General features: G+C 42.1%; 2 protein-coding genes across 2 annotated transcripts in view; both read right to left on the bottom strand.

Moving 5' to 3' along the window:
• Window positions 1-5,480: 5,480 nt before the first annotated feature.
• LOC145418060 (tryptase beta-2-like) lies at window positions 5,481-66,700 on the bottom strand. Its single transcript, XM_080286593.1, has 10 exons — window positions 66,676-66,700; window positions 46,879-47,065; window positions 43,979-44,093; window positions 42,425-42,566; window positions 40,597-40,736; window positions 38,124-38,289; window positions 15,209-15,294; window positions 11,002-11,143; window positions 7,660-7,802; window positions 5,481-5,651 (listed from the first exon to the last, which is right to left on the bottom strand). The coding sequence occupies exons 1-10, from the start codon at window positions 66,698-66,700 to the stop codon at window positions 5,481-5,483; spliced, it is 1,317 nt and encodes a 438-aa protein (XP_080142719.1).
• Window positions 66,701-101,227: 34,527 nt separating this feature from the next.
• The window catches only part of LOC145418059 (chymotrypsin A-like), a 56,984-nt gene continuing 31,686 nt past the window's right edge, over window positions 101,228-126,525 (bottom strand). The window contains exons 3-8 of the mRNA XM_080286592.1: window positions 116,182-116,371; window positions 111,664-111,775; window positions 110,277-110,424; window positions 107,797-107,850; window positions 106,328-106,464; window positions 101,228-101,398 (exon numbers count right to left, since the gene is read on the bottom strand). Of these exons, the coding sequence (XP_080142718.1) occupies window positions 101,228-101,398; window positions 106,328-106,464; window positions 107,797-107,850; window positions 110,277-110,424; window positions 111,664-111,775; window positions 116,182-116,371 (812 nt within the window). The remainder of the gene's footprint in view (window positions 101,399-106,327; window positions 106,465-107,796; window positions 107,851-110,276; window positions 110,425-111,663; window positions 111,776-116,181; window positions 116,372-126,525) is intronic.

Here is a 126,525-nt window from a genome sequence, read left to right as displayed (position 1 = left end):
GAGAACATCGTACTGAAGTGTAACGAGATTTTTTTTTTTTTTCTGAGATACGAGAGGCCTTTCTAGAACACAAAAATACCGCCTGTAGTATTTCAAGATATTGTTTCATGGGTCATTATACTTGCCTTAAAAGTCTTGGTACTTTAATTTTTTCGTGACAATAATACCCGAAGAGTGTTTCTTGGGGTGTGATTAATTTATATTCACTGTATTTTCCTTCATTTCAAGCTTTTCTTAAAATATTTTCACAGCGTTTTCTTACATTTTCATAAAATTTTATTTTTTTATATAATTTCTTTAATTTCCTCACAAAAATGTTATTTTTTACCACCGTGTGCTTTAATATACCTTTATTTTTTTCTTTCAGTGTCACCGTATTCGTACGTTCTTTTCCTTTTTATTGCGTTTTCTTTAATTTTCATGGTATTCTTCCCTCGTTATATTTTTCACTACTCTCCTGCTTGCGGTGTGAGAACGGTTGTTATGTTTTGTGCTGTGTGTGTGTGTGTGTGTGTGTGTGTGTGTGTGTGTGTGTGTGTGTGGAGCTAATAACTAAAAAAAAAATTTGTTTCCAGTTTTAGCCACACTCGGTGGAAGGGTGGAAGAGTGGAAGGACAGCCCAAGAGGAAACCTAATGTTTCTGAGAGCAATAGGTCAGAAGAAAAGGTTATTGCACTACGTTTAACGCTGACCTACTAATATCAACTTCAGTTTTATCCAAGGTGCACCAGACTCTGAGGAAAGGTTGAGGGTAAGGGAATGACAGTTTTGAGAACAATTAGTCAGAGGTCGAGGTCATAGGGCATGATCAAACTTCGAGTCGTATATGTGACACTTGGCAATAAAACTCAAACACTATTAATCTGATTTAAACCAAACTTGGTGGAGTAAACCAATTGTTCTTATTTCATCTTTTTATTTTAACACGAATTCAAACGTCAAAGTCACTGGGCAAGGTCAACTCAAACAATTTTTATCTAGTTTTAACCAAACTTGGTGAAAGCACTTAGGGTCCGCCATGTACAAAGGAATTCAGTTTGAGAAGAATCAGTCACAGGTCAACGTTACAGGACAAGGTCAAAGTTCAACTCGTGTCTATGTAAATAACTAAAGCAGTTTTGATGTTGCAATCGCCTAAAAGGCTGACCTATTGTTTTTGAGAACCATAGGTAAAAAGTAAATATCACATAGCAAGGTCAGCTTATACAGTTTTATCAGTGTGGGCCAAGCTTTGTGGAAGGAATCAAGTGAAAACAAGGAAAAAGAGATTCGATTTTGAGATCCATTAGCAAAGGTCAAGGTCACAGGGAAAGGTCAAAGCTGAAGGTCACTGAACAAAGTCATCTCAAGTTTACACTTATTAGAGCCGGAGTTGGTGGAAGGGTTATGGGTTAGGCATGAATGAAGTTATTCGGTTCTGAGACTAATCTGTCGAAGGCCAAGGGGACAGGCCAAAGTCATATATTTGTGCCTTAGATTAGTTGTAGGAGCGCGTGCTGCATCTTTGAGTGCTCCTTTTCTTTGGTTATATGGTTACCACCCAGCACTGTAAATGGTTTACTGGATTAGAGGAAACAGTTGTGCTTGTCGCTCATTGTAGAGCCACCTGAAGTAGAAAGAGGAGTAATAAAGAGGACAGGAGGGATGGGAGAAATTGGAAGAGAGGAGGTATAACACGAAAAAGAATAATAAGGGAGAAAGACGAAGTAGGCGGCGCTGCATCGAGTGAGTGGATGATTGCTGATAACACCTACCCCTTACCGAGTTAAAGTGAATAGATTGTTAATAATATCGACAGTTTTTCCATGAGTAGGACTAACGTAGAAGAGAAAATTATTGTGTATTCAACACAACACACACACACACACACACACACACACACACACACACACACACACACTGACGAAGCAGGTGGGTACTGTCCGCCTGGAGCAAAGGGATTAATGTGTGCGTGTGTGAAGGTCAAGACTCCCCTTAGCTCGGACTATATGAGCTCTCAGCTTTCTTCCGAGAGGGTAAAAAGCTGATCACAACCATCACGTGATCCTGACCGACCCGGTGAATTACAGAGAGAGAGAGAGAGAGAGAACAGGAAAAAATGAAGTATTCTTTCACACACCCCAGGCATCACAAAACGCCATGTAATTTTCACGAAACACTGAAAAACTAGAATTTATGGAGAACCAGACAGAGTTTACACAAGTTACTGGACACATACAGGAAACTAAAAGAAAACTGGATGTGTATATTTAATTGTAAAGAAATATTGATCACAACTGCTTTTACTCTGTCTGACTGTCTTTAATTTTTGTCCGAATGCCTGCCTGTCTGTCTGTCTGTCTGTCTGTCTCAATATCTGTCTGATTGCCTATTTATCTATCTATCTGGCTGTCTGTGTTTGTTTTTGTCTGTGTCTGAATGTTTGTCTGCCTCTGTCTGTGTTGGTCTGCCTGTCTGTCTGCTCCGTCCGCCCCCCCTTCTCTCTCTCTCTCTCTCTCTCTCTCTCTCTCTCTCCTCCATTTTAGGTCGTAGATCTATTTCACCAAGTTAAAAGTAGACAGACCATAGTTTATCAAGCCCAGTGACGACTGAAGTTCTTCCCGCCTCCAGAAAGATATATATATATATATATATATAGAGAGAGAGAGAGAGAGAGAGAGAGAGAGAGAGAGAGAGAGTGTCCCCTTTTTACTCTTTCATTCCAGTGACTTTTTTATCCTTCCTACCACCAGACGATTTTTTTCAACTTTTGACAGGCCTCTAGCAGTCAGTCTATCTATCTACGTACCTATCTATCCATTGCCAGACGTCTCAATCCCGTAAAGGGTGACCAAAACAAATCGCCTCCACGTCACCCTACCGCTACCATTTGACTGCCCTCCCTCCAGCTAACATCCTTGATTCTCATATGTCCTCTCCACTCCATTCAATCATCTCATCCTTGGTGTTTCCCTCTTCATCTCCCCCCCCCCCACCTCACACCGCGTCTGTCACATATCTCCCATTTCTATCCCACCATTTCATCCTTGGTTTCCCCCTCCTCTCCCCTTCCATCTTACATCCCTCATCATATATCTCTCCATTCCATCCCTTTATCTCATCCTTGGTTACTCTCTCCTCCTCTCCCCCTCCACCTCACACTCCCCTCTCTCATTATTTTTCCACCCCATCCTTCCATTTCATCCTTGGTCTTCCCTTACCTTCTCCACCTCCATCTCACTCTCACATTCTACTCAGTGTCTCAGTCTCCATCCTCTCCACATGGCCAAACCACCGCAAAGTATTTACCCTAACACGTTCAATCACATCACCATGAACACCATAACGTTCCTCTATTCTTTTTATCACTACTACTTCTTCTACTACTGCTACTACTACTACTATCACTACTACTACTACTACTACTACCTCAGCTACTACCAGCTCCACTACCACTACTACTACTACCACCAATACTACTGCTACCACCACCACTACTACGACTGCTACTACTGCTACTACTACTAGTATGACTACTACCTCTCCTACTATTACCACAACCACCACAGCTACTGCATCTACTACTAGTACCACCACCATTACAACTACCACCACCACCACCACCACTACTACTGCTACTACTACTACGACTACTACTACTCTTACTTCGAAAAACCTACAGTCATCTCAATAAAATAGTTTAGAGATGGCAAGGATAAAATTTTAATAAGACAGCAGATTGAAGGGTTAACTCATTCAAGACGATGGCGACTTAGGATTATTTTCCACGTCCTTCTAACAGACGATTTTTCCTAGCTCTCGGAAGACCATTTTCGGGGATAAGGATAAGAGTGATACGAGGCCACTGATGATGGATAATTTATTAGCTACTCAGGCAAAGAAAATGAATTACGTGATGAGGTAGAGCCATGAGCAACAAAAGAAGAAAAGGTTGGATATTCTCTGTCATTTGTGGAGGTAGGAGAGTTAGGAAAGGCAGGACACAATTTTGGCAGAGGATTATCAGTGAACTTTGGCTCATGGATGGACGGTAATCAATGTAACAAGCAAAAATAAATATAGATAATATAAATGAATAAATGCAATAAAAAATGAAGGGATATACCGTAGATTTATACAACAAATTACACCAAATCAAGAACTAGTGTAGTCTACTGACCATATTCAAGTTGGTTTATGGGCTTCCTTACACCTCCTTACCAATTTAATTTACACATTGCACCATATAGTTCTCTACGACATTACCAATAATTTTTGAATAGCGATATAGTCTGGATCACTATCAAAGGAGATAAAAATACGTACCATAATATACTGGGAGAGAAGAGGTACTACAAAACCTACAAAGAATTAGAGAATACCCTTTTTATAATCTTTTTCTTTTTATTTATTTTTTGGCTATAGATAACGACAACGGTATCAGCCAGAACAGGGACCCAAGGCGAGGCTGCCATAATCCTGGTATTTTTGGAGAACGAGGCCAACTTATGCTCCTGGTAGCATTTCATCCCCGCAAAAATCTCCAGTAACCTCTAGGATAATTGAGGCCTTGTGCAGTCAACTACAGGAGTCGATACGCCCTCCTACTTCTCATCCCTGAAGTCATTGATACTTAACTGAGACGTAGAGGCCAAAGGGTACATATCATCACCCACAGATGGATGATAATATGCGTCTCAGTCCCCTACGTCACACTCATACATCTATGAGTTCAGCGTCGAAAAGGAGGCAGGAGGGACGAACTGATTTTTTGTATCTGATTGTACCTAGGGCATGATCATCGCTCCTGCCAGAACACTCTACTAATAAATATCTAGGCGTCACTTATTCATTACTCACAGGCATAGACTAGGTAAGTCAAAGGTGAGATTTGTTGATTTAATAAGTAATAAAAATAACTTACTTGGCATATTTTGTTATCATATCTACCCTGCTATTAATGACAACGATCCATTCGAACCTTGAAAGCACGTATACTGCAGGGGTACATCGGAAGGGCGATACGCATTTTCAAAGTTCTCGGAGATGAGCACAAAGGTCAGTGGAATACAATCGGTCTGTCCTGTCACACCCTGCTTACTCAGAGGTTTGTGGTGTCCCCCTAAACTCTTTGAAATAATAGATAGTTGTAACAGTTCTGGCCAGCGAGTACTGGAAACATTCTAAATAAAGTCACTTGCTTCCCACTTTAGTAACGTAATGTCCGCATCCCCCCTAAGCAAAGAATATATTTCATGACTGTTTTTATTGCTTTTCTTCCAAATTTTACAATGCGTTTTATTCCGTATTTATTCTAGACCACTGATGATGATGACATACTGAGATTTCGAAGAGTCTGTTGAAAATAAAAATGTTGTTTGTGTCGACGCTGGTTCTACTTTTCCTCCTGAAGCTGAGGCCCCCCAAGAACAAGTCTTTTGGTCGGTGGTAAAGACATATTCGCAAGGGAGGGGCCAACAAGCGTCCTGATAGTGAAGTGGTTAACAAGCATTACTGCCGACGAATGATGTGATCCAGTCAGCGTATGCGGGCACCTTCGTGTAGACGCCTGGATCGTTAGGGGAAGCGCAGCCCACCCCAAAACTTACGACGCCAATCTGTGCCCACCGACCGTCACACAAGCGCGTCACAAGAGGCCCGCCGCTGTCGCCCTGTTGGTTGGCTGAAGTTAGGATGGGATGGGCTGAGTTGGGTTAAGTTTGGTTGGGATAGGTTAGGCTAGATTGGACTGTATTGGGTTGGGTAGGGTTAGGTTGAGCTGGGTTAGGTTAGGTTAGTTAGGTTGGGTTGGGATAGGTTAGGCTAGATTGGAGTGCATTGGGTTAGGTTGGGTTAAGTTAGGTTAGGTTAGATTAGAATGGGCTGGGATAGGTTAGGCTAAATTGGAGTGTAGTGGGATGGGTTGGGTTAGGCTGAGTTGCGTTTTAGTGAGTTAAGCTGGAGTGTACTGGACTGAATTTGGTTGGGGTGGGATGGGTTAAGATATTTTTGGTTACAGAGTAGGTAAGGTCGGGTGTGGTTAGGTTAATTTTGGCTGGGTTAGGTTGGGCTGGATTGGATATAGTTTGGTTGGTTAAAATAAATTCGGTTAGGGCAGGTTCGGTTGGGTTAGGCTGTGATCAGAGGCGAGAGAGAGAGAGAGAGAGAGAGAGAGAGAGAGAGGGGGGGAGAAACGTGAGTAAATTCTGCAGTTGTGCTTTTTTTTTTTCCTTTTTTTTTTTTTTTTTTACTTCTGATCCCGTTTTAGTGCACTGTAGTAAAAGCTTTGTGTCTATGTTTGGTATGGGTTACATCCAAAATAAGGGATGTCAGTAAAGCATCGGCTATCAACGAAAAAAATATTATCATTATTATTATTATTATTATTATTATTATTATTATTATTATTATTATTATTATTATTTATTTTTTATTTTTTACCTGGATGGGCCCGTGTCCTGGCCGAATACGCTTTTTGCACTAGACTTGTTTAATTTTCCCAGGATGGTCATTCTTACATTTTTTCATATTTTTAAAAACTCAAATTTAACCTATCCTATTCTAATCTAACCTAACAGATTAGCCTAACTGACCAACAAACAAATCTAACCTAACGCTGAGAAAACATACCTAACCTAACCTAACCTAGACTCTCCTGGATTAGAAAAAGTGCAAAAATGGTAGGCAGAACCGATACTAGCGACCCCTTTATGGCCCACTTCACCTGGTATTTCTCTCCCTCTCTCCTTCCTCTCTCCTCCCCCATATCTCCGTCCCTCAGTCTTCCCTCTGTAGCTCTCTATCCTCCCCTGCTTCTACCCACAGTCTTTAAGGGCTTCTTCCTACATCCACACGAACGAAGGGACAGAAAACTCTCATCCCGACTCAACCGCGCTAAGGCCTTAAAATTTCGTCTTTGGAGAAAAAAAAATGCTAAAATAAAACAGGCATGGAGTAGACCTATGAAGGTAAAACAGATATGAGTTAGGTATGCAGGTATGCAGGTAACACAGGTATTAGTCAGACAGGTATAACAGGTATGCAGGTAACACAGGCATGGATGTCTAGCATAAATGTTTGATGTGGTCAGACAGGGGTGTAAAGAAGACAGGTAGGCTGATAAGAAATGTATGAAAGCCAGTGGATCGCTGCTTCATGAGGTGAGGAGGCTTGCTCTTATCTCTTCCTAAGTTATTTATTTTGCATATTACACCGTGACAGTATTTTCTAGGTCAATAAACCGTTTTTAGTTTGCATAGATAACATACAGAGGGGTGGTGTTAGTAGTAGTAGTGGTGGTGGTAGTAGTAGTAGTAGTAGTAATAATAGTAGTAGTAGTTGTTGTAGTAATAGTAGTAATAGTAGATGCAGTAGTGTTGTTTTTGTTGTAGTAGTAATAAGGCCCCATGACTTATCTGAATGTTAAATCAGTGGACTGTAGCCCTTAGTTACCCTGTTCGTGCAGTCCACCATCTTCCATTCAGGAGATAGGGAGGGAGTTGAGGGATGTTAGCATATGTTTTACCACTCGGTTATGTCAATGGCACAAAGGATGGCGTACCTCTCCAGCAAGAAGGAAAGAGTAACTTGCCATAATAAAAATAAACTAGCAAGGAAGATGGGTTAGGAGGCTCTTAAGCTGACGAAAACACATACACGGGACACGTAATGCATCCCCACCTGACACGAATCCTTGAAGGGCGTGAGTGCGCAGATGACAGTGCTGGGGTCAGAGGGGAGAGCTACCTGCAGCGTCTGACACTGCTGGATGGTGATTACGTCTAGGGCCACCTCCTGAAGTATCGTCGGAGGCTCGGCGCTGGCTGAAGGAGGAAGAAAAAGGCAGTAGTGGTTAATGAGGAAAGAGAGGCAGGGAAAAAGAGAAGGTAAGGGTTATCGAGGAAAGAGAAGGAGGAAATAAACATAGCAGCAGGCAAAGTGCAGTAGAGTTATCGAGGGAACATGGAGGAAAGAGAGACAGAGATCGTGGAGGAAACAGAAGAAGGAAACAGGAGGAGGTAGAGGTCGTGGAGGATATACAGGGAGAAAAGAAAGGGAGGTAGAGGTCATGGAGGAAATAAAGGGAGAAAAGAGAGGGAAGTAGAGGTCTTGGAGGAAATAGAGGGAGGAGAGAGAGGGAGGTGGATGTCGTGGAGGAAGCAGGGGAGGAAAAAGGAGAGAGAGGTCGTGGAGGGAGGTAGAGGTCGTGGACGAAAAAGGGAGGGAAGAAAGAGTGTGTCAGAGGCCAAGGAGTAAGCATAGATTAGCATGGATTGGACTTCAGGGGAGTTACAGACCAGTGAAGACAAAAGGAGAAGCAAAGGTCACTGAGGAAACAGAAGGATGAAAAGGAGGAAGGCAGATGTCAGTGAGAAAACAGATGGAGGGAAGAGAAGGAGGTAAAAGTCCCGAAGTAATCATAAAATTAAGTTTGGATTATTATGGAAGAAAGAATGAATAGAAAACAGAAAATGGATAAGAAACAGGGCTAGGAAAATTAAAGAATAAACTTGTACAAAAAATATGGTCAGGATGATAGATATGATTGTGGAAATAAATTATGGTTCAAACAAATATGTTTACGATAATGGGGTGGAGTAAAGGTTCTATATTAACACAGAATGGGAGTATTTTGCTTAGGAAGATGGGGAAGCAGACACTGAACAAAAAATCTGTTAAAATGGCGAAATTGTGGGATTAGCCTAGATCACAGAGGGAGAGAAAAGCCTGTAATATAACAGCAGTGCTAGTAGGTGCCATCCCAAGCTGGTCTAAATGTAAACACAGTGGACTACAGGATAAGGCTGTCTTCCTCCTGCAGCTCATCCTCCTCCTTTCCAGGGGCAGAGCGAGGGGGTGGAGGGACGTTTGCCTAACCTGGAAGCGTAGCAGCTCGGTAATATCGGTGGCACTGCAGGAAGGCACCCCTCCCGTCACCATTTTTGAGTCAGTCACGGATAGAAATTTGGGGACTACATGTGATTAGCCTGCATGCCACAATCAAGAGAACATTCAGCAGCAAGACTGGAAAGGCAAATATTGTTACATCAGGAAATTGTTGCCAGCATTGTATTCGGGATCCGGGGGAATTAATGGTATTGTTATTCCCCTTGGAAGCTGACCATATTCCGGGTTTGCTTTCCTTTCTGGAGCATGAAAATAAATGAATCAGACTGTATCCGATATTTAACTTCTCTTCATACTTTTCACGTTCATAATCCTTTATTCCTACTGCAGTTGCCGCTTTAATAACTAGTCGTCTAAGCCTCGGCTGGTTGGTTGTTTATGACAAAACTAAGAACATAGCTGAATAACCAACGTATTGATCGGTTGTCCTTCATTAATTCATTTCATGTATAAGAATGACTAGTGTGTATGTTTGTGTTTCCTTGTTCTTTTTTTTTTTTTTCGATGTAGTGCTGCTCTCAGGTGTCTGCCCTTTCCTCTCTTCCATCCTTCTTGCCTTCCATCCTCTTCTTTCTTTCCTTCATTCTTTCCTCGTCCTTCTTCCTACGGGTGACTTTACACTCCCTCTTCTGTCTTTCTTTCCTTCATTCTTTCCTCTTCCTTCTGCCTATGGGTGACTACACTGAGTGACAAGCCAAATGGTTTCCTGTACACCAGGAAACCATTTACTACGCTGAGCGGTAACCATATAACCAAATTTTGGCGCCTGGTGGTTTAGTGGATAATTACGGCACTCCAATCGGATTGAGCCAGTGAAGGTTTATATCCATGGGGTGGTTGGGGTTTATTGTTCATGTAATGCCACTCAGGGATGAATGAGGCTGTCACTCTCATCTTAAATGTCCGGAACAACTTGCCTAGCCCCGGGCTTCTACGCTCCTCGTGGGGCAACGTAAGATAAAATGATGGATGGATGGATGCTTTTATTTTGTGCGCGCGTGCGCGCTTCACAAACGAGAGAGAAGAATCTGTTATGACAATTATATAAACTCACATCCAATCCATTTTTTCGCGTCAGAAGTGTGAGGGTCCGGAGACCTGGAACTAGGTTACTCAGTCATATCATTAAAGTTGAGGGTAACCATTTGCATTTAGATGAGTGGCATTATATGAACCATAAATACCCATCACACTTAGGATGTAAAATCTGATGAACCACATCCGCTTTCAGTATCTTAACTCAATGGACCATCAGGCATTCACATGGGTACATGAATGCCATCCATACTAGTAAATTATTTTCTTGGTTACAGGAAACTGACTTGTCATTGTATGTAGACTGAATGTGGAACTACACTCAGTGGATGGTGGATACTCCCAGCCGCCAACCCATGATACCACTAGTTACAAAGAATTAACGTATCCTTTCAAAGCTTAATTGTGGTGTCGTATTGCAGCTCATATCAAGATCATAGAATATTCTTTTATTACCTCCGCTTACAAAGTTGGAGGAAGTTATGTATTCACCTATGTTTGTCCGTTTGTTCGTTTGTTTGTCATCACGATATCTCCAAAAGCTCTCCCTGAATTTCAATGAAATTTTGTGGAAGGGTGGGCCATGGGCTAAGAAAGGATTGATTAAATTTTTGGGCGGATACAGATCCGGATCCGGCAGTGGCGGAGGTATGCCCTCTCTGTGTGCTTTCTAGTTTCAAATGATATTGGCTAACTGTTAGTGGCTGAATGTCATACAAAGGAGGAAAGATCCGAGTGTTCCGTGTGATATGCGAGAAAGGTCAATTTATTCTTTGTATATAACTGAGGATCCAGTTCTTGGTCTTGACGGAGCTACAATTACTGATGACCTTATGGGCGAAAATAGTCTGCCTCATAATTCACCCATAAGGATATAATTAACTGTAGGTCCGTAGCGGCTTAGAATTGGACCCGAAATTAGCCACAGAATAGCCTCCTCAAGTTTCTCACAAATTCTGCGGGACACCCTGTATTAGACACACAGTAACTACTCTCACAACTACTACTGCTTCTGCTACTACTACTACTGATACTACTACTACTACTGTTACTACTACTACTACTACTGCTACTACTTACACTGATATTCCGTGTCCCCCCATCCAGTGACCACAGCCTTCCCGCCGTAGGGTATGTCCTCCTCGAGAGCTAGGCAGATGGGCTGGACGGAGGCGCTGAAGGTGAGGTCAGACTGCAGTTCTATTAGGGCGATGTCGTTGGCCTGAAGGGGGAGAGACTAAAGATAAGAGAGAGAGAGAGAGAGAGAGAGAGAGAGAGAGAGAGAGAGAGAGAGAGAGAGAGAGAGTGAAGAAAATGAGGGAGAGACAGAAAAGAAGAGAGAGGAGACAAAGGAGATATAGAGGAGTGAGGAAAAGAAAGGAGGTGAAGGAGATGAGGAAGAGACAGCATAGAAGGGGACAGTGGAGAGGTAACGTGTTAGAGGGACATAAGGGAAAAAATAAAAACACTTAACACACGCAACACTCCCACTGCTCGCAACATAATAACAAAACACCAACACTAACAAACACAGTAACGATAACACCAACACTAACAAACAGAATAATAAAACACCAACACTAACAAACAGAATAATAAAACACCAACACTAACAAACATTATAACAAAACAGCAACACTAACAAATACATAACAAAACACCAACACTAACAAACACAAACAATAACAAAACACCAACACTAACAAACATTATAACAAAACACCAACACTAACAAACATTATAACAAAACACCAACACTAACAAACACAGTAACGATAACACCAACACTAACAAACACAATAACAAAACACCAACACTAACAAACATTATAACAAAACACCAACACTAACAAACATTATAACAAAACACCAACACTAACAAACATTATAACAAAACACCAACACTAACAAACATTATAACAAAACACCAACACTAACAAACATTATAACAAAACACCAACACTAACAAACACAGTAACGATAACACCAACACTAACAAACACAATAACAAAACACCAACACTAACAAACATTATAACAAAACACCAACACTAACAAACATTATAACAAAACACCAACACTAACAAACATTATAACAAAACACCAACACTAACAAACACAGTAACGATAACACCAACACTAACAAACACAATAACAAAACACCAACACTAACAAACACAGTAACAAAACACCAACACTAACAAACACAATAACAAAACACCAACACTAACAAACAGAATAACAAAACACCAACACTAACAAACACAATAACAAAACACCAACACTAACAAACACAATAACAAAACACCAACACTAACAAACACAATAACAAAACACCAACACTAACAAACACAATAACAAAACACCAACACTAACAAACACAATAACAAAACACCAACACTAACAAACACAATAACAAAACACCAACACTAACAAACACAATAACAAAACACCAACACTAACAAACACAATAACAAAACACCAACACTAACAAACACAATAACAAAACACCAACACTAACAAACACAATAACAAAACACCAACACTAACAAACACAATAACAAAACACCAACACTAACAAACACAATAACAAAACACCAACACTAACAAACACAATAACAAAACACCAACACTAACAAACACAATAACAAAACACCAACACTAACAAACACAATAACAAAACACCAACACTAACAAACACAATAATTAACACCACCACTAACAAACACATAAATCACGAACATTAACAAACACAAACAATAACAAAACACCGACACTAACAAACACAATAAAAAAAAACAACACTAACAAACACAAACATTATCAAACACCGCCAAACACTGACAAACAAACAATAGCCAATAATCTCACTGTGGTGGCTGGATCGTAATTCGGATGGGGAATAAATCGCAAAACGGGCACATTCACGGTCATGGTAAGGTCGATGGAGCCAACTTCCACCTCGACGGATGTTGCGTTGAGCGTCCTGGAATAAGAGAGACAGACAGACAGACAGACAGACAGACAGACAGACAGAGAAGGGAGGGGGTTAAGTGACTTCTGGAGCTTTCCTAAACACCTGTTCTATGGCGATTTTTCTTCATTGCATCTGTACATTAATTCGTGAAAGCTCCTCTTTGCTGATTTATTCTACACTGCATCTCTAGGTGAATTCGTAATAGCTCCTCTTTAGCTATTTTTTCTGCACATACATCGCAGTGTCCTCATGTGATGAAAAAGATGTTGATATTACAACGACATGAATCACACAAGAGAAATTTGTCTGCAAAATAAATCGCTAAAGAGAAGACAGGAGGACGTCAATGCAACTATACATACGTGTGCATGATCCTATAGCCTAGCGAGAACTAAGAATTTTCACTTTTATTTATCTGTCTATTTGTTTATTTGTCATCATCATCATCATCATCATCATCATCATCATTATTATTATTATTATTATTGATCACCTATTACCATATGAAGAGCTCCTTGTATCCATCAGTTTTATTATTAGTAGATTAGGTAATGAATAATGATGATGATGATTATTATTATTATTTCTGATTTCCATCTATTACCTGATGTGAAGGTCTTTGCATTCGTCATTATTTGTATTATTATTATTCCGTCACTTTCTGCCTCCTATTTTCATCATACTTATTGAAGATATACAACACAATGACTCTATTACATTGACCCAGTTCAGTGACCTTGAGCTGCTTTTCAATGTCACAGGTCCAAAAATGTACAAAAACCATGAATGCTCACCTCAACTTATTCTAAAATATTATAGATACATGAACGTGGAAAGAAATCCTGTGATAAGATTATATTACAATTATCTGTTCGGAAAATTTGCGTAGGAAACCATTTACTACGCTGGTGGTAACCATATAACCAAATTTTGGCGCCTAGTGGTTTAGTGGGTAATTACGGCCCTCCAGTCGGATTGAGCCGGTGTAGGTTTATATCCAAGGGATGGTTGGGGTTTATTGTTCACATAATGCCACTCAGGGATGAGTGAGGCTGGTCACTCTCGTCTTAAATGTCAGGACCAACTTGCCTAGCCCCGGGTTCCTTCGCTCCTCATGGGGCGACATAGGACTGGATGATGGATGGATGGATAAAATATTATATTAAGGCTGGATCCCATTTTTTACTGTTTTCACTTGACAGAATTGAGACACTTCTATATTTTTACTCCCAGGTCTCCGTTGTTTGTCTTGCGAGGAGTCTGTGAGGTAGAAATGAGTCTCCTTGGTTGCTATTATAGTCAAATGGTCCCTCGAGTCTTGTTACGCTTGCCCAACGATGGAGATGAAAGGGGTTAGGGATTTTTGTCAGGTGAAAACTAAGCAAGTATGGATGTTTTGTGTGGAGAGAGAGAGAGAGAGAGAGAGAGAGAGAGAGAGAGTTACATAGAGTTACATAGATACACAGACCACACAGACCTTACGGTCCCTAAGAGGTGGTCCGGCCTTAATCCTAATATAGTGCATAGGAGCAGGAGAAAAGGATAGCACAGCAGAAGGCTCTCTCCCCCACCCTCCAAACCCTTCGGCATTTGCCGTACAGGAAACAAGAGAGAGAGAGAGAGAGAGAGAATGATGATGACAGAGCAGATGATGAGGATGAGACTGAGGAACACATAATGATAATGACAATGAAGATCATGACAATAATGACGAAGATTAAAATGGTGATGATGATAATGATGAAGATAAGGATGAAAACAGTGAAGACATTAATGGTGATGAAAATGAAAGTGATGATGATGATGGCAGTGTTAATGACGCTGATGATTATGAAGAAGATAAAAATGAAGATGATGAAGATGATGATAAGATGAAAATAGTGATGACGATTATGATGATGAAAATGATGATGACGATGATGGCAGTGTTAGTGATGCTGATGATTATGAAGAAGATTAAAATAATGATGATGAAGGTGATGATAAAGACGAAAATAGTGATGGCAATAATGATGACGAAAATGATGATGACGATGATGGCAGTGTTAGTGATGTTTATCATGATCAGGATTAAAATGATGATGATGAAGATGGCAGTGTTAATGATGCTGATGATTATGATGATTAAGACGATGATGGTGAAGGTGATGATAAAGATGAAAATGATGATGATGATAATGACAAGAGTGATGCATAGCTGAGTCTCACGGGTTTATGATGATGCAGTGGGCAGCGGTAAGGATCCAGCGAGGAGTGATAATTTATCCCCCACACGAGTACGCCTGCCCAGGTGTCACAGGCCTCACCCACACCTGGTACGGGTATTCGTTGGCGGTGGCATTGGTTCCGTTCACGATCCTGTAGCCTTCCACGGAGATCGGTGCATTGCCGCAGTTGACTGGTGAGGAGGGCGATGGGACAGGGTGAGAAAACGAGAGGGCGAAGAAGGAGGAGGAGGAGAAGAAAAAGAAGACAGAAATAAAGAAACCGACAAGCAAATAATAATAATAATAAAAATAATAATATTAATTAATAATAATAATAATAATAATAATAATAAGCCATCCATCCATCATCCAATCCCATGTCGTCCCACAAAGGAGCGTAGGATCTCGGAGCTAGGCAAGTTGGTCCTGACATTTAAGATGAGAGTGACCAGTCTCACTCATCCCTGAGTGGCATTACGTGAGCAATAAACCCCAACCACCCCTTGGATTTTAACCAACACAAGCTCAATCCGATTGGAGCACCTTATTATCCACTAAACCATCAGGCCCCATAAATTGTTATATGGTTACCACCCATCTTCGTAAATGGTTTCCTGGTGTACAGGAAACCATTTGGCTTGTCAGTCATTGTAGTCACCCATAGGGAGAAGGAAGAGGAAAGAATGAAGGAAAAAATGACAGAATACAGAGTGTAAAGTCACCCGCAGGCAAAAGAAAGAGGAAAGAATGAAGCAAAGAAAGAAGAGGAAGGATGGAAGAGAGGAAAGGGCAGACACCAAAAGCAGCACTACATCGAGTGAGTGGATGGTGAGCGGTCCCACCTACCCCTTAATACTAATAATAATCATCATCATCATCATCATCATCATCATCATCATCATCATGTAAAAAATAATACTGACAATATAATAATACTGATATAATAATAATAATAATAATAATAATAATAATAATAATAATAATAATAATAATAATAATAATAATAATAATAGTAATAATAATGATAATAGATGAAGACGAAGCCAACACTAAGAACCAAACGAAGGATATGTCTTCGAGCATTTTGCCTATCGACCACAAAAAACTCATTAACCTCTTCAAGACGGTGATATAGTTGGTCTACATTTACTACACGTGATTATATTAAAAGTTGCCATGGTGTTCCTTACTGAATGTGTTATGGCATCTATATTCAGGGGGATTCATGAGTAGCACGCCATTAGTAATTAGGCCTAGTCTGCTGGTGTGGGCACAGGGTGAGACAGTAGGAGTAGCAGATGATTAAGTAAGTTGGACACTGGTAACGTTGATTAGGCCGTCCCCGCAACACACGAGAAATAGCCCGGAGTAAAAAAATAAAAAATAAAAAAAATAAAAAAAAAGAGCGCTATATATGGACCTTCCTATATACAGTAACCTTCCAATTCGATAAGTCTCTAGAGCCGAAAAAAAGTCGTCAGGAGATGGCCAGAATATGCTAAAGAATAAGTCAATAGATTCACGGGGTTAAGAAGATTCATAATATCCAAAGCCTCATTCTTACCTCATAAAAAGACACAAAGTTTTACGGTCCATGGGCGGTATTCTTGTTAGTTAAGGAAGCTCCCTAACACCTCTTCCTGTGTCATTTATTTTGCATCTTACACCTAGCCGTCCTCGTCTGTGTTGCTTAAATCATTCTAATATCACCATACTCTGCATACATAACGAACAAAAAGATATTCCTTAGCCATATCCTAAAAAATATAAAAAATAAATAAATAAGTAAGGAAAAGGTGTTAGGGAGCTTCCTTAATCGCCGAGAATACGAGTCCATGTTCCTATTTCACTTTTGGTTATGAACAGGCTGGGATAGGTCAGACATTGTTAAAAGTCTGGTGGCAGGCCTAGGATTCAAACTCAGGATTTCTCTGCTGTTGGCTATAAATGCATTTAAATTCACCACTGAGGTCAAAGCATATTGAATCCCTTCCATAAATCTCTTTACTTGATGTTCCTTTTGAGCTAAGTTCATATAAAAGAAAAAAAACGATTAAAGTTCCATTGCCACCTAAAAATCTGATTTGCCAGCATCCCACGTTTTATAGTACTAATTCTGTGGAAACTGCTGAGATGTTTTGGAATGCATCCCTGGCTTACATTTACTGAGTTTAAAGCTGGTTGTAGAGTCGAAATTGATTTGCTATATGCGGCGTGAGGGATATAGCGAGAATACAAACATACACAACAATACATTCAAGGCATGAGGTGGAAATAAGGAGAGAATACAAACAGAGAATACAACAAGACATTGGAGGCATGAGAGGGAAATACTTGGACGACCGTATTCTCGTCGGGTAAAGAAGCTCGCTAGCACCTTTCCATTCACGATCCCCCCCCTCCCCCAAACTACACGTTAATATCCGTTTTTTAGCTTCTTAAATGTCTCTACCCTCCTCCTGACGAAGTTGTTATCAGTGGGATCAACTGGTGTCTGTCCGTAGAGTTGGGCGACAGGGCGGCTGGCCGGGAGTAGAGATTTCGTTTCCTGGCCTGATCTCAGATATTATTCATTATAGAGTAATGAAATTTCACATAGTTATGTGCCATATAGTAAACTGGTGCCTTTTGTTAGGTAGAATGCTCTGTCTTTAGCATTTTTTTTTTTTATAATGAAAAAAATGAAAAAATTTCAAGAGATTTCAATGCGACTTGCGCAAGGAATCTGAAGGGCCCAGGTTATGTGTCCTGTAGGCGTTCTCCTTGCTCCCACCTTTAAAAGAAATGATTGGGGAGGGGGGGTGAGACCCATTATGCGCTTGGTTAGGTGTGCAGGGAGGTGGGGGGTATGTGTTTGGTCAGACGGAGGGTTGCAATAGCGTAGTGTTGCCTATGTTTAACATCGACATAGATTGCGTGAATAACACACAGGGATAAGGTAACGGAGCAGCAGCAAAAATAAATCGTAAAGAAAAAGATGTTAGTAAGTTTCCTAACTGCACCACAGTACCGCCCCTTGGGTCACAGGGAATCAATCTCTTCCTCTTACATGTCTTCCCTTACTACGCACCATCGTGTTGTCCATGGATAGTAAGACAGCGGTTGCATCTCGTTGTCGGTGCTTACCTCCTACCACCACCAAGCCTGGGGTTATAAGAGCTCCTGCCTTGACCGCTTAAGCTTGAAGGACTGTAGCTCGTCTTGTAACTCCAGGAAAATCATCAGTGAAAATGAGGACCCAGGTACTCCAAAAAATATGCCACATCGCCAACGCATAGCCTCTCCGAGAATGTCTCATTTATTTCTCATTGGATTTAGGGCGCTGTTCAGGATAGCCCGCAAATTGCACCCCGCCAGAAACACTTCCTACTTTCTTCTGTAGGCTATTGCGGAGGCTGCTCAGTTTGCTGATGTGGGGATGGATGTGGCAGTGGGAGTAAGAAATAAGTAAATGCTGCAAGTCAGACAGTGATAAAGCTGACTAAGCCATTCCCATAACGCACGAGAAAGCACTTGGTCGAGTGCAGGAGGGTTCTCAGTTTATCGATTTTATAGCTAGATCTAGAGATAATCATTTCCATTTAATTTCTTTTAAGGATCTTTACCAAATGTTTACAATATCAGCTTTTTTTTAAGGATATTCTTGCCGTTTTTGTTTTTTACACTTTCTGAACGCCTTTTAAGAGCAAAAAGAACGTCCTTTGTGAACATAATCTTGGCATCTCAAAGTACACAGTAGAGATTAAGTTACACCAGGGATCAGGGAGGGAGCAGTCACACCTTCAGAACACCATTTCACATTATGTCCTGATTCATGTGTGTGTGTGTGTGTGTGTGTGTGTGTGTGTGTGCATAACAGGTGGAGGATGCTGGGGAGGGGAGGGATGGAACAGCTGTTGACGAGAGTGGGGGAGGAAGGGCTGCTTGGAGTGTGTGTGTGGGGGGGGGGATGGAAGGGGGGAGATTAAGGGGATTGGAAGGTTAAAAGGAAAGGGAAGGGAATGGGGGGTTAGAAATGATAGCTAGTGGCGAGAAACCGGGAATTGAAGGGCGGTGTGTGTAGGTGTAAGTATGTGTGAGGAGAGAGAGAGAGAGAGAGAGAGAGAGAGAGTTGACAGCTGTGTGTGAGAGACTGGGGGTACAAGGACAGTGTTGGAGGGAGAGAGGTGGGAGAAGGAAGGAGGGGGAGAGGAGAGGAAGGAAGTGGGGAAAGGAGGGAGGGAAGAAGAAGGACAGAACAATTGGTTACAGCTGTTGTAAGAATGGGGTGGAAGGCCAGTGTGAGGCGGTGCGTGTTCTGGGACACGGATGGGGGAGAAGGAGGTTAAGTAAGTGGAAGGAAGATGGGAGCTGAAGAAATGTTGACATGATGACAAAAGACTGAAGGTAGAATAACAGAATGGGAGTGATGCTTGCAGGAGGGAAGGGAAAAGGAAGGTAAGGAACAGGGAGAGGGGGCAAGACAAAGTTGTGAAAGGTACTGAGAAGAGTAAAGGTAAATGGATAATGTTAAAGAGGTATGTGAATGTGAGGGAGATGTTGAGACGAGGGTGAGGAAAGGAGGGAAAAGAGGAGTGGGTGGGAGGGAACTTAAACAAATGGTGACGGATTTTTACGTGAGAACAGGGACAAAAGGAAAATGTGTGTGTGTGTGTGTGTGTGTGTGTGTGTGTGTGTGTGTGTGTGTGTGTGTGTGTGTGTGTGTGTGTGTGTGTGTTGCCATCTATATTATAATGTTCCGATTCCTGTATGTTTGTTGGTTTGTTTGTTACCGTAACACAGAAGAAACGGGGCAACGTAGCGCAATTTTTGTTAGAGCAAGGTACTGTTAAAATGCTCCAACTTCAAGAATAAAAGTATTTCCAGTCCAGCTGGGACACCGGTTCCCTAGTTATGACTCATTTCTGGCCTTTTGACATCGAGAGGAGGCTGCAGAAGGCGGTCTTTAAGCGAGTATCACTAATGATAAAAATTCCTTTCCTTTCCTGAAATATCATATAAAAATGCACCAGCTCCTAACGTTCTAATACAAACTGTTTGATTGGGGGAAGCTTCAGTCATTGGTTTAGTGAATATTATTTTATGGAGACAGCAATTTTTAGATATTTTGGAAGTGCTAAAGAAACATGCCAGACTCGATCGAAAGCCTTTGAGATGTCAAGTGCAATGGCAAAGCATTTCGCCAAAGTTCCGAAAGGAGGATGACCAGGAGTCTGAAAGGTAGGTGAGAAGATCGCCAGTGGAGCATCCCCTGACGGAACCCATACTGACGATCGGAAGAGAAGGTTGTGATAGGAGATGCTGCTTTAAAATTTTTCTATTAAGAATTGACTCGAAAACTTTGAGATACATGATGTTAAAGCAATTGGACGATAGTTAGAGGGTTGGGAATGGAAATGCAGATCATCAGAACAATGGTCAGTCAAGCAATGTATTAATTCAGTATATTAGAATAATGTTTTGTGTGCAAGGGATGTGTGCGTGTGTGTGTGTGTGTGTGTGTGTGTGTGTGTGTGTGTGTGTGTGTGTGTGTGTGTGTGTGTGTGCGGTGGTAATCTTCAGCTGCAGGTTCTAATGGTGTAAGAAGTAGCTGGACGTGGTACTAATGTTAGAATAAAGACGCCGGCTTACTTAACATGAGCTAACTTGTCGGGAGCCCCGAAACAGTCTGGACTCGCGAGAGAGTCAGGTTTGAAGGTTGCAGTTGATCCCAGGGTGTCTAGAGGTCCACCAGATGGGCCTGAACGAGATTTGTGGTTTGGTCTCAAAGTACCTTGAGATGAAATTTTCATGGAATCAGGGAGGGCCCCTGGATGTGTGAGGCCACATCACCTTTCTCTGTCAGCTCCATACTTCCTTTGGTGCTTCGGACAAAGCAGACTTTGCTGGGCTGTGTTAAGGGAAGACTTGTAAACAGCCAGCAACAGTAAGTATAGGAATTTCTGAGTTTGTCTTCTGGTGCTCGCCTAGTCTTAGAGATCACTTAGAATGGGGTCGCCCATCTACACCGTCACATAGCCCCTGATTTGGAGAAGTTCTGTCATTGTTTTGTAAGTTTAAAGAGGAGGGGCCATGGTGGTTCAACTGAGAGGAGAGTGGAGGATCTGCCAGACAGAGATCGAGAATGGACGGTTAGACGAGTTAAGTGGTGAGTTGGCCAAGATGAATGAACCCTGCCACCCTGACTGACTGGCTGTTGGTGTAGAAGTCTGCCTGCTTGATCCGCAGACCAACCTCGTGTGGTAAGTAGGTCTCGTTTGGCAGTACAGTGTATGTATGACTTGAGATGCCTCAGTTGGCAGATGCTCCCAGTGAAGCGATCGTGTGGTTTGCTAACATGAAATAGGCGTGTGATATATGGGTAGGGATGAGGGAGAGTGAAGTAGATGGTGAGGGTAGACAAGACAGAGTTTGGATTCGTGAGTAAGCCTTGATCCCGAAGTGTCCAGTTGTCTTGTTCTGAGGTGCCCTGTTATCGAATACCTCTGAGATAAAGCTAAGTAGCTGAGTTACTGTACCAGAAGTTAGTAATTCAAAATAGATTTATGCCTGTCACTGCACATTAGGGTCATCACGGTACATAACTGGGCCTACTATGAGTTTGACTTGAGGAGGGAAGGTTCTGTGATCTCCACATCCCTTCCTCACCAAAAGGCTAATGATCCCCAGGCCATTTTTTTCAGTAAGGGAGGTTCTCTTAGAATAACAGCTCATAGCTTTTCTATCAACATAAGAATAGCTCGAGAACGTCCTATTAAAAAAACAAAAACACTAAAAATAACACAATCAACATTTGACATTACCACACAAAAGAATCCTACTAACACATTTCACAGTCCTATCGCAATGAGAGTCACACAAAGATGTCTAATACGTCGAGTACGAGAATTAAAAAAAAAAAAAACACCACGTCTTCCAGTTCAACCACAAAAAAGAAGTGATAGCAAACACTAAGAACACCACTAACAAAAATAGAAATCCTAGCATGGGTAACAGTCCATCTAGATAATCACCATTGGTGCCCAGGGAACCCACGCCCATTCCATGTGCTGCTTGTGGGTGCTCCCCTTGCTTACGGTGTTCGGGATGGGTTTGTACCACCCTCCCTGTATAATCCATTGCTGCCATGAATTAAAAAAAAAAAAAAAAAGGAAATGGGATCAAGGTAAACTAATCTAGGGTGACCTTGCTGGGGGATTCCTCCTCACATGCTGGCAGGACAGGGCACTCATCCCAGTCCTGTCATGGGCTCTGTTGGACTGGCACCAGGTATGAAGGCTGCTGGATAAAGCCTACGGGACTCCAGCAGTCAGATGTGGGCTGGGACCTCTTAACCCCTATCCTCCCTTAATAGACGTCGTGGTGATGCAGAGAACACAAGAACCCGAGTTTTGCATGTGGATGTAACCTATGGGGACTACTTGGGTGTGAGCTCTATGTTTCTCTTCTACCACTAAGATCGCAGCTCTTCTGAACTGTCTGAGTGTATCCTTTCCCTTTTACTGTGGGCAGAGCTCCCACTCTCACGCCTTTCCCATCCAGCTTCCTAATGCAAAAAACTCTAGAAATGTCTCGTATAGTTTGTCTTTCCTCTTGCCGTTGATCTCCAGTCTTTTAAACACAATGACCGGTTTTCTCGTCGGTTAAGGAAGCTCCCTGACATCTTTTCCTAAGCGCTTCATTTACCGTATTATACCTTACTGTCATCTTCTGTGATATTTAAACTACTCTAATATCACCGTACTCTGCATAAACAACGTACAGATCGATATTAGCTAGCCGTGTCCAAAAATAAATCGGTAAGGGAGGGGTGTTAGGGAGTGTCCTTGTCCATAGAGAATACCAGCCAATGTGTCAGACATCTCTAAACGGCAGGATCTTGGCTATGGATTCTTTCAGTTTGATTTTTTTGATAAGGACAAGATTAACAGACTCTCATCTTTTGTTTCTTGTTTACCAAAATGCACACACACACACACACACACACACACACACACACACACACACACACACACACACACCAAAACATCTGTTACCCCTGACACAACACATTAAAATAGCAAATACCACACTATCGTCCCTTTAGGGGTCTGATTAGTTCCTCTCCTTACCATTTCTTTTCTGCATCTGATATATACAGCATATTCTTTTGTCTTTTATGCATTCTACATCCATATAAGAGAACAATGACATGCATGAGAATAATAAATTTAAATGCAAAACTAATCGCTAAGGAAGAGGTGCTAGAAAGAATCCTGAGCTGATGAAAATAGGCGCCAAAACTCTCTCTCTCCCTCCCTCTCTCTCTCTCTCTCTCTCTCTCTCTCTCTCTCTCTCTCTCTCTCTCTCTCTCTCTCTCTCTCTCTCTCTCTCTCTCTCTCTCTCTCTCTCTCTCTCTCTCTCTCTCTCTCTCTCTCTCTCTCTTACCGCAATAATCCCTGGTGATGGAGCAGCTGGTGGTAGGAGGTGTGGTTGTGGGAGGGGTGGTAATAATCATGGTTTTGACAGACACAGTAGTGGTCGTGGTTGTGGTAGGCAGTGTGGTAGGTGGTCTGGATGTGGGTGGTGGGGGTCTTGGGGTGGTAGGAGGGGGGCGAGGAGGTGATGGTGGTGGCCCTGAAAAATGAATAAATAAATAAATAAATAAATAAATAAAGTCTTAAAATTATAAAAGAAAGGAAAGTAGAGAGAGTTTTATGTAAGGAGTACAAGACGTAAATGAGGAATACAAGGTAAGGAGTACAACAATGAAAAGAAAGCAGGGAGGATTTAAGAGGTAAGAATAAAACAGCTTAAGTGAGGAATACAAGATGTTTTAAGTGAGGAGTCCAAAGAATAAAAAAAAGGGTATCGTAAGTGAAGAATACAAATGTCTTGTGTGAGGAATACAACAGGTTATGTGAGAAAGACTGTTGTAAATAAGGAGTACAAGAACGTCGCATACGAGGAGTACAAAGGATGTTAAAACAGGGCAAGTTTTAAGAGAGGAGTTCAAGTTGTAAGCAAGGAGTACAAAGACGTCGTAAGGAGTACAAGAGATATGAAGGTAAGAATGCTGTAAATGAGGAATACAAAGACGTCGAAAAAGGGGAATACAAAGTAAGGGAAAGCAGGAGGGGTTTAAGTAAGGAGTACAAGGCGTCGAAAGTGAGGAATACAAGATGTCTTAAATGATGAGTACAAAGATATGAAACCAAAAAATCTGTGAGGAATTCAAAGACATCGTGAATGAGGAGTACAGATCTGAATAATGAGTACAAAACAAGTCAATTCAGATAAATATTAAATGAAAAGGAAAATAAAGGAAAGTAAAAAAACAGAGACCTAGTGTTTAAACAGAGAGAGAGAGAGAGAGAGAGAGAGAGAGAGAGAGAGAGAGAGAGAGAGAGAGAGAGAGGAAGGAGGGAGAGGAAAAGGGAAGGAAATTACCAGTTCACTTCTATGATGTTTTTTTTTTCGTCTCCTAAATCTCACTCCAGACGATTTTGTTCAGCTTTGGAGGATTTTGAACTAAAGGAGTTAATTATTTCCTTTATTAATTTCTGTATTGAATATTGCAATTTGAAGTTATCTTGAATTGAATAGAAAAGATGCCACAGGTTGAAAGGGTTAATTGTCAGAAAATTTGGATGTGAAGAGTAGTAGTAGTAGTAGTAGTAATATCAGTAGTTGTGGTAGTAGTAGTAGAAGTAGTAGTAGTAGTAGTAGCGCCAGGTTCATTTGTTACGTGTACCCAGTTGATTAGAGGTTGAAACTGCCTTTCTCCGGCGGTCCATCCTCCTCACTGGGGGGGATAGGGAGGGAGAGGAGGGACGTTTGTATAAGCGGGCAGTGACCTTCCCCCCTCCCCCCGTTATATCTGTGCCACCACGGGAAGGCGTCCCTCTCCAGCACTGTGCAGAGAGGTAGAGAGGTAAAGGAGGTTAAGGGAGGAGAAAAAAAAAGGTGGGAACAACAAAACTTAGAAGTGGCCTATACCTCCTTCACTTTAACTTGGCCTAAAATTCCCATCTCTCCACTTTAAATAAGGTGGTCCCGAGAGATTAACACTAGAATATGGTGTTAGTTACAGAAAAAGAAAAAACAAAGGGGAAAGGATGTAAAACTGTAGCTTCGTTATATTCTGTTACTGAGCTAGGAAGCAGAAGTTGCAAAAGGAAGAAAAATATCTCGGCCAAGTTGAGGTAAACAAACTACAGTGTGTACTAAGAGAAAGGGAGTAAAAAGCGGTAAGATTCTGACAGCTGGAGGAGGAGAAGAGGTAATGGGGGTAAGGGAGGCGAAGAGGAGAGAATGATATTACAGTTGGAGGTGGAGGCAGACGAGAGAGGGGAGGAGGGAGGCAAAGTGGAAGGAATCATTGGTAAGTGGAAGAGAGACTGGGCTGTGAGAAGACCTAAAAGACGAAAGACGAAGGGGGAAATGAGGTCAAACTTTAAGCTTACGAGGAAGAGAAGAGGTAAGGGAAAGGGAAGGAGGAAAAAGAGGAAGGAAGAAAAGGGAGAAGAAATCATTCAAGAACTGAAGGAAGGGCTGGGCTGTGAGGAGACGTAGGAGAGGAAAGAAGAGGAAAAAAAAAGTGAAAATTTAACCCTTCGAGGAAGAGAAAAGGTAAAAGAAGGGGAATGAGGAAAAGAGGGAAGGAATCATTTAAGAAAGGGAGGAAGAAGGATTGGGCTGTGAGAAGATGTAAGAGAGGAAAGAGGAGGAATAATGGGAGGAAGAATATAAGAGTAAGAGGAAGAGAGGAGGGAGTAGAAGGAATAAGAGGAGGGGATGTGTAATAACTGGAGGACTAGCCCGTTATGAGATGTAATAGATGTGAAAATAACACGAGGTAAGAATTGGGCATTTAGACGGTGCAGTAGGTACCCGAAGTAGCAGCAGAGAGAGAGAGGAAAGGCGGAGGAGGAGGAGAAGTAGGAGAGGAGAGGAGGGAGGAAAGCGGAGGGAAGAAGTACATCATTATAACCTTTCTATATCTCTCACGCCTCGCCCTCTGTCACTGATCAACCTGAAAAAATAAAAACGATATTGTTTACATTCTTTTTTACCCAACAGAAAGACAATAGAAATAAGCTACGTGGAAGAAAGGTGGATAAAAAATAACTTAGGGGAAGGGATGGAATAAAATATGGACGAAATGTACCAACTCCTTCACTACGGCGAGGTCAGCAGATCAAGATGTCTTACCAAATAAATAAATCGTCTGGAGGTGGCAAGAATTATATCCAGTTAAGTCTTCATCCTGCTCAAAAATAATCTAGGCGAAAGAGGTGATAAATATCCAGATTTCTGTCTGTAAAATTATGCCCGAATGAAATGTTTGATATCGCTTCCACCCCGAGAGAATATCGAAGACAGGATACAAAAAAAAAAAAACGAAAAGTAACGAGTACGTAAATATCGCATTGCATTGAATACACAGGTGAACAGTTTCCCTGACTGATTTTGTTTTTTTATTTGCTAAAGACACAAACAACGCCCATTTAGGAAGGAGAGAAAATGGAGAAAGGAGAGCTGGCATTGGGAGACATTTATTGAACACTTCAACACTGGCAAACCACAACACCAGCAAGTCATGAAAGTATGCAGATAAACGATAAAGCACAGATGAAATACATTTTCACACCCCACTACCTCAAGTCACACTTTCACACACCACACACTCTCTTCTACATCACTCCCCCACACACTACGCTCTCCATCATACTCGCACACATCGCACTCACAAACATCATGCGTAGGTACCTTCAAACACCACACTCTACCTCACAACCTAACACACCACACTACACAACTCTACATCACAACCTTACATACTACACTCCACCAGACCCTCACACACCACACTACACGACACCTTCACACACAACACTGTATATCACAACCTCACACGCCACACTACGCCACACTCTCACACACCACACACCCCCTCACACCACACCCTCAAACATCATACCTCCACATACAGCACCATCACACACCACAACCTCACACACCACATTCTCACACAGCAACCCTTATCACACCACATCCTCACACACCACACCCACAGACATCACACCCCCATGCACCCCACACCCTCACACACCACACCCTCACACACCACACTCTCACACAACACACCCTCACACACCACATCCTCACACACCACAATCCCACACACCACACCTTCACACACCACACCCTACACACCACACCCCTACACACCACACCCTCACACACTACACCCTCACACACTACACCTTCACACACTGCACCCTCACACACTGCACCCTCACACACTGCACCCTCACACACTGCACCCTCACACACTGCACCCTCAAGCATCACACCCTCACACACTAACCCTACACACTGCACTTTCATACACCACACCGTTACACACCTCACCGCCACACACCACAATCCCAAACACCACACCTTCACACACCACACCCCTACACATCACCCCAACACACCACACCGTCACACACTACACCCTCACACACTACATTCACAAATCATACCCTCACACACCACACCCTTACACACCACACCAGCACACACCACACCCGCACACACCACACCCTCACACACCATACCCTCACGCATCACAGCCTGACACCACACCCTCGCACAGCGCACCCTCACACATCACAACCTGACACCACACCCTCGCACACCTCACCCTCACACACCACACCCCCGCATACTGCATTCCCACGCACCACACCCCCGCATACCACATCCCCACACACCACACCCACACACCACACCCTCAAACACCACACCACATCCCCACACACCACACCACAGCTTGTTATATGGACCCGTACTGTCGCTGGCTGTACAAGCTTGATAACACCTCTTCCTTAGTAATGTATTTAGCATTTCACACCTTGATGCTCTACTTTCCGATGCTCTGATCTTTTGAATATCGACATAGCTTGCATCAGTACCACACAAGGGAATGATACGGTGAAACATGGAAATAACGTTTAATATTATTTTATAATGTCATTTATATCTTTTTTCTATCAATTTAGCTTAAATTAGCAACACAAGAGAGGATGACAAGGCGATCATTGGTCAGGAAGTCGCTGAGGAAGAGGCATTACGAAACTGCAACCCCAAAATTGCTCTGTACACACGGAATTATCAAGCTGCTTACTTTCGATACGATCACATCTTTTTCTTTTTTTCTTTTTTATTTGTTAATATTAAACACTTTTCTCAGTATAGGAGAATGCTCTAATGGCGAAGGTATTAGTGATGAGTGTAAATAATTATTCCAGTTTAGAACTTCTCTCCTACACAAGAATGCGATAAATACGACGTCAGAGTACTGAAAAGATTTAACCAACTATCTTGAATTCAGTTTCCTATTTGTTCAGTCGGCTTAAGAAAGGGCAAACTTCGCACACCCTCTGCCTTGGGTTCTTTTATATCACACAGGAAAAGCTGAAAACAGTGCACCCCAAGAACACAACTCAACGACAACAAAAAACAATATACCCCTTTCACCTTAACCTGGCCCAGATTTTCGTCCTTTTATTGTTTATTTTAAGTAACTCAGTGGCAGATGAAAACAATGCTACGGTTCTACATGCTTTCCTTTGCAAGTTTTTGTGACTATATTCATATTCTATTGTTAATCTGTATCTACGGTTCAGCAATCAAGGTGGAGAGTTGTCAATTTAAGGCCAAGTTAGAGTAAAAACGGTATAGTCCAATCACCAAGCAACCGACAACACAACAATGATGGACGTATGCCTGGGTGCCGCATTCTTAGTGGCCCTGAAGATTAAGTAGCACCTCTTCTTTAGCGATTCATTCTACACTGTACACCTTAATTTCATCTTGTATGCTACTGGCGCACATGGTGATATAAAAACAATATAAATAACATACAAGCAATTGTTAAGGTGAAATTAAGCAAACTAAGTCACTGCGGAAGAGGTGCAACGATTCCTTCATTGTTATTTAGAATACGACTTAAATCACGCTCGTGTTTGCGTTGGTCCCTGACTTTCCAGCGCTGAGTGACGGCCATGCTGGGAGTCTGTGTGCTGTTCCTTCTGTCTGCTCTCACCCACAACCTGACTCTCAGAAAGAAAGACTGTGGTTTGTGCTCCCTTTTATTCCGAGCACGAAGGGGGGTGATAATGGGGGGATAGGGCTTGAAAAACAATGTGAGTGCTAGTGAAAGGGGGAGGGGGGAGCGGAATGGGTGAGGGAGAGGGGGAGGGGATAGATGAGGGAAAGGGGGAGGGGAAGCCGGGTGGGTAAGGGAAGAAGAGGAGGGGGAGTGGATTGGGTGAGGGAATGGGGAGGGTGTGTGGGATACTTAAAAAGAAAGGGGCAGTGGTTATGGGATGGGTGAGGGAAATGGGAAGGGGGAATGGGATGGATAAAGGAAAAGGCGGAGGGGGAGTGGATGGGTGAGGGGAAGTAGAAAGCAAAGGAGTTGGATGGGTCAGGAAAAAATTAGAGAGGATAATGGGATGAGTGAAAAAAGGGCGAAGAAGGAGTGGGATGGGTAATGAAAAAAGGGTAGGAGATGCTGGGATGGGAGAGGGGAAAGTGGGTGGGGGAATGGGGTTATGGGAAAGAAAGGGGATGGGAACTGGTGTTTGTGAGCGTGCTGGAGAGGGGATAGAAAAGGGGAGGGGGGTTGACATGGAGAGAGTAATGATTGCGTGGGGCCATAGATTCTGGGGTAGGGTGGGGGAAAGTGGGTTGACTGTCGGTAGAGCCTTTGCACACACAAAGCCTGTCTCACAAAAAGATGACGACACTCTGTGCTTTCTTTGATGCTCACCGCGCAAACGGGGTTCGCGTAAAAAAGGAACCCGCGATATGAAGTTCCTATGCGTGTTAGTTAAGAAGGGAGGGAATGGGTGAGGAGGAGGGGTAGGAGAAAAATGGTTGATTGTATGGGCCGTGGGTGTGGGGAGGGGGTGGGGGAGAATGGGGAAGATGTGGGGAGGGTTGGGTAGGTATGGGATGAGAAATGTGGGGGAATGTGGGTTGAGAGCCAGTCAAAATGGGGATGTGCACTACGAACGTAGATGAGAAGAAGGGGAAGGGGATGATTGGTAAAAATGGGGGTTTGGAAGCTTAGGGAGGGGATAAGGGAAGCAGGGGAAGGTTTGGGAAGATGAGGAACACAGGGGTAAGTGGGTTAATGGTAGGATATTGAAGCGGGTGTAAGGCGATTGGTAGCACAAACGTAGAGGTGGTGGGTGTAGATTATTCATGTGAGGGGAGTGGGTGGGTGAAGGCTGGGAGGGGGTGAAAAGAGGTGAGAGAGGGCAGGGGAGGGATGGAGGAAAGTTAAGGAGGGAGGAGAGGTAGTGGGGGCTAGTGAAACTATGGCGAAAGAATGAGGAGGAAAGAGAAGCAGTGGAGGGGAAAGGTAGGGAGGTTTGGGATGGATCACAAGAGAGGGATGGATAGAAAATTGAGAGACATAGAGTGAATGATATTAGGAGCTAGGAAGGAGAAATGAGAAGGAGGAAATAATGGTTGGAAGAAGAGGTGGGGAGGGAGAAGAAGTAGAGGAAACGAGTGTCCGAGGGAAGATGGGGAGGGAGATGATGAGGGAAATAATTTGAATAGGGAAACACGAGAGGTGGATAGAAGGAGATGGGCTGGTGATACATAAGTTAATATATATATATATATATATATATATATATATATATATATGGATATGGATAGATACTGAGAGAGAGAGAGAGAGAGAGAGAGAGTGAGAGAGAGAGAGAGGAGCAGGTGATAGTGGGATATGAGTGTTTTGGATGGGGTGATGTGTTAGTGCAATGACCACATAAACACCAGGTGCACCATTGCCACCACTGCTTTATAAACACTTCTATATTCCACATAGATATGTTTTATACTGTTTTCTTCCACATCCATTCCTTTAGATGCTGTAGCCGAGCGATGCAAAAAAATGGGAGACGAAGGAAACTCACCTGCATACATCTATTCTAAGCAGGGTGGAGCCAAAAACTTTTCGTCCCATCAACTCGCCTACTCTCATTGACTCCCTTCAGCCTTTCTCTTTACGTCGCTGTGTCGCATCTTTATCGGTTTTCTGTCGATACTTCACTGGTCACTGCTCTTCTGAAGGTTCTGCTTGCACCCCTCCCTCTATCATAGCAGGCACATAGCACCAATCTGGTATTGCATTCTCGCCCCTTTTCGGTCCAGGTCTCTAATGCAAGTGTTAACTGTTATCTTCAGTCATTTACTGTACATAAGCACAGGTCAGCTCTGGAACCGTCTTCTTTAGTCTGTATTTCCTTCTGCCTCTGACCTCCAGTCTCTTAAACACAATGTGTCCAGGCATCTGGACATTAATGGATATTGAATCTGGCTCTTTTTTGTTTGTTTTTCCTTGAAGGGAACGGCTGAGCCACATAAAATATGATAAAAAAAAAAAGGACAAAAACCAGGATTATAATTATTAAGGTATGAGGAGAATGGTGCCCTCATTGACAAAGGGATGTGTCTGGTATGGCGTGGGTGTGGAAAGTTATGAGTAAGAAACTTGAAAAAAGGACTGTTGAGGAATTGATTTGGAGTGAGTGTGAAGGGTAAGGAACAACGTTATTCGTAAAAGAGATGGAGTGAAGAAGCATGTTGAAAATAGGATAGAAGATACTGTATTTTGGGGCTGTGGCCATGTTGAAGGAATGGTTGAGGGAATGGTGATGAGATGGCTGTATGTGCATCAGTTTGAAGGTGGGGGTAGGTGTGGTAGGCCAAGAAGTAGGTGGATGAATAGGAAGTGAGGTAGGTCGAGAAGGAGGTGGATGAATAAGAGGTTTTTGTAGGCCAAAGAGAAGGTGGACGAATTGGAGGTGAGATAGGCCAAGAAGACGGTAGATGAACTGCAGGTGTGGCAGGACAAGGAAAATGTGGATGGATATAGTTAATGAATCTGTGGGAAAGAGAGGTATGGAAGTTACGGAGGTGGTGGAAATGATGGAACGAGCTGGTTGGATTTGGTGTGTAAAGTGAAACTCATGGCAAGGTCCTGGCTGCCCTCTTTGAACTTAATAGTGAATGAACTGACTCTGGCAGGTGTGTGTGTGTGTGTGTGTGTGTGTGTGTGTGTGTGTGTGTGTGTGTGTGTGTGTGTGTGTGTGTGTGTGCGTTGTTACTGGGGTATATATTACGGTGCACTCTTAACTCTTAATCAATCACCCAAAGGGGTAAGGTAAAGCTCAAAGCTCACAAAAAAAGTAACCTTACTTTACACTATAACATAGACACACCAAAGAAGAAGCCAGGATTCGTCTTACAAAGGGGAATTTACATAGGCCTCACAGTACAAATATAAAAGGAGTTATTTCTCTTACCTAACCAGATTACAATCAGTGGAGGCTACGTACTCACAGAGCCTGAAGACCAGAACTCGTTAATGGTATAATCCAGATATAATCCACACACTAGTGTTATATGGAGAAGTGAACCAAAATGGGAGATGATAAACAAACAGTGTGTTTTGTAATCAAAGTAACTTGTTTAGTAATGTGTGAAGATATGAGGAAAAGTGTAACAAAATGTGTAACAAAATGTGTAACAAAATGTGACAAAGAGTGACCTAAAAGTGACCAAAAAGTCCCTCTCTCGCTAGTTTCTTAAGCTTATAAAGTAGCCTTACTCCGCCTTTCCCAGCTAACTAGCCACTAGGCTGTCTTAAATGTAATCTCCAGCCATACACAAACAAAGGAGGCACCTTCTACCAAAAGCGAGTTAACACATCTCACACATAGCCAATAACGAGCCACCAAGAAAACGTTTTTAGACTTGCATAGGGAAAATACCCTCATTTTGCTCCTGCCACACTATATGTCACACCCACTTATGGTCAAGGACAAAAGGTCTCTGCGAAGTTCTGGGAAAAACAATTATTCTTATCTGTCCGGAAACAGAAAATCTGACCGGTGAGTAAACAGATGGAAGATAGTGAGGTCTAGAGTTCTACCCTTACAGACAGCAAAATTGATCAACAGAAAAGATTTACGTTCTTGTCGGCTAGCCTATATCTCCCTACATTATCCTCTAATCTTCTGTTTCATCTATTCGCTACTGGGGTAACTATGCCAGTGGCTGTGTGTGTGTGTGTGTGTGTGTGTGTGTGTGTGTGTGTGTGTGTGTGTGTGTGTGTGTGTGTGTGTGTGTGTGTGTGTGTGTGTGTGTGTGTGTGTCTGTCTGTCTGTGTAAATTTGTGTTTTTGTGAGTCAAGCAAAACCCAGTTATCCAGCTCTAAGTAGGTCACATGTGCGTTTTCACAACACACATTGACACATACATTCTTTAGGTCCTGTATATACAGAACAAATAAAGAGGTGCACACCATTCACGTGTGAGGAATCACTCACGTGTAAGCAGATGCATGAACAATGATGGGGACACACACACACACACACACACACACACACACACACACACACACACACACACACACACACACACGCACACAGCTCACCTTTCCCTACACGCAGGATGTGCTTATAAAGTAAATTTGTCACGCACACACACACACACACACACACACACACACACACACATGACGTAGGCACACTCCTGTGTATATGTGTGTGTGTGTGTGTATGTGTGTGTGTGCATGTGTGTGTGTGTGTGTGTGTGTGTGTGTGTGTGTGTGAGAGAGAGAGAGAGAGAGAGAGAGAAATCTTAAATCAATAGCTTGCTAACGCACAGAAATCAAAAGGCTGACCATGGCATCTCCTATAGAGCATTGACACACTACCAAGCTTCGATGTGGCCGGAATGATGCGTAGTCGTAAAGAGGCACACCGCCTAAGCCATACCCCACCTAACATTGAACCCTTGAGTATTCTCCAGGTAAGTATGCCTTGGGTTACAGGATAGGAGAGGGTCTGTCAGAAAATTTGCGAGTGCTGGGCCACACGGAAGATGGGAATGTCAATATTGATTAAATTCGAAGTACTAGCATTAGTGAAGATTAAATTTGAGAAATATCATGTGAAAATAGCTTTAACCTAATATTAAGTATTTGCGGAACAGGTGATGCTTCGATTTGGCTGAAAGTAAGGAATAAAAAATATCGAAAACAGTTCATTTTTTTACACAGTGTTTGAGAAAGTAGTTTATACTCGTGTTTTCTTTGTTTACGGCTAAATCAAACTATAATATTGTTCAGCAAGTACGTGATAATAATTCAAAACCATTTTCATGTGATATTCGTCTAGCTAAAACGCAGTCTGGACTAATCCAACGAAATTTATAATAATATTTTGAACCTTCTTTTACTCTCAGTTTCAGAGGTGGTGAATTCACCCATATCAACATTATGACCGAAAGAAGATTTAATTGTAAGTTATTTTTCAGTTTCTGTCAAATGGTTTATCGAGCTTCAGTTTCTGTCAAATGGTTTATCGAGCTTCAGTTTCTGTCAAATGGTTTATCGAGCTCGTCTCCACGTGTGTGTATGCGTGTGTGTGTGTGTGTGTGTGTGTGTGTGTGTGTGTGTGTGTGTATGTCGGTAGTCTTTAATAAACAAGAAGTTCAGATAACAATCTAACCTAGACATTCACAGATAATACGAATAACACCATCCACTACAAAACAAGAAAGCAGACCATAGCTCAGCACACACACACACACACACACACACACACACACACACACACACACACACACACATACACCTGGACTGAGTGTCGACACACCTGTTTCTCCACACCTGTCTTTCTTGGGGCGAGCTGTACACGTGGCATGTATGTAGATATAATATTTATACTAAACCACACAGCTGTATGCACTCTCACCTATGGGTAACACTCTCTCTCTCTCTCTCTCTCTCTCCTATATTCCTGGCTCTCTGTACTGTATAATAATTGTGGGAGTCACTCACATATACCTGACTCACCATACTTCATTATGCTCACCACATACCTGTCCTAGATCCATATCTGTCATACATCATATCTGACACCCATACCCGCACCATATCACATACAGAACTGTACCATAGCACACACACACACACACACACACACACACACACACACACACACACACACACACACACACACACATATATATACGCATGTACATGTAGATAATTCCATTTAAGTAATGTATGTATGTATTGATATAATTGTATATATATATATATATATATATATATATATATATATATATATATATATATATATATATATATATGAGCTGCGTTGTTTGATTGTCCTGCTATAACGCTCAAACCAAGGGCCAGAGACGCCCAGAACCATATATATATATATATATATATATATATATATATATATATATATATATATATATATATATATATATATATATATATATATATATATATATATATACCGGTATATATATATGAGAGGCGTTGTTTGTTTATTTGTTTGTCCTGCTATAACGCCGAAACCAAGAACCATAGACCCCCAGACCCATATATATTCTGAATCAGGGTGACCCAAGGATTGTTCTAGGAGGGGTCAAAATTCAGATCTGGGTCATTTGAGGTCACCTTCAGAGTGTTCACCTTTATGTCCCGGGCAACACCGGGATAATCTTTGGCATGGTGATTTACATGACCTCCAGTTCAGACATAGGCTTTGTGAGGCATCCGAGGTCATTTGAGGTCGCCGGTTGGGGTCATTTGAGGTCACCGGTAATACACCCTCGAACAACTGGACCCAGCAGCCAAATTTTTGGCATGGAGACTCCCATGACCTCCAGTTCGGACATAGGGTGTGTGAGGTTGACCTCCGAGGTCATTTCCGGTCACTGCTCGGAGGTCATTTGAGGTCACAGATAAGACACTCTCGAATGACTGGACCCAGCAGCCCAGTTTTTGGCGTGGACACTCACATGACCTCCAGTTCAGACATAAGCTATTTGGGGTTGACCTCCGAAATCGTGAAGTCTCCGGTAATAGTAAACAAGTGGGCACAAATACTGTGCGTCAATCTGCAAAATCTGAAATAGAAAGTTCCTGGACCTCTTATAATCCCTCTTCAAAAGCATAAGAGGTACTGTACATCTAACGTTATCCACTCATATGCTGGTGACTCCACCCTTCATCTTTTCATTTGTTTCCCGCAGCGTCCATCTCAGCAGTTACTTCAACAAACAAGTGATGAGGCTATGGCACACCTAATGTCTGACTTGGCTCATATCTCTGATTGGGGTAAAGTAATCTTGTTGTTTTTAATGTATCAAAAACTCAGTTGTTATATCTACCAACCCGACAGCATCTTCTACAGAAGTACCCTCTAATTTATAATAATATCCAGTTTAATCCTGCATCATCTTTAAATATACTTGGGGTTTCATCTCTCGGGATTTATCTTGGAAAGAACACATTTCCTCTGTTGTAAAATCTGCTTCTAAGAGATTATTTATGCTAAGCCGACTCCGTGCCTTCTTTACCCCTGCACAGTTGTTGACTTATATTCACGGGTTTTATTCGTTCCTGTGTAGAGTACACCTCTCATGTGTGGGGAGACTCCCCACATACAGTTCTTCACAACAAGATGGAGTCAAAGGCTTTTCGTCTCATTAACTCTCCTCCGCTTGCTGGCTTCCTTCAACCTCTGTCTCTTCACCGCACTGTTGCATCTTTATTTTCTATCGCTACTTCAATTGTTAGGCTCCTTTGAATTGTCTGCTTGCATCATTCCACCACAACGATGGACGCTAAACACCCTTCTAGCAACAAACTCTCATCCCATTTCTCTCCAACTCTCTAATGCAAGAGTTAACCATTACTCCCAGTCCTTCATATATGCAACAGGTCAACTCTGGAACTGTCCCCCTCTGTATGTATTTCCTATTGCCTATGATCTCCAGTCATTCAAACGCATTGTGTCCAGGCATCTCGAAATGCACGGATCTTGAATTTGGCTTTTTTTTTTTTCCTTGAAGGGAACAATTTGCAGGTTCCTGGCCATTAGTTCTTTCTTTCTTGCATTAAAAAAAAGGCAGAGAAAAATCGACTGGACAGCAAGAATAAAATGGAAAAGGGAGTTAAGGCTGAGAATAAAAGTATCCATTGCTGCTGGTAGATTTATTGGAAGCTCAAGACTTATTAAATGAATTACAATACTACAGTGCATTTACTCTGACCAGACAAACATCTCTAACCCCTTTCAGTTCAGTTGATGGACAAGTGTAGTCAGAATGGAGGGTAACTTTAAATAGTAACCATGGAGATTCATTCTTACTTCATAAGTAAGACTCAGAATTTTACGCAACCACGGCTTACAATTCCAGTTGTGGGAGCGGCCCAGTTCCACCACATGAAAAAAAAAGCTACTAGAGGAAGATTATCTAATACCAAAAATAATTCACAAAACCAAAGAGATAAAACGGTAATTGTCAACTGTCTTAAGACGTAAGGTCCCGAGACTAGGCTAATACAATACTTAAGGGTAGAGGACTGACCGACGTCCCTTGTGGCATTTGACATGACAGATAAATACTGCGACACCTATGGGAATTTCGACATGTTGTGCATAGGGCTCGAGCAGACTCCAAGTCGAGTACTGTACCACTAGACCACAGGGCATCTCTTATGTTTTACTCACAGACAAACAACACCAAAGCGAAAAGTGAGATTTTTATAAACGGACTGGTTCATACATTACACATCTCAATTATCGTGTGTCGTGGGCCACCTGATGCAATGAAACAGTTAACAAGTGTCCTCCTAATGGTGAACGAGCTCCAGTTAACAAGCACCGATAAATAACATGACCCCGTCAGTGCTTGGGAGTTAAATGATAAAGAACTTATCGTAGTGAAGGGGTTAATGAAGTCAGTATCTTATATTTCTACTCCATAGCGTTTCTCTTAAGCTGATTAATAAATTAAAGAGACAGCCCGATTAAAGTGCAGAAAATGTGTTTGAAGCGACGGGGTTTAAAATTTTCTAGTGAAGTTATTAAAATTGTAAATATATGCTCGTGGTGAAGGGGCCAACGAGTGCCTTGGTGGTCAAGTGGTTAACAAGCCCCGGAGCCGACAAATGAGGTGATCCAGTCGGTGTAGGCGGGTACCCTGGTGTAGACTCCTGGGTTGACGGCGCCGGCGCACCCATCACCATAGCTCACAATGCCAAACGCCGCCCAACGACCGTCACACAGCCGCGTCACAAGGGCCCCGCCGCTGTCACCCTGTTGGTTAGGTTGGGGTAGGTTGGGCTGGGTTAGATTAGGGTTGGATGGGTTAGGTTGAGTTGGGTTTAGTTGAGTTGGATTGGGTTTGGTTTGATTGGGTTGGACTGGTTAGGTTCTTCAGATTTGCTCACGTTACGCTGCATTGGACTAAGGTGATTGGGTGTCGTTTGGTTAGGTTGAGTTAGGTTGCGTTAGGATAGGTTAGGCTAAGCTAGATTAGGATGGGCTGGGTTAATTTAGGCCGAGTTAGGTTCGTTCAGCTGGGTTACGTTAGGATTAGTCAGGTTAGGTTAGACTGGGTAAAGTTGTGCTGCGTTGTGATAGGTTTGGAGTTTACTTAGGTCTGTTTGGGTTAGGTTTGGTTTTGAATAGGTTAAGTTACGCTATACTTGAATTGGTCTGGTTGTGTTAGCATAGTCTACCTTAATTAGGTTAGCTTAGGTTAAGACTGTGTTGAGTTAGACCAGGTTGGGGTAAGTTAGGTTAGTAGACTCGGGTCTGTGACCACGGTGCCCACTTGTTCCCACCGACCATCAGGTGGTTCTATGAACAGAGGGTCGCTGTTGCCACCTTTTGATATGTGGCACAGTTGTGGTAGGTATGGAGATCGGGTGGAGGTTATACACCAGTGGAGGTATTGTGGATTTGGTAGGTGGGGAGGTGTGGTTTGTGTCAGTGTGTGATAGGAGTAAATATATGACAGGTCTGGAGGTACAGCGGGTTTGGAGGCATTACGCATGTTAAAGTGTGACTAGGGCGACACCGTTGTCACACTTTTGTACGTGGGACAGGGTGGGAAATGTGAAAGTGTGGTACAAGTACCATGTGTAGAATTACAACAGGTATGGAGAACTAGCTAGGCTGGCAGCCTTCAAGACGGGTCCATACTAATTTACTGAATATGGTGTGAAGCATGGATATAAAAGAAATGTGAAACTGAGGCAGGTATGGAAATGTGGCACGGGTATGACAGCCATGGAAGTGTGACAGGTGTGGTTTGTTGTGGAAATGTGACACATGTGTATCAAGCATCGAGATCTACGACAGGTGAATCAGGTGTTGGCGATGACACTGATGCAGGAATATGACAGATTAAAATTTAGAACATGTGTATATACTGCGAAGGTGAGACAGAACGAGGTAAAACAGCTGGTGTGGGGTTATGAAAGGAGTCGATGTTTGACCGGTGTGGAGCTGTAATGAAGTAACAGGCGTGCAAGTGCAACAGGTGTGAAGGTGAGAAAGAGGTTAAGGTGAGACAGGCATGAAGGAGAGTTATGAAGGTAAAGCAGATATGTAGGTAAGACAGATACCATAGTTAGACACAGATAAGACATATGTGAAGACGAGACAGATATGTACATACGCAAGTTATGAAAGTCGGGAAGGAAAACCAAAAATAGAGGGAAAGGTAAGATACGTATGCTGGTCAGACAAGCATGAGGGTTAGGCAGTATGCAGGTAAGAAAGGTGAGAAAATCAGGTTCAGTCAAGTGGTACCAGGCACAACAAACCTCGCCCGACAGGATTTATTTTAGTTTCAGCGGTTTGCAAGTTATAGCCTCTCTTGCATTTGATATTTGAAGGTCATTCAAGGTCAAAGGTCATAGTGCCATAGGAAAGCCTATGTGAGACATCCTATAGTTATCTTGATAGTAGTAAATATCTCTGTCTTAACCAGTTTCGAGTTACCTGTACAGTTCCCTGAATATCCGCGACTTTGAGTATGACCTTCCAGGGTCACTTAAGGTCAAAGATAAAAAAAACCTATATGGGACTTCCTATATGTTGATAATAGTAAATATCTACCTTCAACCAGTTTCGTCCCCTGAATAACCGTGACCTTGAGTCTGACCTTTCAAGGTCACTCAAGGTCAAAGGTCTTGGTGGCAAATGAAAGCCCATATTGGAGCTGCTATATGTTTTTAACAGTAAATATCTCTATCTTCAAACAGTTTCAAGTTATAGCTCTCTGAAAATCCGTGACCTTGATTTTGACCTTTCAGGGTCACTCAATTACCTCCAAAATTTAATCATTTCCTTCGGGGACCAGTGCCCACAAATCCTGAAAGTTTTATATAATTTCATTCAGCCGCTTTTCCTTAATGTTGCTAACAAACAAAGAATGAGAGAAACTGACAAACAAACAAACAAACTACCGAAAACAATACCTTGCCGGACTCCGTCCGGGCGAGGCAATTAAACAGGTGAGATAGTAAGAGAAACGTGGAGATGAGGCAGGTATAATAATCAGGCACATCTCAAAAAGGTGTGATGATAACAAACGACTGTGTCAAACCCCACCTGACAAGAATCCTTCGAGGGAGTAAGTGTACAGACGACGGTGGAGGTGTCAGCAGGGAGTGCCACAAGCTGTTGACACTGCTCGATGGTGATCACATCTAGAGCCACCTCCCGAAGTATCGTCGGGGGCACGGCGGTGGCTGAAGGTGAAGGAAGAGGTAAATGTGATGGAGGAAACGGGGAGAGGAAAGAGGGAGAGGTAGAGGAGGGGTATAAGTCAATGAAGAGAGAGAGGGAGGAAAGAGAGAGAAATCGTGGAGGATATGGAGGGAGGAAAGAGGGAGAGGTAGCAGTCACGGAGGAAACAGAGATAGGAAAGAGAAGTAGTGGTCAGGGAGGAAACGGAGGGAGGAAAGAGTAGAAATCAGAGGTCAGTGAAAAAAGCAGGGAGGAAAGATAGGAAGGTTGAGGTCATGGAGGAAAAGGAGGGAAGAAAGAAGAGGGAAGCAGAGGTCATGGGGGGAAACAGAAGGAGGAAAGAGGGGACAGTGAAGAAAATATGAGGTTGATACTACTGATGAAAGAGAGAGAGAGAGATAGATTGATAGATAGATAGATAGATAGAGAGAGAGAGAGAGAGAGAGAGAGAGAGAGAGAGAGAGAGAGAGAGAGAGAGAGTAAAACTGAAGTCATTGAGGAAAGAGACTGGAAAAAGGGAAACATTTGTCACTAAGGAGAAAGTAATTAAAAGTATGGATAACTATTCATCCTTGATGTATAATGGTGAAAAATTATAAAGAAAAAATGTAGCAAGACTGAGGAAGAGAATCAGTAGAATATAGTACTTGGAAAATATACAGGATTAGGACATGTAAGGAACATATGCAAACAATAGGGCTTTAGGATGATGAGGAAACAGACTGGGTAACACAGATAAAAGAGTTTGTTCAAAATGAAAGAACACCACTGTAGTCAAGGTTATATATATACGGATCTTTAGATATTATGCTTCATACTTAAGTGGCAAAGTGGAATGCGAACATCCAAGTCTGATGAGATAAATATCTGAAACGCATGTCGCGGAAGGGACGTGGCTGACCGTCCCCTATTAATGCTGACTGCGCTCTGCTGTATAATGTGGGATGCATGCTGACCATATCTAACAACCACAGACATTCCACAACTGATCTTCAAAATTCAGAGGTCTGCATTCTATACTGCGATCAAATGTATAATGAAATAAAAGCATTCGGGGGCCGAGTGTTAATCACCAGCCAAAATAAGTTGTTGACTTAAGTACTAGTTACCTACAAATCAAATCTGAAGAAAATTTGCAAAACTTTACGGAATTCAATTACTGCAATTCAAAGCCGTTCAATCCATATTAAAAACCATATCGCCGCTGGCATTAGGTCTCCTTGGATCAAATCTTCGCCAAAGTAATAGGCTTCTGCACATCCACATAGTTGCTATTTCCTGAAGGTTTTGTGAAAATTAATCCACAACTTTTCGAGATATTTTACCAACAGATACATACAAAAACAACCATACACAAACATACGTTAAAAAAAAAACTACAGGTATATCACTTCGCCTTGCTAAAGCCAGGTGATGAAAACATATGGCGGCTGGCATTCGGTTGTCTTTGGTAAAATACTGAAAGTAATAGACTTACAGCACATCCACATGGTTGCTATTTCCTGAAGGTTTGGTGAGAATTCATGCACAATTTATAGAGATATTTTGGCAACACACACACACACACACACACACACACACACACACACACACACACACACACACACACACACACACACACACACACACTGACAAAATTATATTGCCTCGTTTTGCTCAACGAGGGCGATAATAAACACAAAACCCTTACAGTCATACTCGACGTCCCCCCATCCAGTAACCACAGCCTTGCCGCCGAAAGGTATGTCAGACTCCAGAGCCAGGCAGATGGGTTGGATGGAGGCGCTGAAGGTGAGGTCAGACTGCAGCTCCACCAGGGCGATGTCGTTGGCCTGATGGAGACGAGGTGAAGAGGGACATTTGATAAGGGAGGAAAGTGAGGGATGGGAGAGAAGTGAAGAAGATGAGAAAGGGACATGATAGAAAGGGTAGTGGAGAGGTGAGGTGGTGATGGACCTGGAACTTTGAATTATGCTTTATTTTTTTTCCATTGATTTATTATGCCTTCACACACCTATGGTAGAGGAGACACTGAGTGATTGATCTGTCCATCCGTACATGCGTGGATCCGAGCGTGGGTCCTTGCGTCCATAACACTCATTTGGGAGCGATATCTCCTGAATCCATTGACGGATTTCCACCAAATTTTTCTCAGTGATGTTGTGCGAGATGATGAACTGATTAGGTCAACTAGATCAAGGGGTCAAAGGTCAATGTCATATGGGGTCAACTTAGATTATCCATGTGAGCGCGATATCTCCTGAACCCCGCGACGGATTTCGACCAAACTTTTGTCAGTGATACAGTATGAAGGTACGATGAAATGATTAGGTCAGCAAGATCAAGCGGTAAAAGGGCAAGGTCATATGGGTGTGGGCGCGACATTTCCTGCACCCCTCGACGGATTTTGACCAAACCTTTGTCAGTGATACGGTATGAAGAGATGATGCAAAGATTAGGTTAGCAAGGGCAATGGATCAAAGATCAAGGTCATACAGGTTTGGGCGCAATATTTCGTGAACCTTTCAACGGATTTCGACCCATCTTGTCGGTGATACATTATGAAAAGACGATGAATTAATTAAGTCAGCAAGGTCAAGGAGTCAAAAGTCGAAGTCATATGGGTATGTACGCGGTAGCTCCTGAACCCCTCAACGGATTTCAACCAAAGTTTTCTCAGTTACAATATGAAGAGTGATGAACTAATTAGGTCAAAGAGGTCTGGGGGTCAAAAATCAAGGTTTTGTGGGATCGACTTACTTTATCTTTAGTTTCATTTCCACCCACAATGAACCCTGTCATGGAGGTTGTAAAGCGAGTTCATGGACAAGGCTTGGCAGAGGCATACTGAGCGATGCTTTGCGTCCACAGCTCGGGGCCTGAGTTCTTGGAGTTTTATTGGGAGAGGACTTGGTGTATTACAGAATGGCAAAGGAATGTCGGTGAAGTTTCGCTAATGCTTATGCATCTCTGGCAACCTTTAACATGAAAAAAGACCATTGCCTGGTTTAGAGCTGTGACTTTTGTGGCTATAATGCCCATCTTCACAATCATCATAATCATCATCAATCCCATTTTGCCCCCAAAGAAACTGGAGCGTAGAGGCCCGGGCTATGGCTCCTAGGTCTCGATATTTGATAATAACAATAGTACTACTACTACTACTACTACTACTGATAACAATAATAATAATAATGATTGTAGTAGGAGTAGTAGTAATAGTATCAAACAAGAATAACCTCACCTCTGTTATGGGATCGTAGTTGGGGTGGGGGATCCAGCGGGCTACGGGTACGTTTATTGTGTTGGCCTGATCAATGGAGCCCAAGTTTATCTCCACCGCTGTCGCCGACGCCGTCCTTACCGTAAAAAGAAATGAATAATATGAATAAAGTAAAATTAATAAATGAAAAATAAATCAATGCTCAATGGATGTTTTTTAACCCCATTAGTCTGGTGTATTCTGCGCTTTATTATTATTGTTGTTCTTATTATTATTACTATTGTTGTTGTTGTTCTTTTTCTTCTTCTTATTATTATTATTATTATTATGAAGGGGGACTTGCCAGTTAGGTAGTCTCGTACCTTCGAGACGTTTCTGGTACCGTAAGTTCCGGTACGGGTCATCAGAGTTGCCAATTTGTCTGCTGTTTGTGAGCTTAGTTATTTCGTAAGTTATGCATCAGTTTTTATGCTCTTTTTCTTTATAATGATTTATTTAAGTGATTGTTTGTTAAATTATGTAATTTAAGTTCATATGGTAAATGATTTAGAGTGTTAAGTAACGTAGGAAAACTCTAGCATGTTTTGATATATCTTAGTTGGGAACTGTTGTTGCTATGGGCTGATGCAAGACAGTATGTCCTAGAATGTTGGAGAAGTATAAGTTTCGAGAGTAATGCAAGCTTATATAAGATGGTGTGGAGACTAGAACACGTTTCAGTGAGATGTCAAGTCAGTTTAAGTGAAGTGCAGTCGGTTTTGGTTCAGTGTAGTGCAGTGTCAGTGTCAGTGAAGATAATATATTTTGGGGGCTTGTGAAAACAGTGGCAAACAGTGACGGGTTATTGAAGTTTGTATATCATTGTTACTTGAGAAAACTGAAGTATCAAGCATTAAGTGTAATAACCGTGAAGTGATGTTCAGCTTTAAGTGTAATAGCAGTTAGTAAAGTGTGTATAGCTCCAGTGCTTGTGAGAACAATGAAGTTGGAAAACCTTAAGTGGAATTACTTGGAAAATAAAGAGAGTGAACTTTAAGGAGCCAGTGTTAATTTTCGCCTCAGCTGATCTTGTGTACTGCACACCTAAAGGCTGACCATAGGAAGAACAACTCACTGGGCAACGTCCTTCCTGTACTGAACTACTGCTGTTGGAGCCTGTGGCAGTGTGGGGACTGGGACGTAACATTATTTAACTGGAAGAGTTACATACAGCATTTGTTGATCCCCTTCAGTATTTAGAAATCCTATCTAAGTCAGTCAGATCGCCTGCTCCGAGGATGATAAAAATTAAAAATATGTTATCAGTTTCAGCGAGTTGATAGTTTTGAAAATTGAGGAACACTGGTAGCAGCAGCAACATCAGCAGCAACATCAGCATCAGCAGCAGTAGCAGTAGTAGTAGTTAGCGGATGGGAGCCTATTCATGTACTAAGATATCAAAGCCATATCTGCACTCCTTCCGTTAATTTGTATCTTTATTAGTTTTGGCGGGGGCTGGCCCCCTAAAGATAATTGTGGACAACGGTGGATAATGGTGGAAAATTTTACATAGTGGAATACATTATCAAAGAAGCAGACCAACTGACCTGAGAAGTTTCGTTGAAATCCATACGCTCACTTTCCTGTATTTCTGATCGCTTTTATTTTAGGGAGTACAACATGTACTAAGATATTAAAACAATTTCAGCCCTCCTTTCACTATATCTGATTTTTTTAAAAATCAGGTGAGGGGGCTGACCCCCTAAAAATCATAGATGGAAAACTGTAAATAGTGGAAGACCTTCGGAGTAACCAGATGAAGTCACGTGGGAGGGTTCATTCTAAACCATCAAACAGCCCAGGAGGAGTTAAGTCACAAACACACAGACAGACAGAGAGACAAGCACACAAACAAACTGAATCTCGCGAAACGGTATTGACCTAGTTGCTGAAAATTATATCACTCTGCCTCGCAGGACTGATGATGATGATGATGATGATGATAAGAATAAAAATATTAAAATAATAATGATAATAATAATAATAATAATAATAATAATAATGATAATTGTAATATTGATTATAACAATTATAACAAAAATAATAATAATAACAAGACCAACAGCAACAGCAATAATAATAATAATAATAATAATAATAATAATAATAATAGTAGTAGTAGTAGTAGTAGTAGTAGCAGTATAGCCTATTTCGTCTGAGAACAGAAGAGACTTAAACATTTGAAAGCTGGCAGCTAATTGATTGTCCGAGTACATTCATTAGTAACAATACATTGTATTTCATTTCTTTATTATAAGGGCTGCAATAACCGTTTCTGACGACATAATTGCACGAATAAAAGATATGTATTGTCATTTGCATGGATTAATTTTAAAACGATGCCTTGCAAAGTCTATCAGGTGGCCTAGATATGTGTGAAATTTTCGGTTTTCTTTTCAGATCAACATTTGCGAACCAAGTTTTACGAGTTCCTTGATTTTCTTTTTCATGTTAAGGCAAATTAAAGTCAATTTTACGTCATCACTTGGACATTATGTTGAATTTGCCAGGAGAACAGAAACCACCTGTATCTAGGCCACCTGATAAACTTGGAAGGCTTCATTTTTAAATTAATCTATACAAATAACGATACAAATACTTTATTTGAGCAGCCTTGCCTTCAGAAATGGTTATTGTCACCCTTCTCATAAAAAATTATTTAAAATGCATCGTTACTAATGAATGCACTCTGCCAACCAATTAGCTGCTGGCTTTCCAAAGCTTAAGGCCCTTCTCTTCTCAGATGATCTCGAATAGGCTTTAGTAAGGAGAAGGAGGACGAGGTGGAAGAAGTGGAAGAAGAAGAGAAGGAAGGAAAAAAAATGAAAGACAAAGACAAAAAAAGACAGAAGAATCTATAGAGCGGCATTTATTTTTCCTACCGGGTCTGGATGCAGTGTGCAGCGGTAAGGATCCAGCGAGGGTTGATAATAGATCCCCCACAAGCGAACGTGTTTTGCCCAATAGTGCTCACCACCAGCGCCTGATATGGGTACTCGTTGGGAGAGGCTTCTTGTCCACCCACGATCCTGAACTCCTGCACGCTGATGGGAGCTGTGCCGCAGTTGGCTGGTTAAGGACAAAGTGGAGTTAGTCATCGTTATAAGTGCCGTGTCTGACTTGCTTTTTGGATGCTATAGTCTCTATAATTATGGAAATAATTCATATTAAAGTTCCTTTGTTATCTAAGAAGCTGGTTTGCAGATCTCCCCTCCCATCCCCCAGCTTACAGCATCAGTTGTGTGGAGATGCTATGTTAAATCTAATAGTTCCACCACAACACAATAAAAACAATGAATAAAAAAGTAAAAGAAAGACGAAATTACATAAGTCCTACTAGATACAAAGAATCCCTCCAACAATTACGCGAAAATTATCATATTGTCCTACCGGAAACTAATGAAATGCAACAAAATATTCTATAGTCCTCCCACAACAATCACGTCAAGGCAAAAACCATGTTATGAAAACGCTTAAAATTCCTGCCACAACACAAGAATCATACTAAGAGCATTTGTACTCCAACCACAACAACAATAATGGCAACAAAATAACAACAACAACAGCAACCACAACAATAGCAACCACAACAACAACAACCACAACAACAGCAACCACAACAATAGCAACCACAACAACAACAACCACAACAACAGCAACCACAACAATAGCAACCACAACAACAACAACCACAACAACAGCAACCACAACAAAAACCACAGCAACAATAATCAAAATAATAACCACAACAACAATAAAAACAACAACAACAATAACCACAACAACAACCACATCAACAACAATGAGAACAGCACAAGAAGAGCAGCAACAACAACAAAATCACACCAGCGAGTCTCAAACATACCAGTGTAAGAATCATGGTACCACTACATGAAGAATCACACCAAACGGTCTCACAGCTTTACCGCAAAATATTACACCAACACACTTTAAGGGTCTAACACACACACACACACACACACACACACACACACACACACACACACACACACACACACACACACACACACACACACACACACACACACACTTAAATATCAGGAACTAGAGGGCCCCTCAAAGGGGGGAATCACACCACCAGCGAACCTAAACATATCTAGTGCGGCTCGGAATATGACCTTGACCTTGACCGACTTTCACCACTTTCGACTACGTAGGAGATTTTTATCTCTTCTACACACCTGTCAAATTTGGTGATGATACCTTGAGCGGTTGGGAAGGTATTGTGGTAACAGACACACAGACCTTGACCTACTTTCACCATTTTCCAACTCATAGGAGATTTTCATCCTTACTACTCACTTGTAAAATTTCGTGATGATGTCTTTGAGGGGTTGCGAAGTTATTGTGCTAACACACACACACACACACACACACACACACACACACACACACACACACACACACAAACTGAAAACAATACCAGCTTCGCTATCGCGGCAGGTAATCATATTATTAGTACCATTTTACAGTTCTAACTGTTTAAATAAAACCAAATTTCATTATAGTACTAAAGCCTCCCCAAGGGGGGAATCATAGCAGCCGCGAGCCGATACATGTCTAGCACGGTTCGGAATATGACCTTGACCTTGACCTACTTTCACCGATTCGGAACTCGTAGGAGATTTTCATCCCTACCACACACCTGTAAAATTTTGTGATGATATCTTGAGCGGTTGCGAAGTTATCGTGGTAACAGACACACACCATGACCTACTTTCACCAATTTTGAACTCTTGGGAGATTTTCATCCCTACTACTCACCTGTAAAATTTTGTGATGATATCTTGAGCAGTTGCGAAGTTTTCGTGCCAACAGACACACAGACAGACAAACAAACTAGAAACAATTTTCGTAGGACATTTTCAACCCTACTATACACCTGTAAAATTTAGTGATGACATTCTGAGTGTTGCGAAGTTTTCTTGGTAACGGACAGACAGACTTTGACCTACTTTCACCAATTTCGAACTCGTGATCGCTTTTTTTTCCCCTAATACACTCCTATAAAATTTTGTGATATTTTGAGCGATTGCGAAGTTATCGCGCTAACACACACACACACACACACACACACACACACACACACACACAATGAAAACAATATCAGCTTCTCTATCGCTGCTGGTAAATGTATTCTAGTATTACCTCAAACAATAAATCACACCAAACAGACACTGCTACCACAGCGCCAAAACACTTTGAGTCCTGTCACAAGAAGAATATTTCCAAGGCACTAAGGCCCGTCTTCTCGTTCAGCAAGGAGACTTCGTAGCACCTCTTCCATAGCGATTTATTTTTTGATATGGGTGGTTAATATCCTTTTGTACGTTATTTATGAAAAGTATGGCGATATTAAAAGGATAAATATATAACTGAAGAAGAGAACAGTAAGGAATAAATGCATAATAAACTGCTTAGAAGAAAACGGTAAGGAATAATATCCAAAACAAATCGCTTAGGAAGAGGTGTTGAGGAGTTTCCTTAACCGACGAGAATACGGGCCTTCAACATTCCCAATACAACTGTAATAAAAATACCAATATTCCTGCCACAACAACCGATTATACCAGGACACTGAGAGTCATACCAGTAACATCTCACTGCCCTACCACAATACAGAGCATCATACAAGCTACCTCCTATACCGGGAATCATACCAACAGGCCAAGAATCACACCAGAACGTTTCAAACCCCTATCACAGTACTAAGAATCACACCAAGACACCATACCGATAGAATATGCAGTCGTACCAAGGCAAAAAGATACATCCAGACATCTTACTGTACATAACCGAGCACAGAGAGAGAGAGAGAGAGAGAGAGAGAGAGAGAGAGAGACGTAATACAGCCAACAGCACACCATCAACAAAGATATTCACAGCAAATGGTCTCTGAATCCTACCACAATAAAAACAGCACTAAGCTTATATCAACAGCATCAGCAACTTCCCCCCAGAACACCTAAATATCTTATAATTCTTCCACATGTCACCGGTCAACAGTAAAAAATCATCATAAAATTTTTGTGGTGCTCTTGGTACAGTTTTAGGTGCTGATTCCGAAAATCCCATCCGTTTTTTCCTAAAACGTCTACTTTCTATGATGATTGATGAACTTCCATGTTGAAACCGTATATAACAATATTCACATATATTCCTGTTCTTAACATTGTTTATGCTTTTTTGCAGCTGTTGTTGTTGAAATGTCAAGGCAATGCAAAAATAGCCCCGATTGTTTGCTATGTCTGTGGCTCGTTCACCCCCATGAGACAACGATGCAAAATCACGAACAATATGAAGAAGGTCTATCATCTGCACTTCGGCTGTGCTCTTGCAGATCAAGACAGAAAATGGGCACCGCATAAAAATTGTACAGCTTGTTCAAATGAACTAAGAGATTGGCTGAATAAGAGAAAAAAGGCAATGCCATTCGCCGTTCCTATGATACGGAGGGAGCCGAAAGATCATTCTACAGATTGTTACTTCTGCAAGGTCAACATATCCGGGTTTTCTGTTAAGTACAAGCACAAGATTGCTTACCCCAGTTTGGAATCCGCTATCAGACCAGTCCCGCAAAACGATTAAGATCTTCCCATTCCATTACCACCTGAAGATGGTATTGCCAGTGGCGACGATGAGGACGAAGATGTAGCCCAAACTGAGTCAGATGAAGCAGTTGAGGATGCAGAGTTTTTAGCCGATAATGAAGACACACCTGAACAGTTCTCTCAAGGAGTTGAATGACTTAGTTCGAGATTTGGGACTACCGAAGGACAAGGCTGAACTTTTGTCATCTCGTTTGAAAGAAAAATGTCTGCCCAAGAATGATTTTTGAGTAACATACTTCAGAAAACGAAATGAAGATCTTTCTTCATAATTTCTGTTGATGGACCACTATGTTTTTGCAGCGACATTGATGGATTGTTCCGCTGCCTTTCACAGGAGCAAGAGCCTTCTCAATGGCGTTTATTCATTGATTCATCGAAGATACGCTTGAAGGCGGTGTTGCTGAACAATGGGAATATGAAATCTTCTGCGCCTGTAGGACATTCAGTGCACATGAAAGAGTGCTATGACAACGTTGCGGCCCTTTTAGGTGCCGTAAAATATGAAGAATACAAATGGAAGTTGTGTGGAGACTTGAAAGTGATCTGGTTGCTGATGGGACTGCAATTAGGCTTCACAAAATACAGTTGATTCTTATGCCTCTGGGATAGCCGTGAAACTTCCAAGCACTACGTGCAGTCGACATGGCCACCTAGACAAACATAAGAGCCAGGAACTTCGAACATCGCGAATGAGCCCATGGTTGCTCCTGGAGACATTCTTTTTCCTCCGCTTCATATAAAGCTCGGCTTAATGAAGCAGTTCGTGAAGGCACTGGGAAGAAGAAACACTGAAGCATTCGGATATGTCGCAAGCACTTTTCCACGCATCACTGAAGCTAAGCTGAGAGAAGGAATATTCATGGGCCCACAGATATAGGAACTTCTGAGACACCACAACCTCAGCACCCATCTGGCCGATATGGAACTGGCTGCCTGGACCTCATTCAAGTGGATATGTGAAAATTTCCTGGGAAACGAGAGGTCACCGGATAAAGAAGATGGTGTTGAGAGACTTCACAATTTTTTTTTTTTTTTTTAGGTGTCCGACTCTGGGCATAGGCTTCACAGTCTGTTCCCAAGGCCCAGTAGTCCTCCTACATACCATACACATCTACATGTCACCATTTCGGCACTAACACTCACCTTCCATATTGATGCTAGGGCTGTCTCATACAGGATTGGTGTACTGGTATTAGCGGGGGTATTTTTATGACATGTCGGCGGGTCTCCTGGTAGATCAGTAATGCCTGCTTTTATGAATCTTAAATCCTGAAACTGTTCCCTGCCCCAGCGGGGATTTGAACTTGGGTCCGGTAGGACTGCAGGCCACCTCTCTACCGACTGAGGTGGCTATTGGGTGTCGGATGTCGCTGAAAGTTCATTTTCTCCATTCACACCTTGAAGTTTTCGAACAGAACCTGGGAGCCGTCTCTGACGAACAGGGAGAACGCTTCCATTAAGATATCAGTGCAATGGAGCATCGCTATCAAGACTTCTGGAATGAAACTTTGCTCGTGGATTACTGCTGGATGCTGTACAGGGACGAGCTTTGAACGCAGCATCGAAGGAAGTCTAAAGCTCGACGATTTTGAGTAGTATGACCTTTGCATAAGTGTACTGAAACACACTCTCTGTTATAAGTCTTGCAGGAGAGTTTCCTGTTTTGTCATTTCAATTTGGATGAAAATACAGTGTATATGTAGACTGGAGATATTGAATTTATGCGAGGAATCGACATACTTCAAAAAAACTTCGAAACCTCAAATATGCTAAAAAAAAAAAAAAAAAAAAAAAACTATTATAAGTAAGCATATGCGTCCAGCAGTAAAATTAAACCAAAATGATAAAAGGTAGTTTCCATAAAATTGTGACGTGCTACGCTAAAATGGACTGCATATTCGTGATCGTCGTAAAAAAAAAAAAAATAGGTCTAGAAATGTTATTTTTTTATACCTGATCAGAGAAAAATTTTTGATTATGTAGACTCTAATCACATTAATAACACTCACAGAAGAATCACATTGCAGAGAATCATACCCCAAAGCATTAAGAATCATACCAAAATAGTTTCACATTCCTACCACAAAATCTCCTCGTCGCGGAGCAGCTGGTGGTAGCTGTGGTGGTGGTGGTGGTAGGAGCAGGAGTTGTGGTGGTTGTTGTGGTAGGTGGCAGAGTTGTGGTGGTGGTGGTAGCAGCAGGAGTTGTGGTGGTCGTTGTGGTAGGTGGCGGAGTTGAGATGGTGGTAGTAGGTGGGGCCGGTGTGGTGGTGAAAGTAGGTGGAGAAGTTGTGGTGGTAGGTGGGGGAGTTGTGCTGGTAGTGGTAGTTGTGGTGGTTGTTGTGGTGGTAGATGGGGCCGTTGTGGTGGTAGGTGGGGGAGATGTAGTGGTTGTGGTGGTAGGTGGGGGAGTTGTTGTTGTGGTGGTTGGTGGGGGCGTTGTAGTAGTAGTGGTAGTAGGTGGAGCTGTTGTGGTCGTAGGCGGGGCTGTGGTGGTAGGTGGCACAGTTGTGGTTCTGGTGGTAGTAGGTGAGGGAGATGTGGTAGTAGTGGTGATGAGTAGGGGTGTTGTAGTGGCAGGTGGGAGCGTAGTGGTGGCAGCTGGAGCCGTGGTGATGGCAGCTGTGGTAGTTGGTTCTGGAGTCGTGGGTTTGGTTGTGGGTCTTGGAGGGATGGGAGAAGGTTTGGGAGGCTCTGAAATGGGTAGACTTATAAGTGGTGAGGCTGGTGGTGGTGGGAGGTGATAGATTTGGAGGCAATCTACTATGCTACAGTAATGAGTGACTTCATTAAGTTCTAATTTCAAAGCCGTCTAAAGATAACATTTACTTTTATTTACTGCTAAGATGAAAATGAATCACGTAGTAAAATGTCTCTTGGGTTAATTTATATGCCACTAGCACAGACATACGGAAAAAACTACAGTCACGTTGGTGAAACCTGTTGTGCCGACAATACATTAATATTCGGCAAGTTTGATATACCAGATCAGAAATGGGAACCCAGTGAACTGCAGGCTGAAGTAGCTCCTTTCCTGAAGCCCATCATGCTTCTTTCGTAAATTTCTAAGAGAGAGAGAGATAGAGGCGTGTGTATAACCGGGCAGCTCCCCCACCTGGTCATATCAGTGCTATCTCACGAAGGCATCCCCCTCATCAATGAAGGGATGAGGTGTGGAATAACTCATTAACTCCTGCCATACCAGAGATCATTACAAAATTAAGTAAATTTATTGGTCTGGGGGAAGCAAGAACAGAAATAAAGTCTCAATCGTACGGAAAGAAAACAAAATAATCATGGGAAAAAGATGAGCTGTATCCGGATGGCACTCTGATTAACAAAAGAAAGAAAAGAAAAATATCACCGCAGCAAATGCATGCGATCACCTTCATCTCCTTAAAGCACTGAAAATAATATAGAAAGAAACTCATCAATATCAAACACATATCCAGCATCGAAATACTGCATTGCACTGAATACATTATTGTGAGCATAGAGCATGATTTATATGTCTTTTCATGTCGTGTGGTAGTTCTGCGTCCTTTTTCCTGCCGGCTTCTGATGGAGTGATTAGTTGATGGGGAGAGCCTTCTTGCTTTGCTATCCTTGTCTGTAACTCATGGGATAGATATCTTAGTTATAGCCTCTCCTATGGTAAACAGCCTCTACAGGACCAATAAATCTGTTGTATTCCTTTGTACTCCTTTGTACTCCACGCTAACACACCACACTACACTGAAGCCTTACACATCACACTTTATACAACACCCTCATACACCGCAAACTCGCACACCACACTACACTGGAGCCTTACACATTATACTTTATACCACACCCTCATTCACCACACTCTGCACCAAACTCTTACAAATAATCTCTGCTGTACACCACACCGGCACACACCACACCATCACATTCTCACATACCGCACACTACACCAAATCCTCACACACCATACTCTGCACCATACATTCACACGAAATGCTGCATCACACTCCCACCCACCACATGCTACACCATACCCTCAAACACCGTGCTGCATCACACCCTCACACACCACAAACTGCACTACACCCTCACACACCACACTCTACATCACACCCTCACACACCACACTCAACACCACACCCTCACGCACAACACTCTACACCACACTCTCACACACCACAATCTACACCACACCCTCACACACCATAATGTATCACATCTTCACACACCACAGTCTATACCACACCCTTTCACATCACACTTTCACACACCGCACAGTAAATCACACCCACTCACACCACATTATACACCACACTCTCACAAACACCACACTTTACCTCATACCTCGCACACCACACTCTCTACATTGCATCACATTCTCTACCCTACACCACTCCCCAGCATCACACTCTCTTCTCTACACCATACCCCCGACACCACACTCTCTACTCTACACCACACCATATCTTTTACCGAGTTTTTATTGGCATTTCAGACATCGTGGCACTTCTTCCTCGGTGATCTAAACTGCACAGTATATAACACAGTTATATTCTCGTGTATGTGATCCACTAAGTTTTAATACTAAACAAGATGGCCAATATTTTAAGGAAATGCAAGGTTGTCTCCATATAACTAAACTATACATGTTTCAGCACAAATTGTAACGATGATTAATGAACACCCATAAATCTCTCTAAAATCATATATATATATATATATATATATATATATATATATATATATATATATATATATATATATATATATATATATATATATATATATATGTGTGTGTGTGTGTGTGTGTGTGTGTGTGTGTGTGTAACTAGTAAATGTCTGTTACTATCGACTCACTAAGATATAAATAGTTTAAGGAGTGACATACAGAGATAACAAGGTATGATATACTCAATCTAAATCACTTCCGAAGAGGTGTTACGAAATCTCCAAGCCCGATTAGAATACAAATTTAGACAGAAATTTTATGTCGATGCGGTGACTTATCTTTATACTTTTTTTTTTTTTTCTACTGCGAGACAATTTCCTCAGCGGAAGAATAGTGAGTGTTGTATTGCCTCCAATTCAAATATTTTCTCCACCACTGAGGTAGCAAATAAAAAACAAAGACGCCACCGTATTGACAGGGTTACAGCAAAGAAAATAATGATAAAAATAAATGTACAGGCCAAAGTCAGGACTCAGCAACATACTACTACCACCATGCACTTCTAAGCACAACACCATTTGAATAATTCTTGCTCTCTTCAGACGCTTTTTTTCAGTTTAAAGGAGAATTGTCGATCTGGAGACGTTTACTCTAGTGTTTGTTATTTCCTTGACTACGAGAAGTCTGTAATATTTTTAACACAAACGTCTGCGGAAAGCAAGAACAAAATAAAAGAAGAAGAACTCAAACTGGAGGATTTAAAGGTTAAATCGCGAAAAGGAAGACGAGTCGCCAAACACAGAACTATATTTATTGAACGTCTGTTGTTATTATTTTAGATTTGTCTGCATCCCACCTTACAGAGTGCAGCCAGCAGCGATAGACAAGCCAGAAATATTTAACTCCTCAACATGTGGTCTAATAATACCGACAGGAACTGGATCTTGCCTTCCCTTGCGCGATTTCACCCTGAAGACAACAAGAGGCCACTCCCGATACGTGTTTCCTCATTCACTGTCCCCACCACAGGATTTTGGGAGGGACTTCTAACCCCTCCACCTCGAAAGATCTCTCGTGAAATTAATAAAATCGTCTGGGGGCAGCAAGAGCAAAAAAAGAAAAAACATCAGACTGAAGGGTCAAAAACTAAAACCGTCAAAGGAAATCACGTCCTTAAAGGGTTATAGGAGAATCTTTTTAAACCCTTAGACGACGAGAAGCCAAAATAAAAATAAATAAATAAATAAATAGATAAATAAATAAATAAATGGTCAAGATACTTGTCGTCAGTAGGGGGCTAAATTCTAAATATTGGAATGTGGGCTGTAGATCCTGTATTATCAATCAATCAATCATTTCCCGTGGCATCCCACGGGATGCATAGGGCCTCAATGAACTCTCTCCACCAATATTTGTCTCTCGCCATCTCCTTCAGGTCCCACCAACACTCCTCTCCTGCTTCTTTTTTCATTGTCCTCAACCAGGTTTCCCTCGGCCTACCTCTACCTCTTCTTCCTCTAGCAGCCCACTCTGGCACACCCTGTATTAAACTACCTTCTTTTCTGTATATGTGCCCCAGCCACTTCCAGCGAGACAGTCTCACATATTCATTAATTGGTTCTACTCTCGTAATATCCCTTACTCTTGCATTTGTAACTCTTGTCTTGCCACTTTACCCCAAGAATCCTTCTCAGTATTTTATTCTCAAATCCTAATACTTTCTGATCTGTTGCAGTTGTACTGTACCATGACTCATGCCCATAAATTAAAATTGGTCTAACCATGGACTTGTAAATTTTCACTTTAGTATGTACCGAAAGCATATTATTATTCCAAACAGATTTCAACATTCCAACTGCTCGCCAAGCCTGTCTAATCCTGTCCTCAATTTCATTGTTTAATGATCCATTAGATGATACAATCGTTCCCAGATATTTAAAGTTTTCTACATTCTTCACCACATTATTCCCAATTACACAATCGATTTGGTTCTCCACGGTCATATTAATAATTTCAGTCTTTCCACAGTTTATTACCAATCCCACTTTTTCTCCTTCCTCCACCAGACAATCAAGCACCCTCTGCATCTCGTAGATACTTCCGCAAATCAGTACAATATCATCAGCATAGTCCAAATCCATCAGCTTCTTATTTTCTTTCCAGTTAATTCCTGCACCTGTTCTCCTTACAACTTTTTTCATAACATAATCCATAATCAAAACAAACAGCAATGGGGAAAGAACTCCTCCTTGAATCACTCCTGACCTAACTTGAAATGGATCACTCAAAGAACCACCCACCATTCCCTTACAGAAAGTACCTTCATGCAAGCTTCTAATAATTTTTACAAACTTTTCTGGTATACCATAGAATCTCATAATTTTCAACATAGCTCCACGTGAAACACTCAAACGTCTTTTCAAAATCCACAAAACACATACTAAGTGGCATTTTCATCTCATTAGCTTGTTGCATTAGATGCCGTACAATAAAAATCTGATCATTACAACCTCGACCCTTTCTAAATCCCGCTTGTTCGTCTCTTAAAATTTATCAATTACTGGCTCTATTCTGTTCAACAAGATTTTGGAAAAAAAACTTTTGCAACTACAGGTGTCAAAGTTATCCCCCTCCAATTGCCACACACACTTAAATCTCCCTTTTTTGGTATTTTTATAACCACTCCATTTTTCCACTCTTCTGGAATTCCACTATTATCCCAAGCCACAGTAAAAAGTTTCAAAAGCGCATTCATCAACTCGTCATTTTCTACCTTAAGCATTTCAGGGAATATTCCATCCTCTCCGGGAGCCATAAAATTCTTTAACTCATTTATAGATTTTGCTACCTCTTCCAAAGTTATATCCCCCGTTTCTATCTGCAAATCTCTCTCGGCTGGCACAATGTCCTCTTCAGCTGGGATTGGTCTATTTAGAACCGATTCAAAGTGCTCTTTCAACCTTCCTTTTATATCCAAATCTTTAGTCATCAAATTACCATTTCTATCTCTTACAGGTATTTCCTTCCTTCTCTTTTCAGTCCCAGTTAACTCCTTTATGGCCTGATACGCTGCTCTTGTGCTTTGACCGTCATTTTTACTTAATTTAATTTCTGTCTCTTTCGCCTTTTCATCATATAGTCTCCTCTTATCACGCCTAACGAGTCTTTTTACTTCAGAATGTAAACTCCAGTACTTTGCTCTAAGTACTTCAACTACCTGGTCATCAGCATGTTGTTCTTCACTTCTTAACTTAGCCTCTTTCCTTTTCTGAACTGCATTCCATGTTTCATCTGACATCCATTTTCTTCTCGCTTTCCCTTTTTTCTTAATAGTAACCTTAGCACTCTCATGCAAAACCTCTTTTACCTCTCTCTACATTTGATTAATATCATTGTCTTCAGATTCCATCAAAGTCTGCAGGACTAGAAACCTGTTCCTACATTCCTACACATTACAGCAAAACAAAAAAATAATAATAAAAAAAGGAAAAAAAAGAAGGGAAGAAAAAGCAAAAGCAAAACGCCTCTCTCATATTACACCCTTCAATGTGTAGGGGCCCGAGGCTAGGCTGTCAGTTCAGCATTTTTTTTTTTTTTTTTTTTTTTTTAATCAGGGGTCATGCCGTTCGGGGTTTACACTATCCAAGACAATGACGTATTTTTTATGTCTACCTTGCTGCTTCCGGACGAATTTATTCAGCTTAGAAGAGAGACATTGCGAACTAATGAGGTTAAATGCTGCTCTCACCGACCCTTCGAGACAGAAAATGAAGGAAATCATCTGGAAGCAGCAAAAGAAACGAAGAGAACACGTCGCCTAATTTAAATCCTTATTTCCTTGCTATGGACGCACTTGGCTAATTTGTTAAGGCTAATTGCGGACTATTCCATTTAAGTAAGGAAAACTGAAGTACTCCAGCTACACATGTTTGAACCCTATGACTATGATCATTTCTATCACCCGAACAAAATCTCTTTGCGATAGCCATAGTAAAATAATTTGATGCCTCCATAGACATTGAAGGGGTTGTTGTTGTTGCTGTGGCTCTAGGCTATTCTGCACGTGAACCTGGTGGACAGCAGGTGGAAGTTGCCCTTTCCCTGCAGTTCACATCCTCCTTTCACTGGATAGGAAGGGGATGTTTGTAGGACCAGGTTACGATTTTTTTTTTTTTTCGGGTGTAATTGGCCATCCAGTCATACTGGAAACGTCGGATCGAGGCCTCGAGAAAAGACTCGGCATCGTGGCACCTACGTCCTCCCCTCAAGCAAAATAAAGTATTATGACAGGTTAACGCTAGGTTAGGCCTAAGTTGGCTAGGTTTAGGTTGGTTTAATGTCAAAACTTGGCTTTTCTGGTGATTATTCTTTTTTTTTGGGGGGGGCGGGTAGTGATAAGCCGAATTTTTTCATCTACTCCCGAGCAAGGTGAGACTTTTTCGAATCATTTCTCGCTGAACTCGCTCCGACTTTGCCAATATGACTGAATGACTAAGTGGAGCCGAGGGAAAAAAACAAAAAACACGTCCAAGCTGCTTCACATCCTCCTTTTTGTGGATGGGGAAGGTTGCCAAGGATGTTTGTATGACCGGGCCTGTATCGGTGCAACCACGTGAAGGCGTCCCACTCCGGCACCAGCGAAAGCGTTAGTAAACTATAGTCGGTCTGTTTTCACCTGACGGAACTAGGCCACTTCAACAACTCAAAATACCAAGTTATGGCTGCGTTTAATTCCGAGCCATAATTATGAGACAGGAATGAGTCTTCTTGGTTACTAGTCAAATCAACACTCCACCCTGACTACACTTGGCCACCACCGGGTACAAACTGGCATGGGATCTCTACCAGGTGGAAACAGACCGACTATATGCACTTTTTATGACGATAGGGTTTAGAACACGGGATGCCTGTGATTCTGAGAGTTTGTGCTCCGTTATTCCTGCCTTCCCACACCCAAAGCCTGGCACGCTAAGAGCAACACTGAGCTCTGTACTCCCTTTTAATCCGTGTGTCAGTCACAGAGGGGAAGGGGATGGATGTGGGGAAAGGGGGAGGGGAAGAGGGTGGCGGAAGGTTTAGGAGAAAGAGGAGACTGACTGAGAATATATGAGTCAATCAGAGGGGGAAGAGGCGGGGGAAAGAGGGGAAGGGATGATTGTCGGGGCTGGGTAAGGGGAGAAAGGGAGGGGGAAGGTGTGGGACAGAGAGAAGGGGAATGGGTTGGAGTTAATAAAAAAGGCGGAAGGGGTGGGTGAGGGGGAGAGGGGAGGGGATGGGTGATGGGAAAGGGAAGGGAGGGAAAGATAAAAGGGAATGCAAAGGAAAACACATAGCAACAAATCTAACGATCCTTCCGGGGCCGTTTGTTACAAAGTGGATTATGTCTCTGACATCTGGCTCTATTAACTGAAGATAAGGACAGCAAAGCAAGAAGGACTCCCCCGCCCACCAAACCCTCTAACTGAATCAGGCAAAAGAAAAAAAAAATGAAGGACCACCACGTACCATAGAAAAACGACAGTGGATATTTGACAGGAAAGACTGAAAAGAACAAACACACACACACACACACACACATATATATATATATATATATATATATATATATATATATATATATATATATATATATATATATATATATATATATATATATATATATATATATATATATATATATATATATATATATATATATATATATATATATATATATATATATATATATGTATGTATATATATATATATATATATATATATATATATATATACTGTATATATATATATATATATATATATACTGTATATATATATATATATATATATATATATATATATATATATATATATATATATGTGTGTGTGTGTGTGTGTGTGTGTGTGTGTGTGTAATTCACCGGGTCGGTCAGGATCACTTGATGGTCGTGATGGTCAGCTTTTACCCTCCCGGAAGGGAGCAGAGAGCTCATATAGTCCGATCTAAGGGCAAGGCTGTGACCTTCACACACGCACACACCCGTCCCCTTGCTCTAGGGGGAGAGTAACCACCCACTTCGTCAGTGAAACTTTTTGCAACCTGAGCGAGGCGCGAACTCCCGTCCACCAGTTGGCAAGCGAGAGCGTTACCACTGCACCAGCGAGCGGTGTGTGTGTGTGTGTGTGTGTGTGTGTGTGTGTGTGTGTGTGTGTGTGTGTGTGTGTGTGTGTGTGTGTGTGTGTGTGTGTGTGTGTGTGTGTGTGTGTGTTTATATCTTTACTTGCCACTGAGCTACGTGAAATAACCTGCGAAAAGACAAATACTTTAGCCAAGATGAGGTGAAAGAAGTATAGCAGCTGGGGCAAGATAATCAGCAATTTTCTCGGTAGTGTTAGATAAGGATGGAGATAGTTTAACCGTCTAAGGCTCAGATTTTTTTTTTTTTTTTTTTTTTTTTTTCTAGCCATATCGTGACGATTTTATGCAGCTTAGGATAGACTTTTAGAACTGGAGGGGTTCAATACAGCCTTCATAAACCCCTCTTCTATTCAAGTGGCCTTTCCTTAACTGACGCATTACAGTTGGATGGAAAGCTTTCGGTAAACATAGAGACAGTATGAAAAGTAGCATGCCAGTTTGCATGAAACGAAAATTATATAATGAAAGCATAATTCCATCTATGGCGTATGGTTGTGAGATCTAGAAACTGAAAAAATCTATGGAAAATATATTAATCCGTTCTCAGAGAGCAATGGAAAGGTAATATTGGGCATATCTTTAAGAGACAGGAAAATATCAACTTGGGTAAGAGAGCAGACTAAAGTCAAAGATATTATAGAACTTATAAAAGAACAGAAATGGAGGTGGGCAGGCCATGAAACAAGAATAAGGGATAACCAATGGAGCAAGGGATTGACTGACTGGACACCAAGAGACTGTAAGCGTAGCAGAAAAAGGCTAGAGAGGAGGTGTAGAGATGAGACTGAGAAATTTGCAGGGAAAACGTGGCAAAGATTGGCTCAGTCAAGGAATTCGTGGAGAAGGCTGGGGGAGGCCTTTGTTCAGCAGTGGACTTGTAATGGCTAATGATGATGATGATGATGATGATGATATATATATATATGTATATATACAGTATATATGTATATACTATTGTGATTGTAAGTGCTGTGATCAGGGGATGAAGGAGTGGGTTAAGGGAAGGTTGGGGAGGGCGGGGGAAAGTGGAATAAGGGTAGGAAAGTTAGGTCGGTAAGCAGGATGATTGGTAACTACAAGAGAATGTGTGGTGCTTGAATAAATAAAAGTGCGCGGGAGTGGTAGGGGAATATTGGAATGGGATGAGAGAGAGAGAGAGAGAGAGAGAGAGAGAGAGAGAGAGAGAGAGAGAGAGAGAGAAGGGGGAAGGATATGGAAAGAAATTGGAGAAGGAAAAGAAATGAATGAATATTGGAGGTGTGGATGAAGATTGAGGAGGGTAAAGAAGGAGTGGTGTGAAGGAGAGATATCGAAGAGTTTAGGGATGGAAGAGTGAGGAATGACAGTGGAATGATTAAAAGACTGAGTTACAGAGAGACAAATATGGAGAGACGGACAGAGAGACAGTTCCATAAACAGATTTAGAGGATGACAAATCGATAAAGGAAGGTTGGGGAAGAAAAAGAAGGAATGGAGGGAAGCAGAGAGGTGGAGGAGACCGGGGAAGGAAGAAAGATGAGGGAGGGGAGAGAACAAAGTGCATGAAGGCAAGAGGGGGAAGGAAAGGGGAGGGGTGGGGAGGGAGGAGAGGGGAGGGAGAGGAAGGGAAGAAGGGAAAAAAACTATGGAGGAAGGAGAGAGAGTGGTGAAATGGGACAGAGGAGAGATGAGGGAGTGGAAAGGAAAAGGGGAGGAAAGTTATTGAGGGAAGGAAAATAGTAGGGGGAACACAGAGGCATGAGTGGCTGGAGAGGGAAGAGAGATGAGGGAGGAAAGAGAAAAGGGGGATAAAGACGGGTGTAAGAAACGATAGTGGAGGGAAGGAGAGAGGTGGTACTAGCTTGGGAGAAAAGAAGGAAGCGAGGTGAGAGAAATAAAAGAAAACGGGAGAAAAGCTAGAAAGGTAAGAGAGATAATGGAAGGGTGGGGAGGGAGAAGAGGTAAGCGAAATGGGGAGAAAAGCTGGGAGAGAAGAAAGCTAGTGCAGAATTTTGTCTGTACACCATAAATATTACTGTTAATCTACCCAGGTGTGTCCCTCAAAACTGTGATTGGCAGCTATGTCGGTACCCGTACAATACCCACAAATCATCTGTGTTACCTAACAGACGCTTCCCTTGATCTTGTGATGATGCTGATGTACTGTTTTTACTCTAACTTGGCTTAGAATTGCCGTCTCTCCATCTAGAATGTTGAGTTGCAACAATGTATCAACACTAAATTGTACCCTAGCCACGAAGAAGTGCAATGGAAATAATGTATATCACAGCACTGTCTTTACCTGCCACTGAGCTACGTGAAATAAGCTGCGAAAAGACAAAAACCTTAACGAAGATGAGGTGAAAGAACTATAGCAGCTGGGGCAAGATAACCAACAATTTTTTCGGTAGTGTTAGATACGGGTGGAGATAGTTTAACTCTCTATGCCTCAGGGACATTATTATTTTCATATTATTCAAGCCATCTCCTGATGGTTTTATGCAGCTTAGGAGAGACTATTAGAACTGGAGGGATTCGATACAGCCTTCATACACCCCTCTTCTGTTCAAGAGGCCTTTCCTTATTTGAATAAAATCGTCTGGTAGTAGCAAGAATAAACTAAAAATGACGTCACCCGGATTCAAGAGGTTTGGATAGGCTGAGAGAAGGATACTGGGGGAGGGGGCAGAAGCTGAGTTGTTTCTGGATTTTTTTTTTTTTAGATAATGAATGGAGGAAGGAAAAAACAAAGGAAATAAAAAAAAAATAAGTCCATGTGCCTAAAGGCATCCTCTGCACATAAAATAGTTATAAGAACTGGATTTAAATGAAAATGGATTAAATGTTTGTGGGAAGCAACTCCCAGGAAGTGATTTCCAGAGAGTAGTAGTTCTGGGGATAAATGAATTTTGATAAGCAGAGGGTCTGCATTGCGAGGGAGAGTGTGAGTTCATGGGAGCTCCGAGCTGCCCGAGTATTTCGGGAGAAAATGTGAAGGGGAGAAACAACTGAAGCAAGTTCGTAAGAGCACTTACGGTAAAAATATCTATAAAATAATGCGAAAGAAGCAACATCACTACGTACTGATAATGGAGGAAGATCCTGCGTAATGGCAGGATTATTGATTAATTTAATGGCTTTATTTTTAATTTTGTCGAACTGTCTCAGTGTAACCGCTCCACATCCACTCCACAGTGCCGAACAGTATTCGATCAGAGAACGCACATGGCTTTCGTATACTGTGGCCAGCTGCTCGTTAGTGAAGAATTCCCGAACTCTGTACAGAAATCCCAATTTTTTGGAAGCATTTTTAGCAAGGGATTTAACATAGGCTGTCCAGCTTAGGTTGGGGTTTAGAGTAACACCTAGGATATCAATTGTAGTGGATATGGGACTACTGTCATCATTTAATATTATGTGAGTCTGAGGGATTTTTTTTTCTGTTGGAGAAATTAATGTATTTAGTTTTCTGAGCATTAAATGAGACCAGATTTGTTTGTCCCCATTGATTAATTTTAGAAAGTCCTGGTTCAGAGAAATTGCTGTGTTTATTTGGGAGTTTATAATATCAGACTGTGTAAAAGAGGTACTAAATGTGAAAGAACTATGAAGGGTCGAGTCATCAGCATAAAAGTGTATTGGGTTGTGAGTGACAGATAGGAGGTCATTTATATGAATGAGAAAGAGGGTTGGTACCCAAACTGATCCCTGAGGTACGCCACCATTTATGGAATGAAACTGAGAATAAATTCCATATACCATGACCTGTATTTTTCTATTATGAAGGTAAGACGAAATTAGAGGAACCAGTGATGTAAGGCCATAGTGTGACATCTTAGACAATATGGTCCGGTGCCATACTCTATCAAATGCTTTTGAAATATCAAGAGCTATTGTGTGTGTTTCACCATGTTGGTCTATTGTTTTGTTAATCTGATGGGTAAGAAGGCAAAGAATGTCTGAAGTTGAACGTTCTTGTCTAAATCCATACTGCCGATCATTAATTAATTTATTGATTTCTAGATGCTTGACTATGTATTTGTTTATTAGTGTCTCAAAAATTTTACCGAGAACGGAAGTTATTGCGATTGGTCTAGTTTGATGGATCAGAAGTTGCCCCCTATATAGGAACAGGATGGATATTTCCTTCTTTCCAAGAGGCTGGAAGACTTGAGGTACAGATGCATAAGCGGAAAAACTTTGCCAATACAGGAGCCAACAATGTGGAGCAATTTTTAAGTACTATTGAAGGAATTTCATCTGGACCAGCAGCTTTGTCTACTGGGAGATTCTGTAATACAGCTTGTACGTATCTGGCGTGAATCTTGAAAGGGGGTATTTGAGGGGAACCAAAATCAAGTACAGGAATATTGTGATTTTCTGTATTTAGGGTTGAGTTTGTTGAGGAAATGTCAACAAGAAGTTTGGCTTCACCACGTGAGTCACTTACTAGATTTCCGATCGGGGACTGTAACGGTGGAATGAAAGAGATGGTAGTGAAGTTAGATTTGAATGAATTAAGGGTAGACCAGAATATTTTGTTATCATTTGGGTTGTTTAATTGTTTGTTAGCTTGTCTATGAAGAAAGTTTTAGAAAGATTAATAATAGTTTTGGCTCGGTTTCTAATATTACTATAATAGTTAAAGACTTCTTTGGTTTTGGTCCTTGTATAAGTGTTATAGGCTATTGTTTTATGTTCTGTTACTCTAGCACAATTATGGTCAAACCATTTAGGTGAATTACATCTTTTTCTGTAACTATGATGGGGAATGAATGTTTCCATGCCGACTTTGATGAAATCCTGCATGTGGCTCAGTGTGGAGTTTGCATCTTGAGAGAAAAAGGAGGTCCAAGGAACATTCATTAAAAAAATTTTGGAGACCCTCCCAGTCTGCCCTGTCGTAGTGCTATTAAGTCACCACGACAGGTTCGGAGCAGGAGGGTGTGGTAGGTGAGAAACTTAATACTTTTCTTCAGTATGATGCGGCCTCTGGAGCTTGATGCCTTCGCGTGGTGGCACCAGTATAACTGGGTGGCTCTACTGCCTCGTTATGCAAAAGTTTCTCCACTCCCTCTCAATCCCCCAAAAGGAGAATAGTGCTACTTCACTCCATCTCTTTTGCTAATCACATTGTTCCTTACCCTTTATACCGTCTCCAAAAGAATTCCTCAACAGTCCTCTTCTCACGATTTTTACTCATAACTTTCCACACCCATGCCGTACCACTGACTCACATCCCGTTGTCGATGGGGGTACCATGCTCCTCATACCTTAATTTGGCCCTAGTTTTGTCCATTTGTTTTTATATTATTTCATGTAGCTTAGTGGTTCCCTTCGAGGAAAAACAAACAAAAAGCAAGATTCAAGATCCATTAATTTCGAGATGCCTGGACACATTGCGTTTGAAAGACTGGAGGTCAGAGACAGAGGGAAATACAAACTGATGAAGACGGTTCTAGAGTTGACCTGTAGCACATATACAGTAAATGACTGAAGATATCATTTAATACTTGCATTAGAGAGATGAACCGAAAAAGGGTGAGACTGGGTTACCATACGAGTGCCATGCGCCAGCCGTGACGGAGGGAGGGATGAAAACAGAAACTTCAGGATAATAGTGACCAGTGAAGGGCCGACAGATAATGGATAAAATGCGACACTGCGACATAAAATGAGAGTAAGAAGGGAGTCGATGAGTGAAGGCGAATATATGAGACGAAAAGTCTTTGGCTTCATTCTCCTTGGAAGAGCTGTATGGGTGAGTTTCCTTCGTCTCCCACTTTCGTGCGTCGCTCGACTACAACAACTAAGAATAAGGATTTGGAGGAAAACAGTACACATCTACGTGGAATATAGAGGTGTTGCTGCCAGTACAATGCAGTGGTGGAAATGGTGCACCTGGTGTTTACTAGTATGAGGTCACTACACTCACACATCATCCCCTCCGAAACACACTCACCTCCCACTATCACCTGTTCCTCTCTCTCTCTCTCTCTCTCTCTCTCTCTCTCTCTCTCTCTCTCTCTCTCTCTCTCCCAGCTTCCTTATTCTAACTACTCCCTCCACCACCTCCCTCCCAATCCCTCCTCTGACCCTCCCTTCCTCTGCATCTTCTCCCTCCCCACCTCTTTTTCCACCCACTTTTACCTCCTCCAGTTTTTCTTCCCTCCCAGTGTCACTATCCCTATGTCTCTTATTTTTCTATCAGTTCCTCACTTCTCACCATTCTTAAACTTTCCCCGTCTTTCCTCTCCACTACTTCTCTTTCCTCCCCATTCTTTCTCCATTCCTTCACTAGCCCCCACAACCTCCTCTCCCTCTTCAACTTTCCTCCATCCCTCCCTCCCCTACCTTCTCTCACCTCTTCCCTCCCCTCCTACCCGCCTTCACCCACCCACTCCCCTCACATGAATAATCTACAGTCACCACCTCTACATTTGTGCTACCAATCGACCCTTACACCCGCTTCGCTACCCTACCATTATCTCACTTCCCCCAGTGTTCCTCACACACACCCATACCTTCCCCTGTTTCCTTTATCCCCTCCCTAAGCATCCAACCTCACTTTTTCACCAGTCTTCCCCCTTTCCCTTCTCCTCATCTAGTTCACATCCCTATTTTGACTGACTCTCTACCCACCTTACCCCACATTTCCCATCCTATACCTACCCTACTCTACCCACAATTTCCCCATCCTCCCCTACCCTCTCCCCCCTGACACTCACGGTCCCCATAATCACTCACTTCCCCCTACCCTGTCTCCTCTCCTGTTGCCTCCTTCTTAACTGACACGAATAGTAATTATATCTCGCGGGTTCCCCCTTTACGCGAACCCTATTTGCGCGGTGCGAATGAAAGAAACCACAATGTAGTCATCTTTTTGTAAGAACGGCTATGTGTGTGTGTGTGTGTGTGTGTGTGTGTGTGTGTGTGTGTGTGTGTGTGTAACAAAACAAAGGTTCTACCTACAGTCAACCCACATTCCCCCACTCTACCCCAGAATCTATGACCCCACGCAATCATTACTCTCCCCATGTCAAACCCTCCTCCCATTTTCCCTCACCCATGCCACTACCACCTCCCCTTTTTTCCTGACCCATCCGACTGTCCGGCTTCCTATTTCCCCTCACCAATCCCACTCCCCCTCCCCCATTTTCCTTCGTCCATCGCATTCCCCCTTTCCATTTCCCTCATCCATCCCACTACCACTGCCTCCATCTTCTCACTTATTCCACACCCATTCCACCTTTCCCTCACCCATTTCACTCCTCCTTTCCTTCTTCCCTTACCCACCCTACTCCACTTCCTCCTTTCCTTCATCCATCCCGCTCCCCCTCTCTCTCACCCATCCCACTCTCCCCTCCCCCTTTCACTAACACTCACATTGTTTTCAAGTCGCGTCCCCCCTTTATGCATCCACCCCTCTTCGTGCTCGGAATAAAAGGGAGCACAGAGCACAGTCTTTCTGAGGGTCAGGTTGTGGGTGAGAGCAGACAGAAGGAACAGCACACAGACTCCCAGCACCGCCGTCACCCAGCGCTGGAAAGCGAGGGACCAACGCAAACACACAAGAGCGTGATTTAAGTCGTATTCTAATTGACAATGAAGTAATCGTTGCACCTCTCCCGTAGCGACTTAGTTTGCTTAATATCACCTTAACAATTTCTTGTATATTATTTATATTGTTTTTATATCACCATGTGCATCAGTAGCATACAAGATGAGATTAAGGTGTACCGTGCAGAATGAGTCGCTAAGGAAGAGGTGATACGTAATCTTAGAAGCCACTAAGTATGCGGCACCCAAGCATACGTCCATCATTGTTGTGTTTTCCGTTGCTTGGTGATTGGACTATACCGTTTTTACTCTAACTTGGCCTTAAATTGACAACTCTCCACCTTGATTGCTGAACCGTAGATACAGATTAACAATAGAATATTAATATAGTCACAGAAACTTGCTATGGAAAGAATGTACAACAGTAACATTGTCTGTGTGGCACCTAATTGCTTGAAATAAACTGTAAAAGGACGAAGATCTGGGTCAGGTTAAGGTGAAAGGGGTATATTGTTTTTGTTGTCGTTGAGTTGTTTTCTTGGGGTGCACTGTTTTCAGCTTTTCCCACGTGGAATGAAATTACCCAAGGCAGGGGGTGTGCATATTGTAGTTTTCTCAAGCTGACTAAACAAACAGGAAAATAAATCAAGATCGTTGGATAAATCTTTGCTGACGTCGTATTTAGCGCATTCTTGTTTAGGAGAAAGTTCTCAACTGGCAGAATTATTTACACTCATCACTAATATCTTCACCATTAGAACACTCTCCTATGCTGAGAAAAGTGTCTGATATTAGCAAATGAAAAAAAAGAAAAGAAAAGGACGTTACCGCATCGAAAGTAAATGGCTGGAAGGCTCCGTGTGTCCAGAGCGATTAGAGGTTGAAATCTCGTAATGTCTCTTCCTCAGCGACTTATTAGACCAATGATTACCTTATCATGCTCACTTTTAGTGCCAGTTCAAGCTAAGGCGATAGAAGTATGATATAAATGACATTATAAAAGATTATTAAGATTTTATTTCCATGTTTTACCTTCTTAATGCCTTGTGTGGTACTGTTGCAAGCTATGTCGATATTCAAAAGATCAGAGCATCGGAAAGTAGAGCATCAAGGTGTGAAACGCTAAATACATGGCTAAGGAACAGGTGTTATCAAGCTTGCACCGCCAGCGACAGTACGGGTCTGTACAACAAGCTGTGCTGTGCTGTGTGTGGGTGTGGTGCGTATGGGCGTGGTGTGTGGGGATGTGGTGTGTGGGGGTGTGGTGTTTGAGGGTGTGGTGTGTGAGGGTTTGATGCGTGATGGTGTAGTGTGTGAGGGTGTGGTGTGTGAGGATTTGGTGAGTGAGGACGTGGTGTGTGAGGATGTGGTGTGTGAGGATGTAGTATGCGAGGGTGTGGTGTGTGAAGGTGTGGTGTGTGAGGGTGTAATGTGTGAGGGTATGGTGTGTGAGAATGTGGTGTGTGAGGGTGTGGTGTGAAAGGGTGTGCTGTGTTTGGGTGTGATGTGTAAGCGTGTTGTGTTTGTGGGTGTAGTATGTAAGGGTGTGGTATGTAAGGGCGTGGCCAGTGAGGGTGTGGTGTGTGAGAGTATGGTGCATGAGGGTATGGCGTGATGGTTTGGTGTATTAGGGTATGGTGTGTGGGAGTGTGGTGGGTGAGGCAGTGGTGTGTGAGGGTATGGTGTGTGGGTTTGTGGTATGTGAGGATGTGATGTGTGAGGCTATGGTGTGTGAGGGTATGGTGTAAGAGTGTGGTGTGTGTCGATATGGCGTGTGAGGGTGTGGTGTGTAAAGGGGTGCAATGTGAGGGTATCGTGTGTGGAGGAGTGGTTGGGAGTGTGTGGTATGATGGTGAGGTGTGTGGAGATGTAGAGGTGTGGTGTATCGTGGTGTGGTGTGTGAGGTTGTGGTGTGTGACGCTGTAGTGTGTGAAGATATGGTGTATGAAGATATGGTTTGTGAGGGTGTGGTGTGTGAGGGTATGGTGTGATGGTGTGGTGTGGTGTGGGAAGGTATGGTGTGTGAGGGTGTGGTGTGTGAGAATGTGGAATATGGAGGTGTTGTGTGTGAGGGTGTGGTGTGGGAGGGTGTGGTGTGTGATGGTGTGGTGTGTAATGGTGTGGTGTGTGAGGGTATGGTGTGTGATAGTGTGGTGTGTCAGTCTGTGGTGTGTATGGGTGTGGTGTTTAAGGGTGTGGTGTGCGAGGGTATGGTGTGTGAGAATGTGGAATATGGAGGTGTTGTGTGTGAGGGTGTGGTGTGTGATGGTGTGGTGTGTCATGGTGTGGTGTGTGAGGGTATGGTGTGTGATAGTGTGGTGTGTCAGTCTGTGGTGTGTATGGGTGTGGTGTTTAAGGGTGTGGTGTGTGAGGGTATGGTATGTGAAGGTGTGATGTGTGAGGGTACAGTGTATGAGGGTGTTGTGTGTGGGGGTTTGGTGTGTGAGGATATGGTGTGGTGTTGTGTGCGAGGCTGTGATGTTGAGTAATGTGTGTGGGTGTGGTGTAGTATGGTGTATGAGGTTGTGATGTAGAGTATGGTGTGTGAAGGTGTCGTGTAGTGTGGTGTGTGTGAGTGTGGCTGTGCGTGACGTGTGTGAGTGTAATGTGTGCAAGTATGACGGAGAGCGTAGCCTAGTGTGTGTGTGGGGGAGGGAGGTGATGTAGGAGAATGTGTGTGGTGTGTGAAAGTATGACTTGAGGTAGTGGCGTGTGAGAATGTATTTTATTCGTGCTTTATGTGTTGACTCGCAAGGCTTGCTGATGTGGTCTGCCAGCGTGTTCAGTCAATCTCTGCTCATTTCACCTTTCTGTTTTCCTTTTGTCACTTTCCTTACTGGGCGTTGTTTGCGTCTCCCCTCCCTCCCCTTTCTCCCTTCCTCAGTCTCATCCACCTCTCTACTTCCCTCCATTCCCTATTTTCCATCCCCAACCTTCCTTTATCGATCTGTAAGCCTATAAATCTATCTATTGAACTGTCTCTCTGTCTGTCTCTCCATATTTGTCTCTCTGTAACTCAGTCTTTTGATTATTCTGCTGTCCTTTCTCACCCTTCCTTCCCTAAACTGCGCCATATATCTCTCTGTCACACCACTCCGTCTCTTTCCCCCTCAGTCTTCATCCACACCTCCATTACCCCCCTTATTCCTATTTCCTCTCCAATTTCTTTCCATCTCATTCCTCTTCTCTCCCCCCCCCCTCTCTCTCTCATCCCATTCCAATACTCCCCGACCAATCCCCCGTACTTTTATGTACTCAAGCACCACACATTCTCTTATAGTACTTTCCTACCCTAATTCCACTTTCCCCCACCCTCCCCCACCATCTCTCCACCCACCCACAGATTATACACAAAGGACCTCAGAGAAAAGCAAACAGCAACAAATCTATTGGTCCTGTCGAGGCTGTTTGCTATAGGAGAGGTAATAACTAACTCTGATAACTATTCCATGAGTTATAGACAAGGATAGCAACGCAGGAAAGGTCTCCCCACTAACCAATCACGCCATCAGAAGCCGGCGGGAAAAATGACGTAGAACTATCACGCAGCATGGAGACATATAAAATAATTCTCTTTGTTCACATGTCTTCAGTAATGCAATTTTTCGATGCTGGTTATATGTTTGATACTGATGAGTCTCTATTTCATTTTCAATGCTTAAAGAGATGATGGTGATTACATGTATTTACTACGGTGATATTTATCTTTTCTTTCTTTTGTTATTCAGTGTGCCATCCAGATACAGCTCATCTCTTTCCCACGATCCTTTGGTTTCTTTCAGTACGATTGAGACTTTATTTCAGTTCTTGCTTCCCCAAGACCAAATAATTTACTTAATTTTGTAAAGATTTCTGGTACCGCAGGGGTTAATGAATTATTCTACACCTCACCCCTTCATTGATGAGGGGATGCTTTTGTGATATAACCAGGTGGGGAAGCTACCTTGTTATTCACACGCTTATTTCTCTCTCTCTCTCTCTCTCTCTCTCTCTCTCTCTCTCTCTCTCTCTCTCTCTCTCTCTCTCTCTCTCTCTCTCCTTAACCTACGAAAGAAGCATGATGGGCTTCAAGAGAGGAGCAACTTCAGCCTGCAGTTCACTGGGTTCTCATTTCTGATCTGGTATATCAGACTTGCCGAATAATAATGTACTGTCGGCACAACAGGTTTCAGCAACGTGACTGTAGTTTTATTTTTCCGCATGACTGTGCTAGTGGCATATATAAAAAAAAAAAAACAAGAGTTATTTTACTACGGGATTCATTTTCAACTTAGCAGTAAATACAGTAAATGTTTTCTTTAGACGGCTTTGAAATAAAAACTAAACGAAGTCACACATTACTGTAGAGGAGGTAGATTGCTCCCAAGTCTATCACCTCCCAGTACCACTACTCTCACCACTTATAAGTCTACCCATTTCAGAGCCTCCCAAACCTTCTCCCATCCCTCCAAGACCCACAACCAAACCTACGACTCCTGAACCAACTACCACAGCTGCCATCACCACGACTCCAGCTGCCACCACTACGCTCCCACCTGCCACTACAACACCCCTACTCATCACCACTACCACCACATTTCCCCCAGCTACTACCACAACAACCACAACTATGCCACCTACTACCACAGCACCGCCTACAACCACAGCAGCTTCACTTACTACAACTACTACCACAATGCCCCCACCAACTACCACAACCACAACAGCCCCCGCACCTACCAACACAACCACCACAACTCCCCCACCTACCACCACAAAAACCACAACTCCCCCACCGACCACCACAACCACCACAACGGCTCCATCTACCATAACATTTACCACAACTACCACTACCACCACAACTCCTCTACCTACCTCTATTACCACCACAGCTCCCCCACCGACCATCACTGCCACCACAACTCCCCCACCTACCACCACAACAGCCCCACCTACTGTACTCTCACCACCACACCGGCCCTACCTACTACCACCACCACAACTCCGCCATCTACAACAACAACCACTACAACTCCTGCTCCTACCACAACCACCACCACAACTCCACCACCTACCACAACGACCACCACAACTCCTGCTCCTACCACCACCACCACCACCACAACCCCGCCACCTACCACAACGTCCACCACAACTCCTGCTCCTACCATCACCACCACCACCACCACGACTATCACCAGCTGCTCTGCGACGAGGAGTTTTTGTGGTAGGAAGGTGAAACTGTTTTGGTATGAGTCTTGATGTTTTGGGGTATGATTCGCTGCAATATGCTTTTGCTATGAGTGCTATTAATGTGATTATCTGTGGAAGAATTGTAAGATATATTGGTGTTCTGGGGGAAGCTGATATTGCTGTTGATATAAGCTTAGTACTGCTTTCACTGTGGTACGATTCTGAGACCTTTTGCTGTGAATATCTTTGCTGGTGGTGTGCTGTAAGCTTTGGTACATTTCTTCTTTTTCTTCTTCTCCTCTCTCTCTCTCTCTCTCTCTCTGCTTCTCCCTTTATCCCTCTTTTTTTCCTCAGTAACCTCAACCTCCTATTTCCTTCACTGTCCCCTCTTTCCTCCCCCCTTTTCCCCCATGACCTCTGCCTCCCTCTCTTTCCTCCCTCCTTTTCCTCCATGACCTCTACCTTCCTCACTTTCCTCCCCGTTTTTTTCACTGACCTCTGCTGTCCACTCTTTCCTCCCTCCGTCTCCTCCCTGACCTCCGCTTCTCTTTCCTTTCTCTGTTTCCTCCGTGACTGCTACCTCTCCCTCTTTCCTCCCTCCGTGCCCCCCACGATTTCTATCTATCTCTTTCCTTCATCTCTCTCCTCATTGACTTATATACCCCTCCCTATACCTCTCCGTCTTTCCTCCCTCCGTTTCCTCTATCACATGTACCACTTTTCTCTCCTTCAGCCTACTTCCCGTTCTTGCCGATATTTTGGGAGGTGGCTCTAGACGTGATCACCATCGAGCAGTGTCCACAGCTTGTGGCACTCCCTGCTGACACCTCCACAGTCGTCTGTACCGTTACTGCCTCGAAAGATGTTTGTCCGGTGGGTTTTGACATATTCTTTTGTTTCCATCACATTTTTTTTAATATAGAATGATTGTTATACCTGCCTCATCTCAATGTTTCTCTTACTCTCACACCTGTTTCTTTTGACCCTGATTTTCCCACCTCTCATACCTGCATATTATCTAACCCTCATGCTTGTCTGACCACCATACATGTCTTACTGTTCCACCTGTTTTTCTTTTTCCCGACTTTCATACCTTACCTACGTACATGTCTGTCACGTCTTCACATCTGTTTTATGTGTGTTTCACTTTGGTATCTGTCTTACCTGCATATCTGCTTTTCCTTCCATGACTCTCTTTCCTTCATACCTGCCTCACCTTAACTTCTTTCTCACCTTGACAACTGTTGCATTTCCACACCTGTTATTTCACATACTACAGCCCCACACAGGTAAAGTTTCGACTCCTTTCATACCTCCATACACCCTGTTTTACCTCATTCTGTTTCACCATAGCAGTATATACACCTGTTCTAAATCTTAATCTGTCATATTCCTACATCATTAGCATCGTCAACACCTGTTTCACTTGTCGTAGATCTCGATGCTCGATACACATGTGTCACATTTCCACAACAAACCACACCGGTCACACTTCCATGGCTGTCATACACGAGCCACATTTCCATGCCTGCCTTATTTTCACACTTTTTATATATTCATACGTCACACCATATTCAGTAAATTAGTATGGACCAGTCTTGAAGGCTGCCAGCCTTGCTAGTTCTCCACACCTTTTGTAATTCTACACCTGGGACTTGTACCACACCTTCGCATTTGCCACCCTGTCCCACGTACAAAAGTGGGACAACGCTGTCTCTCTAGTTACACTTTCACATGTGTAATGCCTCCAACCCAGCTATACTCCATACCTGTCATATTTTTTCTTCGATCACACCCTCACACATATCACACCTCCCCACCTACCAAATCCACCATACCTCCTCACGTGTAAAACCTCCACCCAATCTCCATACCTAACGCAACTGTGTCACACATCAAAAGGTGGCAGCAGCGACCCTCTGTTCATAGAACCACCTGATGGTCGGTGGGAACAAGTGGGCACCGTGGTCACAGATCCGAGTCTACTAACCTAACTTAACCCAATCTGGTCTAACTCAACACAGTCTTGGCTTAAGCTAACCTAACTAACTTAGACTAAGCTAACTCAACCAGACGCATTCCAATATAGCGTAACATAATCTATTCAAAACCAGACCTAACCTAAACCCACTTATTTTAGCACCCGACCTATCACAATGCAACACAACTTCACCCAGTCTAACCTAACCTGACTAATCCTAACGTAACCCAGCTGAACGAACCTAACCAGACTCAGCCTAAATTAACCCAGCCCATCCTAATCTAGCTTAGCCTAACCTATCCTAACGCAACCCAACTCAACCTAACCAAAAGACACCCAATGACCTTAGTCCAATGCACCGTAACGTGAGCAAATCTGAAGAACCTAATCCAGTGCAACTCAACCAAACCAAACCCAATCCAGCCCAACTAAACCCAACCCAACATAATCCACCCAACCGTAATCTAACCCAGCCCAACCTACCCCAACCTAACCAACAGGGTGACAGCGGCGGTGCCTTTGTGACGAGGCTGTGTGACGGTTGTTGGGCGGCATTTGGCATTGTGAGCTATGGTGATGGGTGCGCCGGCGCCGCCAACCCAGGAGTCTACACCAGGGTACCCGCCTACACCGACTGGATCACCTCATTTGTCGGCCCCGGGGCTTGTTAACCACTTGAGCACCAAGGCGCTCGTTTCCCTCCTTCACCACTAGCATATATATCTACAGTTTTAATAACTTCACTAGAACGTCTTTGAAACCGTCACTACAAACTCATTTTTTGCACTTTAGTCGGGCTGTCTCTATGTTATTCAGCTTAAGAGAAACGCAGTGGCGTACAAATAATAGGTACTGACTTCATTAACCCTTTCACTACGATCGTCTTTATCATTTAACTCGCAAACACAGACTGGATCATGTTATTTATCGGTGCTTGTTAATAGGAGCTCGTTCACGGTTAGGAGGACACTTGTTAACTGTTTCATTGCATCAGGTGGCCCACGACACACGATAATCGAGATGCGTAATGTATGAACCAGTCCGTTTATAAAAATGTCACTTCTCGCTTTGGTGTTGTTTGTCTGTGAGTAAAACATAAGAGATGCCCTGTGGTCTAGTGGTACAGTACTCGACTTGGAGTCTGCTCGAGCCATATGCACAACATGTCGAATATCCCATTGGTGTCTCAGTATTTATCTGTCATGTCAAATGCTACAACGGACGTCGGTCAGTCCTCTGTACTTAAGTATTGTAGCCTAGCCTCAGGACCCGGCGCCTTAAGACGGTTGACTATTACCATTTTATCTCTTTGGTTTTGTGAAGTGTTTTTGGTATTAGAAGATCTGACTATAGTAGCTTTTTTTTTTTTCATCTGATGGAACTGGGCCACTCCCACAACTGGAATTGTAAATCGTGGTTCCGTAAAACTCTAGGAGCCTTAGATATGAAGCAGGAACGAGTCTCCTTGGTTACTATTGAAATTTATCCTTCAGTCTAACTACTCTTGTCCATCAACTGAACTGAAAGGGGTTAGAGATGTTTGCCAGGTCAAAGTAAATGCGCTATAGTACTGTAAGTCATTAAATAAGTCTTGAGTGTCCAATATTTCAATCAGCAGCAACGTATAGTTTTATTTTCAACCTTTGCTCCCTTCTCCATTTCATTCTTGTTATCCAGTCGATTTTGTTCAGCTTGGGGTAGTAGTAGTAGAAATAGTAGTAGCTGTAGTACATGTAGCATCATTCTCAGCAGCAGCAGCAGGAAAAGTAGTAGTAATAGTAGTAGTGATGGTGATGGTGGTGGTGGTCATAGTGACAGTAGCAGCACTAGTAATAGTATTAGTAGTAGTAGAAGTAATAATAGTAATAGTAATAGTAGTAGTAGTAGTAGCAGTAGTTGCATCCACTGGCTCAACTGAATGTGAACCAGGTGGACTGCAGGCTTAAGCTGGCCTTGTCTTGCAGTCCACATCCTTCTGTAGAGGGATAGGGTGGTTGATGAGGGCCGTTTGTGCAACCAGGCAGTCGAGCCGCCTAGTTGCACGATGCCACCACATGAAGGCCCCCAGCTCCAGCATCTCAGCTCGGGGAGAGACAATTCGCAGTGCGCGTATTTATTTCAGAAAAATACCCAGAGCTGAATACAATAGTCAGGAAGTAGAATGAGTGTACCGAGAATTATATCTTTTCAGTGAATTTTTGTTTCACTTCGGTTGCTGTCACACTATCTCTCTCTCTCTCTCTCTCTCTCTCTCTCTCTCTCTCTCTCTCAAATCTAACAACAAAGGGTAAGTGAAAGGACAAAAAATTCTCTACCCTCTACCATTTCTGCCCAGTTTCCTCGAGTAAAACTGATAACGATATAAGCTAAATAGATAAGAAATACAACATTCAACCCTTACACATTCCCCTAACTTCTCACAAATAAACAGACAGCCCCAGCACCCTACCTATGCTCAGAGTCTTCTAAAAACGCTCACAATCCACTCCTCCTCCACAACTACACATGCTCATTATTTTATTTTAGTCCACCCCAGTCCATCCCACTGTCAACAACACATACACCGAAAATTTTCCAAAAGTAAAGAAAAAGAGTACTTTGGTGTAAATAATAAATACTCAGACAAAAGGTGTTGGAGAATCTCAATAAGAGAGATGTAAACACACACACACACACACACACACACACACACACACACACACACACACACACACACACACACACACACACACACACACACACACACACACACACACACACACACACACACACACACACACACACACACACACACACAGAGTGAGAGAGAGAGAAACATTAAGTTGTTAAAAATGAAGCAAGCACACACACACACACACACACACACACACACACACACACACACACACACACCAGAGAACATTAACATTTAATACCCGACACAAGGAAGTGGTGATGTCAGCTGTAACGTTTCGTTTCCTAAATATATAAACTAGTTGATCACGTAACGGCATCATTAACACTCACCCATTCTGATGCCAATCAATCTTTTCTTTATTTTAATTCGCCCACATTAACCCTGTATACACCATCAAAGGCTATCACTAAGGGGAAAGAGGGAGGTAGAAATCATGGAGGAAACGGAGGGAGGAAAGAGGAGGAGGGAGAGGTCATGGAGGAAACAAGAGGGAGGAAAGAGGGGAAGGTAGAGGTCAGTGAGGAAACAGGGGGAGGAATGAGGGAAATGAAGAGATCATGGAGAATACGATCTACCAACACAGGGTGATGACTAAACCTATACACTTTTATGCCGTGTGGTAGAATGTACCGTGAGAGCGCTTGTTTCGTTAAAAAAGGTAAAAGGCTGATGTCCCAATTCTCCAGCGCTGAAATTAAGCTCCACAAACTGTGATGTTTGGACGTGCGGTATCTTGGGAGAGCTGGCAGTGTATGTTTTGCTATTTGAGTGTGTGGGTGCACGCCCAAGCGCTTCTTATTTACACAGGCTATTTATTGTATTGCGACCATTAATTTCCGTGTGCGTGTGTGGGTGTGCGTCAGTTGGTGGCTAAAGGTGTATTTACAGTTGGTGAATGAACATAAGCACAAGAAGCGGATGTGGTTGTGAGCATGCGCGACTGATCAGGCGAGCATAATCGAACCAGAACGAGCTTTTATGAATGTTCGAATGTGTTTCGGTACATCATCATCTCCTTCAGAAGCCCATGGATGACAATAATTCCAGCACATGCAACTACCTTCTCTCCCACTGACTCTCTGGTATAGTGAGGGATTGCAGAGAGATACTGAAACCTTCATCTACCACGGAAATCCCAAAGCATAATGGATGCCTACAGAAACATATGCAATTCTTATACACGATTGACTGATTGATTGACTGACTGATCGAAATAAACCAAGCAGATTAACTTTTATGGGATATTGTTTTAAATATCTAGGGTCACATGTTGCTGTGGATGGAAGAATAGATGCAGAAGTGAAGTTTAGAATAAATGAAGTAGGAAAGGTGCTGGGAGGAATGAAAAAAGTGTTTAAATGTCGTTCGCTTAGAATGGATGTAAAGAGAAGGCTGTATGAGGGTGTTGTGGTACCGACTGCGTTATATGGGGCTGAAACATGGAATATGGGTGTAGCAGAGAGGAAAAGTTTGAATGTAATGGAGATGAGATGTCTGAGGAGTATGTGTGGAGTGACGCGTATGGATCGAGTGCGAAATGATGAAGTGCGAAGGAGAACTGGAGTTGTTCGGGAGATGGCTGGTAGAGTTGAGCAGAGGGTGTTGCAATGGTTTGGGCATATGGAGAGAATGGATAATGAGCGATTGGTGAAAAAGATAACTAGATCTGATGTGAGAGGTGTAAGACTGAGAGGAAGACCACGAATAGGATGGATGGACAGTGTGAAGAGAGCGCTGGATGCGAGAGGGATGTCTGTTGAGCAAGGAAGAGTGGCTGTGCGTGACAGAAATAAATGGAGAGAAATTGTGAATGAATAAGTGATGACGCAGCCCTGAGGGGATATTCTCCCGCATTTGGTCTGATCAGCTAGTCAGGTCAGGTGCGGGTAAGGGGATGGGTCTGTTATGATGTGGCAGGGGTAAACCAGTTCTGCTGTCGGGCCCTGCTGTGGATGTCACTGCTTGCATTGCGCAGTTGACCCTTGTGCGGTGTGATGCGGTGAGGATCTGTCCGTTCTCCCCTTTGGGGCTAAGATGCGAATGAATGTGTTTGAATGGATGAGTAAATGGAGAGTGAGTCGTCCTGTCTCGGCTACCTCCCTTTCCTTGGGGGAAGCAGCCTAGGTATATAGATAGATAGATAGACAAGTGTTCGCGAATGCTTATTTAGTGAATGCTCGTTAGCCAAGTGAAAATTCACCCGAATATGCCGGAAGGACAACGAAGCGTCTGATGAAGCCTGGTGGTGATGGGGTAAGGTAAGGAGAGAAATAGACAATGTTGATTCGGGGCTGTAGTCAGAATATTTAGAAGTAGAGGGCGGTGGTAAGCGTCCCTACCACCCCCTCCCCCAAACTCTCTCTCTCTCTCTCTCTCTCTCTCTCTCTCTCTCTCTCTCTCTCTCTCTCTCTCTCTCTCTCTCTCTCTCTCTCTCTCTCTCTCTCTCTCTCTCTCTCTTTCTCTCTCTCTCTTACTGTATATCTATCAGTTTATCCGTCTATATATCTATCCATTAATTTTTCTAAATGCCTTTTTCATTCAACATCTAACACTGATGATAACACTGTTTAAAACTCCCTTAAATGGTTTAGCTGTAGTGATCACCTGAACCAATACGAAAAACACAATGTAAGTAGTTTTGTAGTACCAATGCATTTTAACTGTATTGCAGATGTCATCCACTGTAGTCCCTGAAGTTATGATTTTCCCTTTTTCCTGTAAGTCATCAATATTACATCAATACGGTTTTTTTTTTTTTCAATAGGTAATGCTTTGATAATGAAAGTGTATGTAGGATGCGAAGATCTGAATGTGGGTACCCCCCATCCTCGCACCCTGCTTCCCTCCTCGCCTCTTCCCCTCTTTCAGCCTCCTGAGTACGGGCCTGCTCCTGTTATTCTTCGTGTAGAGTATATATTTAGCTGTTTCTTTGTTATTTTTGTGCATATAGGTATTTACAAATTTGTCTCATCTTTTGTCCTTGGTTATGTATGTCTATATATTTCCTGTAGCGCACGTTGGAGCGATAAAAAGAAAATCTCCATGTACTGTGATCCTTATCTAGGTTAAGATACCTGTACGTACTGATCCAATAGCATACTTAGCTAAGAAATGTGAAAGAGCTGACATTACTGACGCGTGATCGGTTTTCTCTTCCTCTCAAAGTAGTGACGAATATTCTTGGAGTAAAAATTTGTACCGTCTATTTTCATGTTCTATAAGGGTTAGTTCATCCCAAATGCGTCTGAAAAACAAATCTAATTTCCATTGGGTTAATACGTCTTTATTACGAATGGCTGCTTCACAACTTCAGTGGCTGCTCGATCATCACTAACTTATTGTAATGCCCAAGAACTATTAATATAATTATTATTATTATTATTATTATTATTATTATCATTATTATTGTAATTATTATTATCATCATTATTATTATTATTATTATCATTATTATTGTAATTATTATTATCATCATTATTATTATTAATTTATTTATTTACTTATTCATTATAAAGCTAGAAGCATTTCGGGTGGCATTCGTGTGCCTTACCGACCAGGAGGAGCGTTAAATGGCATTGTAACTGGACATCAAGTTAGGACAACGCGTTTGATATGTCCAGTGTGCGTGCTAAGCTTGTCACTGAGCATTTAATTCAAGTACCATGCTGTTAGTTTTGTAAGTCTGTCGTGTCTATAGTGTGTATGATCTACATGCATGTCGTCTGTTTGTCGTTTGGCAGTATATAATAGTCACACCTTTCTCTCTCCTCTACCTCGTCCCTCTGACTCTCCTCTTTCTCCTCTCCACGTCTCATTCCCCATGCTTTTCTTTCCCCCCGCATACTCTCCTCTCCTCCTCGCTTCCCATTCGGAAAACCCATAACCCATCTCCTTCCATCGCTTCACTGAATACGTCCGGCGTCAACAAAGATAAAAATATTAAAAATCACTCAGCGTAATGAAAGCAACTGAACGGAGACTCAAACGCTGCTTCAGAGAGTGATCTATATCCTTAACACTTTCAGAGATGGTCGCTTTTTATTCAAGGAAACATCAGGTTATTTTACATTGGCTGTGTAAACCACCTCCCCTAATATACAAGATATCAATACTTCAGTCCTATGATGTGGTTTACTGATTCATTCTTGGTATCTACAGACGTTCTGACGAGAATCTGTTACCATCACCATCATGAACATAATTATCATCACCATCATCCTCCTCCTCCTCCTCCTCCTCATCATCATCATCATCATCATCACCGCCATCATCATCACCATTTTTTTCACCGACAGATAGAGGGAGGTATACTAAATGAACCGTATTTTCGTAACCCCTTCAATTCTATGCCACTTTCATTGTTCAGGGAGGTCCATATAAGACACTCTTCTTCCACTCTACTGGGCGATTTCTTGTGTGTTGTGGAGACGACTTATTGTTTTCAGTGTCCATCCTGCATCATCTATTCACTTTCTTCTCCCATCGCCACCCTCACGCCCACACCAGCAGACTGAGCCATCCCCACAACACAAGATACTGCCAGGTGAATGTCTAGTGGAGCGCTATTTTCGGACCACTCAGCGTCTTTTTTTTTTTTTTTTTTTTTTGCTATTACCTGTTAATTAATGGTAGAACAAGGTAATACTTCATCCATACATTATTTCCTTGGCATATCTCCGTAGCTGGCAACATTTTTTACTAAACAGCTCTAGGTCTGGAGAGAGACTCCTTCAAGGGGTGGCACTGCTATGATCAGGCTGGGGAGATGGCCGATTAAATAAACGTTCCTAAATTCCGTTCCGATTCCCCGGCAGGAGGATGGTGGACTACAGAAGATAGGTGTACAGTATTTGCCCGGCAGTCCACTGGGTTCACGTTCAAATGTGCCTGGCGTACCAACTACTACCAGATTGCTCTCAGCTTGGTCCAGATTTTCGTTATTTTGCAGCTTATATCACGTAGCTCAGTGGCAGAAGAAGACGAAACTACGGTTCGACTTCTAATCCATAGCATTTCTTCATGACTAACATCATATTCTGGTGTTTATCTATTGTTATAACTTAGTGTTCAAGATGGAAAGATGACAATTTTCGGCCAGGTTAGAGTAAGAAGGGTTGACCACCACCACTATCACAACCACCACCATCACCACAACTACTATCACCACCATCATCACTATCACCACCATCATCACTACCACCACCACCATCACTACCCACACCATCACCACCACCACCATCACCACCACCACCATCACCACCACCACCATCACCACCACCACCATCACCACCACCACCATCACCATCACCACCACCATCGCCGGCTCCACCATCACCACCACCATCGTCACCATCACCACCACCATCACCACCACCGTCACTACCCACACCATCACCACCACCATCACCACCACCACCACCATCACCACCACCACCACCATCACCACCACCACCACCATCACCACCACCATCGCCACCACCACCACCACCACCATCACCACATCCACCACCACCACCATCACCACATCCACCACCACCACCAGTAATTTCCTAAAACCTACCAGAATTCAATAACGGCAGGGCTAGTCAACTGGCTCCCCGTGAGCAAATCCGGCCCTTGAGTCGTTTTTGTCTGGCACTTTGACCGACTCAGAAGAACGAAAATAAACAAACAAGCATAAAGGAGGAAGTGGTGCTTTTTCCTTTTTATTTATGTATTTAGCGGAAAATGTAAGTGGAAGGCAGTAATAATTTCTCGTTTCTTTCTGTGTACAAGTGTTTAGATAGAGGGAAAAAATACAGGTAAAATAATGTATGGCCCTTTTGTTAATCTGAGTTTCATAATTCGGCTCTGCTTCTAGAGTAGTTGAATAGCCGTGCAATATGGAGACTGGGGAAGTAGCATTTTCGGTCAGATAAGGGTATATCAGCTATGGTGATGGCTAGGCTCTGTGTTCTCGTTGGTTAGGGGAGTTCCTTAGCACCTATTCCTTAGCGATTTATTTTTGGATACGGCTGGTTAGTATCAATATGTATGCTGTTATGTTGAGTGTAGTGGGACTGAAGAGTCAAATGACACAGAAAGGAAGAGTAAGAAGTAATAAGTAAAATAAATAGCATGGGAAGGAGTGTTAGGGAGGTTCATTAACTGACGAGAATACGGGCCTAAGTCTGACCCCTCCAGCTTGAAGTCTTTTTCTTAGGCTGAGTAAAACAGTCAGATGTCAGCCCGAAATTAACACCTGCCTTAGACCACACCTGCGAGAAATTTAACACCAACATTACTGCAGTTTTGGTTACTTTACTTATTTACTTATTATTTATTTATTTATTCATTGCAATCTCTACGCAATTCCCTTCAGCTTAACCCTCTGATGAAGAAAGTGCTGCAATTAACCCCTCCAGTTTCACCTCATCTTAACAAGTTACCCGTACCAACAAGATGATGATGTGTGTGTGTGTGTGTGTGTGTGTGTGTGTGTGACATCATCGTGCTGAAAATATCGAGAAATTCTTTGCGTGTTTCTCGGATTTTACGTAGTGCTTATATCATCATCATTATCATCCGGACCTTCTCTCCCACCCTAGGGCAGGGTGTGTCCCAGTGCTTATATCCCGCAGAAAATGGCAAAATTGTGAACACAGTAGTTAACCCTTGACTGCTACCATTTTCAATGAACGATAGCTTCCCAGCAAAAGTATCAGTTACCGCAGAGCCTAGACACTGAAAACTTGGAACACTGCAATAGAAATCCGATAAATTACCTCTTTAATACATTTAGACGATTCAATTCTAATTACGAAGGATATCTGACTCGTAAAAGGTGAATTAATGCCATTTGTGACTCCTGAAAATCGAGATGTTCCCCCATAGCTGGTTGTTACAGGACTGATATATAGAAAACGTAATTCAATTCAAGGGGATACTCCTTGAAATTCAAAGAAGAGATGAAGGAAAGTAATTAACCCCTCCATTATGAGATGCCATTCCTTTACTGAATAAGGCTGTGGCAGTAACATGAGTAAAACTAGAAACATCCGAATGATAGAATGGATTTTTTTTTAGAACCTCTTTGGTATGAAATTCAAATAATAATAATAATAATAATAATGGCTACTGATCCCACGAGTGCCATTAAGGGCCGAACATTTGATATTGCCCCGTGACCTTGACCTTTAACCAATTGCGCTCAAAATCGAATTACTTCATTCTTTCCTGATCCCTAACATTTCCACAGCATTTGTCCACATCGGATCCACCTCTCAATGTGATCTCCATCTTTGACCTTTCCGTGTTATCTTGACCTTTGGCTGATTGTAATAGAAATTGAATCCCTTTATCGCTGCCTTTCCCTGAACCCTTCCGCAGAGTTTGGTTTAAATCGGATAAAAACTGATTAAGTTGACCTTCCCACGTGTCCTTGACCTTTGACTTATTGTCCTTATAAATGTAAGTCATGTCCTTGCCTGATCATCCACCCTTATCCACCAAGTTTGGCCTACATCAGATGAATATTGTTTTAGTTATTTTGTCCACACAGAGACACGGATTGAACTTTAATCTGTCCTGTAACATTGACTTTGTTTGTTCTCAAAATTGAATCTTTTCCTTCATCTTACCTTCAGCCCTTCCCAGGCTTGGTCTAAACAGAATGAAACTCTTAAGTTGACCTAAAACTAAACGACTTAAGTTTACCTAAACTAAACTACTTAGGTTGACCTTATGAGGTCAAACTTTGTCCTAGCCTTCCGACCTTGGCCTTTGACCGATTGCTGTTTAATAAAAAAAAAAAAAAAAAAAAAAAAAAAAAAAAAAAAAAAATCAACTGAGACGACCTTGCATCTTTCCGACAAGTTTGGTTAAAATTGGACGAAAAAAAAATAAATTTTTCATCACAGACAAACAGACTGAAAAGACGTCGAGAAAAACAGTACCCTGCTCTTGCTTCACGAGCGCAGATGTACTACTAATACTGCTATTAATGCAACTATTGTTTCTACTAATATATATATATATATATATATATATATATATATATATATATATATATATATATATATATATATATTAGTTTCCGACTGTGGGCAAAGGCTTCAGGGCCTATTTCTTGGGGTCAGTGGCCTATCCCAAGGCCCAGTAGTCTTCCTATACCTCCACATGTCACCACTTCGGCGCTAACACCAACCGTCCATTTTGAATACATGCTAGGGCTGTCTTATACAGGACTGGTGTACTGGTATTAGCCGGGGTATTTTTATGACATGTCGGCGGGTCTTCTGGTAGATCAGGAAAGCCTGCTTTTTTATGAAATTCAAATCCTGAAACTGTTCCCTGCCCCAGCGGGGATTCGAACCTGGGTCCATTAGGAATGCAGTCCGCATCTCTACCGATTCAGCCAAAGGCCTCCCCCAAATAATAATAACAGCAACAACGTTCCGCAAGTAAAAGAGATTCGTTGTGCGAGAGAGATGTTGATTAAATGAAGTTGAGATCAGTACATAAAGAAAGGCATTAATGCACAGAAAAACAAAAAAGTAAGCTTGCAGAAACAAGCACAAACACATATCATACAAGGAAAAACACATTTGTACACACACACACACACACACACACACACACACACACACACACACTGAGATGGCAAGTGTGTGGTGAATGAATAATGGCGATCTCAGCCGTGATTCAGTGGAAGTTGTTGACATGCAGGTGTTGGCAGAGAGGGAGGGAGGTGTGTGTGTGTGTGTGTGTGTGTGTGTGTGTGTGTGTGTGTGTGTGTGTGTGTGTGTGTGTGTGTGTGTGTGTGTGTGTGTGTGTGTGTGTGTGTGTGTGTGTGTGTGGGAAAGGCGTGGTTTGGCGCGGCGTGGTGTGGCTTGATGTGGTGTGGTGTGGTGTGGTGTGATGTGGTGTGGTGTGGTGAGACATGATGTTGTGTGGTTTCTTGCTCTGTGGCGAGGTGTGGTTTGGTTTGGTATGGTTTGGTGTGACTGCTAAGTAAGTGTACTAGCTTAGTGTGGTGTGTGTTTTTTCTTGTTTGTTTTTGCATGCAAGAGAGAACCCATGGCTGAGATCTTCCTAAGTATATTCCTTAAGAAAAACAATGAACGAACGAAAGATAAAACCAAGATCCGTTCATTATGAGATGCCAGTAAACATTGCGTATAAAAGACTGGAGGTCATTGGAAGAGGGAAAGGCAAAGTACTACAAAATTAAGCAAAAGTTTTACGGGAAAGAATGGTATTGGATGACGTGATGTGGTGTTTTTTGATAGAGTAGTATGTGTGGGACAGCGCACATAAGGATCAGTTTGGGGACAAAGCTAGAGAGGCGAGACTGAGGTGGTTTGGACACGTGCGGAGGAGGGATGAGGAGTATGTCGGGAGGAGGATGCTGGAAATGGAGTTACAAGGCAGGAGAAAGAGAGGAAGGCCAAAGAGAAGGTTTATGGAAGTAGTGAAGGAGGACATGCGGGTGGTAGGTGTAAGAGAAGAAGATGCAGAAGACAGAGTAAAATGGAGACGAGTAATCCGCTGTGGCGACCCCTGAAGGAAGAGCCGAAAGGAGAAGAAGAAGAAGTATGTGTGTGTGTGTGTGTGTGTGTGTGTGTGTGTGTGTGTGTGTGTGTGTGTGTGTGTGTGTCTAGAGGTGGGTATTAAATGTTGTGGTGTGATTATTGCGATGCGATGTAGTGTGATACAATGTAGTGTAGTGAGGAGCAGAGTGTTAAGGTTCTGTGGGGTGGAGTGGTAGCTAGTGTTGGGTGTTGTGGTGTGGTGTAGAGCAGTGTGATGTACTGTGACAGTGATCATGGCGTAATGTGGTGTGGTGTGGTGTTGGATGGAGTGATGGTGAATGTTAGGTAGTGTGGTGTGGTGTGGTGTGGTGTGACAATGGATATGGTGTAGTGTCGTGTAGTTTAGTATGGTGTAGTGACTATGGTGCAATGTACTGTTGTGTGGTGTACTGTGATTATCTGGTGTTTTAGTATGGTGTAGCTTGGTTTGACAGCGTTGAGTGTAGTAGTGTGGGGGCGATATTGTGGTGTGGTGTGGTGTCGTGTGGTATGCTGTGGTGTGATGTAGTGTGGTGTGATATGCTTTGGTATGCAGTGATGTGATGTACGGTGGTGTAGTAAGGTGTGGTTTGATGTGATACGGTGTGGTGTGATGTACGATGGGGTGTAGTTGGTGTTATATAGGATGCAATGGTTGTCTGTGTTCTGTATGTGGCGATTTTTGTGGTATGGTGTGGTTTAATAGTGTGATATGATGTTAATATATGGTGTAGTATGGCGTGGAGTGGTATTAGGCATTCGGCGTTGTGGTGTGATTTGGTGTGATGTGGACTGTGTGTTGTGTTGCGGTGTGGAGTGGAGTAGTGTGGTATGGAGTGGTGTGCAGTAGTGTAGTGAGATATGGAATGTGTTTTGTGGTGCAGGGTTGTGTACTGCGGAGTGGTGAGGTGTGGTGTGATATGGTTTGGAGTGGTATGGAAGGATATGAAGAGATCTGGTGTGGTGTAGAGTGGTGTGGGATGGTGTGCTGTGGTGTGGAATGGTGGTATGGGGTAGTGTGGTATGGAGTGATGTGGTGTGGTGTGGTATGGAGTGATGTGGTGTGGTGTGGTATGGAGTGATGTGGTGTGGTATGGTGTGGTGTGGTGTGGTGTGGTGTGGTGTGGCGTGGAATGGCGTGTTATGGATTGGTGTGGTGTGTCATGGAGTGGTGAGGTATGGTGTGATATGGAGTGGTGTGGTGTGGTATGGTGTGGAGTGATGTGGTGTGGTGTGGAGTGGTGTGGTGTAGGATGGGGTGGTGTGGTGTGGCCTGGTGTGGCTTGGTGTGGTGTGGTCTGGTATGTTGGGATATAATATGATATATTGTGGTGCCGTCCAGCAAAGTTGATGCAGAGTTAACAACAGTATTCCGAAATTGCAAGCCTCCGCCAAGGCGGAGTGCGTGGTAGATCTTATGGAGATGTTATCTTGTAATTTTTGTGCAAGCATTGTAGGCATTATTTATCGAGTTTGAAGAAAAAAATGTTAATATTGCCATCTCGCAATGGTAGAGAATCCTTTAAAAATAATCCTGGATCCGGATGCTGATCCGGATCACCACCAAAATGTAAAGGATAGTTCCTTGTGCCATTCCCTACCCCTCCAAAATTTTTCAGCAAAATCCGTTCATAACTTTTTGAGTAATCCCGCTAACAGACAAACAGAGAAACAAACCAACGCAGGCAAAAACATATCCTCCTTGACGGAGGTAATTAAAAAAATTCAAGTGAAGTTACTACAGCAACATCCATTAAAAACCACAGAATCACAGTATTGTAGCTTGAACCACTAACTGTCCAAATCATGGGACTGACATACAAGCTTATATCACCTCTTCTGTAACCGTAATTTGTTTTTGCTCTCCTTACAAAGTAACTCAAAGGATTTCCTGAAAATTCTAACAGAAAGATGCAAGAGAATGAAAGAGAAATACATGTTAGAAGTTTACTAGTGGTGTGAACAAATTAACAGCAAGATTTACGTATACTAGTATGCCCGAGTTTCTACACGACCTCTGATCTCAGTAGCTGTAACTCGCTGGGGGGAAGACGTACCCAGGGTGTCACATTAAAGCAAAAACGTGGGGTGGGATTCTCAAAAATATTTACGATCATTTCCTTGTATGATTTGTTTTTTCCAGGAGGAACAAAGAGAGTGTGCAGTCTCCCCATCCCCTCTAATTCTCTTACTCGTAGTAGCAGCAGCAACAACAACAACAGTAGAAGTAGTAGTAGTAGTAGTGTTGGTGGTAATAATAATAATAATAATAATAATAATAATAATAATAACAATAACAATAACAATAACAATAATAATAATAATAATAATAATAATAATATAGTTACTTCAGGATAATTACGGTATCGAAGGATAAATCTGCTTTCTGTAGTAGGAACAAGGAAAGGAGAATGCGTAGTCTTCCCGTCTCCAATTCTTCCTCCAAAAACAAAATCAAAGTTACAACACGGAATGGATCGTACCTTTATTTATATATTTGTTCATTTTATTTTGGGGAAGCCCACCCCTGTTGTCCATCATTTAGGGTCGAAGATTTGCCAGATCACACGAAAAATAGTAAGAATAATTAGCAATGACACTTACTCGTGATACCTGGGGCCACGACTTACTTCAGCCTGTGAGGGAGGTAAACAGTGAGCGGAAATGACAGCTCACGTGTATAATAGAGCAGTGCTTTTTCAGTCTTCACCCCAAAACGAAGGGGCAGGAAAACTGAATGCGTGATAATTTTTAAGTTTAACCCCCTTTCTTTACGAGGACGTCTTTCCAATTCAACGCATGCTACCTCCAGTCGGTTTCACATGACCCCTTGAATCCGGAAGACGGTTTTTTTTTTTTTTTACTCCACTTCTGCTAACATGAGATTTTATTCACCGTTGCCTCGTACTTAAGGGGTTTATTAATCCTACCTCTAACCCCTCCATTTTGAAAAGTCACTCTAAAGGTGAATAGTATCGTCAGGAAATGGCATGATTAAAAATGGAAAAAGTATGCCATGGCTCAGCAGGTTAAATTAGAGTAGATCTTTGAAACTGATGAGGTTGGATCTTAGTCAGCCGCTTTATTACCACAATCCAATATAATCATGTGTGGTAGGTGGTGGCGACTATCATCTACTCACTTGATGTAGTGCTGCCTACTTCTTCCTTAGCCTTTACCATTCTTTTTCTGTGCCTGCCCTCCTCCCTTCCTATTTCTCCCATCTTTCCTGTCACTTCTTAATGCTTTTCTTTCCTTTACAGGTGGCTTTTCATTGAGTGACAAGCCAAATGGTTTCCCATAAGCCAAGAAACCATTTAAACGCTGGGTGGTAACCATATAACCAAACAGTACGTGCTCCCTATGTGTCAGCAAGTGGGTTAGTGGAGGGTTAGTGCCCCTCCCCATAAAACAAATAACTCAGAGTCAAATGGCCACCCCTTACGGGATTATGGCGTCTGGCAATAGACAGATAGATAGATGGAATATAATCATCGACCAAAATCATCTGGCGGCAGCTTGAGTAAGAATGACGTCATCAAAGGGAAAAGGTTAACAATTCTTTGGTCAAAATTGAGGTAGTTCTCATCACAAGCCAGGGATAGGTCCAAAATATTGCAACTTTTTTTCTTTTTCATACAACTCATATTTTTATTTTGAGCACTGGCCAGTCAAATATATCAGTAGTAATGGATATGCACAAGGAAATCTTTTTGATATAAGTTATACCGTATAATTGGAAATATATGTCAAAAACAGCGACTGATGAACTAGTGTAATAACAAAACATATCTATGCACTGATGCCAGGCTTTACGTAGTCCAGCACTCTCTTTTCCAAGGTAAAAGTCTCTTGTGCATTTCGTCTTTCATCGCGTAAATCTCTGAATATCCATGAATAATCTCCTTTTATGTGCGGCAAGAAACAGTTCATACATTTACACTACATGTATCAAGTAAATGGATATCGTATCGTACACTCAGAAATAATCTCATCTCCACCTCTTGTCCTTCCTTGCAGTCAAAGCCACTAGCCATTTATATTTGTTGTTCATTGTTTTTTTTTTTCTCTCTTTTCTTTTTTTCCCCTCCAAGGGGGCCAGAGCGAGGGAGAAGGTGGGGAGGTGCGGGGAGAGGAGGGGGGAGTGATTATTGCTCCCGACTCTACCTATATCACGGTGAGAGGTGAAGAACGTCATTTTATTAACTCCTTTAATGTCATTTTATTAACTCCTTTAATATCATGACGTCTTTTCCACCTCATCCTTGCTGCCTGTAGATGCTTTACAATAAACATTATATTTACGAGAGACGTCTTATAATGGAGGCGTTAATAAAATATATCTCTAACCCCTCTAGTTCAGAAAGCCTCTTCAAAATTAATGAAATTGCCTGGAACAGTAAGAATTAAATAGAAAAAGACCTTCTCGGACTGAATGCTGATCATTGGTTTCCTCGAACTTGCAAACAAGTTCTGTAGGTGACGCATCATTATCATCATCATCATCATCGTCATCATCATCATCATCATCATCGTCATCATCATCATCAGCCTATCATTCCACTCCAGTGCAAAGGCCTCACCCATCTTTTCCACTCATTTGTCTATTAGCTTGTTTTATTTAAACCCAGCACATCTCTGAATCTCATCTCGCATTCTCGTCTTCTGTTCGCTTCTTGCTCTCACTCCATCTCTGGTTTACCATTCATTTATCTTGGTTTTCCATTTGCTATATCTGTTATACGAAGGACGTGACCTTCCCACATCCATTTACGCTTTTTGGCTGTAGTGAGTATGTCCTCTGCTTCGTATATTCTATTCTCCAGTAAGGTCAGTTTTTATTTCTCCACCTGGCCCCTAATAGAATCCTTTCCATTCCTTTCTGAGCACTCCGGGGTTATGTTCCAAGGATTAATAACGCTACAAATTTTCGATACACATTTTAGAACGGAAAGGACATATTGTTTACATAATCATCTCTTCTGACATAGCGACAATTGCTTATCCTTCAGGCAGTTGTCGTGCTCCCCTTGCTTGCTTTACTCTTTATCTATTCTTCTTCTATGGAAGACTAACTACCGTAACGTTAAGTCCAAATCAGGTTAGTCAGATTTAATTAAGTTTCATTAGGTAGCGCTGGATAGGAACAAGTGGGGAACCCGACATAACAACACATCAAGTAAACACAAGTCCATTTAAGGCCGGCGCTACGTGGGAGCGTCTCGTTCCTTATTAAGAGGAAGGGATTCCAGGGTTACTCAAACTAATTTTCTCTTTTTTGTTTATCTACAATTTATGTACAATTTATACACTAAGTCAAAAGCAACAACTGACTTGGTCCACTCTACGAACTCAAAGTTATGCAACTGCTTTATGATCTTACTCTACAATAAAACTATTAAATCATGCCACCTTACAATGGTAATCAACAATACAACTAAGTTCCATTAAACAAGTAACAGTTCACGAGTACTGTTCACGTAACACTTGAAATGTCACTACGATTTACTCGTCAACTGAAGATAATGCTCTCCCTTACTGAAGTAAAACCAAGAGTGTTATGGCTAAATACAAGGTAATACTAAAGGTAATATTCTCTTACACATAGAGTAATACTAAGAACAATACTCTAGCATACCATCATCTTACCCTAGCATTGTTACTACTAGAATATTCATCATTGTAACATTTTATTGTAATATCACTTCACCTCAAGTTATTTCAATATATTTCTGTAGAATTAATATCACTCTTTAACACAATTATCTACCCTAACTCAATACTTCTCCATAAAGACACTTAACGTTTATATAATCTGTGTTCTTTTCACCATTGAGCAAATAAGTTAATTTAACAATCATACAAATTATCTGGCCGGTCCTGTTATACCCTACCACGGCTCTACAGTATACTCTCAATATATTTCACAGTGTATTTCACTTTCTTCTCCTTTCTCTCTTTCCTACTCTCAGTTCCACTTTCCTCTATGTCCTCTAACAAGAATATCTAGTCACTGATACAGTAGAGTACCAAGACATCACCAGTCTCATCGTCGTGGTAGGGTGCTCAGGCGGGCCTTCTAGCTAAGATCTTCCCCAAGTTCTTCTCGACTCTTTGCCCTCTCTGCTTCTACTGACTTCCAACCTTCTGCTTCTCCCTCAGGAAAAGTACAGGGGCTGGAAGTAGGGGTGTACTCTTCATATCCTTCGTTCACTTCTCTCAGTGTTCTTAGTCGGGTCTGGTCCGCAACATTTTGAAATAATGTCCATTGTATAACGTTAATTCACACTAGACATGGTTACCTTTTAGTTCTGAGTCACTTTTCTCTTATCTCTGTCCCGTATATGTAGGATATTACTCTATTAGGCCGTATCTAGCTCTTCCATTTGGGGCACATAAATTCAGTTAAGTTTAGACAGTACAGGGCTGGGAGAGTAACTGTGGGCCTCGACACTCCCTCCTATTACCATTCACTTTTCATTCACTTTTCATTTTTCATTCTTCATTATTCACTGATCCTCGGCTTCTTCCAGCTTTTCAAGGTGCCGCAGATAACGATATTTGTCGCGTAACGTTTTTCGATATCCTTTATCCCTTACTGAAGTCGGAACACCATGGTAATCTTCATGGGTTGGCTGTTGTGGATGACGTGGTTGTGGTATGGGTGGTTGTGGCCGGATGGTGGGTGAGTCAGCCGTAGCCGCCTGTGTGGTGTTCCCACCGAATGCCTGGTGTAAGTCGTCATCACCATCATCAGCGTCGTCAGCATCGTCGTTGCCCTCTGTATTACTGTAGTTGTTGCCGCAGCTTGCTGTGCGGCGACACAGTTATCAATTACCAACAGCCCTTCATCCCATTCTTATCCTTCGCATGATTTCATTGTCATGGACTGGGACTACCTGAGCTACCTATCCTAGACCTATGAATTCCTCAGCACATTCTAGGTGGCACGTTTTACAATTCATGTTTTCTCACTTAAAGAAGGCATCCGAAAACCATATGTTTAAAAGGTTTTTTTTTCACGGTTTTAATTATTTCAGTTAGATAGCGATTTTTTTTTTCTTTTTTATACTTTCTACTTCCAGGCAATTTTTCAGCTTTGGAGAGAGTTTTCCAGTCGGAGTGACATATCGCATCCACGAACGCTCCCACCAATCATATTCTCAGATAAATAAAATAGTTTGGTAGTAGCAAACGTGGGCAAAGCTATGCTGTTGCAACCCTCCACTTGGCCAAGCACATACCGCCCCATCTCCCTGCACACCTAACCAAGCGCATAACGGCCTTCACCCCCCCCCACCTTTTCTTTTAAAGGTGGGCGTAAGGCGAACGCCTTGAGGACACATAACCCGGGCCCTTCAGATTCCTTGCGCAGGTTGCATTGAAATCTCTGGATATTTTTTTCTTTTTCAGTATTTTCAAAAAATAATAATAATAATAATAATAATAAGACAGAGCATTCTACATTTCAAAAGGCACCAGTTCACTATAAGACACATACCGATAACTATGTGAAATTTCATGACTCTATAAACGAATAGTTTCTGAGTTCTGTCCCAGCAACGAAATCTCTACACCCGGCCAGCCGCCGTGCTACCCTGCCGCTCGGCTCTACGGTCGGACACCTTTTGATCAAGTGATAACAGCACCCTCCTCTGACTTTGTCAGGTGGAGGGTAAAAAGCACTAGATCAAAAGTGCTCAATAAGCACAGCATCGCCTCAACCGAAGTATTACCTTGACCAGTGACGTTGATGTCTAATCCATCAAAAAAAAAAAAAAAAGATTTTCCTATTACCACACACAAGTAATCTGCCAAGTTTTATTCCAATCGAAACATGAGTTAAATTTACGCCCTGAACTTTAACCTTAATCAGTACTCTTGAACCCTGCACCCATTTGTATCCATATCGAGTCACTTCTTTCCAGACCCAGGGCGATTTATTTTGCTGATTACACCTTACTGGTCTCCCCTCTTGTTAAATAAATCCTTCTAATATCATCATACTCTGCGTAAATAGCGTACAGAATAATATTAACCACCCACATCCAAAAATAAATCGCTAAGGAAGAAGTGTTAGGGAGCTTCCTTACTCGACAAGAATACGGGCCCCACACACAATGCATGTCCCAAATTTCATTAAGGTCACATCAACCTTTCATGAAGTATTCTGTTAACAGTCGTATACACATAAATATACAGTCCTATCACAGTAGGGTATGCATTCTGAGTGTCTAAAAAAAAAGTCACCTTATTGAAGTAATTAAGCACACAAATATTTTAAGGTACCGGGTATTTATTTTAAGGTGACGCGCAATTTAAACAGTTGGAAAACTGATAAAAGTGTGTGACAAAACAGGTAAATACCTCTTTAATATATAACCAGATGAACTCGATCACAAAAGTGTTGTTACCCAGGTGATCGATGGCTTCACACTGAGCGCTGATGCTATTAGTGATGTCTTCAGCTTCACGGATAAGCGGTTGTTAAAGGCCTAAAAGCCTGCCATCTAATAAGTCTTCTCTCAGGTTGCAAACTAGCCAGGAGAAAAAGCTGGGTTTTGTCCTGGGTATTCAACAGATCACATTCAAGGTACAGTCGGCTCCACGAGTCGTGATACCCTGCCATCCCTCTCACTTATGTGGCAACGGTGCACTGCTCGTGTGGGTAGGTGACAGACCGCAGAGAATTTTCTTATTAAACAGTTCGATACAATAACTCCACATACTAACATACGGTTGAATGATTCACAGAGGATATAATTGTTCGAGAGAGCAAAGCGAACGAAAACACCAAATTTAGTCACAGTTTGGACCCCCGACATGTGTACCCGAGCGAAAGATTTATCGCATCAGCAAGAAATGAGCGCAGGGGTCGGGAAGAAATCTGTAGTACAGCAACGAACTCTTTTGGATATCTCAGCCAATTTTGAATTTACAAGAAAGATAAACACCAATTTGGAAATCGCATAAAAATCCTCAACTATTGTCGTTTCATAGACAAACCGTAATCCCCAATAGTTTTTCCGTAAATCGAGGAAACGATTTTTTATAAGGCACATTAGCATAACAACAGGCTGCGCAAGAAGGAACGGTCTAAGGCTGCGCGAGTAGCGCAGCAGTATTTTCCGACGACTGCTGAGAGAGTTGGTTTTAGAAAGTGTAAGGGAATATTTTTGGTGTTAAACGATTTTTTAAATGGCAGAATAGCGTAATAGTCGGCTGCGCAAGAAGTAACGGTCTAAGGTTGTGTTAGTAGCGCAGCAGTATTTTCCGATTTCTGAGAGAGTTGGTTTTAGGATGTGTGAGGGAATATATTTGGTGTAATCTAATAAGTTCTTTTTAGTATTTTCAGGTCAGGAAATCAGAGGAAGATGATGAGCCACATGAGACAATACTCAGCACTGCCTGACTTGCTCGCTCGCTCGCTTGAACACGTTCCACATTTTCAATTTGGACGCCTATTACATATTAAAATATAATATGGAATCTCTGAGGGTATGTGGCGTTACTTGCAACATATACTGCCTTTGAAGAAGAAAGTGGTGGCGGGGTGGAAGAGGTTGGTTGATGGATGGGGTGAGGTAAGGGAAGGGAGAGAAGGGAGGGGAGGGGGAGGCTGGAGAACGGGAAAGTGAAGCACCAAAATAGTGTGACTGGGAGACGAAGGAAAGTGAGGAAAAAGAATGAAACTATCCAGCCTTTCAGCTGGTGTATTATGGGTAATAATGATATCCCATTTCTCGTCGGTCATTGACTCACATGCCTCTGGGGTTGAGTAGGGGTTGATGGGGACATCCAGGTCATAAAATCTCAAGAGGCCTCAGTAGTCATAAACTTCAGGGTGCTAGTGTCCTTGCAGTTCAGAAGTTGTTTTGCCGCTTCATTCTCACTGTGGACTGATATCTCAGCTTGTAATTAGTTTCCACTTTGACTCTGTGTGGAGAACAAAGCCATGAATGGAAAATGTAATAAGATCATTTTGTTTAGAACACAAGACCACCGCTGTAAGAGGGAAGGCAGTTACTGCGAATGGTAGGAGAGGGAAGGGCTGAGAGAGAGGAGGGGTGGGGTTTGGAGACATTGTGCACCGTTGCCACATATGCGAGAGCGGGGTGACAGTGATATTAAGACTCCTGGAACCGGGTATACAAGCCAAGTGACTGAGAAATATTCCTGCTCCACAACACCTCGCTCCATTACATTTAATATGATAGAATGCTAAAACAGCTTTAATTACAAGAGCAATCCGAAGACAAGGTAAAGATGAAACTCATGAAATTTCGTCAGAAGACATTTATTGGGATACCGCTTATCATAAAGCTCTATAAACAGTCAAAATACCAACAAAGATAAGTGTTAGGTATATAAAGTAATTTCACGAAAGTTATTCAATGCATGGCTGGAGGACATTTTCAGGATTTTAGATTGTGATGGCAAGAATATTAACATAACGGTGAGCAACGACACTGTTCTTTTTTACTGAATGAGGGTAAATGTGAAACACATGCAGTTGAGCTAAACAGAATCTGAAAATAGGTTGGGAAATGAATGCGAAATTAAAGTAAGCCGTGTTGAACATGTGCGTAGTCTTCCAATTAAAAAAATAAACCAATAAAGGACTATTCTCTGTTTTAATGTATATATACAGGAGAGACAACGCCAAATCGTAACAACTAAATCATGCAAACAAACAAAAATGGGATTGGGGCTCATGGTAAAAAAAAAAAAAATATATGTAACCCCATAAAAAACTGGAATTTGTCTCTATATCAAAAACAGGAGCATCTAATCAGTGTTTTCTCCCCATTCTTCTAATCCGTGGATCAGAAACTTGCAAGAAGTATACTTAGGAGTACTCGGAGAGGGCTGGAAAGCGTTATGCCAGGTATTACATGTAAATGTATAAAGTCACATAATAGGAAACAGGCAATTCAACAAGCGGTGCCAAGGCACAGTAAACCCGTCCCCGGCAGTCATTTTAGTGCTGACGTATAAACACAACAGGATATCTAGTCAAAGATGTCACATCAGATTTGGAGTAAATCAGGTGAAAATTGACGATTTTATGCCCTTTTGAAATTTTAGGCCCGACCCACCTGACACTGACCCGTCTACAGCTAACGGTGGGGTGACCCCTCTGATGTAATGAGGCATGTTAGAGGATGCAGATTTGAAAGATGCACCTTTAGGTTTTGGTTTCATCTCGATATGACGAATTTGAAAGGAGTTATGGCGAAAAAAAGATTTTTTCACTTTTGGGGGGCCTACAGCCTGGGTCTTGGCCCAATTTGGCCTTAATTTTAATCAAGTGATCAGATGGTCATAGCCCATCATCCCTGTATTTTTAGTCAAAATCGCACCAGTAGTTTTCGCGTAAAGTTATTAACAGACAGACAAACAGACAGACAAACCGAGTGAAAACAATACCCTTTCCCGAGCCCCCGGGGCAGGGACGGGTAAATATAGGATATAATCAAAGTTAAAGAGCAGAACTGAATATGGGTAGATTACGTCTGACATGAAAGACACGGGAGATGGACAACCAGGATGTCACAGTGCATCCAGCCACGGACAGTGGCGTAAATGCTGGCACAGAACACAGTGGAGAGATGAAATTTATAGATCTGATGAAACTGGGTGCAGCAAGTGAACTGGCAATAGTCCACGTGCAAAAGGACTTTTTTTGGACTCCTGGAAATATTTTAGAGATCCTAGGCATTTTATACATTTTATTGTTATTGATAAGCCGTATGTTTTTTTCCCTTATTATAATAACAAAAATAATGTTACCCTTTTCTAAATGAACTTGGACATGCTGCACGAATGACACTCCTATTTTGTACTGTAAAGGTAGACGAAAAGATTGTGCTAAGAATTCTGCCCCTCTCGTTTTCATCGTCAGTATGTTTTCCATTATTTATGAATACCTTATTTAATTACTTTCGTATTACACAATCTCCATCACGTTTTATCCAACTGAAAAGCTTAATGAAGGCTACCCTTAACCTTCAGTTCGAATAGTCTCTCTTAAGTAGGTAAATAAATATGTAAAAAATAAAAATAGTCTAGATATAGTCATTCCATTATTCCATTTTCCTCATTCTTTTTTCTCACTTTAAGATGGGATGAGGAAGAATAAGTAGAAGAAAGAAAAGGAACAGAAAAGAGGGAAGGAAAAAAGGGAAAGAGAAAGTACAAAGTAGGGGAATATGTCCACTATCTCCAGGTCTCGATGTAACCTTAACCCCTTCAGTCCAATTACTTGATTTCTTATTTAATTTTTGCTACCAGACGATTTTATTCAGCTCAGGAGAGACTTTTCCAACTCGAAGGGTAGATATTGCCTTCATCTTCACTACAGACAAGAGATCCTTCCTAGTTTAAAAAAAAAAAAAAAAAAAGAAGCTTGGTGTTGGACAGACTGAAATGAAAAATTTAAATACTGTTATAATTAAAAACAGATCATGAATTTGAGGAGGTTAATAAAATTCTAGATAAAGCAATTAAAAAATAAATGATAAATGACATCCTTGTGTTGAGAGGAGCCACCAGGACTCATTTACCAACGAGTATATTAACTTCTCAAGATTTCTTTTTTTTACTGACGAGGCTGATAAAGCTCTGAATAAAGTAGGTAGAGATAAAATACATAAAAAAAAAAAGTCCTCGGGTTGAAAGGAGCCACCAGACCTCATGGAAAAGATCTGAATAAAGGAGGTACAATTAACAGAAATAAATAAAGTTCTGAGTAAAGCAAGTAAAAATAAATAAATACATAAAAAAACGTCATCGGGTTGAAAGAAGCCACTGGGACTCATCTACCGTAGACTTAATTAACTTTCTCAACAGGTGTTCACATCGATGGTGTTCCAAATCCAGTCCAGGTAGGCAGAGACCTTAGTGTAGACCCCGGGGTGTTCAGGGTCGGCGCATCCCACCCCGAAGCTGACGATGCCTATCTGTGCCCATCGACCGTCGCAAAGTTGAGCTACCAAGGGCCCGCCGCTGTCACCCTGTTGGTTGGGTTGACTTGGGTTTAAGTTAGAGGTGGCTTGGTTAGGTTTGGTCAAGTTAGGGTAGCTTAGGATATACTGTGTGTACATATATATATATATATATATATATATATATATATATATATATATATATATATATATATATATATAGATAGATAGATAGATAGATATAGATATAGATATAGATAGATAGATAGATATAGATAGATAGATAGATAGATAGATATATGCAAGAAAGAAGGAACCAAAGGCCAGGAGCCCGCAAACCGTTCCTTCCAAGAAAAAACAAAAACAGTACAAAAGAAAGCCAAATTCAAGACTCGATCATTTCGAGATGCCTGGACACATTGTGTTTGAAAGACTGGAGATCATTGGAAGTAGGAAATACAGACAGAGGGAGACAGTTCCATAGTTGACCTGTTGCATAAATGAAGGACTAGGAGTAACGGTTAACTCTTGCATTAGAGAGTTGGACATAAAAGGGATGAGAGTTTGTTGCCAGACGGGTGCTACGCACCCGTTGTAATGGTGGAGGGATGCAAACAGAGAGTCCAGAGGAGCAGTAACCATGGAAGTAACGATAGAGAAGAGATAAAGATGCAACAGTGTGGCGAAGAGACAGAGATTGAAGGGAGCCAGTAAGAGAAGGAGAGTTAATGAGACGAAAAGCCGATGCAGGATTAAGCTGAGTATTATTAAACATTAGTGGGTGCACCTGTGGAAAATTGTGTCGGGTTGATAGGTGTAAAAACTGATTTTTTGATGCATTAAAAACAACAAGATTATTTTTACCCCAGTCAGAGATACGAGCCAAATCAGACATTAGGTGTGCCAAGCCTCATCCCTTGTTTGTTGATGTAACTGCTGAGATGGACGTTGTGGGAACTGAATCGAAAGGTGAAGGGTGGAATCATCAGCGTACGAATGAACAGGGTTAGATTCACAGCTTAGAAGGTCATTGATGAATAAAAGGAAGAGAGTTGGTGACAGGACAGAACCCTGAGGAACACCACTGTTGATAGATCTAGGAGAAGAATGATGGCCGTCTACAACAGCTGCTATAGAACGACCAGAAATGAAGCTAGAGATGAAGGCACAGATAGAAGAATAGAAACCGTAAGAGGGTAGTTTGGAAATTAAAGATTTATGCCAGACTCAATCGAAAACCTTTGAGATGTCAAGTGCAATAGCAAAGCTTTCGCCAAAGTCCCGAAAGGAGGATGACAAGGAGTCTGAAAGTTAGGTGAGAAGATCGCCAGTGGAGCGCCCCTGACGGAACCCATACTGACGATCAGAAAGAAGGCTGTGATAGGAAAGATGCCTTAAAATTATTCTGTTAAGAATTGACTCAAAAACTTTTGAGACACAGGATGTTAAAGCAATTGGACGATAGTTAGAGGGCTGGGAATGGTCACCCTTCTTTGGGACTGGCTGAATGAGAGCAAACTTCCAGCAAGAAGGAAAGGTACAAGTTGACAGACAAAGGCGAAAGAGTTTACCTAAGCAGGGTGTAAGCACTGAAGCACAGTTCTTGAGGACAACAGGAGGGACTCCATCAGGCCCATATGTTTTGTTAGTATTGAGGCCTGTGATGGCAGAAAGTACATCACCTGAAGAAATTTTAATGTCAGCCATGAGGAAGTCAGAGGGGGGAAGTGATGGAGGAACAGCATCGGAATCGTCTGAGGTGGAATTGGAGGAGAGAGTCTGAGCGAAGAGATCTGCTTTATCAGTAGAAGAGAGGGCTACAGAGCCATCAGAATAGAAAAGAGGAGGGAAGGATGATGAGGTAAAGTTGTTAGAAAGGTTTTTGGCAAGGTGCCAGAAGGAGCGGGAAGAATTCGAGTTAGAGAGTTGAGAGCATTTAGTACGGATGAAATTATTTTTAGTAGAGCGAAGAACAGCCTTAGCACGATTCCGGGATGAAACATAAACAAGATGTGATTCAGGGATGGGTTGGCTTCGGTACCTTTTAAAGGCCCTCTCCTTGTTGCGGACAGCATTAAAACAAGCGTGATTAAACCAAGGCTTTCTTGCATTTGTCAAAGGATATGAGAGAGGAATGTATGCTTCCATGCCCGAGAAAATAACCTCCGTAATAGGCAAGCACACTCAGATGGCTCCCGACCATGGAAGCAATCATCATTCCATGGAAAATCAAAGAAGTACTGCATGAGGGCCTCCCAATCTGCAGCTCCAAAGTGCCACAGACGACATTTCTTTAGAGGGTCCACAGGCCGTACCGGAGTGATAGAACAGTTTAAGGTAATAAGGTTGTGATCGGAGGAGCCCAACGGAGAGGAAAGATTTACAGTGTAAGCAGAAGGATTAGTTGTAAGGAAGAGGTCAAGTATGTTGGAGCTCTCTCCAAGGCAGTCAGGAATACGAGTAGGGTGCTGTACAAGCTGCTCTAGGTCATTAAGGATAGAAAAGACGTAGGCTTGTTCACCAGGTGGATCAGTGAAAGGAGAGGAGAGCCAAAGGTGGTGGGGAACATTGAAATCTCCAAGAATGGAGATTTCAGAGAAAGGAGAAATGGATAGAATGTGTTCCATCGTAGAAGTATGATAGTCGAATAATTTTTCATAGTCAGTAGAATTAGGAGATAAGTAAACAGCGCAGATATATTTAGTCAGAGAATGACAAGATAGCCGAAGCCAGAGAGTAGAGAATTCAGAAGAATCAAGTTCAGGAACACGAGAGCAAGATAAATCGTTGCGTACATATACATGACAGCCACTTTTGGCTTTGAAATGAGTATAGAAAAAGTAGGAGGAAACAGAAAAGGGTATTTGCTGTCAGTTGCCTCTCTGTCAAGAAGAGAAGGTGAGGTTTAGAGGAGGAGAGGTGGTACTCGACAGAGAGAAAGTTAGAGAAAAGGCCGCGAATGTTGCAGAAATGAAGAAGAAGTGAGTCAGACAGTGGTTCCAGGCATCTCTCTGAGTAGTCACCGGGAGATGGGCGGATGGTGGGGGAATATATGTTCCCCCTCCCCCTGGGGACTCCGAGGCATAATGGATTGACACCATTTTTCTTTTTTAAATTTTGAAAAGGTAGTGTAGTGTGTGCTGTGCATGTAGTTTGGTGTTGACAGTTAGAGAAACTTGTACTGGAGAGCATGCTGGCCTACTCTCTGTGTTACTGAAACAATGAAAAAGTTCAGCAAAGGGGGATGGTCAGGAACTAGTCCTGAGCGCTGATGAAACGGGAGCTCCAGCTCTCCCTGTCATCAGCTTTTCTATCACCTTGGGGGTACTGCCCTGTTCGACTGGTACTAAAGGCGAGGTCAGGATAGGTGAGGTTAGATGTGATTAGAGTTGATTGTCCGGACATGCTAGATATGGTTAGAGTAGGTCAAGTTAGGTTTTGTTAGGTAGGAGTATATTATGTAAGTGAGGTTAGGTTATGCTGCGTCAGAGTAGGTCAGTTAGGTAAAGTTAAATTAGATCAGGTTTGGTTATGTCGGGTTAAGTCTGACTAGACTAGGTAAGATGAGGTTACAATCACATACTCCTGCTGTCGGTTGTACATCTCTGGAAACAATTACAGTATATTCCCCTGCAACCTATTATACATCCTTGCAACCAGATATGCATCCATGCAACAAATTATATACCCTTCATTCAATTATACACCCCTGCAACCAATTATACATCCTTGCAACCAATTATGCACCCCTGCAACCAATTATATACCTTTCTTTCAATTATACACCCCTGCAACCAGTTATACATTATATATACTGAATGGGGTAAAAGTAATCTTGTTCTTAATGCATCAAAACTCATTTCTTACATCTTCTAACTCGTCAAAATCTTTAGCATATTTGATAATATGCAGCTCAGTCTTTCATCATCTCGGAACATACTCAGGGTTTCATTTTCTCTCGGGATTTATCTTGGAGAGATCATTTTACCTCTCTTGTAAAATCTACTTTCAAGAGATTAGGTGTGCAATGTCGATTCCGTGCCATATTTACCTCTGCACAGTTGTTGACTTTATACACGGGTTTTATTCGCCCCTGTGTGGAGTACAGCTCTCATGTGTGGGGAGGCTTGCCGCATACAGCTCTTCTCAACGAGGTGGAGTCAAAGGCTTTACGTCCCATTAACTCTCATCCTCTTACTGGCTCCCTTCAACCCTTGTCTCTTCGCCGCACTGTTGCATCTTTATCTCTCTTTTATCGCTACTTCGGTGGCTACTGTTCCTCTGAACTGCCTGCTTGCATCCCTCCACCACTACGCGGGAGCGTGGCGCCCGTGTAGCAGCAAACTATTATCTCTTTTCTGTCCAAATCTCTAATGGAAGAGTTAATCCTGACTCCCAGTCCTTCAGCTTTGGAACTGTCTTCCTCTGTCTGTATTTCCTACCGCCTATGATCTCCAGTCTTTCAAACGCAGTATGTCCAGGCATCTCGAAATGAACTGAACTTGAATTTGGCTCTCTGTTATCTTGGTTTTGTTTTTTCCTAGAGGGAACAATCTTGTTGGCTTCTAGCCTTTGGTGCCTTCTTCCTTGCATAAAAACAATTATATACCCCTGCAGCCAATTATACACCCTTGCAAGTAACTACACACTTCGCAAAAAATCAGATTTCGTGATTTATAACGTCCGAAAATGGGCATAGAATCGTTAGCCCATTCCCTGAGGCCCATGACAGTCAGACTGTTTTCACCTGACAAAGATCCCTTACCCCTTTCAACTCAGGTGATGACCACGTGAAGTCAGATTAAAGGATAGATTTGACCAGCAACCAAGGAGGCTCATTCCTACCTCAAAACTATGGCTCACTCCACACAACAAGACACATAGTAATCAAGTTGCAAGCATGACCCAGTTCCCTCACATGAAATTAAGTGTCAATAATTCTTCTACGTACCAAACATCTTTACCTGTTAACTCTATTGATCTGCTAATTATGCTTACCTGACAGGCGTCCTTGTGGTGGGTAAGGGTGCAGATGACCTTATCAGTGTCGCTGGGCAGGTCTTCCAGTTTAGAGCATTCCTCGGTTGTGATCACATCCAGGGCCACCTCCTGCAGCACCTGCGGCATTTGGGTGCCTGTGAAAGGTGGAAGATAACTGTAATTGTAACAGTGATGAAACAGGTAATAATAATAAGAAGAAGAAGAAGAAGAAAAAGAAGAAGAAGAAAAAAAAAAAAGAAGAAGAAGAAGAAGAAAAAGAAAAATAAGAAGAAGAAGAAGAAGAATGATAATAATCATAATCATAATCATAATAATAATAATAATAATAATAATAATAATAATAATGATAAGAACAATAATAATAATAATAATAATAATAATAATAATAATTAATAATTTGTTTGTGGCCACCCCGTACGGGATTGAGGCGTCTGGCAATAGGATATAATATAATAATAATAATAATAATAATAATAATAATTATAAAAATAAACTAAGTCGATCAAATATTATCCGGACCATTGACCCTTTGACCTGGCTGACCTAATCAGTTCATCATCTCTTCATACTGTATCACTGACAAGTTTTGTGGAAATCATTCAATGGGTTCAAAAGATATTGCGCTGCTGTGGACGGACGCACGGACCCAGTCACGCATCCATGTACGCACGGAAGGACAGACCAATCACTTCTTCCAGCATATGTGGCAGAGGCATGAAAACGCAGAGAACACGGGCCCCGGGATGTCGACGTAAAATGTCGCTTGGTATGCTTCCACCAGGCCTAGCACACGGACTTGCCATACAGCCTCCGTGACAGGGTTCATTGTGGGTTGAAAAGAGACTAAAGATAAACTAAGTCGACCCCATATGACCTTGATCCTTGACTCCTTGACCTTGCTGACCTAATCAGTTCATCATCCCTTCATACTGTAACAATGACAAAAGTTTGGTCGAAATCCGTCAAGGGGTTCAGGAGATATCTCGTCCACAAGGATAAACTAAGTAGACCCCATATGACCTAGACCATTGACCCCTTGACCAAGCCAACATAATCACTCCATCGTCTCAAAAATTTGGTTGAAATCCTCCAATGGGTTCAAGAGATATCGCTTCCACTATTACTGACGCACCTACCCACGCACGCACCCACGCACACATGGACGGACAGACCAATCACTTAATGCCTCCTGCACTATAGCTAGGGGGAGGCGTGGTAGTAGTAGTGGTAGTAGTAGTACAGGGTGTCCCATAAGTCCGGCATCATAAGGATTAATGCACACTTCTTTCCAGATCCATGAATATGGGGTCATTATGAATAGATTCTGTAAAATTTCCTATGATGCTGGACTTGTGGGACACCCTGTAATAATAATAATAATAATAATAATAAGGATGCTCAAATTTATGCCTATCAATGGCATGAATGTCATTAAGGCAGGCAATCAAGTTATTCTAAGTCCTAACCTTCTAGAACAGGAGCCGCAACCGTTGATGTTATAGTTAGGTCCCTGATTTCCACTGTTGGATGAACAAAACATTATAAGCATTGTCATTAAGTCCAAATTCCACATTATGTTCTGCCAAGAGTAGGCATATAACATAATTACCCCACAGGAATAATATAATACTGGCGACAAAATATTATCAAAACGATTATGCAAATGACAAAATAATACAATACGTTCATTGTTTCTACCAACTTTTTTGTCTTTAGTTCCTCTTTATTTTCTTTTTTCTTTTTATTGTCTGAAACATGCAAACAACCTAATCTAAGTATCCTAGCAAACGCAAGCCAGGCACAAAAACAGCTTTTCTACTTTATATCCTAAGCAGAACAATAGCCAAACCCAATTTAATATTCATAGTGGTAGGGCGAGGGAGTCAAAGACCTTCTCTCGTATTTTAATCCAGGTAACGCCGACAGGTTTTATTTATATGGCAATGTTATAGAAACCTGAGTGTTATTACCGGTACCGATAGCCCCCTCATGATCGGAACAACTCTAGTATTCTATTCAAGCTAGCGCCAGTAGATTCTATTCAGCAAAGAGTGCGTTATAGGAGCGAAGAGATGTGTTGAATGACTGGCTTCTTCTGGCACTGAAAAGCAGACAGTTAAAAAAAAAAAAAAAGAAGAAGACCACCAACACGATGGATTTCAGATTAAACATGTAGGTTTTGTCATCTCGCCACGATTGGTATTGTATTTGGTATATATTTTGGAACACCGTTTTTCATTTCCATGTGTCAGTTAAAAGGGTAATTGTCATGTCTTGTTTCTTGTGTCTTGCTGTAAGAGGCTTTAGTTACCTGAATGCGTTCTTTGCCATATGTACTTCCAAGTGAAAAAGAAAGAAAAAAACATCGCCATTAGTCCTCTACCAGCATTATGACATCCTCCCCCCTTCTCCTCTGATCGTGCCCTTCCTTTTCACACCCTTCCATTACGTACTTTATATCGCTATCATGTATAAATTCCAAGTGGCAGCATCCATCTCCACACTCGCCAAGGAACTGTGACCGAACTTTTGATCAAGACTGTACCTCTTGCATTATTCTGTATCTGTTTCAGTATCGGTCCATGTGAGGTCGACTACAGGCATGATTTTTCTTGGAGGAGAGTCGTGATGAAAAGTTATCCTTCCTTATACCAAACTGTCCTATTATAATTCTTGCACGCCTCCTCCGACCTTCAGATTCACTCACTCAGTGTGTACCGTTTCTCCAGTCTACCCACTGTATATCCATTCACTCCATACTCATTCCCGCACATTTATTTTCCATAGCATACATTTACTATTAAATTCTGCGCTTCCTCCCTTGAAATTCACTCACATATACCATATTCACCATCGCTTCAAAATCCTCCAGATTCATTCTCACACACTAATGTGCCATATAACATTCATTATTAATTTTTTTCTACGCTTCATCCCACCTTCAATCTCAATTATTGCGTACCCTTTTCACTACTGTATCTACTTCTATTTGCTCCACAGTCATTTTCACACACTCATTTACCATGTCACACGTACTATTAAATTCTTCCACGCCTCCTCCTACCTTCAAATACTCTCCGCCTTTCTGCATCGTCTGCTGCATACTCGTTCTCATCAACCCATTTACCAGATCACACTTTTAGTTACTTCTAGTTCTCGTCCCACCTTCAAATTCACTAATTTACCTTGTACACTCTTCATCACTCTATATTTATCCGTTTGTTCCATATTCATGCTCACGTGCTCATTTGCCACACCACACTTACTATTAAATTAAACTGAGAGCTCTTCAAAGTCATGCATAAACTCTTTTCGCCACCCTATCTACTTACAGTCTCCTCACACACTTTCTCTGTAGCCAGGCACCTTAATGTCGGACGGGGTGACCACAAACGAATAGCCTACGTATCACCCTGCCCCTCCTCATCAAGCTGGCCTCCCTCCAACTCACACCCCCTACTCATAAACAGTACCTCTGCACCCCACACTCTCATAAAAACATGGCCAGACGCCTTAATCTCGGCAGGAATAGACGCAGATTACTTGCTTCCATGTCACGCTGTCCTCCGACATCAGTCTCCAGCTCAAACTCCTTAATTCCTAAATCTCTCCACCCCACGCTCGCATAAATCATAGCCGGCAAGGGTGGCCACAAACAAATCGCCTCCATGTCAGACTGTTTCCCCTTCATCAAGCCGTCCCTTCTCCAGCTCACACCCTCCTCACTCCCATACCTTTCCATCTACAACCTCATAAAAGTTTCTCTATAGCCTTAATTCCTTTAGGGATGACCACAGACGAATCGCCTATATTATGTGATCCAACCCTCTCGCCAACCCAAGCACCCCTCACTCCTATATTTCTCCATCCCACACTTGCCAGATTCTCTACAGTAGGACGCGATCACAAAAGAATCGCCTCCGTCACCCTGTCTCATCATACTTACTCTCATATTTCATAGCTCCCCATCCCGTGACGACCGCCTTCCCTCCGTACGGTATGTCCTCTTCTCGGCCAAGGCAAATGGGCTGCAGGTTGTCGTTACGGAAGAAAACTAAGTCGTTCACGAGCAGGATGAGGCCGATGTCGTTGCCCTGAGAGGTAGATACACGGGTAGATAGACTGGTAGATGGACTGAGTGATGGTTGTGTAGACTACATATGAACAGGTAGATAAACACAGGAATAACTGAAAAGCAATAAGAAAGCGCACACCTTCTTCAGCGTAAGTATATATTTTTTACCTATAAACCAACCTCTGCCCAGCGTCGTTGACACAGGTAATTAATTTTGTGATCTTAGTCTGCCCTTGTTACATAATCTGCAGAGGAGGCATACCTCTGTTGGCGCCAATAAAATTTATTATATACTCCTGCATCGGAGTCTGGATTTACCTCAAAATCTAGTAAAAGCTTCCTTGACCCATGCCCACCTATCCATCAGATTTCATTGAAACCCGATAAAAACTTTCTGAAATTCCTTGACAACAATAGGCAGACAGACAGACAGACAGACAGACAGACAGACAACATAAACAGGCAGACAGACACGGGTGACTGCATAATCTCCTCCAACATCTTTGGTGGAGTAATAACAAAGGTGTGAAAAGTGATTGAAATAGTTGTTAGGTGTAGACAGATACGGTAGATAGATAAATATTTAAATAGATAGATTATAGGAATGGGCTGCAAGCTAAGTGTGGCGAAGAAGGTGAGATTTACCTTGAGATGAATGAGACATATGTCGTCATTATGAGTGACAAATAAATATTTAGGTAGATGGGTAGACAGACTGACGGATAGATAAATATATTCAAACACGCGCGCGCGAGCGGGCGCGCGGGCGCGCACACACACACACACACACACACACACACACACACACGACTGAAAGTTTTAAAAAGTGCACTGAGTCGGCTTAGCACACCTAATCTCTGTGAATCTGTTTTTGCTAGAGAAATAATGTCATCTTGTCAGGATAGATCACAGGATTAATAGTCACCAAGAAAGTGAGAAATGTTTTAGGGCTGAGTTGTGTGTCTGATAGTTCTCCATTTTTGTGTGTTTTTTTCTCCTCTCTTTCTGTATTTTACTCTTAAACGGGAATTAGAGTTTAGATGATGATGATGATGATGATGATGATGATGATGATGATGATGGTGATGGTGATGGTGATGGTGATAACTGCAGCCTATTTGATTGTCCTCATATTTTTTTTTATCTTGCTTTTTTGTGTGGAATTTTCTTCGTACCAACTTCTGATTCGGAAATAAGGGCTAGAAGGGCTATGATGATGATGATGATGATGATGATGATGATGATGATGATAACCCACCTTCATCACATCAACATAGTCCGGGTGTGGGAAATATAGAGCCACGGGTACACTGTGGGCCTGGTCGGTGTAGATAGAGCCAACGTACACCTCTATACCATTTGCCATAACTCTGTCGGGGGGAGGGAAGACCGTAAGATACACAGAATTATTATTGTTATCACCTTTCTTATTATTATTATTATTATTACTATTATCTTTATTATTAGTATTAGTATTAGTGTTAATATTACCACCAGCCCTATCTATCTTCCTGTCTACATCTCTGTCTACCTCCGTGCCTACCTTCCTGCCTGCCGACCTACCTACCTATCTACCTACCTTCCTGCCTACTTTTCTGCTTCCTTACCCACTTCCCTATCTACCCACCTGTCTACTTATCTACCACCCTACCGATCTTCATACCTACCTACCTTCCTGCCTGCTCCCCCATGTCTACATACCCACCTACCTACCTGACTACCCACTTCCTCGAACCTCGCTACCCACCTCCTTATTTACCCACTTGCCCACCTATCTACCTCCCAGCCGACCTCCTTACCTACCTCTTGGCCTACCTTCCTACCTACTTCACGACCTACTTTCCTGTCTACCTATCTCTGTCCACCACCATATCTGCCTACCATGCCTATCTACGTACCTCTCCCCTTAACTGCCTACCTACCTACCTACCTGTCTGCCCCCTCTACCTTATGAGTTAGTGACAGGTGCGTATTTACATTTATTTTTTAATTTGTCAGTTTCTAGTGGGCTGAATCAAAACTGTAATAAAGGCATAAACTACTGCATTTTGAACGTCCTTCCCAGTGATGCAATGTTATGCCTGTATTCTTGTAAATAAGGAAGTTGGTCATTGTGATCTTGGGGTATCTGTGAGCGTACTGACCATTCCGACGAGGGCACACCGTCATGTGAATTCATTTGATATCTGAACTGTTAAAAGCGGTCCATAATTGCAGCCGCTAGATAGAGCGAACAGACGGATGGACGGACAGACGGATGGATTGACAGACGGATGGACGGACAGACGGATGGATTGACAGACGGATGGACGGGCAGACGGACGGGAAACTGTCTTTCCGGTTTTAAGTGCGTCAGTGTCCTCAGACTTCGTTTCGGGAATTATTATTATTATTATCATTATTATTATTATTATTATTATTATTATTATTATTATTATTATTATTATTATTATTATTATTATTATTATTATTATTATTATTATTATGCAGTGTAGTTGATTTGCCCATACCTAACGGAAGTGTCCCATCTCACAGCTGCAGTACAGTACAAAGTCGTGGTTTGTTTTCACCTGACTGAGCTGGACCGCTGCCAGAACTTGAATACTGGGCTATTGTTGAATGAAACTCGACAAGCCGCAGTTTTGAGGTCGGAATGAATCTCCTTGGTTACTATAATCAGTTTGCTTCCACCTGGCGGAACTTGATCCATTCCGCACCTTGGAGTACTAAGCGTCTATCTATCTATCTATCTATTGCCAGACGCCATTATCCCATAAGAGGTGGCCATTTGACTCTGAGTTATTTGTTTTACAGGGAGGGGCACTAACCCTCCACCAACCCACTTGTTGACACGTAGGGAGCACGAATGGTTTGGTTATATGGTTACCACCCAGCGTTGTAAATGGTTTCTTGGCTTACAGGAAACCATTTGGCTTGTCACTCAATGTAAAGCCACCTGTAATGGAAAGAAAAGCAATAAGAAGTGACAGGAAAGATGGGAGAAATAGGAAGAAAGGAGGGCAGGCACAGAAAAAGAATGATAAAGGCTAAGGAAGAAGTAAGCAGCACTACATGAAGTGAGTGGATGATGTTCGCCACCAACTACCACTAAGCGTGATTGTATGAAATTCCATGAGCCGTAGTTATGAGGTAGATATGAGTCTCCTTGGTTACTATGATCAGTTTGCTGGCGGACCTGGGCCACTGCTACAGCTTGAATGCTGACTCGTAGCTGCATGAAATTCGGCGAACCTTAGATATGAGTTTCCCACTATTATGAGTCTCTTTAGTTACTATTCAACCCCTCCAATCTGACTACACTTAGTCATCCACGAAGCTGAAGGGGGTTAGAGATCTCGTTCAGGGCAACAGTATTAAAAACCTTTCATCCCCACCTCCCACACACACACACAACAAGGGAAGTATAGTGTGTATTAAGACCGAGAGAGAGAAAATTAGTTTTTCGATATAACAAAAGCCTTATATTACAAAAAATGGGAAGGAAAATCAGAAGAATATCAATAAACACTCTTTGACTCAATATTAAAGGAACCCACTCGCACCTCCATCGACCTAGCTAACACCTTGATTGAAGAAGACGGGAGACCATCCATCCATCCATCCTTCATCCAATCCTACGTTGCCCCATGAGGTACGTAGGAGGCAGGGGCAAGGCAAGTTGGTCCTGACATTTAAAATGAGAGTGACCAGCCTCACTCATCCCTGAGTAGCATGACGTGAGCAATAATGAGATGAGAGTGATCAGCCTCACTCATCCCTGAGTGGCATTACGTGAGCAATAACCCCAACCATCCCTTGGATATAAACCTTCAGGGGCTCAATCCAATTGAAGTGCCGGAATTATCCATTAACCCACCAGGTGCCAAAATTTGGTAATATGGTTACCACTAAGCGTTGTAAATGGTTTCCTGGTGTACGGGAAACCATTCGGCTTGTCACTCAGTGTTGAGTCACCCACAGGCAGAAGGAAGAGGAAAGAATGAAGGACAGGAAGACAAAAGAGTGTAAAGCCCCCCTTAGGCAGAAGGACGTTAAAAGAATGAAGTAAAGAAAGACAGAAGAGGAAGGAAGGAATGGAGGGAGGAGAGGAAAGGGCAGACACCCGAGAGCAGCACTACATGGAGTGAGTGGATGGTGAGCGCCCCTACCTACCACAACGATAGACTGAGAGGAAAAAAAAAAAAGAAGTTTCATCACTTTGTTACAAAACAAGAGAGTAAGAAAACCGATAAAGCTCATATTTGCTCTATGACTTCATATTCTAGAAAGAAAAGGTTAGGCCAGAAGCCTACATAATGAAAGCTGACTGTGACTGGTTGTGAAAAAAAAAGAAAGAAAGAAAGAAAAGAACAAGAAAGAGACATTCAGTGATATGAAATGAGTCTTATTACATTCGGGCACACTCACTGAGCACCAGCAGTCAGGCCTCGTACTCAGACAAGATTATTATTTCAAACGTTCTCTATTCAGTTTGGCTTCAGAGAGTGCAACACCCGCGCCGTGCAAGTGATCGCAAGACTAGTCCACACGATCAGTCAGCACAGGTGGCTCTGAGATATGGTAAAGAGATATTGCTGGAAAATAATCGTGTAGACGTGATGAACTGCCGCTGATCGTGTGGAAGGATCTTAAGGCCGAACATTTAATCCTGCCCTGTGTCCTTGACGTCTGACTGATTACTCTCTAAATCAAATCAATTCCTCCATAATCCGTCCACCAAGCTGGGTTCAAATTGGACTTTGAACTTTGATCGTTATTATAAAGATTTAATCCTCGCTTAAATTTAAACCCTTCCACCTCTTATCCATATCAAATCAGATCTTCTTGTGATAAAAGAACATCGTTTGCCTTTGTCCAGTGACCTTCACATTCAATTGTTTTCAAAATCGAGTCACTTCACCCTTTTCGTTTCCCTCACCTTTTCCACCAAGTTTGGTTAAAATTGGATCAAAGATGTCTGAGTTCATCATGCTCTTGACCCATAACCTATGACGTTTCTCGGCCAAAAATTAATCACCTAATCATCTGATGGTCCTGAGTCATTATAGCAGATTGGGTGTAATTGCATCCCATAATTTTTCATAATCCTCTTAACAGACAGACAAAAAGACAGACAGACAAAAAGACAGACAGACAGACAGACCGAGCCAAATACATAACCACCTCTCGCAGTAAGATGCAGTGCGAATCGAGAGTGAGAGAGAGAGAAAGAGAGAGAGAGAGAGAGAGAGAGAGAGTTACATACAGTTACATAGATACACAGACCACACAGACCTTACGGTCCCTACGAGGTGGTCGGGCCTTAATCCTAATATAGTGCATAGGAGCAGGAGAAAAGGATAGCACAGCAGAAGGCTCTCTCCCCCACCCTCCAGACCCTCCGGTATTTGCCGTACAGGAAACAAGAGAGGAAGTAATACCTTGCAGGAATGAAAAACCTGAAGGAATTTTATAGGATCGGCAGAAAGTAGAATAATATGGAAAAGGACAATTTGGGCATACAGCCACATACTTACTCTATACATGCATTTTTTTTTTTTTTTTTTAACAAAAGATGAACAGAATGCTTATCTATCGTATATATTCTAAAATATTGTCTGTGTCTAATAGACACATGAATGCAGACGCGAAGAGAGAGAGAGAGAGAGAGAGAGAGAGAGAGAATTAAGACAAAAGAATAGACAAACTGGCACACAGAAAGATAAAAAAAAGAAAAAAAAACACGAAAAATACAATAAATCGCAGAGCCACCAACCCCTCATTAACAAGGCAGTGTGCAGCGGTTAGGATCCATCGGCTGTTTATAATACTGCCCCCACACAGCCCAGGTCCTTTGGGGAAGTGGGGGACGATGCCGACTTGGTAAGGGTATTCGAAGGGGGAGGCTGGGTTGCCCTTGACGATGCGTTGGTTTTCTACGTTGATGGGAGCAACGCCGCAAAACTCTGCAAGGAAGGTGGTGGATGTGGTGGTGTTAAGAGTAGGGATAGAGGTGGTGGTAGTGGTGGTGGTGGTGGGAGTAGTGATAGTACTGTAGTAGTAAGAGGAGGAGGAGGGAGAGATGTAGTACCAATAGTAGGAGGAGGAGGAGGAGGAAGAGGAGAAGTAGTAGTAGTAGTAGTAGTAGTAATAGTAGTAGTAGTAATGGGAGGAGGAGGAGGAGGAAGAGGAGGAGTTGAGTATTAATAGTACTAGTAGTGCTAATAGTAGTAGTAGTAGAAGTTGCAGTAGTACTTGGAGGAGGAGGAGAAAGTGTAGTAGTAGTAGTAGTAGTAGTAGTAGCAGTAGTAGTAGTAGTAGTAATGAGGGAGAGAGAATGAAAACTTACAAGAATCTATTAACTCTGTTGCAAAGGGATATAGAGATAACCTTTGGTGGAGCCATCATTTATCCTCGTTTATTCTTTCTTTGTAGCAAAAAAAAAAAAAAAAAAAAATCAGTGCAGGTATTAGTGCTAGAATTAGTGCTGGGATTAGTGCTAGTATTGGTATTAGTCGTGTTAGTAGAAGTAGTCTTAGTAGTCAATTAGTCAATCATTTTCAGCTTAAAATATACACAACTTCATGCATTACCTATTGTTCTTTATGATTCTTTAAAAATTTTTGAAGAAAACATTGAGGAACACTGCATAATATATATAAATTTCTGTCGATATGTCATCATTTGAGGGGCAGGCATATTAATGGATAAAAATCTATTTCGTACATATCCAAATAAGAAAAATAATCAGTCGCACACAGACTCAACTACACCATCCCATCCCATACCACACCACACCACACCACACCACACCACACCACACCACACCACACCACACCACACCACACCACACCACTATATATCAACACTCCACCATACCACAGACACCACATCACACTACCACACATTACAGAACACACACCAGCACACCCTAAAACTACCAAACCACGCTACTCTATACTACCATACACTACCGCACGCTACACTCTACCACCATACACTACCACAAACTTCACCCCACCACCATACACTGCCACACACTACACCATAACACATCCTCAAACTACCACACCACACCAAATCACACCACATACAACGCTTCATTACTGACACTGACAACACCACATCACACCATACCACGTCATACTACTACACACCACACCACACGACGTCACACTACCACACACCACACCACAACACATCCTCAGACTGCCACACACAACACCAAACGCACCCCAACCACAAACTACCACACCTCACCACACCACACCAAACCACACCACACTATCAAAACTCACCACAGAGAGGGCGTACAGCAGAGCAGGTCCCCGGAGGAGGCGTGGAGTCTGAGTGGATAGTTAGATTTTGAATAGATGGTTAGACAGTGGACGGTTAGAGGCTGGATGGTTAGAATATGGATAATTGGGACATAATGGATGGTTAAATTAGAATATATGGTTAGATAATGCATGGTTTGAGTTTGGATAGTTAGATCTTGGGATAGAAAGAATGGTTGGGATATAATGAATGATTGTACAGATTAGATGGCTGGTACTGAATAGATGGCTGAGACAGAATGGAAAGTTGACACTGCAATGAATAATTAATTAGAATTAAAAAATGGATGGTTGGGAAGAGATAGTATAATCGTTAAATGGATGATCAGGGATAGAATGAATTATTATAGAATGGATGGTATCAGAAAGAATGGAATATTATATAATGGATGGTTGTGGATAGTAAAGATTGTTATACAATGGATGGCCGGGGATAGAATACATGATTACAGAATAGATGATTGTGGATAGAACAGATGGCTGAGGATGGTGCTCTGATGACTGACGACTGAATGATATTTAGGAAGAAATCAATGGTTGAACATATCTGGACCGTCCGTAGATTAGACATATTCCTTTGACGAACCTGCAAATAAAAAGAGAATATAAATTAATCACATCCAAACCTACTGTGTCGTTTGTTACCTTTCTAATGAGTCTGTTTCTGCACAAATCACGTAAATGTATTCCCGTATTTTAGTTTTGAAAATTACGTAAAAATTGAAGTGATATGAACAGCATGCAAGAAAATGTTCTGAAATGCAAGGACGTCTTTGTACTGAAAGGGTTAAAACAGAGAAGGTCTAAATTTCCGCAGGTCATTAAATACGAAACACATTTTAGATTTAATGGAGGTTAGCCTGACTACAGGTCAAGGAGAGCGTTCATCAGCAAGGTAAGGAATCAGAGAAGCCAAAGACGCTACGCTCTCGTCATGAAACCGTATGAGGAAGACTTAAGATTAGCCTGCATGCCACATTATAGAGCGCATTAAGCAAGGAGATAGAGATGCCAAACATACTTTACTTTCATCATGAGTTTCGCAGATAGACCCAGAAAAATGGGGACTCTACACCCTCTAAGATCGGTGTTAGGAGTGCGGATTTGAAGAGCGTCGATTAACTTTTTTTTCCCCTTTTTAATAACTTACTGAGGCCAAGTACTTCTTTTCTATTATATTTTGGCAAGTTTTCCGCGGTTTCATTCAGCTAAACAAGAACCTGACTGTGCTGAAGGAGTTAGAAGCCAATTAATTTTTTTTTTTCTTGAGCCCGTCGACGTCCATCTAACTTTGTTCTAACTAGATAATTCTGTTCCATTAAGGAAAGACATATCTGGCTGTAGGAATTAACAATTTTTGGGACCAAGTTCGCTTCAGATAAACTAATGCAATTTTCCTCCCTTTTTTTTTTTCTTTTTTACTTTTTACGTCTGTACATTTTATTTTTATTTTTCTTCCTAACCAAAAGTGGTAAATTATTCAGTCTTTGGACTTCTTTCACTTTATTTATTTTTGTCGCAGCTAGACGTTATTCCTATGCTTAGGAGAGCCCAGATGAAGGGACTATTGAATGCTGCACCCAACCTCTCCAGTTTAGAAAGTAACTATCAAGCTACATGAAGACGTCTTTGGACCGAAGATATTAAATATTGTAGATGCTTTGATAACGACAATATATTTATGAGCCAATGGTCAGAATGCTTATAAGAGGCTTTGAGGTTCTGCACTTTCATGACTACTAAATATATGAGAAAAACTGAAACTAGGCCGAGGCAAAATGGGGAAAGATGTGCATAAATATCCGAAATTCCTTCTTCATTCTGTCTTTCGCACCCCCTAAGATTACCATTATTTATTTATTTTTTTTTATTTATTATTCTATTTATTTACTTGTGCAATATGTCAAGGTATCTCGAAATGAACAGATTATAAATGCGGCATTCTTTCCTTTAACATTTTTCGGAAGCGGCTATTTTCCTTTGGTTCTCTCTTCGTTGCATATTAACAGCAGGAGATAAATTAACCCATAGCATCAAAACACACACACACACACACACACACACACACACACACACACACACACACACAGGCATGTACTCCGATATATATATTCCCAATACTGTACATCCCTTCGCCATCTGTGCCCCATTTGTTTTGTCTTCCTCATTTACAAATCCATGTAGCCTCCCCCCCCCCCCACACACACATACTCATATCATCTTTTTCTTCCAGTCTTTCATAACCCACCAACACCACATCACCACACCTGCCTCCACCACATCACACCCTAGCACCACAACACTTGCCTTCTCCACGACACACCCAAATATCGCCACACACCACACCCAAACATCACCCTCATATCACATCCAAATACCACCACATCACCACACCTCATCACCGTCCTACATAACCCCTCCAGAGATCCCGGTATTACCACACTTACCTTCCCACACCACACCACACCACCACACATATCTCTCCACGCCACACCACACCAACCACACTTATCTCCGTACATCACCCCCTCCACCACAGCACACCACCACACACCCCACCACCACACTTAGTCCCTCACACCACACCCCAACTTACCTTCGCTTAATTCACTTACCTGTAGAAGAACACCTTAACCCTCTCACCACGATCACGTCTTTTGTATTTCATCCAGCAGAGATTTTGAACGGAAGGGATTATCTGTATCCTTCATGAACCCCTTCATTACAAGAGGGCTTTCCTAGTAGTAGTAGTAGTAGTAGTAGTAGAAGTAGTAGTAGTAGTAGTAGTAATAGTAGTAGTAGTAATAGTAGTAGTAGTAGTAATAGTAGTAGTAGTAGTCGTAGTGGTAGTAGTAGTAGTAGTAGTAGTATGAGTAGTAGTAGTAGTAGCTGTAGCCCCAGTTTCATATGAATGTAAATCCAGTGGACTGTGGGCTGAAGTTGTCCATCTCCTGCAGCCAACCATTCTCCTTTCGGGGGATACTGAGGGAACTGCAGAGCTTTTATATAGCCAGGCAGCACTACCGACCTGTTATGTAGGTACCACCACGTAGAATAACAACAGCAGCAACAACAAAAACACAAATTCCCGTCAATGGCAGATTATTTCATTTACCTGAGAGTGAGTCATAGGAGCCCAAAAGAGTGAATGCTGTCTCAATTAACCCTCTCGTGCTCGATACAAATCTAGTATTCTGTTCCACCTAACGCCAGACTATCATGCAGCTGAGAGTGAGTCATACAAACTTCAGTGTTAAGCACTATATTGTGTGAAAAAGTTTTCGGTATCACACACACACACACACACACACACACACACACACACACACACACACACACACACACACACACACAAGAAAGGGAACACCAGAGAGAGCAAAATACATGAAAATCCAGACTTTCGGTTATCATGCGAACAAGTAAACAGTTTAGCCACAAAATGCAAACTATGTAGCCTGTCTCATTCCGGGTAACGTCAGACGGTTGTGTTCAGCTGCAAGATACCCACTCCGGAAAAATAAATATCCTTCATTCCGGTGACGTCTTCCATTTTATGTCTGCAACTTTAGACGATTTTACTCAACGAATTGCGAATCCTGAGTAGTAAATGGGTTAATGAGAGCCGTCTCTAACCCCCCAGGCTGGAGAAGTTTATCCCGAGGTAAATAAAAGCGCCTTGTAGAGGCAAGAATAAAAGACGTCACAGGACTGGAAGGGTTTTAACTCTTCTGATCCAGGTCTTGGCCGAGGGTCCCGTGTGGTGAACTAATTCTACCCCGAACAGACAGCACCTCGTGCTTAGGAGGGGCGCAGGGATGAGAATGGAGGTTTGGTTCCCAGGTGGGAAAAATGCAACTGCGTCTCTCCACCCTGTTAACAGGAACACCATAGTAGGCGTCACATCACCTGGTTTTCTGTCCATGTGGTTATAGGAGACCACTAGGCTTGTCATTCAGAGTAAAGGCGCCTGAAGTGGAAAGAAAAATAATAAAATGTGACAGGAAGGATGACAAGAAATACGAAAGGAGGAGGGTAGACACAGAAAAGGAATGATAAAGACAAAGGACGAAATAGGCAGCACTACATCAGGTGAGTGGAATATGGTTGCCACCACCTACCGTCAGCAAGCATAAAGTGAAAGTGCTAAATGCTCTCTGAATGACTGGAGAAGAATGCGGCAATAAATTAACTCTTTCGCTTTCCATTGACTTATTTTGTTATGCTGCGCAGGCCACTTTGTTCAGCTGAGGGAAGTTCTGGTTGTTTGGATGCAAAAAGTAGTAAATCCGAGAAAATGCTGACCACAACACTGATATATGTATTTTTTCTGGTTTTATACTGACTCCTTCAAGACAATTTTGCAGTATTTTCACTAGGATAAATCTCACGCTCAGGAAGGTAGGACTGATCACCCTGAACCTCTCTGTATGTAACGTCTTATATCTGACCTGAAAAAGATCCCTAACCCTTTTCAGCTCAGTTAATGGCAAAGTGTAGTGACACTGGATTAAACTTGTAACCATGGAGAATCATTCCTACCTGATAAGTAAGACTGATGGACGTTCATGAAAACACGACTTAGTATATAAGGCAAGGCTATTCAACTACTCTAGAAGCAGAGCCGAATTATGAAACTCATATTAACAAAAGGGCCATACATTATTTTACCTGTATTTTTCCCCTCTAGCTAAACAAATATACACAGAAAGAAACGAGGAATTCGTACATTATTTGCAGTTTCATTTTCCGCTAAATACATAAATAAAAAGAAAAACGCAAAATTCTCTGTTTTATGCTTGTTTATTTGTTTATTTTCATTCTTCTTAGTTGGTCAAAGGGTCAAACAAAAACCACTCAAGGGCCGGATTTGGCCCGCGGGCCGCCAGTTGAGTAGCCCTTATTTACGGTGTGGCAGTGGTCCAGTCCCGTCAGGTGAAAGCAAACTGACTTCCATTATAGTCTATTTGATTGACCTGTGCATCTGAGATGTATGGGGCAAGAAGGGTGTGTTTGTTTCGTGGCTGCTGATTGGCCACCGATGGTCACTGAAGTACAGGCATTCATGTATTGTACTGCAACATGCGGACGTAGGTGTACATCGAGAGTGGATATTACAGTGTAACATGCAGACGTAGGTGTACACCGTGGGTGGATGTAAAGCAACATGGGGACATGGGTGTAAGGCATGGTTGGATAATTTACTTCAAACATCACTCGTCGTGTTATAAAACCTTATAATCGTTTAATTTTCTTTGGTAACAGTAAACTTTTAAAGGTATTTTTGACCTCTTCAGCTTCGGAAATTATTCCATATATAATCTGGCTGCTTGTATTGAAGGCAGTTAAAAAATATAAATATGTATGTGTTAAAATAATAAGAGGTGTAGATTTAAATCATGGGCGGCCAATCAGCAGCCGCGATTCAAACGCACCCTACTCGCCCCATACATCTCAGCTGCACAGGTCAGTCAAACAGGGTATAGTTTGTTATACCCTTTTCACTTTAACTTGGCCCAGATTTTCGTCTTTTTTGCAGCCTATTTCGTATAATGGCAGTACTAGCCAATATTAATGCTTTACCTTCTTTCCATGACACTTCTTCGTGACTAGCATTATATTCTAGTGTTAATCTATTATTACAACTCAGCATCCAAGGTGGAGAAATGGCAGTCTTAGGCTAAGTTAGTATACAAACATTATGATATTCTTTTTAGGTAGCAAGAATACACAGAAAAAAAGTTAAGCATACAAACTACTACACTTAATCTCTCAAGAAACTGCAGAAATAAGCAAAACAGATGGCAAATACACTTACAAGTCTGACTCGCTCGAAAAATGCAATAATTGCCTATGAGGATGAAAACATGGAATTATATAAGTTTTTTCGGCCACGGTGCGAAAATTTAACTATGCAAAGTGTTCCTCTGAGTCACTGGAAATGCATAACATCAAATGGAAGGACAAAAAAAAAAAAATCACATCTTTGCATCATTCTGTATAAGAAGATTCAAGGTATAGAATAACGAATTAAGAAATTTTTTACAGACTCCTTGAGAAGTAAATACAACATTAAATGTGCCAGACTTTCAGAATAAAAAAAAATAGGAAAAGAGACAAGAGAATGGGAAAAGATCTATCTATCTATCTATAGCCCGACGCCCCAATCCCGCAAAGGGTGGCCGCAGACAAAACGCCTCCAAGTCACTCTGTCACCCAACATTTGACTCCCCTCCCCCCAACTCACCCCCCCCTCCCTCATATACCTCTCAACTCCATCCCTCCACCTCATCCTCGGGCTACCCCTCCCTCTCCCTCCCTCCACCTCACCTACATACACCCTCTTAGTCAGTCTTTCATTCTCCATTCTCTCCACATGTCCAAACCACCTCAGTGTATTTCTCCTAATCTTCTCAACAAGATAATAAAGCCAGTACCATAAATAAATACAAAAGAGAGGAACGCCGGGGCTCTGACACAAATATATATGGTCGGCTTCAAACAAGGCATCCTGTAAAAGCACTGGTTGCTCATGAAATTTCACAAAAACAGTTTATAGGCAAACATCCCCCGCTCCACACACAAGCCCTTATGCGAATCACAAGATTAAAAAAAAAATGCAGATTGGCTTCGTAATATGCTAATTTTAGGGGAAAAAAAAAAAACATAAGGAACTACTCCGTAAAGCCGTTTGGGTGATACAAGAAAAATACAAGACTTGCTAAATATTCAAAGCATTTACCTAAATCTCTCAAAAAACTGCAAAAGGGATACAAAAGGAGGCTCTGAGTAGGTCAAAATACAGAAATATAAAGTCTTCAGCACTTAGAACTACCCGTTACAGTATTAAAAGCTTATAAAAAGTTACTATACTCTTTTTACCTTAACTTGGCCCAGAGTTTCGTCCTTTTGCAACTAATTTGACGTAGCTAGGTGGCGGAAAAAAACAGTGCTACGGCTCTAAGTAATTGTCATGGCACTTCTTCGTGACTGGCAGCGAATTCTAGTGTTAATCCCGTGTTACACCTCAGCATACGAGATGGAGAGATGTCAATTTTAGGCCAAATTAGAATGAAAGGCGTATTGGCAATAAAACTCTTACTCTGTAACTGAATAACCTGAAGAGTACAAAATGGAGCTACAAATAAACTACGAAATGACGATATAGACCCAGCAGCACCGAAAGTACAAAAATAAATACAAAATTTACGTGAACAAGAGAGCATCATACAGAAACTTCGAGCCACCAGAAGACAGAAGTATCAAACAGAAAAAATGGAGGTACAGGGATACAGAGTCAATAACACACAAGTACAAAATAAATACAAAACAAGGCTACAGACAGGCAGAGATGAAGGGTTATAGAGCCGTTACTACACAAGAATAAAGATTACAAAATAGAGCCGGCGAGAGGCTAAAATGCAGGGATACAGAGCTGGCGGTGCACAAAAATATATGATAGTCACAAAAATAGAGCTACGTAGAGTCTACAATAATACAGGAACACGGAGACAGCAGCAGAAAGACAGAAATACAAAATATATATACAAAACAGAGGTGCATAGAGCTTATATAGTACAGTAATAAAGCCGGCTGCATACAAAAAAAGTAAAACACAAAAAGTACTATGTGGAAGTTATAATACAGGGATATAGAGCAGGTATGACAAGAAAATACTTATAAAGTTACAAAAGAGAGCTCCAGTGAGGCTAAGGAGAGGCTAAAATTCAGGATCACAGAGCTTGCAGTACATAAAATCACAGTTACAGAAATAGAGCTACGTAGAGACTAAAACACATAATTACAGAGCCAGTCTGACGGGAAAATATTAAAACAGTTACAGAATAGAACTCCAGAATGACTAAAACATAGAAATACAGAGCTAGCGGTACACAAAATCACAGTAACAAAAACAGAGCCAGGTCGAGGGTATAACGCAGGTATATGGAGCCGGTATGACAAGAAAATATTCAAAGTTACAAAAATAGAGCTACGTAGAGGCCGGAACACAGAAACACAGAGTCAGGAGCACACACAACACCCCGCCACAGCACTCAGTCTAGGTGAACTAAACTGACATGACACCTGACACACCACCACCACCACCACCACCACCCCCTCCAACACACAACTGAACGGAGACATGTAATCATAGCGGCGCATATATATACAATGGGAGGAGGGGGGGGGAGATAGGAAAAGGGGGAGACTTTGATAGATAAGGGGGGATGAGGAGGGGACAGCGCCACATCGCACCTTACAATCGACGAATTCATGGCGTGAAAATCGAAGCATCTGAAACACACACTGGTAGAGATTGGGTTTTCACTGTTTTTCGCTAGTTTTAAATATTCTTCAAACGGGACTCGGAAGATAGCTGTTTCTCGAGCTGTACACCTCACTAAAGTACCAAGCGCCATAGTCTTTCATTATAGCACTCTTGTTCGTTAAAGTGGATTTGGAAATACTGTAACACCTCTTTTTAAGTGATTTATTTTGCACATTATTCATCAGCACCTCATTTATACTATTGATAGAAAGCTTGTCGGTATTTAAACAATATAAATAACACACAAGAAAATATTTAGGTATACTCTGCAAAATAAATCGCTTAGGAGAAGGTGCCACGAAGCATCATAAGTCAGTTTTAATACGAGTCTTAGTGTCATGAATTATTCCACATCATACTATACTACACTATACGTCACTATACTACACTGTATTGCATCACATTAGGTTTCAATACACCCTATGATGCGGTATATCACTCTACACCATACTGATGC

The sequence above is a fragment of the Coenobita brevimanus genome, chromosome 112 (genome assembly GCF_032717465.1).
Source record: "Coenobita brevimanus isolate Jiangsu-jjx chromosome 112, ASM3271746v2, whole genome shotgun sequence".
Lineage (NCBI taxonomy): Eukaryota > Metazoa > Arthropoda > Malacostraca > Decapoda > Coenobitidae > Coenobita > Coenobita brevimanus.
This window is presented reverse-complemented; position numbering and strand designations above follow the sequence as displayed.

What these genes read in the sequence shown, in the direction of transcription:
- LOC145418060 (XM_080286593.1), bottom strand. Translation starts at nt 66,700, where the DNA reads ATGGTACCCCCATCGACAACGGGAT. An exon ending in ACCCCCATCGACAACGGGAT is followed by an intron (nt 47,066 to 66,675) that starts GTGAGTCAGTGG and finishes GTCCTTAACCAG; the next exon opens with CCAACTGCGGCACAGCTCCC. An exon ending in CCTCGAAGGATTCTTGTCAG is followed by an intron (nt 38,290 to 40,596) that starts GTGGGGTTTGAC and finishes CCTAACCAACAG; the next exon opens with GGTGACAGCGGCGGGGCCCT.